The sequence below is a fragment of the Myotis myotis genome, unplaced genomic scaffold (genome assembly GCF_014108235.1).
Source record: "Myotis myotis isolate mMyoMyo1 unplaced genomic scaffold, mMyoMyo1.p scaffold_m19_p_2, whole genome shotgun sequence".
NCBI classification, from domain to species: Eukaryota; Metazoa; Chordata; class Mammalia; order Chiroptera; family Vespertilionidae; genus Myotis; species Myotis myotis.
Window position 1 is genome coordinate 53,310,208 of NW_023416324.1, and position 139,350 is coordinate 53,449,557.

General features: G+C 39.0%; 1 protein-coding gene across 1 annotated transcript; it reads right to left on the bottom strand.

Annotated features, from left to right (window-relative positions):
• Window positions 1-751: 751 nt before the first annotated feature.
• On the bottom strand, window positions 752-100,646 carry ERICH3 (glutamate rich 3). The gene is made up of 15 exons (XM_036352773.1): window positions 100,441-100,646; window positions 77,782-77,875; window positions 74,217-74,342; window positions 70,422-70,493; window positions 68,423-68,551; window positions 63,785-63,943; window positions 59,282-59,500; window positions 48,471-48,651; window positions 38,306-38,492; window positions 33,837-34,126; window positions 29,338-29,574; window positions 20,049-20,492; window positions 9,505-9,630; window positions 3,610-5,927; window positions 752-2,909 (listed from the first exon to the last, which is right to left on the bottom strand). The coding sequence occupies exons 1-14, from the start codon at window positions 100,461-100,463 to the stop codon at window positions 3,628-3,630; spliced, it is 4,587 nt and encodes a 1,528-aa protein (XP_036208666.1). The 5' UTR covers window positions 100,464-100,646; the 3' UTR covers window positions 752-2,909; window positions 3,610-3,627.
• Between the last annotated feature and the right edge of the window lie 38,704 nt (window positions 100,647-139,350).

The following is a 139,350-nucleotide window of genomic DNA, read 5'->3' on the forward strand; positions in this document are numbered from 1 at the left end:
AGGCTCGGTTGGTTGGAGCATCATCCCATGACAAAAAAAAGGCATTGTGGTTTCAATGCCTGCTCAGGGCACATACCTAGGTTTCAGGTCCAGTCCCCGGTGGGAGCACATATAGGAGGCAACTGATCGATGTTTCTTTCTCACATTGATGTTTTTCTCTCACATCGATGTTTCTCTCTCTCTCTCAAATTAAAAATAAAAATGAAAATGAAAAAAGTTCCCCGTCACCATGGCCAGCAGCAAGAGGTTTAAGAGAACAGGGAATAAACACAGCTACAATTCTTTAAAGTCATTCTCAACTCACTCTTCTTTCTCTTCTTTGCTAATTGTTTTCCCTTTCTTCTACATGTAAATAAAAATGTGTACTAGTAGAGGTTCACCTATAGTATCTTAGCGTATTCCTAGACGGTAGTGTATGTGTTAAAACAGAGTTTGGAGGGAAGAAGGCCTGAGTTTGACCATGACTTTAAACAACCCACTTAACTTTATTGAGTTTCTACTTATCTGTGAAATACTGACAATAATTTTCCTCTGAATGATCCCATGTATGTGAAAGACATGTATGAATGCAGTCAGTCAATATAAACACACACACTAAAAAATACAGTCCAATGAAACTAAGCCTTTCTGTTCTGCTCTATGGAGTTAAATTTTTGTAAGAAAAAGGCAAAGACAATTTTAAAAATTGAGTCTTATTTATAAAGAACCATTCACATGTCTGATCTGTAAACATATGGTTTATTTATGATTTTAATAATGAAATTAGAAAAAATCAGTTTAATAGAACATACGAATAATTTTTTCAACATAGTATTTGCTGAGAAAGAATCCATTTGGTCAAACTATCACAATACTGAATTTCACAGTTAAACCCACATGCAGACTGAAGAATTATGTTACAGAATGTTTCAATGAAATGTATTAACTATAAAAATAATCCAATGCAATTTCCATTTAACACATTGTATCAAGCGCCTTCTTCAATAGAATTAACAAGTTTACAATCTTTCCCATAAAGTGCTATGCATTCAAAGTGCTTTGTAGCATTGAGGTTGAGATCAAGGAACAAATACTGTAGAGTTCCATTGTAATGCAGCTCAGTCATCAATGAAATCAGATATAATGTAGATGAAATTCTCTCAGAGGACAGAAATCAATGATGTGCCATCAGTGACACATCCTCAATAGGGGGGTGGGGCTGAAGAACTTCATAGACATGTAATTCAGCCATTATAAAAATGAGTTTAAAGTTGAATTTATCATTTTTATAGTGAGTACCCTTTCCTAGAGAAAGAAAACTAGAAAGCGACAGAGAGATAGACATAGACAGAGAAAGTTCACAATGCTTCTACAATCCGTTTTTTGACTGACACAAAATCCTCAATTCAATCAATTGACCACGACAGCATATTTCAGACATTAGAGCACATCAGAGTTACCTAGAAGGCTTGTTAAAAACCACCCATTGCTAGACCCCACCCACAGAGCTTCTAATTTAATAGGAATAACACGAGGACAGGAATTCGTATTTGGGACAGTTCCAAGTGATGCTGATATCTTGATCACATTTTGAGAATCACTGGAGGCAGCCAGCATGGATTAGAAGATGATTTAGGGCAGCAGTTCTCAATTCTAACTACATAGTTGAATCAACCGGATTTAAAAAAAAAGACTGATGCCTACACCGATCTAAAACTAATTAAATCTGAATCTTTGGGGTGGAACCAGGGGTTGAATCATTCATGCATTCAGGAAAATGTCTCATGAAAGTCTAATGTGTAGTCTAGCTGGAAAATCACTGCTTTAGGAAATTTTCTTTCACCTCACGTGGAGAAGAAAAGATAGCTAGACATATGTGCCCTTTGGACTATCGGTATATGAACAAAGACGTCTTCAAGGAAATCAAAATCTCCAGTAGGCACACGGATACACAGCTATTGCTAGCAATATCAGGGAGTAAATCAGAGAGTGACTGTGATTGTTGATTTACAATGCACTCCAAGGTTAGTTCATAGGTTTGAAATAACAGAACTTGGGAAGGTGAGCAGCACGCTAATTTAATCCAACTTTCTTTTCTATTGAATGACACCAACCAAACAGTCTAGAGTCTAGAATGTTGGTATATGTGCTGATGTGCAAGGTTTACCTGCTATAATTATTGTTACTCATTCCACTCAGCTCAATTATTTACTACTATGATTAAAATTTGAGTAGCCCCACAAATAAGGCCCCAAAGGACAAAATCTCACAAGCGTTTACCAGTCTACCTCAAGAAGCAAAACTACAGAAACACACACACAAAACAAAGGGCATTTTGAAATAATATGTCCATTTTATATCACCCTTCTGGCATAAATAGAAGGAATGAATATTTGTAAGTGATTATACATGGCATGGGATCATTTTACAGGTTCCGGGCAATCTTTAGTATTGAGTATACATAGAAGGACCTTTAGAACTCATTTTCACAGACGGAGTCATTAAAGCCCCAAGCCACAGTTTTTAAATAAAACTTTCATGTATGAAACTGGGAGTAATATTTGATTATAAATAAAAAAGAACTTAAACAAACCCTAGATGTCAGGACTGGGCCTTTCAGGTGATCTTTGGTAAAAGTCAGGCATTGGAACACTATGAATTTGATTTGAATATAGATGTCTCAGCTATGTTGAATGTGTGACAGCCTCAGAGTCCTTTATTAGAAACCACTGCCCATAAGAAGGGTCCTACGATCTGCCAGGTATTCTCAAGGTGCTTACTGAGCTTCTGACCAGAATGACACACTGGAAACCAGCTCAGACAAGCACAGTGAGTTTTCTTAATAAAGATAAAATCTAAAGTCCTGGCAAGATGCTTGGGTGAATCTTTCTCCATTCTTGAAGTCTTCCAGAAAACATCTTTAAAATATCCTAAAAAAAACAAAACAAAACAATAAAAGAGATAGTAGAACTATAAGTATAATCACTCAGGATAGTAGAAACTGGACACTAAAGATATGGAGGCATCAAGGAAATAGCAGGCAAACAAGGAAATGCTAAAAATAATTTTGGCCTTTTGTTACCATCTTTAATATTTTACATACTAGTATATACATATATTATAAATTTCATATTTTAATTTCTTTTATATATGTATGGCTCTTAATACATAGATATTAAATTTCACAAAACTGTAGAAATTAAGGAATGGAGCCCATTTAAGGGCAAATAATCACAGCCATTCCTTTCAACACTAAAAGGGGGATGAATTCTGCAACAGTTTGCTTTCTTTCCTTCTGTGGTATGTCCCTGGGGCACCTTCTCCTCTGTAGTGCACCTTTGGGGCCCCGTAGGGGAGATAAGAAACTCAAAATTTCAGAGAGCTATGCTTGCAAAGGCCAAGGATGTGATTTAGAGTTGCAAAGGGAATAGAGTGGGTCCCTGTGTGCGCTTTGACCCCACCTCCATCTTACCCAGCTCTGTCCTGATAGGCTGGGTGCTAAGCAGCACAGAACTGAAACTGTGTGCTATGTGTACACAAGGACTGATAAGGGATGAGCCAGCCCAAAGGAGAGGGGGCCCAAGGTGGGGTATCTGCTTAATCTTGCAAACAGATGAGGTCTAAACTCACCACCTGCCATGCAGTCTCTTAGGCCTTCTTGCTGTTCAGGGAAACATCTGTATTCTCACTTCCTCTTTGCACTCTGTGCTCTTGCTTCTCTTGGATTCCAGGGCAATTGGCTTTTCCAGGGAGTATTTCCACAGCCTGTAGACCCTCTCTACTCAGCCCTGACTCTGCCTGTTGGGATAGTCCCAGTCTGACACCTTCAGCCTTGCCTGACTTCTGCCCCCCAGCAGGGCTCCCCATCCCTGCTTCCCCTCCCTTTTGATCTGGCCCTAGCTGAAGGGCCTTCTCTTCCAGGTCTGAAGGTTCTCCTAGAGCCCCCACCTCAGCCTCTGACGCCCCAATCACGGTCACTTCCTCCACTGCTGGCACCCTCTCCCTGCTCAGCGCTATTTCCTCTGCTGCCACTTTCTCTGCAGACTCTGTTTTTTCTAGTAACTCATCCACTTTGTGCCAAGTTTTCTCATCAGCAACATCTGAAAGGGAGGAGGCTGTATTTGCTTCTGTTTTTTCCTCAGCTGTCTTCAAATCTGCCAATACCTCTCTCTTCTTGTCAGCCATTCCTGCCACTCCTCCTTCCTGGAGATCTTCTTTAGCCACAACCATTCTTCCTTGTAAGCTCCCAACCCCCTCTTTGTGGCCATTCTTCATCACTCCTGTCCCCAGAGAGCACTCTTGATCCACCTCTTCCTCTGGGTCCTCATCCATCACTTCCTCACTTAACTTTTCTACCATCATAGACTCTCCTTCAGAAATATCTTCTTGGGCCCCCACTCCTTGTTCCCTTTGTAAAGACCCTTCCTTTTCCCTCCTTTTCAGTCCTGCAAGGCCATCTTGATCTTTGGCTGCACGCTCCTGGGCATGTCCTGCAGGGTCACTTTCAGGGGCTCCTAACACACCCTCTCCCTCAGGGCCTGGCCCCTCATCCTGATCTGAGGGAGTCGCCTTCTCCCCGTTTTCCCTGCAGAGAAGCTCTGCTCTGCCTTTATACCCTGTGTCTCCAGCTTCTCTTAGTCTTTCCTCTCCTTCTTCTTTCCTCACAACTATTATATTTTCCGGTGACTTTTCAAATCCAGGTGCTGCTTCAAGCGTGCCCACCTCCCTCTCTCTCGGTGAATCATCCCCTTGCGGGCCTGTGTCTCCAGTCCATTCAGGACTCTCCATGGGTGCTGCATTCTTAACATCACACTCTGTTTCATCTAGGGGGCTTGGCGTCTCTTCCACGGGTCTTACTTCCTTCCCCATTCCCCCCTCTTCCCCTTTAAACGTTTGCTCTCCTGCTAAAATATCTTCATCCGGAGGAGCATTTGCCCTTGTCACCTCTTCTCTTTCAGATTCAGTTTCCCCCAGAGGTGTTCTTGGCCTCTCAGCTTTCCTCCTCTGTCTTGCTGCTTCTAATTCCTCAGGTAATGTTTCTTTCCTATCATCTTTCTTATTAGATTCTACCTCAGTCTCAACATCCTCCTTTTTCTCAGCTTTCTTACAAAGTTCTTCCAGGCTTTCCTCCGAATTCCTCATGCTGGCGGCCTCGGCCTTCTCAGAAGTGGAGGAGCTCAAAGGTGTTTCGGTTCTCATCACCGTCTTCCTCGCTTTGGCTGGTTCCTCGCCCCCAAATACTGCCCCTTCTGAACCATCTGCTCTCTCGAATGCAGTGTCACCCTCAGGTGCCATGTCCCCTAGATCTATGGATGCTTTCTCTTCACTGTCCTCCAGGTCTGGCTTTTCAGAGCCTGCCTCACTCACAGCCACCCCTCTCTCGGCCTCTCCCTTCTCCGGCGTCACAGCCTCTCTCGGGGCTGCTACCTCCTGAACACACTCTGAGTTCTGAGCTGCAGCCTCGCTGGCAAACACTGCCTTCTCCAAACTCTGCTCCTCTTCAGAAGCTGCCTTCTCTGTCTCCAGCACTGTCTGCATCAAGGCCTGCTGTTCAGGAGCCTCTTCTTCATTCAGACTTCCTGAGGCTCTTGCTGCTTCTTCTCCCATTGGCTTTAACCCCTCTTCATCCAGCTCTCTAGCCCCTTCTGCCTCTGCCCTGCTTGCTCTGCCCTGAAGGCTCTCCCTTTCCCCAGTAAACAGTGCTGCTAGAGCTGGCTGCTGTGCTGTTGGCTTCCACTCCCCCAAGGGAACCTCATTAATCCCTGCTTTACTCCCCAGTGTTACACCCCCTTTTTCTTCTAGTGTGTCAGCATCCCTGTGTTGGGGAGCCCCTTCTTCTTCCACTGCTTCTTCTTTCTCCACTGTGTACATTTCTGATGCAACTGGCTTGGATTCTTTGTTTGAGGTGAGGGCTTTGCTTTCTTCTGCCACTAAAATCCTGTTTGGTGCTATAAAGTAAGGTTAGAAAACAAGGTGACTTCAATCAAAGTGCACAGAGAGGAGATATTATATGTAATATTATGTACTACAAGAGGCATTATATATAATATCAAGGGGCCGTTGATATTATATATAAAACATTTCTCCATCCTATGATGATATCAACTATAACATGCATCAAAATGGCTTTTTGTGATGAAAAGAAATGCTATCAAATTTAATGGATACATTTATATTAAAGAAAAATTGAACATCAGAAATGTTGAATACAAACAAAAACTCTGTCTTAGAATAAAAAAATCTCTCTCTTTCATACACACACACACACACACCACCCCTTCTACTTTCATTTGAAATATTAGGAACTTCAAAAATTATGCAATAAAAATAGTATTTCCTCTTCTTAGAAATCATGGTTCTCTACAGCACCATAATATGCCCATCCCAGCCCATGTTTTTTTATACTGACATGGGCATTTAGCAACATAATCATAATACAGTATGAGCTCATCATTATTCCATCTTTTACTCTCACATTTTAAATGACTATATCTAGATATCATTATCAAATAACTTTATAGCTCAAAGTAAGACTTTTTACTAAAAACACCAATTTGTATCATAGGTCAGGGTGCCTCCCATCTATGTCCAGAAACTGATTGCCTTTGGCAAAGCAGGATCACAGAGCAAGACAAGACTTTGTAGCCTAGAACAATTTTCAATAAATAACCTTCTTGAAGTATTTCATAAGTTCTCATCCATAATTCCCTGGCAAATCTGGGTGTACTAGCTATCAATACTTTAATAAATACAAATTCAATATGTTTCTTAAAAGTCTTCAAATGGATTTCTTTTTATTTAACAAATACATATATTTCTGTTGAAATGATCTACACAAAATAAAGGCATGTCATGCCATTCACCTAAAGCATTTTAATTTTCACACCATAAAATAATACCTTGAAAGCTAAGAGCTTGCTTCTAAAATGATTATCTTAATAATTTTTATCAATTTAAATTTTTTCACTTATATATGACACTGGACTAGATGTTATAAAATAAGTTATCATACCAGGGTGTCAACCTCCAAATTATGTCAATCTATAAATAGGAAAATGTATCTTCCTCATTTACTTATTTGCTTGACTTTTTGAGTAGTCATTTCACCTCTTATCCCATTACCAACAATCTACCAGACACCTAAAGCCCTGACCTTATTCACATTTTCTGTAGTCTGATACCCCACCCAGGACAGTCTTATCACCCCATTTCCTCTCCTAATACAAAACATGGATGTCCTTTCTTGCATTCCCAGTCTCTTGTGAGCTATTACTAGAAACCATTTTGAAGTAAGGTAATAATAACTGACATTAAATTTTCCTTAAAATAAATGCATTCAGAAGGTATCTTTTAATGTCTTCTTTCAAAGTAATAACACAGAAATTTCAGGCCTATCAACAGAGTTCGTGTTGACTTTTATAGACTGTCCTCGGCATATCATAGTGGTTATTTACAAACTTGTATATAGAAAGTCCCAGAAGAAACTGTTGAACCAAATGTTCACTCAGAGAACATGCAGCCAATTCACCTGAAAGAATATCGTCCATTTTAATTCATTAAAGATTATTTTCTGATTTAAAACAAAATTAAAACAGTGAGAAACTACAAAGCATGACAAGTCTCTTTAATAATATATCTGTTGTTATTCAAATTCCTACATGAAATATATTAAAATTCAGTTATGAAAGACATTTAAATGAAGTCCTCTGTTTTGCTAAACTGGCCTCTAAAATTATGGATTATTTAAAGAACATTCAGGAAAACAAGGAAATAAAATTGCCTACCCACCACATAATAATATACTATGCCTACATTTAAAAAGAGAAAGTATTAAAGGCATCCAGCTGAGCTATTATATGAACACACACTGTTGGGGAGTCAGACATGACATTCCCAATGCAAGGGAGAAGGAGTAATTGAGGCCCTTCTAAGAAATGTCAGTACAAAAATATGACATAATTTTTGATGGTTACCTTGTGGGCTTTTGAAAGAATGACTATAAGAGAGCAAGCAATATTCACAAATAAGGGTAATTTGTTTTAGTGGAATGAGTACATACTTGGGAGTCAGACAGACCTGGGTGAGAATGCCACCTCTGTATGAACTTGGGAAATAATGCCTCACTAAGCCTTCATTCTTTAATCATAACATAGAAATAGAAAACAATTTCACAGAATTCTTATGACAGTAAATCATAAGATGATTAGCACAGTGCCTGGCACACAGAAAGCCCTACAAAATCTTCCTTCCATATTCCCCTCCCACTGTTTATGATATATGTTCTTCGTTTAACCGGATTTGATCTAACCACTACTGTGCCAGCATTGTAGAATGTTTGGGGAACTCCTTGGGTTTAATGCCCAGTACAAAAGATTTGGATTCTCCAAGAACAGGGTCCTTGTTATACAACTCAGCCCACTGCAAGTTCAAATGTCACCTGGCCCTCTTCACATTGCCTAGGGCAGTGGTCAGCAAACTCATTAGTCAACAGAGCCAAGTATCAACAGTACAACGGTTGAAATTTCTTTTGAGAGCCAAATTTTTTAAACTTAAACTATATAGGTAAGTACATTGTTATTAACTTAATTAAATTAGGGTACAACTAAGGCTTAGGAAGAGCCATACTCAAGGGGCCAAAGAGCCGCATGTGGCTCATGAGCCACAGTTTGCCGACCACGGGTGGGAGCTCAGGAAACCAGCATAAGTGCAAATATTCTAGCTACTGCTATTTTTTTTGTGTGTGAATAATAAAGTTTTGTTTTTTTTCTCTGACCCAGAAGTCTTGGGTCTTCTGCTAGCATTCATGAAACTATGGCTGGCTAACTTGTTTGCTTAAAAATAGGGTAAAATCTCAAATATCTCCCAGTGCTTGATGACTACCATTAAAAGTTTCAGGTGGGGGTAATGTGACCACATAATGAATAAAAAGAATACCCCCCCCATAAACATATGTTCAAATCAGGGTATTTTTGAAAAAGTCACCCACTAACAAATGGGAATCCTGATTTCAAGGACAGAGGATGTTTGAGCAGATATGCATGAGTCATGTCTGTTGGGTCACCCTAATTGGGTCACTCTAATTGAATGCTCAGCATCAAGAGCCAAGTCATATGCTGATGGCAATAAATTATTTCCTAATTTTTAAAATATAGAGAGTTCAAATAAGTTATTCTGAAGTGTGCCTTGGCTATCCATGTCTTCAACCCTCCTATTCTGTCAACTAACTGGAGTTTATAAAAAGAAGACTGGATCTGAAAATCTCTATCAATGTTTTTTATAATCCAAAATTCTTTTTTTTTAAATTTTAGGTACCAATGTATTCAAAAATTAACATCTACATCTGTTATCAGCTTGAAAACTCCCCTTAGGCCTCTCAGCCCCTCTTGCCATCACATTCATCATTTGAAAAGAAAATAGACCTGGAAGAAGAAGGAACAAGGATAAAAAGATGGAAGATGGAAATGGGGCTGACTTTGGCAAAGGATTTCTGAAGGTTGTTTTTTTTAGGTAATGATGTGCCCTTACCTGCACCTGTGTCAATCTCCAGCTTGGTCAAGAGCTTCTCCTCCTCATCTGTGCTGTTAACACCAGACTGAGCATCACAGGGGTAGTGGCAGCCAGGTTCCATAGCTCCGCCTAATATCTGTCCAACTGATTGCAGATTATATGAAATATCAAGAGGTATAAAAACAGGAGATGGGAACATTGCTGAACTATTTCACATCATTTCAGCAAATGGGGTTAATTTTCAAGCATTCACATGAATATGTGACCTTATTTTTTAAATCTATTAATTAAAGTTTCCAATTATGATTTTAAAAAGAAAAGATAATAGATTATGAAGTAGAGATACCCATGCAAAGAAATGCTTGCATTAAAAAAAATGACAACAGCCAGAAGCAGTGACAGATTTGCCAAATGCACATGCAATAGAATGACTGGAAAAGGAATTTGTTTGCCTTTTACTTTCCAGAAAGGTGTGTTATGGCTTTTATAACACCAATCACCACTGCTATTTTAAATTGTTAAAACTACCAGAGCTGACTATACTATTTTATCCATTAGTATATTTTAGTGACTTGACCTCAACACTCATTCCATGATGTGGACAGAGCAAAAAGGCTATTGCATGATTCCTATAAATTTGACATTAAAAGCTGTTATAGAAATTCTTTTTATCTGCAGGTGATTACTAGCACAGAATCTCAGGAACACAAAGACCGAAATTCAAGTCCCCTACTCCATACTAACTGTGTCACCATGGGCAAGTTTTTAGCCTAAGCCTAAACCTCAGTTTACCCATCTGTCAAAGAGAGGTATATCTACTCAAGATTATTGGGAGGATTAAATACAGGGGTTGGCAAAAGTAGGTTTACAGTTGTGAGTACATGAAACAGTTTATTCTTGTATTGTTATTTATTGATTACTAGAGGCCCAGTGCACGAAATTCGTGCTAGGGTGTGTGTGTGTGTGTGTGTGTGTGTGTGTGTGTGTGTGTGTGTCCCTCAGCCCAGCCTGCACCCTCTCCAATCTGGGACTGCTGGCTCCCAACCACTCGCCTGCCTGATTGCCCCTAACTGCTTCTGCCTGCCAGCCTGATCACCCCCTAACCACTCCCCTGCCAGCCTGATCAACGCCTAACTGCTCCCCTGCTGGCCATCTTGTGGCCACATGGGGGCGGCCATCTTGTGTGTTGGATTGATGGTCAATTTGCATATTATCTCTTTATTATATAGGATTGCATTATTTTCCACACAAACAACTATAAATCTACTCCACCATCCCCCCATTAAGAAAAATATATATGGAGCATTCTTATCTTTCACTATTAGCAAGTGCTTAAGCCCTTAATAAACAATAGTTATGATCATGATGATGAAGAGCATGGGTATTATATGTAGCATCACCCAACATGGTATGATTCTAGACAACACTGTAATATCAACTAAGTCTTTAGTTTCTGACATGTCCCTGTCTCCATCCTTTGCCTATCATTTGATGACCCATGTCCTTAATTCCCTGACATCTAACATTATACTACTTTATGGTTAACAAAGCTCATTCAAATAACACTCCATCCCTCCCTCCTAGATCAGAACATGATCTCTCCAAAATACCCTTGCCTTTCTTCCCCTCTCCTTCCCTTCCCCTTCTTTCCTTCCTCCCTTCCTTCCTTCCTTCCTTCCTTCCTTCCTTCCTTCCTTCCTTCCTTCCTTCCTTCCTCCCTTCTTTCATACTTTCTTGCCTCTCAGATATTCTGATTCAGTTGAGGGACTTTGAGGAAAACATAACTAGAATGTGGTCTCTTGCTTGGTTTAGGGTGAATTCTAAGTTAGTTGCTTACTGATCCCTCTGTGTTTGGAAACAGAGTGTAATGTCTGTCTTATTAGCTTTGGGGCAGGAGGCAATGGAATAACTTAACTGCATTAATCTTAAAGGAACAAGAATGGAAATGAGAAGAGGTGCATCATATAGTTCAAATGTATTCCCTTTAAAAGTTTTTTTGAACATCGATTTTCCTCATTCATACAGTATGCCAAATAAAAATGTTTTTTAATAATTTAGAGATGACATCAACTTATGAAAATTAGGTTATACTTGGGTTTGTTATCAAGTCAACCTTTATTTTAGTAACTTTAGAAACATAGTACATATAAGTTAAATATCATCTTCCTCATTCCAATAATGTTAACACTGCATAACTAGAGTGCTTAAATAAGCAGTGTTTTAGGTCTTTGCATATAGATCTACTTGGCTGACTGAGCATTAGAAATCCCGAGGATGGTAGAAGAGGACAAAGGGAGGAAGCCTGATTTTGTAGCAATTACTCAGAGCTTTGTTTCATCAGGGCCAACAAGACATCTAAGGTTTATTTCCAAGTAGTCCATAAGCTGTAAAAAAATATGGTTTATTACACAAATATCAAATCATTATGTTGGATACCTAAAATTAATATAATGTATTATGTCAATTATACCTCAATAAAATTTTTTAAGAAATAAGTTTACACTAATAATAAGCAATAATGAAAGTAAATAATTAGCAGCTATTGAACCAAAAAACTATTCTAAGAAGCCAAACAGCACTAGCAAAATCTGAACATTACAACTCACTCAGGATTGACAGTGTAGCATGAAGTTCCTCTGTTTCAGGACTGTAACCACCACTTGCCCATGTCTGCTGGCTTGCCCTTGGAGGGTTACGCTTTGGAAACAGATGAAAACCTGTACAGTTGGCTGTTTGTTGCCTGCTTCTGATTCAGCAAGAATGAGACCCTAGCCTGAGCATCAAGGACTTATTAGGTGTGAGACCAGAAAATGCCTCACTTGGTCATTTTTTTTTCCAGTTCTTGTGAAACTGAACCTTAAAAGCGAGAATTTGGCCAGTGTCCAACCTTAACCATTTTTGGCCTGTCATAAGGGAGGACTGCACGCTGAGACTCCCAAACCAGCAATCACTTTGTTCTCTCTAGTTAGCCCTTCATCCCTCAAGGTTTCTCTCTTTTACCTCTCCATAAAGATGACCATGAAAAGCAAAGGTCATTGTCAGATCTCATAGCTTTTGTAGCAAAATGGAAGAGGGTCATATAGCGAATTTCTTAGAAAAGCCATTTTGTCCACTCAAATAATATGGATATTTTAAGATGTTTTTAAAACACTAACATATTCTTATGTTACAATGTTAGCTTTTTTATTATAAAAGAGTATATTTTAAAATAATATATACTGTATTTTCCCTAAATATAAAAGTAGTAGTAGTACATATTTATTATCTAAAGCTTAAAAAGATAAAAAGTACAAAGAAGAAAATAAAAATTGCCCTAACTCAGGAAGAACTATTAGCTAACATTTTTATGGATTTTTGAGTATTTTTTACCTTACTCAATAGAGATAGCATTTTGCGTCCCATTTTATTCATGTAGCAATATATTGTGACCATTTACATACCATTAAATAAAACATTTCTTCAATAATTGCATAAAATTTTCTAATGCTTACTAAAATTTGGTTAACAAATTGCCTATTTGATATTGAGTTATTTTCTTTTGTGTGTACATGATTATAAAGCTATATTAAATACCACTTAAAATCTTTTATTTATTTATTTATTACTATTCCCTTAGGATAAATTCCTAAAGTTGCAATTCTTGGGCCAAAGAGAATGATGTTTTTAAATGCTTTTGATAAATTTCTATCATTCTTCAGAAAAGGAGGTATCAATGAGCAATTTTACTGATAATGATAAATGGCCTTATGTCCCTGTACTCTTGGCAACATGTCACAATTCCCACCAATTCTATCTGTAATTGATAATTTAGTAATTAGAAGTGGTGGCAAGAATATGGTTTTCAATATTAGTAGGCAAATTTTCTAAATGAATTCCTTTTCCTCTGCTTGTTTTGAAACAAAACAAATTCCATCTTGGAACATGCTAAGAATCCTGAGTAATTCAATATCAGAAGAAAGTTTTACCAAGGACTTTTCATCTGAATTTTAAGAATGTAAAAAGGCCATAAAAGCAGAAAAATTATATATCCAAGTTTGTTCCAAGTTCCTGGTCACCTTGAAAACTATCCCTGTGCTTTGATCATTCTTTGTGTAGCCAATCTATTATCTTCCCAACAACTCACCATGACAAAATGCATGACTAACATCATCCACCTACACAGTCAAGATGCTCCTGCGTTGCCTTTGGCATTGAAACATGGCCCATAAACACCCAGGATTAATTACAAACTCAAGACCACAGCTGTTCAAAGGTAGCCGCTGCAGAAAGCTAATGTCTACCCTTCACAGTAGCTACAGTGTTCTTTTCACAACTTTGGATCATGTCATTTCTATATTCAAATTTTTCCAGTGGTTTCCTGTCCCAGAATAAAATCCTCCCCATGGCATGCAAGTGTCACCCTCAACTTTTATCTTTGACCACTCCCTGGACTGTCCATTCTTCTCTTATTACATTGGCCTACTTTTCGATCCTTCACTCAGCAACTGTACCCCCAACTTAGAGTCCTTGAGTTTGTTGGTCCCTCTCTTTCTTCTTTCTTCAGATGACAGAGTGGCTTACCTCTGCACTTCATTAAGGTCTCTGCTCAAATGTCCCCTCCTCGGAGAGCCCATCCTTGAAATACTAACCCTTCCTCAAACCATCACTCTTTTCCCTCACCCAGATATATTTTTCCTCTAGCACTTTGCCTAGATACCCCAGGACATATTTATTTTCACTTGCTAGATACATCTCCCCCTAAATATAAATTTCAATATAGTCATGGACTTTGTTATGTTCACACAAAGAACTGTGTGGATTAAGCAGACACCCAACAAATATTTATTGACAAAAAAAATCTATTGGAACAAACAACTGCATGCTTTCACATTTCACTCAGAAATTGTACTTATTTGTGTATTTTCAAATGTGGAGGAATTTCTTTTTAAAAATGTACTTGTTATTAAATTTATTGGGGTGACTTTGGTTACTAAAATTATATAGGTTTCAACTATATGATTCTATAGTGCATCTGTATATTGCGTTGTGTGTTTACCTTAGACTGCAACAGATAACACATGACTTTCTTGTCCTCTTATCAGGATTATTCTATCTTGCTTGCATGATAATAAAATTGCATTTCACTTTAGTCACAACCTTATTTAGGTTTGAATTACCTGGCCAAGCACCATGCCTTCTGATTCACATACAAAAGTATAAAATGCCTATTTCTGTATACACTTTACATTATACTTTACACTGCAATGCTTTATTCTTAATATTTTATTTATATTCATAATGTATAACATATATTAACTTCACAAATTAATACTTCTGAATTGTTCCACCATTAAGACATATTGCAAAGATTGTGCCACAATGCATTGAGGCAGTTTAAGCTAAAAATAAGAGAAAAATAAACACACTAAAAAACACTATGCCCTATAATAGTAAATTGACTCTCAAAGACACTCTCATAGAAGCCAGCAATTATAATCTTTTACATTTTATATTTCACTGCACTCAACTCATCTTTTATATCAGTTTACCTTATTTTTTGGTGCACTGAGTGAAACCTAATAGAGACATATTATAAAATAATTAGAAGGAAAAGATCAGTTTATATTTTCAATCTTAAAGGTAAAAGGTATTGAATGTAGTACTTTGCTAATTTAGCCACTTATGATTTTAGGTGAAAACAATTCAGATTAAGTTATGTTAGTTTATATACTATAAAAAATCATTAATTGTATATAATATTTTTGCCTATAGACCTAGTTTAATATAATCACAGTTTTTATTCTGTTTAGTTTACAAATGATTAATTCAGCACCAGACAAGTATGAGAGATAATCTTTTATATATTATCTCAGCCCCCATTGAATTTCAACCTAAGGGTTTAATCAGGAATCTAAGTAAAATATACACATTTCAATTTGCACCAACCTTCTAGTCTAATTCATGTAAGGTGTGTTTTGCAGCATAGTCATCTAAATGATCTTCATTTCAAGCATGTAACTTTGGTTCCATCTCTCTCCCTGAGCCATCTAACTGAAGACTCAAGAAAGAACAACTAGCCATCATCTCTTTATTTGCCATCAAAATCAATATAACACATGATGCAATCACTTCTTGGATGATTTTATCTATAATTTTCTTAGAAATGTTTATGAATATCTTTGAGAATTTTTATGACTTCTTTTCTTTTATTATTTCAAATATTTACATATTTGTTGCATCATTTCTTTTAGTATATTTTAAAAACATTAGAATCCAACTGTTATAATATATTCATTCTTAGATTTTCATAGCATTAATCTTTCTACATCACTCTGAATGTTTTATATCGTCTTTGTTTTGTTTTACCTATTACTGATTTTCCACTGTACCTTATAATATCTACCTCTTGGACTTCATAACACAAAAAATTTTATTCCTATGTGGAAGGTGGGCCATAGAACAAATATATCAGTTCTTGCACAGAAAGTAAAATATTTTTCAGAAAAGTTTTAAAGTTATAAAAAAAAAAGGCAATACAAATAATTAACATGTTTAGTAAATAAGAATAAAGTACAATGATGTGTGTTGATATGAAAAATACCCAAGAAACAGTTTAAGTGAAAAAATCAAGCTATAAAACAAAATGTATCTGTATATAAAAATAACATATATGATTACATAAAAACATAAAAATGCTTAGGATATAAAGTTAGAATAAAAAGTATACATTTTATAAAAATACTAGAGGCCTGGTGCACAAAAATTTGTGCATGGGGTGGGGGGTCCCCTCAGCCCAGCCTGTGCCCTCTCACAGTCTGGGAACCCTCAGGGGATGACCACCTGCTGGTTTGGGCCGACTCCCCGGGGAATTGGGCCCAAGCTGGCAATCAGACATCCCTCTGGCAGCCCGGGAGCCCTTGGGGGATGTCCACTTGCCAGCAGGGAGCAGACCTAAGCTGCAGTTGGACATCCTTAGTGCTGCTGAGGGGGCGGGAGAGGTTCCTACCACCACCGCTGTACTGGCAGCCATCAGCCTGGATTGTGGCTGTGCAGACACTTTCTGTGGGAGCGCACTGACCACCAGGGGGAAGCTCCTGCATTGAGCGTCTGCCCCCTGGTGGTCAGTGTGTGTCATAGTGATCAGTCATTCCCAGTCATTCTGCTGTTAGAGTCAGTTTGCATATTACCCTTTTACTATATAGGATAGAGGCCTGGTGCATGGGTGGGGTCCTGCTGGTTTGCCCTGAAGGGTGTCCCAGATCAGGGTTGGGGTCCCGCTGGGGTGCCTGGCCAGTCTGGGTGAGGGGCTGATGGCTGTTTGCAGCTGATCACACCCCCTTCAGGGTGGGGGTCCCCACTGAGGTGCCTGGCCAGTCTGGGTGAAGGGCTGAGGGCCATTTTCAGCCTGGCCAAGCCTCCCCAGCAACAGAAGCTCCCAGCCTCTCCTTTTTAATTTTTTTTTTTCTGGGATTTATTTACCTACTATAATTGAAACTTTGTAGCTTGGGGCCAGGTCTTGGCTTCCTCCATCTCCAAGGGCAACCCAAGTCTCCAGCTCCATGGCCACTGCTGGCTGAAAGCAGGTTTCTGAGTGTGTTTAGCTTCTATAATTGCAACATTGTTGCTTAGACTGGAGCTCAGAGCTGGGCCACGACAGGCAGGGAACCTTGGCTTCCTCCATCACTGGAGCAAGCAAACCTCCTGCTCACTTCAGCTGTGTGGCTGCCGGCTGCCATCTTGGTTGGGTTGATTTGTATATCCTGCTGATTAGCCAATGGGAAGCGTAGCGGAGGTATGGTTAATTACCATATTTGTCTATTATTAGGTAAGATGACAACATAACTTTGTAAACCCTAAGTTTAGAAATAAAAAGCCTGACCAAATGTTAAAAGTGAGTTTTTGTGTGTTAAGTTTATGGGTAATTTTTTTAAAACTACCTTTCCCTATTTTCTAAATGTTTCTAAGCTGTTCATGAAAAATGAATACTGATAAAGGGACTCAGTACATATATTAGAGCTTAAGAAAGATTGTCACAAAACTTTCAATCTAGTCTAAACCTTAATAAAAAGATAATAAAATGTTTCAAATTATAGATGTTATCAAGAACAGAGTTCCCATCATATTTGAGGAAAATAATAAGTGTACACACGTACACTTCACAAATCCAGGAAAAAAGAAAACCCATCCTCTTCCACGTGACATAATCCTATCAGTGTTTCTGCTATTCTATCCATTGGCAAAATACAGCCTATATGTGTGCATCTTACTTTACAAAAAAAAAAGTTTACTTTTATCAATCCAGGTAAACAATCTAGTTAACTGAAGTGGAAATAAAAATAATAATGTCAATGTTACTACTGAATTTTAATATCTCTACCTTTTTTGACCAGCAGCTTGCCAAATTGTACACATTTTCTTGATTCTATATTATATATACCTGAATTGAACAATGAAATCCAAGATCAAAGATTTGAATTATTTTATAAAAGTTTTATATATCTATAATAATAAAAGCATAATATGCTAATTAGACCGGACAGCTGAACGACCTTCCAGACAAAGCCAGGGCTGCGAGGGCCAAGCCCCTTGCATTAATTTCATGCACCCGGTCTCTAGTATTTTAATAAGAATTCTAGCTCATCTATGGCAAAATCCTCTTGACAATGTTGGAGATACTTGTGTTATAATCCTAGGGCAGAGGTTGGCAAACCTTTACTGTAAAGGTTCAGAGAGTGCATTCTTAGGGCTTTGTGGGCCATAAGGTCTCTGTTGCAACCACTTCACTTTGCCCTGGTAGTGCAAAAGCTGCCATGGGGAATATGTAACTGAGTGAGCATGGCTCTTTTCCAATAAAACTTACAGTATTTGTAACACTGACATTTGAATTTAATATAATTTTCACATTACAACGTATTTTTCTTCTTTTGAATTTTCCCCCAACCATTAAAAAATAAAATGAGCTCAAAGGCAATACAGAAGGAAAGGCACTAGGCAAGATTTGGCTCATGGCTGAAGGTTGTACACTGTTCATTCTGGAGTTTATTTTTAACTTCTTTGAAGGTTCTATCTTCTGCTGTATCCCACTGTCTTGGATGCTTTTATCCTCCTCTATTTCACCTTCAAAATCATATTTAACCTTTAAAGGTTTCCTCAACAGATCCTTCACAAAACCTTTGGTGTCTTTAACCAAATGGGACTTCTCTCCCTTTGAAATCCCATAGCATTTGTACCTTCTCTGGTTTTACATATGGCTACTGAGCTTTGTCCAGTTACTGGTGTGCCAAGCCTTCCTTTCAACATTTTATGGGGGGAATCCTCTCTTACACATGTCTTATTGACGATGGTGCCCTGTACATAATAGCAGGTCAATAATAACGGTTGAAGTGAACAATGACCTCATCAATTCCTAGATGTAGGCCCCCATGATTTGGTAACAGCTTTTAAGGTTCTAAAAGAAATATGGACATGAAAAGTGTTTATAACTTTTAAGACAAAGATGGATTTTTAGTAATATTTAAATGTGAAGACAAATTCTATCTTGGAATCAAGTAGAATGCCCACCAGGTTGGCTAAGGAGAGAGATGAGCGAGAGCACAGGGAAAGGATCGATCGAGATGCGAGTTACAGGGCACAGGGTGCTTGCTACAGGAGAGCTAAATGTCTGGCAGGCAGTATCGGACTGTTCACAGGACATAACTCAGTTTTTTTTCACTGTCTTCCTAAAGTTGAGAAAAGTAGCAGACCTTTCATGTGTCTAAGGTACTGGAACCTGATTGTTCTGCGATATTCCCCCTCTTCCCTGTCAAATGGAACTGTCTTACACACCCAGGAACCCCCTGAGCCATAAAGTTACTAAGCTTCAGAGAAGAACTCAAGGTGAAGTTTGGAGGTTTCTATGAAATGTTTGTATTTTTTATCTAAATCTAAACATGTTTATTGAAGATACAATAGGGCATTTTTTGAAACTGGAACAGCTCTGCTTAAATTCAAATCCTAGGAATGTTTATTTGCCTTATAGCCTTACAAATTTACCTCCTCTAGCTATGATTTTGTCATCTGTAAAAAAAAAAAAAAAAAAAAAAAAAAAAAAGATGATAATGGGACCTAACTTACGGTGATTGAGCTGTTGTGAGGATTAGATGAGATAATATACGCAAGTGCTTAGAACTGATACATAGTAAGCACCCATCAATGTTAGCTCTGGATGTCTATGCATGCGTATATAGCTAAAGACACATAGCATTGCTGGCATTAACCTCTAAAATGCCACACACACACCCTTGTCTTCAAGACACCTGCTGGGTTTTATTTGATTCTTGAGATAGAATTACCATAGGAAGACATTTACAGAAAATAGGAAACAGGCTATATAAGAATTATCAAGTTATTTTTTAAATGCGATAGAAGGAAAACAGCAAGCTGAAAATACATGTATGATTATGTGACAGAGAGAGAAATAGGACACAATCCAATCCCCCTGGCATTATCACAAGAGTATTTCCCAAGCGTTGGCAGAATGCAGTGACCAAAATCAACTTCCATGCATGGGGACAATGGCAGGCCAACTCAATGGCCATACTTACCACCTCTCTCCACCCTACAGAGACCTGCCTTTTTGTCCTTCCCCTTAGCAGTGCTTCCTTTCCTAAGCTTATTCCTGTAATTTTTCTTTTCTTCCTTGGAAACATGTTCCTGGGACCTCTCAGATAAGCCCTCTGCAATCACTTGGGTTCTATTTTCTGTTTCTTCTTCAAGAACGTTCTCCAAGCTTTCCTCTCTTGGCAGAGTCTTGATCTCTACATCTGCTTTTATGATTTTTTGATCTTCAATTTCTAAGGAATCCTCAGTGGGAAGGTGTGATTTCCCTGGCTCATCATTTTCACTCAACTCCTGAGAAGATGAACTTCTGACACTTTCGTCTGCACTGTCTTCAGCATGCACTTCCCTGTCCTCCAGGACAGACTCATCTTCACTGCAGCTAGAGTAGGGGTGACTTCTGCATGAGGAGGACGACGGCGTTTTTATGTCTACAAAAGTAAAATGGTGGGTGTCATTGTTTTTATAAAGTAATTGATTTAACTACGGGAATTATGTTAATAAATAATCTTACTAAAATTAGTTAATATAGTTTAGTAGATTTGATACCCTTTCCCTATATGCTCTACATAGTTGCCATGATTTAAAAAAACAAAACACCTGTGTAATCTGTGAGTCTATAGAAGTTTTCAGCAGGAAATCACATTTAACTAAAAATTAATGTATTTTTTAGAATGTCATTTTATTGGAAAACTTTTGTAAGTATATTTTGTTATAGAAAAAACAATAAATTTTTGAAATGATGCATGTGTGTGTGTGTGTAGAAGAAGATGTATTCAGGTTCCCCAGAAGCAAATGCTGAGATGAGGATTCATGGATAAGTGATGTATCAAGGTTATGAATGTTCCAGGAGAAACTCTTACAGGTGTGGGGGAACAGGATAGGGAATGGACAAAGTCAATCAAAAGAGCTATTTCAAGAAACATTTGAACAGTCTTATCTCACAGGGACCTCCGAAGTCTAAATTATAGTAGCATTTTTCCTCCCTTGAAGGAGGAGTTGGATTTCATACTCTGGTCTAGTTCACCCCAGGGGTGCATAAGTTCCTTGGCACTCCTAGGTTCTTTGCCTCAAGATGAAACAACTCCAGTTGCCCACGGCTATCCTCTGAAGAGGGCAGAGGGTGCAGAGGCTGGGGATAGGCACACTGAATCTTTAAAAGAGATTCTAGGAGATCCAGGCAGTACCTTTAGGTGTTACTACAGCTATGCAATCTAAAGACTTAACATAGCCAAACCTTTGTTTAGTAATTACTACCCCAAAAAACTTTTAAAAAATCTTCAGGAAAGTGACACACACACTGAATCTTAGTCAGGATGATGAACAGCCTAACCTCCAAGTCACGGCATATGCTGCTGAGGACCAGAGGAATACAAACTTGTTTAATTTTTAACCAATATATATATTTATAATTGTTTTAATAGAATATATTTTCAAATGTAGTATCTAACACTTGCAGGTTGCCTAGCTTTCTTATTTTCTCTTTTCTGTGTGCTCCTTACTCTTTTTTCTGTTTCTTCTACTTTTGCTTGGCAGCTACACAGATGGCTGTAGCAGTTGATGCAGAGTTTAAGGGAAGAATTGCCTGTCTTCACTCTTATTCTTTTCCCTCAGTCCCGCCAGCCCCAACAGCTTCCATGACAGGTCTTAGCATTTTAAGTATAGTCTCAGAGACATATCAGAGTTTCCACAAAGATTCGAGAGACACTGCACAGCAGTAAATAACAAACTCTGGAAAGCCTTTAAGCAACAGAACCCCTTAAGTACAATTCCATTTATTCTTATCTCCCAACCACCTTGACAGGTACCAGATGACCACAGTTTGTCAAAGGAATCACATACTTTAGCTTCTTATTCTTTATCTCCACTTTATGAAATCAGGATATGATGTTTTTCCTATTAGTTCAAAAACTTTAGAGATGATGACCACCCCCGCCCCCTCTCAAGCATCTCACATTTGTTTTGTTTTCAATAAAAAACAACTACAGTTGACTAGTGGTTTGGTCAATGGCATTCATTAATTGCACAACAAGCTAGGGCACAAGGTCATACTTGTTCCAAACTTCCAAAAATATTCATGTCTACCACCTCAATAGTGTCATGATGAGTCCCACTTTGGCTCTGAGCTTTGTTCACTAATAAATAAATAAAAAGAGTGCTTCTCTATATTTCTTTAGTAACTTCTGTTAATCGTTTGATTTCCAAAGGCTAAAACACACGCTGGTTCCATTTTGAGTCAGTCCTTTGGAGAATGAATGGCCTCGAAGTGGTGAGGGTGGCTAACCTCCCATATAAACTCATTTCAGCTTTTGCATTTCTCTAACCTCAACATATAATTTTGCTTCACTCTCATTCTTTACTCTCATTTTCATACAGACACTGGGGCAAGACTTGGCATATAAAAAAATGCTCAAAATGTGCTAGAGCCATGGAATTGGATTTTTCAACACTAAATAAATAAATTTTATTTATTTATTTTCTTAGAAATAAAGCAAGTTTTATATAAAGGAACTTTGAGGGTATATGTGTGAATGTTTTTGTCATTAACAGGGAAAAAGTAATCTCAGGGGCATGTTGGAAATCAACGCAGCCTCCCACCCAATTCCGTTTGTCTCTCCAGTGTTCACTCCAGGTATTGATGCTGAAAGCATCTGCTCTTAGTCTTCATGGTAAAAAAAAAAAAAAAAAATGATGTGCACGTGCTGCCTGAGACCTTGGCTAAAGCCAGCAAGTGTGGTGCCCTGTTCCAAGACTTAAGCAGGATCTCTGACTTTTCTCTCTACCTTCAGTCAGTCACTAAATCCTTCACTGTCCTCTCTTTTCATGTCATTTATAACTATTCATTGATAACTTCCTTCTTCTGCATCACCACTATTTTACACAGCATGAGACAGAAAAATTTAGATCACCCAGTGACATACCATTTATCCCAACTCAGTGGACTCAATACTCTTCTGAACTCTATATGAATTATGTATCTCTTTCCCATTCCTTAGTCTAAAGGATTGACTAAGCAAAACCTACATAAATTCTGCTCCTATTTTCTTCAAATTAACTATGACACATGAATTAATATTTATACTAGTACTTGTATTAATACTTCAATGTTGATTATATTTATATCCATAAAAATCTGTTTATATTAGATACTGTGTTTCAGTCAATATTTTCATGTACAATAATGCTAATTAGACAAGTGCTTTGCATTCAGTATTGTCAAATGAATATATGCTTAATGAATATATAAATAGAAATCATGAAATTTCATCTATGAACAGTAACTAGTTACTAGTATTATGGGAGAGCATAGCTTCATACTGATCATTCATTACTCAATTCATCAATGAGAAATATATACATTACTTTGTAAGAATAAATATTTACAGGTAAATGTAAACATAGCAGGAAGGAAAGAAAAAGAAGAAAAAAAAAGGCCTAAAAGTTCCTTCATCTTTACCTCTAATTTCACTTTATAAACGTTAAAACAAACACTTAAAATACTGAGAATATAATAAAATCATGTGTCACATTGTGCTACTGCCTAAGTCTTTTTACATTTATCCATTAATCTAGCCAAACAGCCTGGCATTCCATAAAGTTTTATTGGGTGCCTGAGCAGTGCCTTTGCTTTGAATCTCAAAGCTATAAAAAAAATACTTCATGGAAAGTATTTTATGTAAACTAAAAGATGCTGCTGCATTTAAATACTTACCATGACTTCCTACTTTGACAACTGAAAAGTAAATATAGATTAAGTGTGGGGAGGCACAGGACTTGATGGGAGAGTCTGTAAGGAGGATTCTCTGCAAGGTCGGAGGCCTCTGGGAGACCTTGCCGAAGGCGGCAGCCCCTGCCTTGACTTTTCCAAACAAGTCAGATCCCCAGTTATTTTACTGGAATCTTTATGTTTAAGCTCCAAAACATCCTTGCTTGAAGGATGCATATGTTTTCTGAAAGATGCTTACCTTGCTGATAGTATCTAATAGTTAATTTTAGTTCAAGCTGTTGTTACAGTAAAAGCCTAAGAAGGCAGGTGAATGAGGCTACTTGGTGGCTACAGCCAAGTAGTCCCTTAGCCTCTCTTTCACAGAAAGATGTGTCAGAGTAATCATTCATCCATCGTTCGGGGTCTGCTGGTCAGTCCTGGCAATTAAGGAATTCTTACCATTAAGAAAAACTAAAGTTTGACTAATCATGCAAAAATCACACAGATAGACTTTGACCAAAAGGCCTCCTACAATCTTCCCTTAATATTTTCTGGCCCAACCAGCGGACAAGTTACACTGAAGTGCACAGAGTGTAGTTTCATAGCATGTATAATATCATATTGAGGAGCAGCCTTCCCTCATATGCATCTCTTCAAGCCCATAGGCCAAGAAATGAAGAGAAAGATCCTTGAAGTCTGTAAGTCAAATAAACAGAATATTTTTGTGTCTCTTGGATTTTAAATTTCTATACAGCCTATTTGTTCAACAGACTGGAAAATAGCACAAGGGAAATGTTATCTTTTTTATTAATAAAAATATTTGCTTTAATTTTTAAGTTCTTCTCTTTGCATTCTAGGAATGAACACTGTCTCCCCACTCTCCACTCCCTTCTCACATCTTTCTCATAAGGAATTACTTAGTCTTTAGCTGTTACTCATAAGCACTATCATCTAAACTGTCCATAAAAGGATGAAAGTATATTCTCAGTATCATGACACTGTCCCCTCAACCTTACAACATTCATTATGACAATATATTTTCATTTGGCGAATTAGCACCTGGGGTTGCCAACGCAAATGCAGAGAAAGGGAAGCTGTCCTTCTTTATAAATGATGGGAAGTCTCACACATCATTCCTAAAGCAGGGTCTTCTCTGAGTCAGCTCTCAGTCCCTAGCACTCTATCACTCACACCCTGTTCAGCACGGTGTATTCATCAAGGCCGGCGGTGCAATTGTTAGCTGGCAGTTTAAATGGGGCCAACTTGTCACAAGAGTGACAGCCTGGGCAATTGTTTGCCCTCTGGGAACAGGTGCAGGCAGGTTCAAATGAAACACATCCAAATACTAAGAGCAAGATTCTTAATCATGTCAATAAAAGGGATGTACTGGTGTCTGGGATTCAGTGGTCACAATATGCCTCTTACGCTTTTGAAGATGAAGTGCTGTCTGGCTTTTCAGGAGAGTGTTCCAAGGAATCTATCATGACATTATCATTTTTAATACATGCTACTTGTTGGATGCATGAAATCTGTAATTCTGATATTCCACACACTAAAAGGCACGCTTTTAAATAACATAGGGTCAGGTTAACAAAACAAAGAGATAGAAAAATAAACAAGCCTGACAGTGGAAGAAAGAAAGATTAACAAACACTTTATTTCATAATAATGTCAAAGTTTTGATGTAAATACCAAAGATACAAAGAAGCTCTAAAAGTATAGCTTAATAATATCATTATTGAAAATTAAGACAAAATTGTTGGCCAGTAAAATTATTGGCTCTTGCCTGACCGGCTTGGCTCAGTGGATAGAGCGTCGGCCTGCGGACTGAAGGGTCCCGGGTTCGATTCCGGTCAAGGGCATGTACCTTGGTTGCGGGCACATCCCCAGTAGGGAGTGTGCAGGAGGCAGCTGATCGATGTTTCTCTCTCATTGATGTTTCTAACTCTCTATCCCTCTTCCTTCCTCTCTGTAAAAAATCAATAAAATATATTTTTAAAATTATTGGCTCTTAAATTCCTCAACACTTATGGACTATATTTTATACATTCTAATAACTCTCACTACATATCTATTTAAAATATTCTACATTCTATATCTATATAATGCAACAAAGTTTATACAAATTTTTTTCGATAAAATTCCAATAATCATATAGCATAAATGTAACTAGATTTTATGACACTAACAAAAGTACCTTAGTGTTCTCGGTGTTAAAAAAATTAATTGTACTTGCTTAATATTTACAAAAGATCTTTTAGGAAATCACCTCTGTGAGCAATAACAAAGATAATATCTTAGCTTCTATAGGGTAATTAACTTAGATGTTATCAGTTATCAGTTCCTATAATTTGTGTGTTCTGAACTGGTATAATTACCTTGAGCAAAATTTAACACACAAAAAAACATAAATATAAACCAAACTACTGAATGATAGAGTCTCATAAAGTAAAGACCTCAGTGAAGGCTGATGAAGTAGAATGTGTCAGAGGAGGAGGGGGATGAACTGGAACTGAGCAAACGGCCTGGGAATTGATTGGGAAGTCTATCCAGGGAGGAGAAACATGAACTTGGGTAAAATTTAAAAAACCTCCATTTCTATTTCCTCTGTTTAAAAATAAAACAAAACTAAAAAGAAACAAAAACAGAGACTAGAGAACAGGATTTTTAAAAGCTCAAGATAAATGCCTCTAAAATGTTTATTCTTAAGGCAATATAATCCTTTTATTGAGGGGATTTGCTTTAATTTTATATAAGCGGAGATTTTCTTATTTGGAGAAACATTATATTTGTATTTTCCAAAATTCAGGCTCTGCAGTTGGTAATGTGAGTTCTGGCTGTGAGAGTTACTTAATCTCACCATTTCCAAGTTTATTTGTAAAATAGAGATAAAAAGAAAGTACCTGCTTATTGTTGGAGGTAAATCAGATAATTCATTGAAAATATCACCGAAACCGGTTTGGCTCAGTGGATAGAGCGTTGGCTTGCGGACTGAAAGGTCCCAGGTTCGATTCCGGTCAAGGGCACGTACCTGGGTTGCGGGCAAATCCCCAGTAGGAGATGTGCAGGAGGCAGCTGATCGATGTTTCTCTCTCATCGATGTTTCTAACTCTCTATCTCTCTCCCTTCCTCTCTGTAAAAAATCAATAAAATATATTAAAAAAAATATTTAGCACAGTGCTTAGCACAAAGTATAATCCTACTAAACAATAACTATAGAATGCCTTTCTAAACACAGAATTTCAATTATTTATATATAAGCAGTATTCAGCGTTAAAGCTTACATATCATTGTCAGTTATTACATGTCTACATGACTTAAGTTTTCCCTCCAAGGAAGATCCAAGTATTGCCTACACCCTCAGTTTGAACATAAAAAGAAAATTACTGTTAGAAAAAAATCTATCTGATTCAAGAAATCAAGCTGATTATGTAGCACAAAAATATCAGATGACCATATATTAAATAAATGTACTGAATCTTTATTAAACCAACACTTGCTAATTTCCCACCATTATTGAAGAAATTAAAAAATTGAGTCCTGTATTTTGAACCAGTTATATCTACATGCAAACACAGTTTCAATCCTTTTCCAGGTTCAAGTCATTTGTATAGTTTCTTTAAAATTTGATTCAGGTGACTCCACTTTTCCATAGAATTCTTTAACTTTCTCTATTTCAGATAGGACTATATACATAAACCCAATATTGACATTTGAATTGAGAAAATAACTTATATTAGGCACATGTAGAAACTTAAAATGTAAGTAGTAAGAGAATTTATAGAAAAGGTCTACTTTAAGACTTTATAAAAAAATATTTCAATGTTTGACCATTAATCTTGACTGGTTCTTTCAACTGTAATAAAAATTAGAGTAAATTTTGTGTTCAAGTTTACTGATAGGTAACACCATTCTAAATGTTTACATTATGTCTTACTCTTTACTTTGACTGTCAGAAAGTTTAGGATTAAATTTTTGGTTCAAGCATAGTCATGATTTCATCTATTGTTCCTAGTAAAATTATTTTCTTTTTAACTCTAACTTCTGTTCTTTATCATCTTGTATATGTGTGCATGGAATTTTAGAATAGGCTTACTTGAGTTTTTTCTTAAAGAGAGCAGAACTATAAATATTTGCTTGGGTGATTACTTGATTACTTAATTTACTCTTATTTTATATTATCCTAATATAGTCCTTAAATTCAAACTTTTGAGATTTTATTAGAACAAATTTTGGGAGGTGAAAACAATGAGGAAAGTGAAGAGTAACTCAAAAATTCATCATAATATGACCTCATTCTCTAGTCTAAAGTAAATGGGTTCCTTCTTTGATTGGACATAACTTCCATGAATTAAAATCTTTAAAAAGGTCTTAAAAATTTAAGATATTCTCATATGATGAGGGTTTCTTTCTCTAATGGAAAGATCTGTCTTTTCCCTGAGACCATTCAGAGTTATTTTAGGCTTGAAGATTGTGTGGAGGCCACTTTTGCCAAGAGATAATCTTTTCATGAAACTAATATGCCATTATCATGTGTCCAAAGTAAATTGAGAAAAAAAATGAACCTAAGACAGGAATCTTCAACTTTTTCTTTAATTGAGTATAAGCTACTATTCATTTTTCCAGAGCCATAAAATGGTGTGTGTATGTGTGTGTGTTGTATAAGGGGGGATAGTTTAGGATAAAAAAAAATAATTTTTTAAGTAAACAGCAGATGTGTCACTATAACTTTTACCTGACATCCAGCTAAAAAATCTTAGCAAACTAAGGAAAGAAGAAGGATTAAAGAGTCACTCCATAATTTGGATATTTACAGAAGACTGAATGATCAGCACCCTCTGGTTGGGGAAACATGCTCTAAACATTCCTTTAAAAGAAGATTATCTCATCTATAATAATAATAGAGGAATATGCAACTTGTCCATGACAACTGTCACACCATCACAATAACAGTAAAGACCAAACAGCAGGCTGCGTGGGGCGACAAGGCTGGCGGGGGGGGGGGCAGTTAGGGGCAACCAGGCCGACAGAGGGGGGAAGTTGGGGGCAGCCAGGCTGGCAGGGGGGGACATATGAGGCAACCAAGCCAGTGGGTGGGGGCAGTTGGGGGCAACCAGGCAAGCAGAGGGGGCAGTTAGGGACAATCAGGCCAGCAGGCAGAGGCAGTTAGGGGTGATCAGGCTGGCAGGCAAGTGAGCAATTAGGAGCCAGTGGCCCTGGATTGTGAGAGGGATGTCCGAGAAGTCCGAGATTGGAGAAGGTGCAGGCTGGGCTGAGGGGACTCCCCCTATGCATGAATTTCATGCACCGGGCCTCTAGTCTATAATAATAAAAGTGTAATATGCTAATTAGACCAAACATCCTTCTGGACAACCTTCTGGACAAAGCCGGGGCTTCGAGGGAAGCCTGGGTCCTGGGTGCCAGAGGGAAGCTAGTGCCGGCAGCCAGGGGAAGGAAGGCCTACTCTTGTGCAAATATCGTGCATTGGGCCTCTAGTTAAACATAAAGAAGAAAATTGGAATGCACACTTGTTCAACAGTCCATGTCATATGATAAACTAAATGACTTGCCTTGTTTATCTTCTTCCAATTCACTATCAGAGCAGCCATCACTCTCATCTTTCACACTGTCATCAGCATCTGGTGCCTTCTGTGACGAGGTTTCACTGTCCTTTTCAGGGTCTAAATTATCTTTTTCATCGTCTGATGGTGACTTTGACATTTCATTCATTTGATCATCAGCCTGTCCTTCTTTATTAGCTTTCTCATCTTGTTTCTCCTCGTCTACTTCAAAATCTTCTTCATATTCTGAGGGGAAAAAATTATCCACTGTGAAAATGAAAATAGAATCCCTAACACTTAACCAAATTCACTTTAATGAGAACTATGATTCGATTATCTTCTTTTCTTGGGGTCTTTCTTCACTTCTATTTCACATAATTAGTGAACATGGAAAACTAACAGTGAATGATCAAAGATTGCAATCAGTTACATATAGAAGAGCACAAAAGAAATGAGGCTCCAAATGACATGCCTGAAACCTAATAAGAGTTCATTTACAAAAGCACATCATCTAACAATAACCAAAATGGACAAGAGAAGAACTTGATAGAAAACAATAAATTAGAAATAAATTAAAAATGAAGAGAATAGGATCATAATAATGAAAGTTAATTTGCAGATCCAGTGAGGTCATATTTCATATAAAAATGTTCAAAATATTTGGATATCAAGTTAATGAATAGTGAAGCGGAAAAATGTAATTAATCAAGTCCAAAGGCCCTAAGAAGTAACACTGTGAAAAGCACATTTTTTGAGAACCAAATGGACCTCAAGAAAAGGCATTATGAAGAATTCTATACCTAGGCCAGGACTGCAATCATATGCATTATTCATCCCTACAATCAATTAAATAATTATATTCCAAGGGTAAAAATTTGTGTAGAATAGAATATTACTGTCACAGCCACTAATTTGCTTCATTCCCTGCAGAGGTGCAACAAGTCTGCAGCAGAAAAAGAAAATTGTCACATCATATGAACTCCAGCTGTCCCTTGTGGTTAGAAATGTTCACCTTTCATATTTAATTGTTCCCCTTTTTCTTTCACTAAAAACTAACAATCTTGGAGTGACAACATGCTGAGGATAGAGAGCAAAAGGATTTCATGCAAAATCAATTAAGCAAATAAACAATTATCTTTAAGATGAAAATTACAGGGAAAGTAAAGGTTTCCCTATTTTGAATTTTTAGTTATTAGTTATTCCAGTGGTGGGGGCCTCTCAGGTAAATACATGCGAGCTATCCACCCTGTCCAATGAAAGAAACTTAATTTAGAAATGCAAGCCCTATGTGTATTAAAAAACCCCTGTCAATGCAGAGAATGTATGAAGGAGATGTAAGAGGAAAAGTGAAATCAGAAACTTAAATAAAAGCAACGAGAATTCATCACAAGATTATTTTCATGAAAGAGATTTAATATGAAGAACATTAAGTGAGAATTATTATCAGTAAGAATTATAAAGTAAGCAAGAAGATGAAGGTTTATATTGCACGAAGCAAACAGGAAATAGAATAAAAACAAATGAATCTTTTGATTTAAATTTTCAGACCAAGTAATAGAATAATTCTTCACTGGGCCCAGTTAGCTATCAATCAATAAGCCTTTATATTGGAAGATAAAAGATATTACAGTAACACAACACTTACCATCAAGGAATCTCCACTTTTTGTTGAGAAAATAAGACATACTTACAGAAGAGATATGTACTCATAATAGTTTGTATACATAGTCCTCAGTACTGTTTGTTTCAACATTATTGATCTCCATGGCAATGGATTTTTATATAGGGTTTGATTAATTATATGAAATAGTACAAAATGAGTGGAATGGAATCAAAGGGGAGCAGAAAGGCATTTGGGGATTGTGGAAAAGGAGAAGTTTAGGCTAGCCACAGAATGCACACACGGGGAGAAACACACACATATATCACTTTACAGATATTTGCTCCTGGTCACAGGATAAGCAGGGGGCCAGAGAGCACATGAGTGAATTAGGTAATTCCACCAACAATACTAGATAGTATTAATTTCATCAATGGGGAAAGATGAGAGTTTTTGAGTCAGGCAGTCACCTGTCCAAGTCCCAGTTCAAACACTCACTAGCTGTGTGACTTAGGCATAAAAAGTCACACAATCTGCCTCAAAAAGCTGTGGTACTAAAAGCAATCAATCGTGGAACATGCTTAGAACAGTGCCACAGCCAGTAGGTGCCTACTCAATATTAGGCATTTGGTAGCAATAAGGATTGTGATTGGGGGATGGAGGGAGTTGGTTGTAGAACAAGAGAAATTACACACACAGTATGTGCTCTATATACACTTTGATGGAAGCACCAGCGATGTACAAATGTCCACAATTAGAACACAATTACAGTTATGTTATTGAAGCAGAGCAGAAAATTGAAGGAACATGTAGTGACCACACGAATAGTCCCTGCCTCCTATTTTGCAGGAGCTTCTGCGTTTTTTCCCAAAGTATGAAATGTAAGGTTTCTGTGGTTTTATTTTACCCACCACTATCGTAGCATCTAAATATCAGCCTTCTGTGAACCACATTCTCTCAGCATTACAGCTCAAAGCATGTCTCCTTTGTATCATCCGCTCCCGTGTTTTTAATATGAATGAACTGGTGGCATGCTTTCTGGATTCCTTTTCATGAATTCATTTTCTCCCCCGTCTCATCTTCCTGCTTCCTGAGATTTTAATTAGCTTGTTGTTTACCATCCTCACTAATGAGGAAGAGAGTCAGCACGAGGTCAACATCAATCCAGCTGCAACCCTCCCTCGCTGACCTCCTCAAGCTTCTCGTGCCCTTCCCATCAACCACTGTTCTGCGGAAAGCTGAAGCCTTGCTGCTGCTGTTTTATTCTTTTTTTTTTTTTTAATGGAAATGGGCAATTAAAGTCCATTAACTAGTCAACCCAGAAGAAAAATTTTGGAAAAGCTGTATTATAGGCATCAACTATGCTAACTCGCAGCACTGGCCATGTTGGTTTGAGAGAGAATAAGTGAAGAAAACGAAAAGCCTCTACTGAACATGGCTTTAATAAACCTACAGGTCTTGAGAGTTAAAAACAAATGGGAAAACATCACATTTGTGAATCTCCCTGTTATTGCTCTTGCTATAGATATTTCTAAATTCTCAGTCTAAGATAACAATAAAGATGAGAAGGGTGGAGAGAGAGAGGCAACTGGGTCAAAGTGTTAGAAGGGAAAACTTTTGAAGATAGTCACATGATTTCAGTAACAAACAAGCATAGAATCCGGTGCCCACCAGCCCTGGGGTTACTGCCTTGGATTCCTGAAACCCTTGGGCAGCAACAAGATGGGGTGAGGAAGATACCGAGGATGTGAAGGAGGAGGAAAGAAAAGGGAAAGGCAGGGAGGGGAGGAGAGGAGAAAAGAAGAGGGGAGGAAAAGAATAAGAAAACAAAAAAGTGAACAGGTAGACTCTAGGACCCCATGCCTATGGCAACTGCTTCTACCTATGGAATACTCTACCACCATACAATCATATAGATTGTGCCTACCCAATGCCATCAATAATCACCAGTATCACCAAAGCAAGTACTATGCATTCAAATAAAAAAAAAAAAGCCATGGTCAGTGTGCTCAATAGTTAGAGCAGGGGTCCTCAAACTACGGCCCGCGGACCACATGCGGCCCACCGAAAACATTTATCTGGCCAGCCGGGTGTTTTTGCCACCGCTGCCTGTTGCTGAATTTGTACATAGTTTTTTTTTTAAACTATAGTCCGGCCCTCCAATGGTCTGAGGGACAGTGAACTAGCCCCCTGTTTAAAAAGTTTGAGGACCCCTGAGTTAGAGCATCAGCCTGTGGACTGCGGGGTCACAGGTTTGATTCCCAATCAAGGGCATGTACTTAGTTGGGTTGCAGGTTCATTCCCCAGCCCGGTCAGGGTGGGTGCAGGAGGCAACCAATGGCTGTATCTCTCACATCGATGTCTCTCTCTCTCTCTCTCTCTCTCTCTCTCTCTCTCTCTCTCTCCGCTCTCTCTCTCTCTCTCTCTTTCTCTCTCTCCCTCCCTCCCTTCCTTTGCGCCTTTTTCCCTTCCACTGTCTCTAAAAAATAATCAATGGAAACATATCCTCGGGTGAGGATTAACCAAAAAAAACCACCCCAAACACTAAAAAACAAATAGGCAAAATTCTGTTTGGTTAGAATGTCTCTCTCTGCAGAAGTGAATAGCCTAGTCTCTAGTTCATGTACGCAGCAGCCCTAAACTCCCCTTCCTCTCCTCTCTTCCTCAAGCAACTTTAGCCCCTGCAGAGTTCGGCCTGCCCTCCACTAAGGTAGGTGACATGGGGCCCCACGCAAAACAGTGGAGGAAGGGGGTCAGGGAGTCCTCACGTGCAATAGGATCCCCTAAATGCCAGAACAGTGACAACATTTAATAAATAATTTTGCAAATTTCAATAATCACATTTTAAAGACTTAAGCAAAAGAACCACCGCAGTAACAACCGAACCCTGTGTCACCCGTTACCTTACCGTATTTAAATATATTTTCCTGGTCATCTTCCCAAACATGTTGTTTTCCTTTACGTTCCATTTCTTCTACAGCAGTTCTTACATCTTCAACCCCTGTTTTTTCTTCGTCGGCTGAAAAAAAGACTGAAGAGGTTTTGCTCCCCTCCATCTCATTCCTTCTTGGGACGATGTATGCTCTATCCTTCCTCAGTTTCCCCTCACCCTTCGGTTCCTCTCTTTTCTCAAGACTTTTTTGTTTCCTAGGTTTTGGCGAAGTTGGTTTTTTGTCAAGGCCCATTGCAATAATGCACCTATGAAAAATATTAACATAGGATGTTTATTAACTTTTATACATAGCAGAGTGGAACTGCAAAGCTTTTAAATCATGTACCTCTTATTATAAGAAATGTTATAAGAAATATTTTATTAAGGTATATACCAGTAGTTAACTAAAGTAAATTCTTTTCTTTTTATTAATATTAAAATCTCATAAAAAGCACAAAAAATTCTTAATAACTTTACCCATTAATAAATAAGAAAATGGCAAGAGAACTTTAGTCCCAAACTAAAATTAGTGCCTTAAAACATATTTTGGCCTTATAACAGAGTCATATGGTATATAATTCAAGTCCTTATATGAGGCTTATGTGATAAAAGAACATCCAGGTTTGCAAGCACAAGAAAGCTGAGATAAAAATATTCGAAAAAGAAAGATGCCATTCAGTCCATGATAATTTATTGTTCCAATAACACAACAACAAAAAACTTACATACCAGGTTGACTCTGAATAAATATGATTGATTTTTTTTAAGAAATATACAGTCACATGTTGTGGTGCCCTTTAAATAAACATCTCAGGAACCTTCCTGCTTATTTTAATAGAAATGTCATTATTGCATTTAGAATTGCCTTTTGAAACCTGTACCATAATCCTTGGTGACTTTTACTGGATATAAGCTTTGTTCTTTAAAGATGGCAATAGTTTGTAGAGGTCATAAAGTCATTCAAAGTCAAATCTGGTGAACCAAGCAGGTAATCTGCATGCACTAAGATACTAAAAATAATTTTTAAATCAGTTAAAACAAGTCACGTGAATAAATTCTTCCATAGCTTTTTTCCTATCTCTCAAGTTAATGTCAAAATAAAAATTCTAATAATGATGACACATACATTAATAACATGATGGTTATCATAATAATATTACAGAGCACTCCCTCTGTGCCAAGCTCTTTGCTATGTGCCCTATATATGCATTATTTTACCAGGTTTGTTACACCACAGACCAATAAACTGGGAACGATCATCACTACTTTTCAATGAGGAATTTGAGGCTTCAAAGGTTCCATGACATGTCCAAGCTCACCCTGCAGGTGAGTGATGGAGCTGGACTCCAGCTCAGGACTGTTAAACCCCATGACCTCACACTGAAGTACACAAATATTGCTAGGTTACAGGTGTAGTCCTCTCAGATGACTAGCTACACAGACAAATATTACACTGCAGGGTTTACCACCAGGGAAAGTATTCACACTCCCCACCAGAAATTAACAGAATCTGGAGAAGTTTTCACCAAACTCTAAAGACAATCTGTGACCTGGGAAAGGGGGCTGGCACCTCTCAGTCCTTCTCTAGAAATAGACACGTCCCTTTATCTACTGGTTACATGGCTATCAGGGAACTGAATCAAATAGAGTGGGTAGGTAAAAAAAGATCAGAATGCAGTCAAGACTTGTCAGCCCAGGAAGACTAGAAATAATATGTAAAATTTGAAAATTGCCTCAAGGTGAATCAAATCCAATGACAATTTCTTAAACTCGAGATTCACTGAATTTCAGCCATCTCCAGTCTAGGAATAGCATAAGAATTAATTCTCCCAACAAGCAAATATGGAAACTTAGTTATGTTACTCATCTTTTGAATATCTCCCCATAAAATAAAACTAAAAGGCTCTGCACTCAAAGTAACTATCAGGCTGTTAAAAAAAAAAAAAAATGAGATAAGAATATACTTACCTCACCCATATGAAGCATGATAAATACTTGACTTCAATGATGATGTACTTAGCACATGACTTTCCTTAAAATAAAGGTGTCATGAATCTTCACAGAATATGATTACCTGCATTGCCTTCTGTTCAAGCTGTTCTTCCCTTATCCACGGCAACACCAAATCCATTGATTTGGAGCCTCTGCTATGCTATTACTTTAAGTTTATGTTGTGACTCTTTTTTGCCTCCCTACTGCATGCACAGACTTTTTATTGCCCATCTGCTTAAGGGAATTGGACAAACAAAGTGAGTAACATCTGTGCTTTCCTCGTCACTGACTACCTAGTTGACTTCTGAGTATAGTTTGAGGTGTTGATTATTAAACTCAAAGCTGTCTGCATTCTATTTGGTTAGGCAATCCTTCTTCCTGTGTTTTGCTCTAATAACTGAAAATAACTATCATGTCTTTTTGAACAGTTCCCATGATTGTGGGATAAATACGACTGTTTAAACTCCATACTTTGTAAGTATCCACTGTTGAGCTTTTCTTGTTTCCTCGAACCTTAAGCAGGTAATTCCTAATCAATTTTGGTATTCAAATTACCTACTGTTTTATTTTATCATAGTAAAAGTTCCAGCAACCATTACTTTTAAAATGAACTAAAATTAATTCCATTTAGGAAATTGAACAGCCCTTAAAATAACTAAAATTATTATTATGAATGTGACAATAAAAAACAAAGATTATACAATATTATAAGTGAATCAGTCTCCTTTGGGGTAGTTCTCAATTTTCACTGGAAGTCTGCAGTATATACTCTCTGGCCTTAGCTCTTTTCCAATTATGTCTTAAACTCACTCCAATCAAACTTGCATTCCTACCCTCCACTGTAACTTGTCCCAAGATCAACAATAACCAACACTTTACCAGATCATGCTCAATCCTCATTCTCCATTTACTTCATCTATCCACACATTCAGGGCTGTCGGTCATGCCTTTCTTTTCAAATATTTTGTTCATTTCTAGGACATCACTCTCTCTAAGTTCCTTTCTATTACTGGCTTTCCTTCTTAGGCCTTTTGCTCTCCCTCATTTTTGAACTGGAGTGACCTAGAGCTCATTACTCAGGTATCTTCTCTATTTGCATTCCATTCTTAAGCAATCTCATCTCATCTTATGATTTAAATGTCATTTATATGCAAACCATTCTCAAATTCATATTTCTAGCTTGGACCACTTATTGGAACCAATAAATGTCCTAAACTTAATTTGCCCCAAACCAAAATCCCTTCATTCCACTTTCAAACGTGTTTCCTCCCCCCGCCCCCCCCACACTCCCCCTCCCCCGGTCTTCTCCATCATAGTATAGTTAACTGGACATCTTTCCAGTTGTTCAAGCCAAAACCTTTTCAATCATCGTTGACTTTGCTCTTTAATTTCATGTCCTATATTCAATCCATCAATAAGTTCTGTAAACTTTATCTTCAAAACACATTTAGGACTCAGTCACTTACCTTTCTACCATTCTCCTCTGGATTGAGTAGTTTCCACCCTTCCCTCAATCCCCCTAGTTTATTTTTGCCATAGGAGCTACTGTCAAATTGTGACAGGTCATTGCCAAAAACTTGTCCCGGAAGCTTTACATCATTCTCAGAATGAAAGTCAAAGCCCCTGTTTTGATCTTTGGACTCCAATGAGTTGGCCCCCCTGTCTCTCTGGCCCCTTCAGAGAGGCCTTTCCTGACCATCATATATAAAATAATCCTACCCCCTGACCTTTGTCCTCCCCCCCACCACTTATTGCCATATGGCATATATTAATTTATTTATTGGGATGTTATTTGCCCTTCCCCCATTAGAATGGGCTCCATGGGGGGAGGGGTACTTTGCTTGGTTCACGCTGCTTTCTAAGCTTGGCCTAAGACTAGAAAGGTTGCAAACAAGTCTCACAATTTCAAACAGAATATTCAATACAAACATGGATAAACAACAATCAAAACTGACCTTTTATTATGCATTTTCTGAGATTAAAACTAGGGACATAAGAATGATATTTGGGCCACACGATAATGTAGTCACAGCTCTAAAATGCATAACCTACAACAATCGACTGTAGAAGCCAGATTCTTGCACATGCTTTGGGGCTCAGCCCAAAACCAGTTACTAAGAGGAATGATAAAAAGAAGGGGGAAAAAAGAAAAGAAAAAGCCTCTCTCTTTCACTTCAGAAACAGAGCTGAAAGCATGACACGGAAAGGATCAGATAGAGAGGGTTATAGGATTTAAAACACCACCAGCTTTTATCCCCGCCATACATCTGGAAGTCTAATTTATATTCTATAATGTCTAGTACAACACACAGTTAAACCACCTTTAACTTGGGTATTTTAGGCTCATTTGCACTGATATATTTCTCAACAAATTGTGCAGAGAAATGTATCGGTAAAAACATAAGACAGTGTAGCAAAACGTGCCCTCTCCCAAAGGACATCTGTCTCCGTACTTGTAGCAAGGCGATGATCTCTCCACACACACGAACCCAAAGTAGCTTCCTTTGCCTCCAAGTCTGGAACCTTTCCGATGCTTATATTCACAGCAGGAGCTCAGCCTGTTCACCTGCATCCCGTTCAGGAAAAAGGTGAGACTGAAGGGGAAACCATGGTGCCTTTTGGAAATAAACTGAAAGGTCTCTGCAATTAAAAAGGAAAGAAATTAGTGAAAGCAACTGATTTTGGACTAACATGTTGTAAATCACATTTTTCTATTAGATAAGTACAATTTTATGGTCTAGATCACCTTTTAACTTGCGGATACTTTTTTGTCATGAAAAAAAAATACATTCTATTATCTTAATCTATTAAAAAGTACCCCAAGCCTTTATAAAACTGATTTTTAAAAATATCAAAATAGCCCTAGCCAGTTTGGATCAGTGGATAGAGCTTCGGCCTGCAGACTGAAGGGTCCTGGGTACGATTCCGGCCAAGGGCACATGCCTGGGTTGCGGGCTCGATCCCCAGTCGGGGACATGCAGGAGTGCCGGAGTCCAACCCCAGCAGGTCCAGGGGTCCCCAAAGGTGCGGATGGAGTCGGCGAAGAAGGAAGGACACGGAGACAGTGTTCAGTTGATCAGCAGCCTAGCCAGGATCTCCAGCCAGGATCTCCAGCCAAGTTCTGGTCTGGATCTCCAGAGAGGTTCTGCTTAGGATCTCCAGCCAGGTTCTGTAGCCAGTTCTCCAGCCAGGTTCTGTAGCCATGTTCCCTTGCTAGGTTCTCCAGCCAGGTTCTGTCCAGGTTCTCCAGCCAGGTTCAGTCACCAGGTTCTAGTCAGGTTCTCTTGCCAATTTCTGTAGTCAGGTTCAGTCCAGGATCTTTTGCCATGTTCTCTCCAGCGAAGTTCTTCTGTCTCTAAGTTCTGTGTAGGTTCTGTCTTCTCTTGGTTCTGTCTTTTGAGTTCTGTGTGTAGGTTCTGTCTTCTTAGTTCTGTGTTCTAAGTTCTGTATTCTAAGTTCTGTGTCTTGCTGTCTTGTTACATCTGTATTTATACCAGTTGATTCAATCCTATCAATCTCTATTACAAAGGTTAGGGCGTTTCTTATCTTCATTCCAGGGAGTAAAGATTATGTAGCTTAAGCACGATTGTTCGTAGTTAAAGTGATTAATTACCCGCCTGGCACTTAGTTAAGAGGTTTTATTCCCTCCCTAACTTCAGGGGAAAATCCCTACCTGGGGAAACAACCTTTCTCAGAGAGGAGACCTTGGTTAAAACAAATAGTGCCAAGAAGGTGAGCAAACATATTAAGAACAATATGCCATATATGCCAGGTCCCTTGAAACAGCAAGGATGGACCGGCTCCCGGCACAGGAGGCAGCCAATCAATGATTCTCTCTCATCATTGATGTTTCTATCTTTCTCTCCCTCTTCCTTCCTCTCTGAAATCAATAAAGAAATATATTTTATAAAAAAAAGAGAAAAAATATCAAAATACCTATCATTGTATGGCACTTACTATGCCCAGGCATTATCCTGATTATCTTGAGTGTGCTATTTCTCACCAAACACATGAGGTGGGAATATTATTATCACTAGTTTCTAGATGCAGAAATGAAGGCTCAGAGAAGTTCAATAATTTACCCCAGATCATTCAGTAAGTGGGAATGTTAGCATTTGAATCTGAACATCTCTCTAGATCCCATGCCTCTATTTCACTGTTACCTACTGAAAAAGTACATGACAAAGGGCTAGTGTGAACTCAGTAATACTTTTAAATAAAAAGTGTATTTTTCATTGTGACTTGAAACATCCTAATTCATACGTATGAGGCAAACTTATTCTATCTCCAGTCCATTCTCAATTCTATCTGATTTTGAGACCCCTTTTTGCTCCGCCCAAACCACTCAAAAGTCCCACCAATAAATTAAAAGCCACTGCTTGTAATTGATCAGTTTTAATGTTTCCAAGTCTTTATAAGGCTCTTTGAAAACGTCTCACCCTAAAGTTACTAAGCCCTATATCTGAGATACCATATTCCGCAGAGCGGCTCAGAAACCTGCTACTCCTGACACTTCTACTTCCTACAAAAGAAGCCTCCCTAGGCCCTTAACTTCTACTAATAATAGACTTAAGATTTTTTTATTTTTTTTTTTGCATCTCTGCTATGTACACATTTCCTATGGTTGCATTTATTGCTATATATTAAAATATGCCTACACCAGCAGGCATAAAAGGAAAGAAATTAGTGAAAGCAACTAATTTTGGACTAACATGTTGCAAATCACATGTTGCAAACTACACCAGCAGTTCTCAAACTTCCGTATACATCAGAATCACCCAGAGAGTTTATTAAAACACAGATTGCTGGGCCTCACCTCACAGTTTCTGATTCAGTAGCGCTCAAGAATTTGCATTTCTATCAAGTTGCCAGGTGAGGCTTATGCTGTTGGTCCAGAGATCACACTTTGAGAACCTCGATCTAGATGTTTGCTGCCCTACATGTTTATGGAATCCATGAGAGCTGAAATTGGTCATAATCAACTTTGTTTCCCCCGATCCCAGGACTATGGCATAGGAGGCCCCCGATAAATATTGAGTTCTTATTTTAACCTAATTCTTTCACAGTCACCTAAAAATACTACGTTTATAGCACAGCATGCCTGTAAAAAGAAATATGAATCAGATGCTAAGTAAATCTAGCAGAGTGGAACTGCAAAGCTTTTAAAGAATTGACTTATTGAGAAAGTAATTTTTGTCATTTGTACATTAGTGTTTGTGATGTGAAATTAAACAAACTAGGAAAGAGAAAGTTGAAGGGATAGTGTCTGGAGAAACTAAGATGCAATAGATTTTAAAATCCAATTGTCTTTATGGTTTTTGGACTCCTTAGTGGTGACTAGAAAAATTTCGTTACAGAAACTTGAATGGGGCATTCATGTGATTCATGTGATTCATGACACCCTCAGTGCCCAGCCCAGGAAGAGAGTGCACCCAAGGAAGTGCTGGGAATGGGCACAGGACACCAACTTCTAGATGTGACTGCTCTGCCATTTGGTACTCGTGTGACTGGAGAGCACATCCACCTAGTATTCCATGCCTTTTTTTCTTTTTCCCCAAGCACGCTGAACAAGAATTGACACCCTCTGCCTTTATTCCCTTGTTACTTATTTTATAATTTTATATTTTAAACTTTAGCATCACTTCCCAGCCCTGACTTGATGGTTTCTACCTGGAGTCGCGGAAGGAAGATAGACCATTTCAGAATCCTCATCTATGAAATGGAGAAGGCAAGAGGAGTGGGTGAGGGAGTGAAGTGGAGGGGGTGACCCAGTCTACCCACTTCACAGAGCAGTCTTAAAGGTTATATACAGTGCAATATTGGAAAGCATTCTGTAATATTTATATAATGTGGTTATTCATTGTTTACTGAAAATGGGCAGCACTATTTAGGCACTAAGGCAGCAGTTGTCAACCTATGGGTTGCGACCCCTTTGGGGGTCGAACGACCCTTTCACAGGGGTCGCCTAAGACCATCAGAAAACACATATATAATTACATATTGTTTTTGTGATTAATCACTATGCTTTAATTATGCTCAATTTGTAACAATGAAATTGGGGGTCACCACAACATGAGGAACTGTATTAAAGGGTCGCGGCATTAGGAAGGTTGAGAACCACTGAACTAAGGAGAAACAAAAATACTGAAAAACATCAAATGTGGTCTCCTCCTTCAAGAAATTATAATTTAGCAGGAGAGACAACATTAATATATCAGACTTCTGGAATGTGGTCACCAAATCCTCTCCTCTTAAAATGGCGTCTCTGAAAATGTACCAAAGGCTTAAACTGAGCAGCAGTTATTTGTGAAAACTTACTGAACTTTTGGTAAGAAGAGTGAGATCTAAGGCATCCTTGCCTGGGGCTGCTCACATGCCTCTCACCTGCCACTATTTCATCACTGCAGTTCTAACAGGTAGGGCAGGCCATAAATAACCAGCAGCTTCAATGTCCGTGGGAGCTCACTTGATTTGGAACAGAAGGCAAAATAACCTTGGCCAGTCGCTTTTCCACTAATAGGTAGCAACCTCAGAGGCAAGCTAACATAGAAAGACAGAGGGTTTGCTAGCCTGAAACTGTAGTTCTAATTAGAGCAAGCAACAGGCCAGTGGGCTAGCTAGAAATTCAACCATGGGATATAGGTAATAAGGCAATCATAGATGCATTTGTAGGGGAGCAAAATTTGCCACCCAAAATGTGTCTCTGTGGCGTAGGGATTATTATAAGGAAACAAAAGACTCGGAAAGAAACTTTCACATTTCTCCTAACTGCCTAAAAGATGCTAGAGGATCTGCTCAATAAGGAAACTATCATCATACATAACTATAGTTTAATACAAACTAGATATAACAGACAGGGATGAAGCTCACAAGGCCCATTTGATTAAAGTTTTCTCTCTGTCCCATTGTTTCTGCATGGCCCACAAACATTTATCTACCAACAATTAATTCTTTTCATCTACCTGTGACTTCCCTTTGAAATTCCAGACATCTCCTCCATCTCTTTAGTCCAGAATGACATATACACCTTATCTTACCTTAACTATCTTTGGAATCTCTTATGTCTGTGCAGATTTCCTGAATGTATGTGTTAGATTTTATCCTGGTAATCTACCTTATGTTATTTTAATTATTTGACCAGCCCAAAGAACCAAAGAAGAGAAGGGAGAAATTGTCCCCTCCCTCACACATTCAGTAAGCTTTATACACATCCTCGGCTAGCTGGAAGTGACACGGGTTGGAGTAGGCCCAACCTATTCATACATCCCTAGCCACCTGGGAGTTTGCATCCATGAATAAAGGAAACACAAGAGAGCCTGGTGGAAAATCAGAGTTGGAACAGACCTGAAAACGGCCTGAACTTTGAATGTACTTTTGTTTGTTTGTTTTGGAATGTCAACTAACATCTCTTTATTCTTTTTTTTTTTTTTTAGTTCTTTATTGTTTAAAGTATTACATATAGTATTACATATGTCTCCTTTTTCACCCATTGACCTCTCCCCAGCCACCACCCCCACCCCCGCACATGCCCTCACCCCCCTAGTGTCTGTGTCTATTGGTTATGCTCATATGCATGAATACACGTCCTTTGGTCGATCTCTTACACCCCCCCCCCCCCCCCCCCCGCCTACACTCTTGAATCCACTATAGCAGGATGGACATTGCCCTCGAAAAATTCATGACCTCCTAGACCTCAGAATGTGAGTCGATTTGGAAACTAGGGTCTTTGCAGATAAAATTAGTGAAGGATCAAGATGAGATCACCCTGAATTTTGTCCTCATTCCAATGACCTATGTCCTTATAAGAAGAGGAAAGGCCACACACAAAAACATACAGAGAAGCATGACATGTGAAGATAGAGCAGGGATTGGAGTGACGAAGCTACAAGCCAAAGCACGCCAAGTATTGTAGGAATCACCAAAAGTTAGAAGAGACAAGGAAGGATTTTCCCCTAGAGCTTTTACTAAAATTTAGAGGGAACACGAACCTGCTAACACCTTGGTTTTAGGCTCTGGCCTCCAAAACTGTGAGAGAATACATTTCTATTGTTTTAAGCCACCAACTTAGGGGACATTTTTTACACCAGTTCAGGAAACTAATAAACCTACAAACATCTACTTGCACAAGGTGGAGACTTTACTGGCTCAAAGTTTTGAACACGGCCTTTGATAAATCACTGGATGATCACTAAACTATGAAGACACTGAGACAACCCTAAGAAACTAGCCTGAAAACTGAAAAATAGAATTTAAAAAATTATGAGTAGAGACTTCTCCAGCTGTATACCAAGGAGAGAGAAAATGAATTTCAGAGAATTGGTCCAGGTAAATTACTAACCAAACAGCAACAACAAACAGCAAGAACAATAATCTTCAAAAGAGGAATGCAAAATCCAGAAACCACAGTTGCACTAATACAGTGGTTCTCAACCTGTGGGTTGCGACCCCTTTGGCGGTTGAGCGACCCTTTCACAGGGGTTGCCTAAGACCATCCTGCATATCAGATATTTACATTACGATTCTTAACAATAGCAACATTACAGTTATGAAGTAGCAAAGAAAATAATTTTATGGTTGGGTCACAACATGAGGAACTGTATTTAAAGGGCCAGAAGTTTGAGAACCACTGCTACGTAATTTTAAATGTTCTGTTTTCATCAAGAAATCTGAAAACATGTAAAGAAACAGGAAAGTATGACCCATACTCGGGGGGGAGGGGGGGGAAGCTATCAAACCCACTCCTAGGATTTACGCAAGAGAAATGAAAACAGATGTCTATAAAAACTTGTATATTCGTAACAGCATGATTTATAAAAGTCCTAAAAGTGGAAACAATGCAAATATCCATCACCTGGAGATAGATAACTACATATTCAGTGATATAAGATCAGAGAAGCTATTGATAGATGCTACAAACAGATGACTCTCAAAAGCATTATGCTAAGTGAAAGAAGCAAAACACAAAATACTACCTATTGTATAATTTCATATATAAGAAATAACCATAAAAGGCAAATCTTCAGAGGTTGCCTGAGACTGGCTATGAAAATGGGAATTAACTGCCAATTGGCACAAGGAAGCTTTTAGAACTGATGAAGATGTCCTAAAACTGCTTTGTGTTAGATAATGGTTGCACAATGCTAGAAAATTCCCAAGAATTAGTAAATTGTACACTTAGAATGAGTGAATGTTACAGAATGTAAGTTATAACTCAATAAAGCTATTTTTTAAACAAAAAAACCCTCAATATATGATAACGGAAAAAGAGAAATAAAAAAAAAACAGTTAATATAAATCTCAGTACAATGAAATGCTTTGGTTTTAAGTATAGAATAAGAGCCGTCGCCATCAAGAGAGATGGATAACAGAGTCAACTGAGAAAGCTTCACAGCCTTATTCTGAATTTTAAAAGATGGGGAAGATTTAAATTTAAAATCCTATTTTGAATTTCAAATCCATTGTTCTATTGCAGACAAAGGAAATATCACACAAAAAGACCAGAGAATGAATTGGGGGGCAGGGGGAGTACTTCGGAATCACAAATAGTTACAACAGAATCAGTTTTGGAAATGAGAGATAATCGGGCCAAAAGGAAGAGATTATAAGAGGGTCAGAAAACAGTTACTTTGTTCTTTGTATCCACATGGACCCAGAAGGCTAAGGTTTGCCTTGTTTAACGATGCACGTGGCAAATCAAAAGGCCTGTGAAGAACTGCATTCTCCACAAGTTGTAGCAATGTTCAGTGGCTTCCTCGGTGTACATAATAAACAATCAATGTGCGGCTTGACGTCTAAAATCAAACCGCAAGACATCATGAAACTACTATGGGAATAAAAGATGCACTTGCCACACTATTAAATAATTAATTTTATTGTTATTTCTCATCCAAAAGTGAGACAAGTTAATGAATGCCACATTTTTAATGAGTTTTCTGCTCCAAGTATAACATTAAATGTTGTTGTTTTTTCCTAACAGAAATCTTCTCAAAACCTATTCACATTTCATTGAGTCTTACACAGCTTTGATTTTTAAAAAGGGCAGATTCTTTTCAGTTCAGCTAAATTGCTAAGATTGCTGAACCGCAAGTCAACTCTGAGCCACCGCACTTTTGAATTTTGAATAATTACTTTCCTGGCAATCAAGAACAAGCTGAGACAAAATTATTGTGTGGATGGGATTCAATTACTTATGTCCCCATTGCATCCTATAATTCAAGACTGTCCAATGACATAACAAAAAGACAGTCCCAGGACCAGTATGTATGCAAAATAACACGTAGCCAGGTAACACTCCCTCATAACCTTTGGCTTGGCACACTAATCACAGAGTATATATCCTCTTCCAAAAATTCATTCAGCTAAGTCTTACTGTGTTGCTGTGTTTTGTTTTGTTTTGTTTTCATTTGTATGTACCATGCTTTCCAGCAGTCAAAGAGACATTATATATGCATTTTCTTGAATAAAGAGAGTAATTTAAGACCCAGGAAGAGTTTCATTATGTTAATTCCAATTTTAGACCACAGCTAATTTTAGCAATTCTTCTAAATTAATAGTTGAAAGTTACACTTTTAAAAAATGAGTGCATGTATCTATGCCACTCTCATTATACCCACTGTATGATGAGAATGTAGGAAGCTCTTTGCTACTGAGAATAGCTAACTGGAGCTAGAGATGGTACTAATCAAAGGTCCTGCATCTAGTCAGGAGCCGCATCTGCTCTTGACCTTGCCCACAGCTGCATGTGTGACCTTGGGAAGCCTGTGCCTCCGGACTCCTCTCATTTTCCTCATCTACAAAATGGAAGGAAGGAACTCTCAAATGCTACAAAAATGAGACAAAAGTAAATTACATTTCAGCCAAGTATATAAAATGGGGGAAAATATTTCCAGCATTATTAAACATTATTTTTATAAATTATGCATATTTTTATAAAGTAAAAAATATTTTTATAAAGTAAAACATAATGTATTTTACTTGAAATTAAAATTAACATTCAAGTGTTTGCCCTTTCTGGAAAGTTTTAATATTTAATCCCTAAATATGGATTATTTCTCTTTAAGTACTTGAATTTTTTAATTTGATATCACTGTTTTCTTGATGAGGGAAAACAGAAAAGCCAAAAATAACAACTCCATGCTTGCCTCCAACTCCTCCCTTAACCCCTAAGTCTGTATCAAGATTACTCACATATAAATATTTATCTTAATTAGTGAAAATTCCATTACTTTCTATAGAGTTTCTCAAGCAAGGAAATCACAAGTAGCACAATCCTGTAACAACTCTTCCTTTTAACTGCTGTCCCACAGATTAAGTAGACAAAAACCACTTCAGTCAAATATGTGAAACTCTATATGCATATAAAAATTAGCCTATGCCACCAAAATATGTCTTCCAGGAATATCGATTATTTTAAAAGTATTTTTTAAAATATGTTTTTAATGACTTGAGAGAGAGTGGAAGGGAGAGGGAGAAAGAGAGAGAAACATGGGTTGGCTACCTGGGGATGTACCCTGACTGGGAATCCAACTGGCGATCTTTCCATACATGGGACGGCACTCAATCAAACCACATTGGCCAGAGCGGGATATTGATTATTTTAAGTTGATTTTTTTTAAGAAAGGAAACACTCAGAAAGAACCTTAGACCTTCTCCCTTCCTGCCTAAAGCAATCCAGGTAGAGGGCCTGTTCCAGAAAGGGCGCTCGCTGTCACCATGGGTCACTCCAATACAATATGAACTAGGTGTGGTCGGGAGACTCAGCAGAGCCTCAAGATCAAAGTTCCTTCTGTTCCCTTTGTCTCTGCATGGCCCAGCAAACATTTTTTAATTTGTTTACTGAACCTTTGCTTTTCCAACTCCATGTGAATTGCCTTCCTACCCTTTGCAGTCCTAGACTCCAACCCCTTCTCCTTAGAAAGGCACATACGCCTCAATTGCCCAGTATGTCTCTGGGCCCCACATTCTTATAGAAACCCCTCCACCCTCTATGTACATAACTGAATTTGGTTATTTCCCCCTGTCTGTTAATCCAGCTCACATCAATTTAATTCTTATTCCAGCTAGAACTTAAAAGTGTAGAAGAATTTTTTTTTCCTCCCCGACACTAACAGACATGGATTTATGATCAAATGAAAGTGAAAATGTATTAAATGCATTTGGCTAAATTACGCACCATGTTATTTAGGTGTGATTTCCCCTAAAGTTTATTGGGTTTGTGATTTTATCTCAACATGCTTCTCAGGAACAAATTGCCACTCTTGTATTTTTCTCTTAGAATAATGTATGACGTAGTTCACTGTGGCAAGCCAAATAATTAACTTGTAATTTGGGGACAGTTTATTTGTGCAACATTTTAATGATCATATATCTCTATCCCCCAAATTAATCTGTTACTGGGTTAAATCACTTCAAGTTCTTTCTTTCACAGTCTGTCAGAGTAATTGCTGCTCCAGTTTTAATCACAGAGCAGTAAATCCAGATTCACTTTGAGGCAGCTGTTTTATAAGTCCCTGACTATGCATAATTTCATAGAGAAATTGAAGTCATTCTGATATCAACAATAGTTTATCGATAACATTCACTTCAAGTACTTAAAAAGAATTCACATTGTATGTGTACCTTTTTCAAGTAGTCTGCCTCTGTAGACACAAAGGTTTTCTCCACCACAGTGCTGTTGATAAATTTGTATTTCATCCCGGAAGTCTGGGTAATCATAACATAAGTGCACAGTCTTCCCCAAATAGATCATTGTAATAACTGCATTACTATGCAGTGGTGTTTTATTAATCCTTCCTGAATCCTAGAATAAATAAAAAAGGGGGCTTGTTAACTACTTACCCTCTAACAGAGTGCAATGACATTGTAATATGAAGAAGTCTATTTTTAGGTATCTAGCAACAAAACCTTTATAAAACATCAATCTTCACAGAGCTCAAAAAGTGAAGCCCATTACAAAATATATCTTTCTAATAGTTATAACATACACATTTGGGCTTTGTATTTTTAATTAAATGCTAAGACTTGTACAAAATTTGTCATTTTTATTTTACGTGCATGTGTTTTACATACAACCATAATGTCAAGGATGCTAACGGGAAACTGCTCTTCGCTCTTTGAGCTGGTTCTCCAAAAAACAACAACAACAAATCAAATTAAATTTTGGTGACATAATTTTGTTCTAATTTGAACGGACTTAACAATTGCGATTGTGATTTAACAATTGGTTTTGTAATTGAGCGCTTAACACTCCAGCAAGGACACCTGAGTTTATCCCGATGCACACATTTGAATCCTCCTGTGGCCACTCGGAGGATTAACAACAATGTATGTTATGTGCCTGTGATTATCCAGTTTCACAGGAGGCATTCAATTCAATGAAAATCAACATTATTAATATTATTTTAAGTATCAAATATACCCAACAACAAAAGACCACCTCATGAAACTCATATCTGATATTCTCTGTCATTGACCAATTTAAATAATTTATAAGATAAACCAATTTAAATGCCAGAGGTTAAAAGAAGTGTCCTATTCCTTAACTTCTCCCTATAGTCTAAAGTATTTGTCACAATAGTGAATGAGCATAGTGCTTGCCTAATCTGCAAGAGGAAGATGCGGAAAGGCACTTAGAAAAAGGAAGAAGAGGAGGCAGGGAAATCGGAATGGCTCACTGAAAGACTTTAAAAGGACCTAGTTACAGTGGTTCTCAACCTTCTGGCCCTTTAAATACAGTTCCTCATGTTGTGACCCAGCCATAACATTATTTTCGTTGCTTCTTCATAACTGTAATGTTGCTACTGCTAGGAATCGTAATGTAAATATCTGGTATGCAGGAATGGGCTTAGGCGACCCCTGTGAAAGGGTCATTTGACCTCCAGAGGAGTCATGACCCACAGGTTGAGAACCGTCCTAGTAAGAATATTTCTGGCTTCTAGCATCACACCGAGGCCAAACATTACTTTTAACCTACTTCATCTTTCTAAAAATCAATTCTTAGCTAAATGAAAAATGTGAAGAGACCAACTTTTAGTGAATCGAAGGCAATTATTTGAGTTTGATTTCATTGAATTACGGATGCCTTGGAAGCATGCATTTTTAAAAAGAATAACAAAGCTGCAATAAAAATTTCTGAAGTAACTACTAAAATATTTCCATCCTCAAACCCACCCCCTTCTACCTCAGAGGACTTTTCTACTTCAATTCTATTTCTCTGAAGCAAAAACCAGAGGAAGTAAATCTGACAAATGAAATTCTATAAATAATAGTGTGAAAAGTATAGAGAGGGGCTGTGAGGTTTAAAATTTAAGCAACTTTTCTTGCCTGTGGACACACAGAACTCCCCAACAGAAAGATTTCAGGAACATCAAGAGCCATGAAGGTAAATTGAAACACCTTCCTGAGTCACAGTCAAAAGCAAAGGGATGATGGCAGGGCTGGCTCCTCGTTGCAAAATGATGCCACGTGTCCTCTTGTCTGGGCATGTGGAGCTGTGACATCCATGTGTGCAGCCCAACGCAAAACCATCAGCCTAAGGCAAATCCAGCTCCAAGCTCCCACTGGAACATTTCATAATATGACGGATAAAATAAGAGCATCCCCCTTTTGGTAAGCAACACTTTCTAGAGCGACATGGATTCGGAGGCTGCCCTGTGAGCCTCTGGTAGATGAGCGCTATATAAACACAAGTTAATAGTGGGAGTGGAGTGAAGCAAAGCCTGTCCCCTGTATACGAAATGAGAACTGGAAGGAAGAACATTTAAAATAAAACAACATAACAGCTCTTCACCCTTTTCATTTCTTCTCATTCATATTCTTTCCTCTGCTAAAATGTATTCCTGATGGCAACATCTTCTTTTTCCCTGGGTCTAGTTGCTTGATTCCTTTAAAAAATATTCCCCAATTATTGTCACCAAATATCCTTTCTGGGTTCTAATGAGAGGCCCAAATGACAGCTCATGATTAAGTACGTGTACTAGGAAACAATTGTCCCTTCCAGTTGACTAAATTGCCTCTATACTTACTGTCTTCCAAGGTTAGAATGACTGCAAACTGATGACATTTTGACAAGCTTTCATGGCCCTCTCTGCTATCCTCAAGCAAGAGTCAAAACCCTCTGTCCCTGGCTAATTTTGCTCAGTGGTTAGAGCATTGGCCTTCAGACTGAAGGATGGCAGGTTTGATTTTAGTCAAGGGCATGTACCTCAGTTGCAGCCCTGGTCAGGGTTCGTTGGGAGGCAACCAATCCATGTGTGTCTCTCACATCGACATTTCTCTCTGTATTTCTCTCCCCCTCCCTTCCACTCTCTTTAAAAATCCAATTGGGGGGGGGGGGGGGAATAATATCCTCAGGTGAGGATTAACAACAACAACAAATGTCCATAAAAATTCAGCTCCACATTAAGAAGAGCAGTGAGGCCTCATGGCCCTGAACAGTTAAGGTTATCTTTCTGACTTCCTCTTCAGTTGCTTATGACTTTCCTTCTCATTTCTTTTCTAATATCTCAGGCAATAACAATCTGTGCTGACCAACAGCAAGACTCTTGAATGGTTAAGGACTTAGCCATTATGAATTCGTAATATTTAGCATTCAATTGATAAAACAAATCCCCACTGGGGTCTCCTGTATCTCTGCCCAGGCCTGTGTGTGGTGGATATAAGAGATTAATATAGATGTCAAAGAGCCTGTACTTGTTGATAGTGTTGGGCAGCAATTCCTTTCCAGCCACTTAGCCAAGCCCTGATGAAATTTGGACATCCTAAAATCTTACCTGGACCACTGCAATAAACTTCAAGTTAGTAGGTTGACCATAGAATGTATTTATTTATTTTTTAAATATATTTTTATCAATTTTATTTTATTTTTTAATCCTCACCCAAGGATATTTTTCCATTGATTTTTAGAGAGAATGGAAGAGAGAAGGAAAGACAGAGAGAAATATCAATGTGAGACAAACACATCGATTGGTTGCTTCCTGCACACACCCTAAACAAGGCTCAAGCAGGGTAGGAACCCTTGACTGGAATTGAACCTGGTACCCTTCAGTCCACAGGCTGATGTTCTATCCACTGAGCCAAATCGGCTAGGGCACCATAGAATTTATAATCCAAACTAGGACACATGCTAGAAAAAATGAGCATTAATTTGAATTGTTCCAGGAAAACTACTATCTGGCTCTTGAACTCCAGACCAATATTACCAAATCCTAATCACCCCAGGATCAGGTCCCAGACAACTCAGGACAGCCCTTAGACCCTGGAAATTGCCAAAATTATTCATACTACCCAACCCTAAGCATGCTTACCCTGCCGTCTGGTTCCATTTCTCAGAAACACAACAAAGGCTCTTGCCTATATATTCTTCACACTCCCGCAGCCTACCAATTGACCGTGGTGCTGTCCTCTGTTGCCCTGTGTGACATGGTGTGATGGTTACCTTTGTCTGTCACCTTAGCTGGGCCATGATGCCCAGAGATGTGGTCAAACATTCTTCTGGACAGAACCCTAACTAATCCATGGCATGTTCCCGCCTCTTGGGAACTCAAGTGACAATCCGTCTCTTCAAAGGCAATCATCTCCTGATCTATGGATCTCAATATACCAGAATCACAATAAAACCTACATTTTCAAACAGCCAAGCAAAAAATATACCTGCTCTCATTTGGGAAGAGGACTAATAAGAGGTTTAAGCAGGAAAGAAGCATGCTGAAAGGCACTTCACAGAGTTGATGTTAACATCATTATGTAGAATCTGCTAACACTGAGATGGACGTCCCTTACTCTTTTTTCCCCTTCCTGCTTTTTTACACGCTGCTCCCTGGTTCTATATGCTAGCTTCCTACTCATCTTTCAAAGCCCATTCCAAATGCCACCTTCTTTCTGAAGCACTCTCCAATCTCCTCATTCAGAATGTCTATTTCCTCCCTCTATGTTCCCATTGTGCTTTATTTATACTGCTATGCTTGTTCTCATCACAATGCATCATGGTTAATTGCAGATGTTTCTGTCTCTCTTGCTAAATTGCAATCTTTCCGAGAACAAGGATTTGGTCTTATTTATGTTGGTAGCCTCGGCACCTAGCATAGTGGTTGTCATTATCAATAAAAGCTAAATTGAGCTATTTGTTGATTTAGAGCCAGGATATAAGTATGTTGATGATTGCAATAGCCTGGTTAAGAGTTAGGTAGCAAGCGTCTAAACTGAAGATGTAGCAGTGAGGATGAAAAAGGATTATCAGATACATGAGCCATTGTTAAGGTGTAGAGCTGTGCTGTCTGAGATGCAGCCACTTGCCATATTTGGCTGCTGGGCTCTTGAAAGGTGGCTCATTCAAATGAGAAGTGCTGTACGTATAAAATACTTATTGAATTTAAAAACATGGTACTTAAAAAATGTACAGATCAGTTCTTGCCAGGGGAAGCTCTTTGCCCTCTCACAAATCATATAAAATTTTAAAAGACTTTTTTAATTGATAAAGATGATGATTAAATAGGTTCTTATCTGAAAGTCTGAATTTTCACATTTATAAACACTATTGATGGGACCATCCACCTCTTCAGTAGTCTGCTGTATAGTGTAGGTGAACCAGCAATCCTGAGTGGGAACACAAGAATCTTCAGATGGGTAAGAGAAGCCTCCAAGGAAATTCTAACTAGTCTCATAGATTCTGTAAAAGCAAATCCTAGAACAAAGCAAGAGGACACAGAAGCAGTGTGCTGTGCTGGGACATCTACCACACCTCATCATTTGGCTCCATGCATCATCCTCTAGGGACACAGATCACAGAATCCAGGGACCATGTTCTACACATTCATAGAGGAACAAATGATGGGCCACCAGCAAGCCGTGTTTCTTTGCCTTCTACCTCTTTCTTTCCTTTTAAGAGCATTTAAAGGAGGCTTTGGTCCCAGCCAGCGTGGTTCAGTGGTTGAATGTTAACCTATGAATCAGGAGGTCATAGTTTGATTCCTGGTCAGGGCACATGTCCAGGTTGCGGGCTTGATCCCCACTGTAGGGAGTGGAAGAGGCAGCCAATCAATGACCCTTTCTGATCATTGATGTTTCTATCTCTGTCTCCCTTTTCCTTCCTCTCTGAAATCAATGCAAATACATTTTTTAAAAAAATAAAGGATGTTTTGGGGTGGTACTCAAAAAATAAGAGTGAATTTAATGTGTAAATTAGTCATGAGAGTCACCTCTCCTTTAAAAATCAGTTCTAGATCAAAATAAAATAAATCCAAGTACTAAAAGTACATGAGTCACCCCATTATGCCAATTTTATTCTATACCCCAGGACCCAGGAGCTGATTAAAAAATCCAAGGGATACCTAGAAAGCTATCAAAGCCATGTGGGAAGAGGGGTACATATTTAATTACAATAAAAAAGTATCAAGATCTAAGCCATGCTGATGGCTAGATTAAGAGGTGAAGAAGAAGAAGAGACACAAAGGAGGAAGACAAGAGATAAAAGCAGATGGCAAAGCAGCATTAAAATAGAATGCCATGGAAGGCAAGAGAGGGAAGTTTCAAAGAAGAATCAATAAAAGCATATAATACTACTATCTAAAAAAAAATATGGTAAGTAGGAAATAAAAACTAGGATGATAGAAGTAAGTCTAAATACATTACCATATAAAATAAATGTAATTGGACTAAACTCACTTATTAAGGGAATAGAGATTCTCAGCTTGAGATAAACACAGAGCACCCATATGTTGCAAAAATACATGTAAAGCCTAAAGTTTAAATGTACAGAAAGTAAAAGAAATATACTATATTAAATACTAATCTAAAGAAAATAAGAAAAAGAGCTATTAGCCAAAATAGGTGTTAAGGCCATAAGTAGTAAGTAATAAAGAAAGTCTTTTTTAATGACAAAAAAAAAATCACATCACCAGCAAAATAGAGTAATCCTAATTCTAAGAGCACATAACAAGATGTTTTGAACATTTACAAAATATAACTTGACATTTACAAAACAAAACGAGGAGAAAGCGACAATCTAAATTATTGAGACTGATCATTAGAATTCAGAAACCGTGAGACCACACAGATTTTTTTAAATGCTAAAAATATAAAAAATATGGATGACAATTTACATTTCTTATTTATTGGACATTTATAGAATGCTGATCCCAACATTTAGAGAAGCATGTTCTTTACAAAAACTGAATATATATTAGCCTACAAAGCAAGTCTCCACAAATAGCAAAGAATCAAAATCATACAGAACAAGAATAAGAAGCTTTTTAAAAGTAACATTCAGTGAACACAAAAGGAGTACTTAGAATTAAAATAAGGCAGTGGAAGAAAAAACTCAGCAGTATGTGCGGAAGATTAAATTGAAGAAATCTCCCAGCAAGTAGAACAAAAAGACAAAGACATAGAAAATGAGACAGAAAAGCTAAGAATATTAGAGCATCAGTTTAGTAGTTCCAACATCCCTAACATAGGGATTTTGAAAAGAGAGGACAGAAGGTGTTGTTGGGGTGTTTTTTTTTAAGTTTTCTTGTTTGTTTTATTTGTTTTTATTTTTTAAGACCTGGGCAAACTGAAGCCCTGTGATTCAAGAGAAAGGCATGCTAAGGTCCGTCAAAGCAAGGATGCCTGTGGACACCATACTGCTGCATTCCAACCTCAGGGCAGAATGCCCAAGGGAAGCTGCCCTAGTTGCCACTCTAGCCTCTGTGCCTGTTTACAGAAGCTCATTCACCTGACCACATGCCTGTTGATGTCCACTGGCTGGCTCACAGGAGGACCTCTTTAGATGCCCGGTCTCTGGTGAGCCCCATTTTCTTAGGACACACTCATGACCTGGCTTCTCTGACTTCTCCAGAAGAAGCTCTTAAAACTATTTTAAAAATTTACACCAATCCCAGACTGTGACTCAAAAACTCTATTCAGCCTGTTTTCTCCAGGAAATATCATTTTGTTACAATGCTAGGTTTGAACTTATTTCTGAAGGTTACTGAATGTAAGTGATAGGACTCCAAAGAAAAGCAGGGACTCAGTTAACACAGATGTCAGTATGGGAGTTGCTCTGGGAAGCAATAGGGGATGTGATAGCTCACGGGTTCAGAATATGACAGTAACATTCTACTTTGTTAAGAAGTCGTAGTGTGAACACAAGTGTTTGATTATTGTTGTTTAACTTGTACATATAAATTTTATATATTCTTATGGTTTGTGAGACATTTAAACTTTTCTAAAGGATGAACAGGTAGAGTTTATCTCAGTAATATCCTTTAATATCAAAAAACAAATGCTGCCACTAAATGAGGATGATAAGGAAGCCACTATATTTGCTAAGTGGGAGCCACATCCTTAAAGACAGTATGTTTGTTGGCCTGGGGGACCAGCAGGCAATGTATTCAAAATAAGTTAGTAGATGTGGTAAATTCTATTATTGCTCCAATATCTACTCCCAATCTATGTGAGAGGATGATACTTGCCACTCTATTAATGTCAAATTTGGTACTACAGCACAAGTGCAAGTGGCATGTGTCAGTTCTGAGTGGAATCTTCAAGGAATTCCATGGTTCTGCTGTCCATGAGGGCAACATACCCCAGACAGGGACAACTCCTCGAGTCTAGGTCCCAGAATGACAGGTGACCAACAACAGATAATAATGAGAATAAGAAATAAACCTTTGTTGTTAGAAGCTGAGTTGCCTGCGGTTGTTTGTTAGACTCAGCTATACTACTCTTCAGAGAATTTTCAGTAGGAAAGGAGAAAACGGAAGATTTGGTTACTTAATATAAGGCCTAGATGTTGAGTGACAGAGATGGATATTAAAGAGAGAACAAAAAATACAAATTAGGAAGGAGAATGACAGACAATGTTAGGTGCCATGGGCAATGGAAAAGGTTACCTTTAAGGAGACAGGGAGGAGCCTGAGCCTCAGCGATGAGGTTACAATGCCATGTCAGAGACTGGACCAAAGGATGAGAATTGGTGGGAAATAGAAGTGAAAGGAGGAAATCTGAGCAAGCATGAGGAACATAGTCCCAAGTTTTGGAGAAAGTTATTGGTGAGTATAGGTGCCAAGAGTAAGATGCAGACAAAGAATAAATAAAGCTCTTAAGAATGAGGTTGGTTATAGTAGCATTTTTCACAGAACTAAAACAAATACTTTTAAAACTTGTGTGGAAATACAAAAGATCCAAAACGACAAAAGCAATTTTGAGAAAGAACAAAGCTGGAGGTATCATGATTCCTGGCTTCAAACTAGCCTACAAAACTATAGTAATCAACACAGTATGGTATTAACATAAAAACAGAAACACAGATCAATGGAACAGAATAGAGAGCCCAGAAACAAATCTGCAAGAATATAAAGAATTAATTTATAACAAAGGAGCTAAGAATATATAATGGGCAAAGGACAATCTCTTCAGTAAATGGTGCTGGGAAAACTGGATGGCCACACGCAAAAGATACTAGACTACTGTCTCACATCATATACAAAATTAACTTAAGATGGATTAAGGACTTAATGTAAGACCTAAAATCATAAAATTCCTATTAAAAAATACATAGGTGGTAAGGTCTGTGATAAGCTCCTTGTCTTAATAACTTTTTTAGATATGACTCCAAAGGCAAGAAAAGCAAAAGCAAAAATAAACAAATGGGGTTATATCAAATTAAAAAGCTTTTGTACAGCAAGGGAAACCATCAACAAAACTAAAGGGAACCTATTGAATGGGAGAAGATATTTGCAAATCATTTATCTGATAAAAGGTTAATATCTGAAATATATAGTTCACACAACCCATCAACATAAAAACAAATGACCCAATTATAAAATGGGCAGACTATTTAAACAGACATTTTCTCAAGAAGACTACAAACAGCCAAGAAGACTATAATAGGCACAAGAGAAGATGTTCAACATCACTAATTATCAGGGAAATACAAATCAAAACCACACTGAAACATCAACTCACATCTGTTAAACATCAAATAACAAGTGTTAGAAACAATGTGAAAAGAAGAAAATCCTCATACACTCTTGGTGAGAATGTAAACTGTTGTGGCCACTATAAAAAAACTGTATGGGAATTCCTCAAAAAGTTAAGATTGGAACTATCATATGACCCAGCTAATCAACTTCTGGATATTTATCTGAAGAATAGAAAAACATTAGTTTTTAAAAGGAGATATGGACCTCCATGGTCATTGCAGCATGATTTACAATAGTTAAGACAACAATCTAAGTGCCCACCAATGGATGAATGATTAAAGAAGATGTGACACACACACACACACACACACACACACACACACTGGAATAGTACTCAGCCATAAAAAAAGAAGGAAAATTGCCATTTGCAACAACATGAATAGACCTTGAAAAAAATTAGACAGAGAAAGATAAAATAGTGTTATTGCATTTATATGTGGACTCTAAAAAGAACTGAATAAATAAAACAAAAACAAATTTATAGATACAGAAAACAGATGGGTGGTTACTAAAAGGGATGAATCTTGGGGAGAAGGTGAAATGGTTGAAGGGGATCAATTGTATGGTGATGGGTGGTAACTAAACTTATAGTAGTGAACACTATGCAATGTATACCAATATCAAATTATAATGTACTCCTGAAATATAACATATATGATGTTGTATACCAATTTTACCACCATAATAATTTAAAAAACAAGAGTGAGGTTGATTTTAAAGAGACAGCATGTACTCTATGTGCATGTTGGTACTATATTCCCTGATTCTCATTCAGTGAAATGTTGACCCAGCTACCTGCAAATCACAAAAGTTACATATAATTACAATTAGTTGTATATATACACAATAAAAATTAAGAGCTATTTTGCCTTCAAACTAGCCTGTACATATATAAAGTCTAACTGGTCTTAGGACTATTCATCAGTATTTTGAGGAAATGAGTACAACAAAGTACAATATTTTTGAAGAACATTGAAATAAACTCTTGTCTAAATGTTATAAAATAATTTGCCAACAATCACTAAAAGTGATTACTAAAAGCTTACTAAAAGTTATTTTATATAGTATTTTTTTATGTTTAAGTTTCAGAATTTTCACAAATTAAATGTTAAGATATTTCTGATGTGTGATTGAATGAGCAAATTAAAAGAAATAAATAAGTAATAAATTAAATTTCCAAAATAATAAATAATTTGGAAATGGGTATAGTACAAACTAAATTTGATCTCAAGATTCACTCGATTTTTTTTTTTATCAATTGTGCAATTAGTTTCTGAACTGCACTTCTCGAATATTTAATTGCAGATTCATTCAAGCTTACAATTACATTGATAAAAGTATTATATTTCTTTATTCAAGGCATTTAGCCTTTGATTTTCTTAAATTCTTTTACTGCAAATCTAGAAATTTAACAATGCAATGTACTCTCTGCTAAATTAATAAACAAAAACGTGATTCCATAATCACCCTGGTAAAGGCTGGTTCTAAGCCATTTGGAGCAGTGGTTGACCGAAATCTTCTCCTTCTCCATGTTTCAGATCTATTTTCCCTTGTGATTTTTCCATTTGGGGAAGGAGGTGGAGGAGGAACAGGCATCATGTAACTGTTAATATTCAGAGGTTGATACTGTTTCATTCCCTGTGAATTGTCCATGGAGTTCCTGAGCTTCATCATTGCCTTCTTGCCCTGTAATCACATTCCATGACATAAGAACCAGTGAAAGAGAATTAAGTGGTGATTCAGTATCACCCAAAATTAGAGACAAGACTGTATGATTGACATTGCAGTGCAACACAACTGATATAAATAGGCAAACTCAAAGCAATCCATTCTGTTTGAAGCATCCATAGCAAATTAAATTTTTATGAATTTCTAACATTATTTAAGTGTATTTTTAAACCAAATATACAATGATGGCATCTTTAGAGTACTTTGGGGATTTTTCCTCAACAATCCATTAAATCTAAGTATAATTAAACAATTTGGAATCAAGAAATTTAAAGTGTTTACTTGGAAGCATGGTTGAAGAGTCTACTTAACAATGGGGTCTTAGCACCTTCTTCATATTCATTTCACCCATTCAGGTGTTATAGTAGTCCTTGACAATACAATTTCAAGGTACCAAGTACAGAGGCTAACCCAACGGCTTTATTCAGCTTATTTTCCCCTAGGAACTCAACTCATAAGAATAAATGCTACCAAAGACAACTACACAAGTACACTGATGGAAATGTAAGGATACATACACACACACAAGTCCACATTATGTATAACAAACTTAGTTGAACATCAAGTCCATCAATAGAAGAATGTTCAACTAAATTTTTCTTTGTTCTTAGAGTCGCAGCAGGCTTCAAAAAGAATTGTGTGAATCTATTCATAAAAAGATCTATGTGGTGTAATCATACATTTCTTTTAAATAATTTACATATAGATTTTGATAAAATTAGGGATATCTAGAAGAATTGAACATAAGGTTTTCATGGAGATTTGGAGATTTGGGGAGGATATCATTTTGTATTTTATAAATGTATCTTTATATTATTTGAAAGTTTGATCAACATGCATTACCTCAACAATTATAAAGCACCAAAGTTATAATTAATAATTATGTCACTTTGTTCAGGTATATTTAAGTCTTTAGATTTTCAAAAATTGATTATTTTTGTGTCTATGAAGTAGTTTTCCAAACTTTCAGTCACCTTTAATCATTTTTATCTACTTTATACTAATTTATTTGGTATGGTTTTAAAATCATTTTCAGTCAATTTATTCTTAATTTTGAGATGCTTAAATAGTGAAAAATTATTTTTAAGAAAGGAAAATCATTCTCCAAACATTTCTCATTACAAATTAATAAAATCAAGTCAAATAAAGATATATGCCATACATATTTTGATTGAAGACAACATTTATGTGAACAGAGAGGGATTTAAATAGAATTAACCAAGAAGTTTAGAATTGTTAGAATGGTTCATATTGCAGGTTGTATATTCTCGTTTTTTTCTACATTTTTCCTTTTTCTGTGATGGTATGCATTGACATTGTAATAACAGTTATAAATGAAATAAGTGAAAATAATAACAATAAAATGTATGAATAGAAAACTCTCAGAGGTTGAGGAATTTTTAATTTCTAAGTAGTTATCAGTCAACTACATGTCTTATTTGGAAATGGTGTGATAATTTTAAAAAAATTATCATGCTGTTTCTTACCTCACACATTTAGCCCAAAACATCTTGAACATCTTTTTATGACAGTACGAAAATTCTACCTTTTTATTTTAAACATACCTTAATATGTTATAACATTTTGAAACAATACCCTATTATATTTGTAGGTATTTGATAATTGTTCACAATTATATTATTAAATATTCTTGAATTTATTCCTTTTCACATATGTGTTTATTCCTGGGAAAAGTGCCTGTGTTAAAATGCTTGAGTATGTTCATTTAAAATGCTGACAGATATTTCCATATTGCTTTCACAAGAGTTGTACCAATTTCTATTTCTATCACTAGTCCATGAGAAACTCTCATTCTAAGGACAATCATTTTCAATCAAGTCATTATTTTTACTCAACTGGATTTCAACCAGCTTGTTTTTTACCAAATTGCTTTTGCCTAAATCAAAATCCCTTACTCCTGACATTTAGAAAGATCAACCTGCTTATGTCTGTCGCACCTTTGAACAGTTCCCATATGCATACCACATCCTTCTGTAATCTTTAAGAAAGGAATACAAATTTAGTATTGTATTAAAATCACTACATACTCATCAATCATGCAGACTGCTATTCTTTAGGAATTTCTTGTCTAATTTTATATTAAATTATTTTTATCATCAATGCCACTGAAAAAAATTAGATGTATTTTCTTTTGCCTATGTACATTATAATATAAACTCTAGTAAGTTAGAGACTTTTGCCTGCCTTGATAATTGATATACCACCAATGCTTAGAGCAGTAAGTAGCTAATAAATATTTATTGAATGAAAAGCATAAGTTTAGCTAGTTTAAATTAATATGGGATTGATCTCAATCTTGTCAGCCATGTAAGTTACCATTAAATGCCCGTCCCTCAATCATTCACATCCCCCACCTTGAAAACAGGAAAATAAAAGTCCTTATGCAAATTTAATTAATAAATCCATACAGTGGTTAAGAGCAGGTATGGAAAACCACCTGAAAGAAAAACAAATTCCTCTCTAGCCAACAGAACTTGAATATTACCTGATTGATATTATTCCCATATCTTACAGGAAAATGTGCCTATCAAAGTAGTATAGTAAAATAAAATACTTATAGGAGCATAGAAAAGAATATAATCACCTTGGAAAACATGGAAAGTGCGCATCCAAGTACTATCTAGGGTAGAGGATGTATCACCCATTGGACTTTGAATATTTCTAGTCCTATTGGCAAAGTTATTCTTGGAGCATACAGGGGGTTTTAGCCAAAGACCTTTGAGTTTTCTGGAACCTTTGGCATCCCGTTCCTAAAATGAGCTAGGTGCATCATGCTGTCTTAGCCTAATGCAGTAACATTCCATTCCACATCTGCTCATTCTGACACCATGCTCACCAGGCAACCGTCTCATTGTGACACGGCTTCCCATGTAGGTCTGCCTTCAGGGGGAGGCACGCTGCTTCTACAAGCTGTGATTATGTGATATCTTGTGGATTAATGGTCCCTGATTATGATTTTGCTCCTCATTCCAGTTTACTATAGGGAGAAAAATTAGGTCATTGTGAGTTATTTCAGTTAGCCAAGACATCTCTCAGGACCTGACCATTCCTGAACACTAGCTGAAACAGGAAATGTCTGGGTCTCTAAGTAGAGACCAGATTCTAGAAAGTGTCAACCTAATTGACTTATGACCCAATAAATTCCTGCCTAGCTCTACGAAGTCTTCCCTAGAAAATGTGCCACCACTTTTGGCTTAATTTCCCCTGCCGTTTTCTGATAAACTACTATTATAATGAGGCTTGTAAAAAGTGCTATGTAAGCTGAAAACCATAGTAAATGGATTAAAATATTAGTTATCAATTTTAGAGTTATATTTATACTCTTACTATGAAACAATCATTTGTATGAATTAATTCCTTAGTGTCAAGAATGTCTTTGTCAGTGTCAGATAAAAATACCTTAATTTCATGTATCTTATGTTTCCTAAAAGAGGAATGAAACTAAATTCACCCATTTGAACATAATGACTGTTGTATTATGACACAGGTTCTTAAGCTTCCAATGTTTCTCCTTTGTGCTAGAAATACAAATAATACCCTCCCACCCCACTCCACCCCACCCCCCAAATAATACCCTCCCTAATTACTGAATGTCTTAGTTATATCTCCCTGTTTAAGGAACTCATATTTTATGGTTACTATGCCTCCGTCTGTGCACTATTAAAATAACTGAAATTACTTGAGTCATACATAACCTTGAAAGGGAAGCAGAGTCACTGTGTGTGATTAATTCAGCATTTTAAAAAAGATGGACATTGTTTTCCTTCTATACCCAATGTTCTCTAAAGTCAAACTTGAAGCAATTTCATACACTGGTGGTAAAGTAAGTCAGCATGCAAATGCAAACCTATTCTTGGAAAGTTTTATTTTCTAGGTCTCATGCATTTAAAATGTAAAAGCAGTCAACACTGGGTTTATGCTCATAGAAGTCATATCTGGCTATAAAAAGTTCCTCTTTGTTTCTCATACAACCCTTTGAACTAACGAGAGATCACTTTACATTATTACATCTATTCCTTACTCTTTTTGCTCACTAACATGGAAATTATAGGCCTTCCCATTTGAGTAAGATAATTAAATAGAACATCATAATAAGTGCTTAATAAGTGCACAATACAAATGTCATTGAGTAGATTAATTAAATCTAGCATCTTAACTACTGTGATAATCTAATATTCTAATCAAGAATAAAAAGATATTCCTTGATGGAATAACATTTACCCCAATGGGAAATGGAGCTTCATTTTCCGGCGGTGAGGTTTTGGATCTGGACCCTGCAGTTACCTTTGGAACAGTTCCTGCTGCAGGATGACTGGGAAGAGGCTGTAATCGAATTGGAGGCTGCATCATTCCTGGGGCAGTGTGTGGTCGAGGGGCTGTCTAGGAAAAAAAATCCATTTAAATTAGTACCTTGACATGTTTCCAGAACCAATTAATAACCCAACAAATTGACTAGAGTAATTAATGGTGCCTTTTTACAGAACAGATTAAACTTTAATTATGTCCTTCCATTATACATACCCTTATGACCTGAAGTATTTATTAAAACATATGGCGTGGAAGTTCTCCACATAACTAAATGCCACAATTACAGAGGATTCTAGACAAAAGAGACGTTCTCTGTCAGGTTCCTGTATTTTATTCATACTGTAAACTCACTGACAATACCTAATTTATGCTGTGCATAGATTAGCTTTGCTCAATTAAATGTTAAGTTGAATAATGTTCCTATTTTAGAGATCTAAAGGAATATGATTGGAATGGACTCATTTCTAATTAAATGTTTGCAACATGAATTCTACTGTGAGTCCTCTAAGTCTTAAGATTAGTGCTGAAGTACAAGCAATATGATTCAAAATAGAGGAAAGGTAAATGCGTAACTGTAATGCATGACTACTTAGTCAACCTCTTCCTTGAAATATTAGGAAAACAAAAGCGAAAAATAGTAACTGGCAACTTTGGAAAACATTGTGAAAAGAACTGAGATTTTTTGAAGGCTGGGAGTTTGCCATTTGCCCCTCTTCTATGCCTTCTCTCTCTTGCTCCAGCCTCCGGGAGTCTTTCTTTATGGACTATATACCAACTGACCTCAGGTTCCAGTTAGACTTGGCCAATCAAAGGCACTGGCAGGAGATTAAAAGATAGGAGGAAATGAGATGGATGATTTACTTCTTCTGGACCCTTCCCCCTAAGGTTGCGATGCGCCAGCTAGGGCCCTCCACCAAGTCCACAGCTCTATCACGAAGTCCTCTCCCAGCTCACAAGTAGGAGAGGTTCTCTGTCCAAACCCTCCCTTCCCCCATGGACCAAGGTGGTGTGCTTCCCCATTGGGCTGACCCCAGCAGGCTAAACATCCCTAGTTGTTTTTCCTTACCCTGTCTGCTTCTTTGTAAATAGTTTCTTTATTAAACCCTTCCTAATTACCCTATTTGTGTGAGCCATCTGTTTCCTGCTGAGACCCTGACTGATACACTTTCTAATCAAGAATATACTGCGGAGAGAACCAAACATGCCAGTATGGAACATGAGTGCTGTCTTATGTGGCACTGACAGAACATTATGAGTTTAGTATAAAGAGCAGCAATGTTTCAAAAGTGAGGGAAAAAAAAAAGGCTTTTGGGCCAGTTGTTCTAATATAATAAAATAAGAAAAAAAAACCCTGTTAAGAATAATACATGCATATTTGGACCAGCGGGTGTGAGGATAGTATGCAAATGACTCATAAGGAGGTTTAATACATTGATTCTAAAGAATGGTGAACAAAATATTCAACTATATAAAAGTGTAAATATATTTTTAAAAAATGATAGGGCAGCTTCTACCACCAAAAGTTGGTCTCCATGCCATCCTGACAAGCATGTCATATGTGATAAATATCTGATTTTATTAAGTCAATATTTTTTGAATTCCAATTATAGGCACTATGAAGAGATTAAAAAGTAATTTTTAACATCTAAGAGTGACACAAGACAATTAGTGCCAAATGACCCACGCAAATACTACCAAAGGGACAATACAAGAAGCATACCTGGGAACTCACAGCAGTTAGAACTAAAGTTATCTGGAATAAGCCAATGAGATGGGAAAATTAAAGTTTCCAGACGCAGTTATATTTTATTCAAATGGATGAGCAACAGAAGAATATGGAGGAGAAAAGCAAAGGACTGGTAAATTTGAGCATCTGAGTAAGAAGAGAGCCAGTTGTAAGCCAGACATGGGAAGGGGACAAAGATAATAGTCCCCAATATCTGTTTTCCTTTCTTCACAAGTAATAGAATTTTAATCAGGAAGCATGGCTATTGCAAATAAAGAGTACATTTTCTAGCATCTCACGTAATTCTGTATAGATATATGCTCAGTTTTGAGTAGTAAGATGTGAGCAGAAGTGATACATGAAACTTCCAGATCATGCGCTTAGAGAGGCTGTTGCTGACTTGACAGAGTAGAGATGGCGCACCAGCCGAGATCCATGCATGTGCATTGTCTACACACAAGCCTATATCCTGACCGAGACAGAAAACGCAGTGAACTGACAAGAACAGCATTTGATTTCATGAAACAGAACATAAGCCTATTTGAGTCCAAAAGTGGAAGGTCGTAACACCCACACACAAAAAAATCAAGCCAGAGGTTTCTGAACAAGGGAATCAGATCACCCAAAAGAATTCCTTTGAACTTGGTGAAACAAATATGCCTTAAGACTGCTGTCATATAATCCAACTGAACACAAAAACACTGAAAATCGAATGTAGGAATTCAAAAAAGCAGGTTCCTATAAACTAGGACATGATCAATGGGCTGTTGTGCTCTAAATTTTACTTCTCCACATTTGCATACAGATATCATTCAGTTAGATGAGTGTGGCAGTCAAATGTTTAACTGATTACATTTATCTCTAAAAACAAATCTGCACCATTCAACCAACAGCTGTGAGCTACAAACTGTTGTAGTTCACATCAAAAGCCACGTTAAATTGGCTATATTTTAAATTGTTCATAATATATTTTCTTGGAATAAACATGGCACTGTAGCTTAACATTTTCAAATCTGCACCAGAATGTGAATCGAAATTGACTACCTGGTGATTATTCAGCTTAGCTGAGCATTTCTAATTCTTAGTGGAAGATCTCTGGGGGTGCATTTTCCAAGCCTGTGCAGAATTAGTTGAATGACTTTCCAGAGTTTTAATGGGAGCAATACAGCTAAAAGCTTATATGTTATTTTGAAAGTTGAGGTGCAATTAGTGACCAAATGCAATAACTACTCACTGGATGCTTTCCTTATTCGCTCAAGAAAGTGAAAAGAGAAAAATCGATGGCAGTATCCCCAAAGGATTTTTTTTTCTTCGTTTCAATGGCACGTGGAGGTCTGGAGTCAAATTTAAAGGATATGTATTCAGGTTGGGAAAACAAAGAGGAGGACTTGAATTTCTGTCGGATGGAAACTACAATGCCAAGATTACAATGGTATCCCTTACAGTGCAGACTCGCCACAGGGGGTGACCAAGTGAAGAATTGTGGCTTACCAGAGAGAAAGGCTTCTGAAGTGCTGGTGTCAGTGTTTCCTGTAATTTTTAAATTACTTTCTCATTCCTGCCACATTAAGATCTCCTGGATGTATCATAAACTACTTATTGAGGGTATTCAGCTGGAAAATTGAAAAGAAAGCCTTTCAAGGGTTTTTCCACTCGGAAACAGGTGGGAAGATAGAAAACAGCACTTGATGGTTTCTTTTGTTTCACCCAGTTTAAGCTTTTGAGAGTCTAGTGAGTTTGCCACCTAATAAAAGAATTATTTGTGTACATATGCATTTAAATGAAGCTTGGAAATATGGTAGCAACAAAGGGAAGACGGTTGCTTTTCACAACTTGAGCTGTTCACCTGGAAATGTCAAAACATATTTACCTTCTGAAAAATGTCAAAGCTTAACACTATATGTGATGAACGATGAACGTGCTTTAGCAATCTGTGAAAGCACTGCAATTTCTCCATAAACATTGTGCAATCCAAAAAAAAAATGTTCATGCTAACAAGGAAATATATTAGGCTACACAAAGCAAGAATAAAGACATAATCAAGCAATTCATTTACAGCTTAACCCATCAACCTCCAGCAAATATTTTTCAAATCTTTTCCTGTATCTATATTGTTTCAAGCTACCTTACCTTCCTTCGAGCAAACACCACCTCTACTGTATAAATGAATCAAACTAGAAGAAAGGTCAGTGTGCAATTTCTTTAAATAGAATTACTACACATTTAATTATTTTTATCTTAGAGTATGGGCACATACTTTTGATAAATAAAGTACAAATATAAGTATCTGGCCCCAAATGCTATAAAGTACCATTGAATTTGTGTGCATAAGTAAGTGCTACAAGTAAGGTGAGAGTAGAGGGAACAGCGAGAACAAAATGCAGAGGTCAGAAAATATAGCACAAATATGGAACAACTAGTGGTTCAATTTTGCTGCATTGCAGGGCACTAAAGGGTAATTGTGGGGATAGCTAAATTGAGGTCAGATGGTTCAGGGTCTTAAATGTCAAGTGCAAGAGCCTGTGGTTTTCTATAGGTGACACAAAGCAAGTGAAGGTATTTGGGCATGTAAATAACTTAAGTAATCTCTTCCTAAAGCAAATTGACCTAGCAATAACAGGCAAAATGAATTCGACAAGGGTGATGTTGATTCGAGGTGGGGCATTCAGTAGAGACAGAGTTGAATAGATAGAAAACTATGCTTTCATTCAGTAGAAGTCTCGGGCTTATACAGACATCTACCCAGAGAGCATTCTTTCTGAGAGTAGTAAGAAATTATAAATGGATTTGGGATGGTACATGACAGAGAGTGTAATATAACTCACCACTGTTATTGGACTGGGATGTCCTTCATCAACCAGAACACTATGGCCACGGTGAGTCTTTGGGCCCACTGGGGGGTGGGGAGACAGCACGGACATGTTTTTTTCTATAGACCATCTTGTGGGCTCTCCCTAAAATAAGAAAGTAATTTAACAAATCAATGCATAGTTAGAAAACTAGGTTAGGTTAGTGCCTACCAGATAAAAAAAATACTGTATGACTAGAGAAGTCCATGGTCATTACTTTCAAAATGTTCCTTCTGAGGTCTATCAGGATAGGCAGAAAAAGTCTCCACAGCTGTACTGGGGAGGTGGGTGTGTAGTGATAGGCAGGAAACTGAGTCTGCTTTATTCAAAGAAATAGGTACAAGAGCAGTGTATCCTCAGTTTTAGCAAAAGCATCCATTAATCTGCAGATCACTACACAAAGCAAAATGCTCCTCACTACTCTGATCAGTCGTAGAGAATACCAGAAAGTATTACTTTTCTACCTTAACAATTTATTAAATAGACAGGCAAGCATGGCTCAGCGATTGGGCGTCAACCTATGAACTACGAGCTCATGGTTCGATTCCCAGTCAGGGTACGTGTCTGGATTGTGGGCTCGATCCCCATGTGGGGCATGCAGGAGGCAGCCAATCAATGATTCTCTCTCATCATTGATGTTTCTACCTCTCTCTCCCTCCCCGTTCCTCTCTGAAATCAATAAAAATATATATTTTTAAATTATTAAATAATGCCCTAAGAAAAGGTTGTTTCCATGTTACATAAAAGAAGCCAAAACATACTAGTAGGTCTTTCACTAAGTGCAGCTCTAAAGTGAAAATTGTTACAAGTGCAAATCAGACAAGGAGGAACTGGAGTGTCTATCACAAATCTTCCAAAGCTGTAACCTGCCCATCTGTCTAGTTAGTGTGCCTGGCACACTGGGTGAGAGTGGATCTCACATCTCCTCAGGCAGCACTAATCCCTCTTTGTTTCCAGTAGCCATTTTTCTCCAACAACAGTTCACAGTGAATTATAGAATCTATAACTCAGTCCTTGATGTAGGACAATATTGGCAAAGTTGAATTAACCACAAATCTCTACACACTAACTCTCCTGATCTTGAAAAACTGGCCCATCTTCTGTTATTTAACAACAATTTTGTAACAAGATTATCTTTTGACCATGATAAAATAGAAAGATTTGAGTCTATCAGGCAAGAGGGAAACATTACTATTTTATATGGCAAGTCATTCTACAGAAGCTTTACAAATATTCATCAGTTTGAGAAATGTCTTAGGCCTCACATTTGTAATACCACACGGAAAATGAAGAACAACATGTAAGTTTGAATGGCTCAAGAAATTGAGTAAAATTGCCAACCTACATTGAAACCTTTCAAACATGCCTAATTGAATCTCTGGTCTCTTAATTCAAATTTATAAATTTCCTAAACTTACTTCAAAGAAGAATATCAAATATAAGAATAGAAAACAAACAGGAAATTTTGAAATACCTTGTACAAAATGTCTAAATCTTATGCTCTTGTTTGCTAAGGTAGATTTTTCCTACCACATATTCTCAAGGCTCACATTTGCATGAAAATGTACCATTGGATAATTCTTAGAATGCTCTGTTTTCCATCACATCAGAAACATCACCGTTTATTTTTACCTTCTTAAGACAAAAAACAAAAACAAAAATCCTTAGGCCTCTATCACATATCAGCCAAGAAAATACAAAAACTAAATTCCAGGTCTGAAAAGAATGTTTTCAAGTTTTTCTTTGAAAGTTATCAAGTTTTCTTCGTGCTTTATAAAACATTTTGCACGGGCAGCTCCTATTCTGTCATGCTCTTTTGTAATAATGGTGGCCAAGATTTAGGCTTGGAGAAACCATCATTTGACCTCAGCTATGAGTTATCCCAAAGTGCCCCAAGAAACAAGTAATAGCATCATTGGCTTCCAAAATCATAAAATAATATTATGAGATGAAAGAGAGTTATGTGGCTTCTTACCTTAAATCTCTGAATTCGCTCCTTTCTAGCTAAGGTTTCCAGTTTCTTTTTAATTTCAAGCTGATGGTAACGCTAAGCATACAGGAAAAATGGAGGAGAGATTCATATCAATTACAGCAACAATTTTTTAAAAGGAAAATAAGCCTACCAGCTAACCGAGTCTCAATTACCCCTCCTGTCATTGAGATGGAGAAGAATCACCTGCTTTAGTGTGCAAGTGGGAATATATATTGGTACAACCCTTTAGAAAGCCAATATAATATATCTCAGAAAGCCAATATCATATATCTCAGATATGTAAACGTGTCCCTTCCTTTTACCAATAAATTTCACTTCTAAAACTTAGGAGGAAATCTGAATTTTTTTTTTTGATATGCATAAGATACTATCTAAATGGCCCAAAGATACTATCTAAAAAGTTTTTGTTGCCTGGCCAGCATGGCTCAGTGGTTGAGCACCGACCTATGAACCAGGAATTTGAGGTTCAATTTCCCATCAGGGCACATGCCTAGATTGCAGGCTCAATCCCCATTGTGGGGTGTTCAGGAGGCAACCGATCAATGATTCTTTCACATCATTGATGTTTCTATCTCCCTCTACCTCTCCCTTCCTCTCTGAAATCAATAAAAATATATTTGAAATATATATATATAATATATATATATATAATATATATAATATATATAAAATAAAAGGGGTTTTTTTTGTTAGTAGTATTGTTCTCTTCAAAGCAAAAATTCAGAAGCACTATTAACCTTGAAGAGAATGGTTAAGTTTTGGGCACATCCATATAATGGAATAGAATATAATCATTAAAATAAAGTTATAAATATTTTGTTTCAAAAAAATAGAAAATACATGTAATACACAAAGTAAGGAGGATACAGAATTGCACAGAAATTTAATTTAATTTATCAAGTTCATATTTTGTGCCTGACCCCATGATGGGGGCGCATTTTGTGTACATCATCTCTTCTTGCTCTAATTGCAAAGCAGTCTTATTTTACAAAAGAAGACGCTGAGGCGGAGGATCATGAATTTTTCCTCAAATCACACAGTGGTTGAATTTTTGGTTGTGGTTGGGTTTTTGTTTTGTTTTGTTATTGTTTTTTATCTTTCACAAAACCATGGTCTTCTCAAAAAATAGCATGCTTTTATTAATGTATAAATATGAATAGAGACTAAAAGAAAAGGTGACTATGTAAACAGCAGTTATCTCTGAGAGGAGGCATTAATGTGGTTATTTTCCATTTTCAGACTTTCTTATGCTTTCCAATTTTTCTATAATATATTAGTCATGTAATCTGCGTATAATTTGGGTTGAAATTATTCAGACACATCTGAGAGCATTGTAAAGTGTTTTTCCTCTGTTCTTGAGCCCCTCCAGCTGCCCTGAGACTCTGCAGACTCAGTCATTCCCTACCTCAGCATCACACTTCCCTTTTCTGTCTCCCCTTTTCCTGTTCTCTCTCCCACTTCTCACCAAACTTGATTAGATTCTACATCAACCACTTTCCATCTTCCATTTATTTCCAACTCACCAAGGTCTCCCACTCTCACCACCCCTCATCACCACCACCCTTGGACCTGCTTTCACCAAGGCCACAACTGTCTTTGTCCTCTGGGTCAAAACCTAATTTCTTGTGTCCAGGTACCTATCTTACATAACCATTCTGCCACTTGTGAGAATCTCCTGGCTCTCAGGCATGTTTTTTCACCACTGGCAGGTTCTTTTCCAGCCTATGTTGTTGTTGTTCTTGATCTCCTGCAATGCACACCCCCCGCCAAGCTAGAAACCTCAGAATTCCCCTGGGCTCCTTCCTCACCCCCCCTCACTCAGCCAGTGCCAGTCTTCCTCCCTCTTCCCTGTCTCTGCAGACAGCTGCATCTCCCCAGTGTTTCAGCTACTGCTGTTAGCTCACACCCTTTGGCAACAGCTTCCTAATTGACCTCCCACCTCCAATCTTTTCCAGCTCATTAATCCATCTCCCACATTTTCAGCAACATCATCTTTCTAAAACAGCTCTGCTCATTTGTTTCAGTCTCCTGCTAAAAAATGTTTCATCGCCTCATCACCTATACTCCAAACCTAGTTTGGAATTGAAGGCTCTCCAGAAACTGGGCCCCAACTAATTGGAGAGCGTCTCGTCCTGCCACTCGTTCAACCAACCCACTGTGCTGTCTGTCTGGCCTCAGTGAGCTTTCCTTCCCATCCGCAATGTCCTTTCATATTTCTGTAACCTCACTCTCTGAAATGCCTTTTTCCTGGTTTCATGTGAGGTCTCGTTGTTTTCAAGGTCCAGTTCAAATAGCAGGACCTCTGTGCAGCGTCCTCTGACTCTCACAGAGGGAAGCCACCAATCCCTACTTTCCTGAGCTCAGTCTGTCCATTCCTTTCTTCTAGCATTTGATCACTTTCTACAGTGTTGGTTTTTTGTGTTTTTTTTTAATTATATCTTGCAGCTATACATCACAGAGCCTCATAATGATACATAGGTGAGCCTGATACATATTAATGTTTGTTGCATGAATGAATATTAACGGCACTAATTAGCAACAGCATCAGCTTAAACTAATTGTGGCAGTTTAGACAGAAATAGTCTATTTGTTAATTTATATATTATATTTTGTAATTATATATTATATATTACATTTTCACCATTTATTTAAGATATTTATTCCAAACTTTAAGAATTCACAAAGATGCTTAAATAATAGCATATTTACCAGTTATAATGTGCCAGTTATATGAAAGTTTGAAAAACCTCCAGGATCAAGGCTAATGTAGAACTTCGTGCCTACTGATTAAGTTTGAAACTAGGTATAGATTGATTTTACACAGTACTATTTTTTTAAGCATTAGTTATAGAATTGTATCTAATACTTTCATAAGCTAGTGGATTTAGGGGTCATAAAGAGTGATTATATGTAATTCATGCACATGATATAAGCACAAAATGAGTTCCTAAATTAACAGATCACATACATCTTAACTAAATACAACACTTGCTCAATATAATGGGAGCATAATTTTCAGTGGCACTAAACTTAGTAGTGGTTTACTGATGATTCTACAGTTGTTCATGAATGTTTACTGCACCCACAGGTCAATGGTTTTATGAGCCAAGTTTTCTGATTTATTGCTCTATGTTCAAGCCAAGAAGTGACATGCTTTTTCACAGAGATTAAAATGGTACTGATGCTTGAAACTACAAATTTCATGGTGCAAGGCTAAAATAATTTATCAAGTTAGCTAGATATCCTACTAAAAATGCCATGTCAGATTAAAAAGAAATGTTGTTGATTATAAGTCCATGCTGACCAATGTGGCCTAAAGTAGGAGGGACAGCAGATGTTTCAAAGCCTATTCCTTGAAATTTAGCATACGGCTGAGCTTCAGAGCCTTAAAAGAATAACAAATCTGAAATAATTCATGGCAGTGGAATTACTGATATTTAAACAGATGTCACTTTTTTTTAGCAAATGGAAATTGAGGTACAGATGGTGAGGGCGGTTTTGTTTTAGAGTAGCCATTATGGATTAGAAATCTACATTTGTTAAATTAAATATCACAAAGTATATAATGGTGTCCTATTTTCTCACACTGAAACGGAGAAAAGCTTACTTTAGTCTGTTGGCTGCTTGCTACCTAGAGAGAGAGCATTTCTCAGGTCCCCTTATTCCATTCGTTTTTAATGAAATACAAGAAGAATGTCTCTGCCTCGGGATACAGAAGTATTATTAATTATCACATTAGAAAATATCAGTTATAAAGAAAAGAGTAAATTCTTGTACCTCCATATCAAGGACCTTATGGAAAATAGCCTGGGCTAAGCACTCCCGGATATATTTTTGGTGATCCCTCTTCATGATATTTAGTTTGTATTCTTTTTCAGAAAGTATTCTTCCATTTCTTGTGATCTGTCATGAATAAATAAGACACACACAGAACTACAAAGCAGAAAATGTACTGTTAGTCACCAAACAGGGAGAGTTAGAGAGGCAATGTTTCCTAAGTCTAAAGGAGTATACTACTGTGGTTGATAAACTTTCACTTTTAATAAATATTTCATAAGGCAAAAAGGTGAGAAAGGCGGTCCTATATACCCACCACCATGAAAACACACACAGATGGTGCACTTGTTGTTTAAAGCAAGGTTTTCATTAGAGTAGCAACTTTCCCTTGATGGAACCCAGGTGTTCTTTTCATTTCTTTTTTTGCACGCATTGGGGAGGAAGTGTCGGGTGCTACCATGATACAATGAATAGGAGCAGTGATCACAGGACTGATGATCTCATAGGAAATTTACTTTGAAAGGCAAAACAGGTAAGCCACAGAAGCTCTCATCACTTGGTTTTTAAAATAATTGGCTTCATTACTTTGTCTTCACTCTGATTTTTCGTCTTCCACTCTCCAGCCCAGAATGGAATAGAATTTGTTGTGATTTCGATTTTTTTAGATGATGTAGTGCTGCAGATATGAAGTTATTCCAGATTGGTGTCTATTGGCAGCATTGCAAGTCCCAGGAACGGTAGCTTCTGTTTTTCATTTACAGTGACCCTTGAGAATAACATGGGGTTTAGAGGGTACCCACCCTCCCACAGTCAAAAATCTGCATGTAACTTTTGAATCCTCAAAAACATAATTGTCCTTCAGTATCTATGGGGAATTGGTTCCAGAAACCCTGATAATACCAAAATCCAGGGATGCTCAAGTTCCCTATGTAAAATGGGGTATATGAATGCATACAGTCAGCTTTCAGCATCCAAAGATCAAAAATAATACAGGTATTTATTGAAAAAAATCCACATGTAAGTGGACCCATGCAGTTCAAACCTGTGTCATGTGTTATTCAAGGGTCAAATATACTTGTTTTTCTTTTCTTTTAATCCTTCCTATGGCAACTTTTTTTTGTTTGTTTTTTTCTGTATGTTCTCTAAGCAAAGGGTGTTATTTTTTCTGGATTGTTCGTCTTCTTCCTTTCCACTTGTTTAAGCCTGCTCCTCTTTTCAGGTCTAACATGCACCCACATGTTTCTCAATTTTGATAATTGTAGTTTTTTTAGCACTGTTGTTGTAACATATTGAAGTGTTGTGATTAAGTTGTGCTACAAGCAATTGACTACTGATAATCTTTTTTATGAATGCATTTTCCAATGAAAGAAAGGAGTGTGGCTATAGGAAGTACGCTTGAGATTACAATTCAGTCACAATCTTTGAAGTGTGCTGTCCATGGGATATCATGTCATGTGCTCCAATTGGAAAAATAGATTGAGAATGTGCTACATTGCCTCTTCCCCTGCAGTTAACATGTGTCATTATTATCTCTCCCCTGGGAGTCATCTGATCTCTCTAACTAGATTGGAAGTTCCTACAGGGCAAATGCTCTTAAACTTGGACCTGCCTCAGATCACATAGAAGACAATTGAAAAACAGATTAGAAATTTTGATGGGGATTACATTTAATCTGTATATTGCTTTGGGTAATGTGGCCATTTTAATTTGATACAGCCACAGTGGAAAATAGTATGGAAGTTCCTCAAAAATTAAGAATGGTGTTACCATATCAGCAATCCCTTTTCTGGGTATCTTCCTGAAACATTTGAAAACATGTATTCGCAAAGATACATGCACCCCTATGGTTCATTGCAGCATTATTCACCATGGCTAAGACATGGAAACAACCAAAGTGTCCTTCAACAGATAATTGGTATAGAGAAGATGTGGTACATATATACAATGGAATACTTCTCAGTCATAAAAAGAAAAGATGAAATATTGCCATTTGTGACAACCTGGATGGATCTTGAGAATGTTATGCTAAGTGAAATAAGTCAAATGGAAAAAAATTAAGAACCATATGATTTCACTCATATGTGGGATATAAAACTGAAAGTAACAAACAAACAAACAAGAAAATCAAACAAAAGCTCATAGACATAGACAACAGCATGGTAGTTACCAGAAGGAAAGTGGGGTGAGGGGAGATAGAAGAGGGTAAATAAATGGTGATAGAAGGAGACTTGACTTTGGTGGTGAATGCACAATTCACATGATGTATTATAGAATTGTACACTTGAAACCTACTTAACTTTATTAACCAATGTCACCCCCAATAAATTTAACTTTTAAAAAACTAATTGATTGGCCTCACCCCATTAACTTCTGACTCAATCAGTCTGGGGTGGGGCTCTAAAATTTGCATTTTCTACCAAGTTCCCAGGTGATTGCTGATTCAGGGACTATATTTGAAAGACTACTCTAGAGAAAGAGCTGTATCTTCCTTACTTGAGTTGCCATGCACATAACCAATGTTCAATTTAGTGCTTGTTAATGATGTAAGTAAATACCAAGTCCTTCCTATTTACACATGAAGCTCACATATTGTTATCCAAAGAAGTAATGTTACTAGTAACCACAATAATTACAGCCATGTATTACACATCTCTCCTTGCCACAACAGTCCTGAGGGCTGGGTATCATCATCTTTATTTTACCATTGAGGAAGCTGAAGCTGATAAAGCTAAGTGATTTGCTCAAGTCTATGTCTTGTAAATGACAGCCAACTTCCAGCAGGATCTGTCTGATAACAAAGCCACTGGAGGCAAAAAGCTAGCTCTCTGGGACCTACCAGCCAGAGTGCCAAGCACATAAACAATTAGAACCGCAATGCATGTCCTTTCAATACCATAGCAATAATAGTTAAGGAAAACCACTGTGTTTTAAGAAGGTAAATTGCACAACTCTTCAGTCCTACTTTCTATACCCACACCCATTTCTTTCTATGGAAAGCTATCGTACTTTTTACTGGCTTTGCATTACATTTAGAGGAATGGGATTTTTGTGTGTGTGTGTGGAAATGATAGTTTGGGAGCTAGCAAAATACATTAATGTATCCATAAACCACCTAGAAGATGAAACTGTTTTTAAAAATTCAAAGAGAAATTTGAGCTGTTTGTGTCTTCCACAGCAGATTCTGTGATGGTTGAAAACAATGTACTTTTTCCCAAAGACAGTCAAGTCCTCTCCACCCTTCATCCTTAATAGTTCTTGGCCCATAGACTGTGTTCAATAAATGTGTTGAATAAATGAATGAATAGACAAAGTGAAATATGCTGTTAAAAACTCAGGGGTTTTCCTGTGATTTATAAGTTGCCTTAGCAGTCATTGTGACCTCCTTTCCTATCTTTTGAAAAACAACCTCAACAAGTTAAATCAGAGCTTTGCAAAGGAAGCAATTTTTCTGAAATGGGGGTCAGGGTAGATGTCCCTAATTAGTTCAAAGAGAAAACCAGGAAAGGGAGAGAATTGATGGACTTAATGAAACAATAGGGCAGGTAGAGCGTAAACCAAAGCTTACCAGCCCTGATCTGAAGAGATGCCGCTTTATCCTTGTGTTGTTAAAATATCCAGTCAGGTGTTTGTCAGTAAGACTATTATATGCGGCAAGTAACCTGAAACAGAAAAAATGAAACCATTAAGGTTTTATGAAATGCTGCTTGATAACCAAGGCAATTCTTGACTTTCTCATTCCCCAACTGTGCATAATCTCACTCAGCCAGCCAGCCAGCCAGCCACGTGTGCATGTAATAAACAGGTACTATTGAGCACCTACTGTTGTCTAGGTTTTAAGACAAGAACTGGAAGACAGTCCTGATGTTTATCCTGAAGACAAGTATGAAAATCAGACATGAACAATTAGATTGGTGTAAAATATCCAACAATAGAAATATGTAAAAAGTCACGGGACACAGAACACCAACTCCAGTTGTCAGGGATGTCCTCAAGGAGGAAGCCTGGTGGAGAAGACGGGGGTCCTTCAGAGGACGCTTCATTCTCCTGTTACACCCTAAACCCTAACTCACACTTACCTGTACTTCCTCAACACGTTCTCTCGTGTCTTCTGGACCCAACGCACAGTCCCGCCGTTGCAAAGGGCTTTCCCTTGCCTGTTGGCTGGTGGCCGCCACCTGTGATGCACAAGCATCTCTTCTCCCAGGAAACGTTTCCTGACACACACACACAGGGTGTGCTACCCTACCTCCTGCTCCACTCCCCTGCACCCCTGAGTTGCATTACCTATCACACAATATGTTATAGTTTATTTCTTAGTCACTTCTGCTAGATTTCAAGGCCAGGATGGTGTGCTATTCTTGGTATTCCTGTTGGTGTTATTTACTGTGTACTTAATAATGACGTGTTCAATAAATGAAGGCACAATTTTGTTTGGGACTTATTCTTACTGATATAAATTTCTATCTAAGTTTAAGCTCAGCAGTTTAAACTTAATTACCTCATATATATCCAGACAATTTCATTAATTCCAGAACCCGCCAAAAAATTATTGATCACTTTTGATTTTTAGGGTCCTCCATCTTAAGAGTTAAAAGAAGACAAACTGGTTCCTTGACTCCATGCTCTACCTCGGAGGATGGTCAATTTAAGACTGTAAGGAAAAGTTTGTAGCTATTTTTATTAGTTTTAACCTATAGTTTATTAAATATTACTACCTGACAAAAGCACATACACATATATACTTCCATGTATACATGTATGCAAATATGTGCACCCACACATATACATATATAAACATGAGTGCATGTATATATAGAGACCGAGACAGAAATAGACAGAGAAAGAGAACACAAGCCTAAATACAGCCCTAACATAAAGCTGTCTTTAAAAAATACATATCCTATTACCTGTAACAAAGATTTACAATTTGTACATTTTACAAGCAGCTGATCCTTAACTTATTCCAATACCAGAACAGGGACTCATGTAGAGAGTCAAGTAGATGTCATTAGCAACCCTTTTATTTAGCTGTTTGCACTGCCTTAATTACATGGAGATGGCATTGTGACCTTTTCCTATCTCTTTCCTCTTTAGCGCTCATCTCGGCAAAGTTCCGTACTGTCAAATGGTAAGGAAATTTTAATTTTGTGCACAAAAGAGACTGAAAGGCAGTTACAAAGCCCAGAAGCCAAGGTGCCACGTGAGGGTTGCAGACAGATGAACCAGTGTGGAAACCATTATTTCACTGGGTTTATGTAAAAAGACAACCCAAGGGCTCCAGTAATGCATATACAAAACGAGCGCCGATAATGCTTTGAAACCATCTTTTAAATGAACTGTCTTGGTCTCCTATAGTTCATCAAAGGTTTCCTGTCTCCAAAAGGTCAGCATCGTATCCCTTACCCTTTCTGAATCTCAGAATATCTCTTCAGCAACTCATTTCAGAAAGGTGAGCAGGTGTCTCTCAGTCCTAACAATCATGATTCCACAGGTCACAGATTCTTCAGATAAATCATTAGACTGATATCACACACAGCCTTTTGTCTGTTTGCTCAGCCCCACCTGTGTTGGTTTTTTTTAATAAATGGTTTTGGAATAGCTGTGAGTGCTAAAACCCTGATTATATGAAGTAGAGTCCAAAAGATGGGATAACATGGACCTCAATTTCCCTACTGACTGAGAAAATATGCCCTTCTTTTAATCCACCCTTTGTAACTTTTAAAAATATTTAGGTGCTAATAAAAGCGCTTAGCCAGCTTTGGCACCCACCTCATTTCAATTCTACTCTCTCAGGCTCTTACTAAATGAATATGTATGCATAACACCCCTCCACTCTTACAGGTCAAATGGATCCAGTTCAATTGAAACCTTTGCACACACCTGTTTTCATACCTTTCCCAATTTAGGAACGATTAAGCATTCAGGTCGGGATGCCATTTGCAAAGCAACTCTTTCCATGACTATCATCACATGATTTGAGGAATAACTACCTGGATCTACCCAGGCATCATTCCTTTATCATACAATGCCTAAATTATTTTTTTAAATATATTTCTATTGATTTCAGAGAGAAAGGGAGCAAGAGAGAGATAGAAACATCAATGATGAGAGAGAATCATCACTGACTCCTGCACATCTCCTACCGGGGATCGAGCCGGCAAACCCAGACGTATGGACTGACCGGGAATCAAACCATGACCTCCTGGTTCATACGTTGATGCTCAACCACTGAGCCATGCTGGCAGGGCAATGCCTGAATTATTTTTAACTGTAACTTTAAATAAATGAATTGTTTGATAAGAAGAGTAAATTATATACAGATTTAGTGAAATGGTTGTTACAGACTGTTTGTCCCTGCTCTCCCACTCCTAAATTTCCATGTTGAAATTCTAACCACAATGTAGTGGTATTAGGAGGTGAGGCCTATGGGAGATGATTAGGTCTTGAGATCAGAGCCTCATGACTGGGGTTATTGCCCTTTTCAAAGAGACCCTGTAGAACCCCCTTGTTCCTTCCTCTATGAGAAATGGCCATCAAGAAAAGGGCTATCTATGAACCATGTAAGGGGGCGATTCCTATCAGACCCTGAGTCTTATAGCACCTTAACCTTGAATTTGCCAGCTGCTAGAACTGTGAGGAACAGGTTGTTTAGGCCACGCAGCCTATGGTATTCTGTTTTAGCAGCAGGGACAGACTAGGACAGTAGTCCATACAAACATTTCCACCGTGTCCATGTAAACATCATGCTTATCCTGACTATCAAACCTCCTTCACAGGAGATGGTAATACTTCACAGTACCGTGGTCTGTCTGACCCTTTCCAGTTGCTCTGCTTCATGTGGCTGGGTACAGGCTTGAAGCCTCCCTTGCTTTTATTCGGTTACAAGAGCTTCACTGACCCAGTCACAAACTTAGAGCTGCTTCTGCCTTTGTCCTCTCCATTCACTGCCACTGTTTGTCTTCCTCCCACCCTCCACTCTTTTCTTTGCTTTCTTGCCCTCAGTGGCCCACTGAAGTACCTCGTCCTGGGCCTGGTGATTGTGCTGCTTCTTGGGCTCTCCACTTCCCCTGTAAGTCACTTTCAAATCTGTTGTCAAAGCTGGACTTCTTGGTCACACTGCCTCAGTCCTATGATCCTCTCTTGCTCCCCTCGGTAGGATCAAGGACTGTGCTAGTTACTCAAAGGCCATGCTATTCACACGGAGTCCCACAGCATACTGGCCAGACCAGTCTAACTGGTCAATGGGATGGACAGGATTATTTACTCACCACCCCCCATCCCCCTGCCCTCCCCACTCCCCACCCCACCCCCATTTGCTGGGTGGAGAATGACCCACTTTCTGGCTCAATGCCTGGAGAAAAGTCCTCCGGGAAACAAATACACACCCACACCCTGTGGCACCAGAGGGTTAGAGTTGTGGCTGCTGAGTCACTGGGGGTGCTGCCTTCCCAGCTGCAGCCTCTCAATACTCAGTCCTGAACACCCTGCCCCCCACCGTGTTGAATGTCTAAATGGGGCTTCTGAAGTAATGAAGTCGCGATTCCTATCAGACCCTCCATCTGCCCGCACAGAGAGTGTATCTATCCCATAAAAACCCCAGTGACTAGGGGAGGCACTGCAATATTACTCATCACAAAAGTTTCTTGAGTACCGTTTTTTTATTATTATTATTTCTTAAAGTATTACAAAGAGTATTACACATGTCTCCTTTTTTCCCCCCTGACATTCCCCCGGCTTCCCCCACCCCCCAGTGTCTTGTGTCCATTAGTTAATCTCATATGCATGCATATAAGTCCTTTGGTTGATCTCCTACTACCCCCAACCCTCCCCAGGGTTCCCACTGTAGTTTGACATTTTGCTCAATGCTGCTCTGCCTCTGTATCCATTTTTGTTCATTAGTCTATAATGTTTCTTATTATCCACAAATGAGTGAGTTCATGTGGTATTTCTCTCAGCTTCCCAGGGGCCGTCTCAGTCTCACAGGGGCCATCTCAGCCTCACAGGGGCCATCCCAGCCTCACAGGGGCCGTTTCAGCCTCACAGGGGCCGCCTCAACCTCACAGGGGCCGTTTCAACCTCACCGGGGCTGTTGTAGGCTCACCGGGGCTGTCTCAACCTCACCGGGGCTGATTCAGCCTCACCAGGGCTGTTTCAGCCTCACCAGGGCTGTTTCAACCTCACCGGGGCCATTTCAGCCTCACTGGGGCTGTTTCAACCTCACTGGGACCGTCTCGACCTCACAGGGGCCGTCTCAACTTCATAGGGGTTGAGTACTGTTTTCACGACATGTGATGAGGCACTGGGACTGCAAGATGGCACAGATCCTTCACTAAAGAGCCCCAGTCCAGTGGGGAGTTGTGCATGTGCAGACAGAGAGAGTGTGTGTGCACTTGATTTCTTCCTGTGTTAGAGGCCAATTCATTCATAAATGGTTACTGAGTGTCTGAGTGGCCCAATATCAGTCCCCATCCCACTCTGCACATCACAAACCACTTTCACACACAAACTCTTACTTGTTTTCTTCTAGGTTCCTGCAATGTGAATACCTATTACATATCTTCTACCTTCCTAAAATGGAAAAGCTCCAAAACAAGATTATTGCCAAATGTTAAGTCCATCCTAGGAAAACCTAGGGTTAAGGTGTCATGGGCACACTAATAGAGGAATTCTGCAGCCTTCTCTCCCAGCAATGCCTGGCCCCACACTGTCTGCCCTTGTGGAGGGCGAGGCTTGCAGTGGTTCAGACTCCAGCTCCAGTTTGTTAACGTAAAAAAAACCATTGAAACCTGTAAAGAATTTTTGTGAGTTTATTTGAGCCAAACTGTTGACATATGCCAGGAAGCAGAACCTCAGTGAATTGAGATAATGCTCCGGAGAATGGCAGGTTACATCTGTATTTATACATTGCCATCAAGGGACATAGGTGTGTTACATGAAATCCATTGGTGATAGACTAGAGAGGCAGGAGAAAGCAAAGCAGGGAAACCCCTGGGATTGGATAAAAAGTAAAATGATAGACACATACTTAGGTGGGTGTAAGAACAACTAACATAACAATGAAGGAATTTGTGGTATCTGTCCTGGAGCCCAGGCACATTAGGTTGTGCCCCAAGGGGTCCAGAAAAAGAAAGGGAAGTTACAAGTTACCTAGACATTTCAAGGATATGTTATTATAGATGCAAAAAAACCACATAGGCTCAGTTAAGGTAAAGGTTGACCTTGTCAGTGAAGATACCAGTCTAGGATGTAACTGCCCACCATAACTGCTTTTAGTTAAAGTTTAATTTCAGACCATCCTTTGTGGTTACTGAAAGATCAGACAGAGGCCGTACACCAGGACTACAGGCTTTATTAGAGGAGAAGCACCTGCCAGGCTGTCTCGCAAAGGGAAGACAGCAGCACGTGCAGAGGTGAGCATGCCTTTTGAGGGGTGGAATGGGAAGGGGTGGGGGCTTAGTGTACTCGGCACACACTGATTGGTGGCTTACTGTATAGTCCATATAGGAACAAGGCTTAAGGTATTTGGCAGGTGTGGATTGGTGGTCCAATGTATAGTCCATATAAGGTACATGGGTTAGTAACTCAGGTATTTCCGGGCTGCAGGTTACATCATAGTCTGCCCACCAGTTGGGGGAAGGGAGAATCTATCAGTTACTTTAGGTGTCTGAGTTTGCAAGACTGCCATGCAGGCCTTCCCTGAGCTTGTCAGGTTAGCATGTGGCCCCTTTCGTCCACAAGTTCAATCCTGTCTCCACCATTTGCTGCATCTGCAATGGGAGCAAATGGCCTACCCTCCTTCCACCTCAATGGTTCTACTGGCCACAAAACACCCTGCAAGTGGTTATTTATGCATTCTCTATGAAGAGGACTCTTTCTCTACACTCCCTTTGCTCCTGAGCCATCACTAGAATCACCTTCAAAAGTCCCTTTGCAAACCATATATTTGATGAGGAGTTAATATGCAAAATATATAAGAAATTCATAATGATGGAAAAATATGAATCATGAAATAGTCATGAAGAAATATTATTCTACCTAGTAAAGAGATAGAAAAATTTTAAATGAAGTTTCTTATAGACAAAAATTAACAAAAATATAACTTCCATTTATAAGTAGCTATAATATAAACATAAAAGCAATGTGCTGATATGTTTAAATCTTCTTATTCTTAAATATATTATCCTATCTAATAATAGACAAAAATGGTAATTAACCGTACCTTCGCTACACCTCCCATTGGCTAACCAGTGCAATATGCAAATTAACCACCAACAAAGATGGCGGCTAATTTGCATACTGCAGGCAGGGCGGGACAGTGCCATCCCGCCTGCCCTGCAGTCATCTGGGCCTGCTATCTGTGACCCTGGGTGGTGGGCGTCCGTGTGTGACCCAACCCAGGGGGGCCAGGAGGGGCAACAGCGATCAGCCGGCCCGCCCGGGCGTCCCATGTGCAATCTGACCTGGGGTGGCGCCCCAACCCCCGGATCGGCCCTGTAGTATGCGCAACCTGGGGAGGCAGGGCAGGCACCGAGGGATCAGGCCGGCCATCTGCCACCCGGGGAGCAGGCCTCAGCCAGCAGGTGGTTATCTCCTGAGGGGTCCCAGACTGTGAGAGGGCACAAGTGGGACTGAGGGACACCCCCACCCACCTCCCCTGCCAGTGCACAAATTTTTGTGCACCAGGCCTCTAGTATGTATATATTTCTACAATCTGTTTTACACTGCAGGTTTCCTTAACAAACTTGTTCAGGGAGAATATAAAAATCATTTTGGACATAACCAGTTTTATTAGCTCAAATTGTGACTTAGGCTGTTTAAATTAATGAAGTTTGTGTAGTTCCTATTGCTGCTGTACAAAAGGATCACGTTATTGCCCCATAGTTCTGGAGGACAAAAAGTCCAAATGGGTCTCACTGGGTGGAAACCCAGGTGTCGGCCGGGCTGCATTCCCTCTGGAAGTTCTAAGAAAGAATTGTTTCTCTTTCCTTTCCCACATTCCAGAGGCTGTGTGATCCCTTGGCTCCCAGCCCCTTCCATTGCTAATGCCCTCGATGGCAGGTTATCTTTCTCATGGTGCCATCTCTCCGGGTCTGGCTCTTCTGCTTCCCTTTTCCTCATTGAGGGGCCACTGTGAATACTTCCCTTGGGTCCATCCAGACTGACCCAGGACAATTTTATTTTAAGGTCAGCTGATTAGCCAGGTTAATTTCTATCTGCAATCCTAATTCTCCCTGCTATGTAAAGTAACCTAGTCGCCTGTTCTGAGGATTACAGCAGGGGTATACTTCAGGGGTCATTATTCTGTCTACCATGGATTTTACTTATATGCCAGATGCGAGGGAGCAGAAACACTGGGCACTGAATATGATGGTTAGTTGGCTGTCACACACATTGTCTAGTGATCAGTCATGCCGGTGACCCCCACTTTCCAAAAAGACACTTCTCAAACAGAGAAAGACAGTTTTAAAACCACACCAAGATGTACAAAGCAAGTTGGAGCCTACCCACCCTGCTGATCTAATCTCGATGTGCCAAATGTGAGCTCTAAAACAAATGAACAAGAGGTAGTCTAGCAGCACTTTATTTTTCCTCACAAGGATAAGAGTACAGAGGTAACTTACTTTATCTAATATGCAAAAAGACGCATTAGTCCTTAGTATGTAGTTATTAATCCAGAAATTACATTTTTGGATATAGTGGGGCCTTGACTTATGAGTGTCCCGACTAGATACCACCTGTCTCTCGGCGGATTTTTTGCATTGAGTTGACAGAGTAATTTGAGTTAACGAGCTCCTTAATGAGCTCCTTAACGAGCTGGGTCTCAGAATGAATTAAACTCGTAAGTCAAGGCCCCACTGTACAATATTTGACCAAAGGGGCTTATATACACATTCAACCATTTCCTATCCCTAACAAATAGAACACAAGGACTCTGGCAGATACATTGACATTTCTCAGTGGCATTTCAATCAAAAGATTTTATGCAAGATATCTCTTTACATCGCCACAAATGGAAAATTTCAACTCACCTACCAATCGGGAAAAACTGATTACACCATTTTATATTTAACAGAATCAAGTGAGACTTAGGTGAATGAGCACAGTTTTATTACTAAAAATGAAAAACCTAATCAAGAGGTGCTTTGCATTTCAGAGGTCACTAAATCTGTGATTTGTAGAGACTGTGACCGTGTTCAAGAAGGGCTCACATCAGTCCTCCACTACCACGGCCGGCTTCTAGCAACGGCAGTCAGGTAAAATGTTTCTGCCACAGGTCCTTGTATTGGGAAAGCAAGTTAAACAAATCACAGGCTGCTGTGGCTTGATTGCCTTTATGTTGCAGTTCACAAGGAATGGAGCTCCATCCCTCAACCCAAAGGCCTCTCTCATTGTCCATCAGAAAAGATTTGCAAGTATCCACTGATTTACGGCTCTCAGGAGGAACTCATCACACTCAAGCCACTCAACCAAGCCTAAGATTTTGAATCTCAGCAAGATTCTAAGCTAGGAAGTTAAGAAAATCTAAATTGAAATAAATTCCCCAAATAAAATATCTGGAAACTGCACAGAAAAATTAAGCTTCTCAGCTTTCTATCTCTAAAACTGCCTGTCTATTACTGATGAGAAACAAAATTTAGGAAATATGCGAACAGATACTTTAAATCTTAAGAGGTACGATTTCCCTGCAATTAAAGGCAAATAAATCTATATCAAATATGTCCTTCCCAAAGTAAATTTGATGAAATAAAAAAGATGGGATTTGAATTTAGAAGTCTTGAGGTCAGATTCTAATTCCACCCCTTACGGATGGATAATGCTGAAGACTTCCATCGTCTGCCCCTTACAATGATCACCATGACCTACAATGTTGTGACTCCTTCCTGAAGTGACTGATCTAAGTTTACTGGTATGGAGGTGTATTTTCTTGGAGCTACTGCATCACTGGGTTATAGAAATCATGTGGAAATGACCACATAAGATCTAGCCAACTCTCTCATTTTATATTCAAGAAACCGAGTTTCATCAATAAACTCAGATCAAAGACCTCAAAAACAATGCTATAGTAATTCCCACAGAACTCTACCCATCCCTTTCTGAGGGTCCTTGTCTCACTACCTTCCACCAGAGTTTCTTTCCTCCATATTTAATCACTCCCTTTAATTTCATATAAGATTTCCTCCTGTGTCCCTCCCGAAAGGTACAGTCTGGAGCCATGCCTACAGCAAACACTCAGCGATATTTGTGAATTAATGAATAAATCAATTAATGGAAACAACATATATTTGTCCAATTCCTTGACACATATCCTTAAAAAAAAATCCATGTGTAAGGATCACATCCTTTGTTCTGCTTCAGGAAATAACTGAAAACAGTCTACAACAAAAGAAATTTAAAAGCATGCTTTAAATATTTTGTCCTTTTTAAAATGCAGAATGCTCAGTGTGGATGAGCATGCTGACAATGTTAGTTTTGTTTTGTCACATAAGTGCCTTTACAGTGTACTCTGAAGTTTCATTAGAAGAAAAAGTTTCCATGGAGGAAGAAAAAAAAACAAAACACAGCCTTTTGGGAAAGGAAACTTGCAGAAAGACCAATACAGAAGAGCAATTGACACAAGGGTCAATTATTTACCAACCCTTTATAAGAAAACTCTGCCACCGAAAATTAGACCATGAGTCTCTGCTGCCTGCCACTTTATGAAGGGTGACTGAACTGATATCATATAAATGATTTTATATTCCATTCTTCATTCTTTTTTATTTGCATCCAAACCAGCCAGATCTCAGCAATTATGCTAAATATTGATTTACAATTTCATCTATTCTAATGATGCAGCCAGATGAGAACCATAATATTATTTTATTTATAGCCTTAATATGATGGGTTGAAGTGACCAGTAAAAACAAACCTAATCTCTGACGGTGCTGACTGCTGGCAAGATGGTTTTGCACTGTTCACAGATGCGTCCATAGGAAAGCAGTGCATGGGAGTCAGTGGGCTCCTGCGCACTGAGATGGGCCATTTCCCTATAACATGCTCTTCTTTGGACACTTGAGAATCTTACATCTTTGAACGGAAAATAAAAACTATGGCCACTTAAAAATGAGCATTAATAGAAAAGTAGCATCCAAATTAAGAAAGGTAAGAAGGCTATTTGGAGCAAAGGTGACAAAAGGAAAAGTTCTGGAAATCAATCGTTTTCATCTATAGCATTTACTGACCACTTAAATTTCTGTAGGACACACAGTACACACTTATATGACATTCACTGTATTTTTTAATTCTCAAAACAAACCTGCAGGGTACTATTATCCTCCCTTGTCATAGATGAGTAAACTGAGGTATAGCTCACAACTAGTTCAAGAGAGATCCAGGATTCAAATCAGGGACTGCTCTGCTTTAACTACTAGCTGAATTGTGTCCTATGAAGTACAGTCAGATGTCCCGCAGAGGTCAGCCTGGAGAAGGAAAGACATGTAGGGAGTCAGAGAAGTGGGTGGTTACCATGTGAAAGGTGCTAAGAAGGCAGGACCATCACAATGAAACTATAGGGATGGTATTTTCACTCAAAAGGAAATTGTTTAAAGAGCAAAGGGGTGACCTGTAGTATTGTATGCCCAAAGGTCCTGGAATTGTATGGTTTTATGACAGCAATGGAGGGTTTTAAGCGAGGAAATGAGATGAATTATATGTTCTCTCTTTTTGACACCTATATCCTCCTGCTGTGTCTGGAGATGGCAGAGTATGGTAGTTAGGAGTTTGATCTTTCAAGTCCAATATCCTGAGTTTGAATCTTAACTGGATTGTGAAGTAGATTAGCAACCAGGGGCATGGTGCTTAACTTGGATGTGCTTTACATCTTCCTCTGAAAATGGAAATAGTCACAGTGTTACTTTAGAAAGTTATTTAGAACATTAAATGAGTCAATATGTATAAAGCACTCAATAATTTACATAGCACACAGTAAATGCTCAATGAATTTTAGGAAGTTATCATTGAGTATACACCTCCTCTCCAATTATTAATTTAAACCTAAACTGAAATAATTCTATGCAGGTGACAGTAACTACTTTTTAAAGACTTCTACCATGAGTAATTTCTTTCCATATTTAACTTTCCCCATTGGCAGAAAGCCTTCCTTGAAAGAGATAACACTTAAAATCTATTTCTCCCTATTTATTCCTCAAAGAGTGGTTACACATTATCCCCTTAGGAAGAAGCTCATGAAAATCTGACCACTATGTTTTTAAGTCAGAAAGACAGTTTCCTTAAGTACCCTTATCTAAATATTTTAAATTCCATGAGGGTGTTAACTTGGTCCTATTCACTAAGGCCTAGTATTCTAGTTACACAAAACAATGTCTGGAATGTATTTTTTTAATGTTAAAAGTAAATAAATATTGTGTGGGTGTTTTTGTTTTTTTTTAATCTTCAAATGCCTTTCTAGCTGTCAACATCCATTGTGAGTTAACAAATTAGCAAAGTGAGGTCTTTTAGAGAAGGTATGAAAAACTTCCATGTTATTCTATATATTCCCATATCAAGAACTGATTTAAGCAAAATTAATAAGTAGGTGAAGGTTGCCTTGCATACACCCAACCTTCCTTCCCTGTGTCTTTTCTCACTCCTAACTGACAATTCTTCTCTACATAGTAAACCTTGGTGTTTTCAGATTCTTCCTCCTCCTCCCCCCACCTCCTTCTCTTGCTTTTCCATACTCACCTACTCTCAGGAAAGCAAATGTCTGAATTGTTCAGCACACATACTGAAATTCAGTTGAGGTGCAAGATGTTTATTAGGGGCCAATATTTGTGAAAGGAAGAAAGTGGAAGCAGGATTGCGCAGAGGGAGAAGTCAAGATGCACAATAAAGGAAGCACAGCCTTGGCCAAGCTGAAGTGGCCAAGCCTCTGTCTATATCCCAGAATGCTCAGTCACCTCTGAGGGCTGCCCAGGAAGGATGTGACCTTGGACCAGGTGGTACTCTGGAGCGAAGGCAGGCCCTGAAGATGCTGACAGCTGGATAATCTACAGGCCACTATCTGCACACGGAAGCAAGTCCTTCCCGGACCAGCCAACGTGCACTACACAAACACAAACAAAACAAAACAACAAAAGAACAGCCACCAAAGAAGATCACAACAATAAAATACCAGGTGTGTTCGGTGAGGAAGGGTAACAAATTATCCTCTTTAGATATCTTCTCAGCTCTCTAAAATGTAATTTTTATGTGCATAGTGAGGTTTAAAGTAGTAAGGACATCTGGTCAAAGGTTAAAGAGGTTGACTAAGTTTTAAGTGATCAATCATTAAAAGAAAGGCCCCATCATATTTTCACCAGTCCTTCTGCCATTCGTCAGTGTCAAAGTAATGATGCAGCTTCCTGAGTCTGTCCCAAGTTATCAGATTAGGTAAGAAGAATAAATATGTTAGAGAAGTACAAACATTCGTGTTTCTTAGAATTCTCAATTATCCAGATTATGGGTTCTTAAAAGGGCAACCTCATTCTTGGATTATGCAGAGGTGGGTCAGTGTTAATTTTCTTTGTAAAAATACACAAATTTAAGAACAGGTTACCATTTAAAATGAATTTAATTGAACAAGAAAGTGATTTATGGTCTGAAAGCTAATTTCCTCATCTTCCCTCCCAATTATTTTAGGATATCTCTGTTTATTTTGAGCTGTTTATTTTATGTGTTTTTGGCTGATGTACTTTAAAAGATGAATCCTAAAGATTTAAAGATATGTTAAGTAATTTTATTGTAATAATCATTTCATAATATAACTGTATATAAAAGTGTCACATTGTGCACCTTAAACTTACACAGTGTTATTTGTCAGTCATATCTCAAGAAAGCTAGAAAAATAAAACTAGGGAAAAAAATTAAGCAATATGCTCTCTGCACCAAAATAAAAATAAATATACAATGGTTGCCATTCAGCGATTCTCTAGTACGTGCCAATGTTTCTACAAGAAAGGTGTTTTTTACCCTCCATTTTTTTGAAAGAGTAAAGTGAAGCACAGAGAAATTAACTTTCCTCAGTTCACCTGGAGCAAAACTGAGATTCAAATCTAAGTCTTTCTGACTCCAAAAATATTACGCTTCCCACTATAGCATGCTTATCTCATAATTTTTTAATGGAACATTGATTTTTTTCTTTTGGAATTTCATTCCATTTCATTTAGAAAAAGAAAAAAAAGAAAGAAGAGAAAATTGCAGACAGTTCCAATCCTTCAGACACTTCAAGCCCTTCATCATGTCTCCTGTGAAATGCTGCCTCTCCACAGTCCCCACTACAGTTTCTAAATTCCCTTGGCTCTGTCTCCCAATGTCCTTGCTTGAGCTCCCTGCACCCTGACATAGGGCTTTGGGATGTGGTTCCTGCTCCATGCTCTTGCATTTGGCTTTGTAACATCAGACTTTTCTTTCTTCCTTTCTCTCTCCCTTTCTTCCTTCCTTCCTTCCTTCCTCCCTCCCTCCCTCCCTCCCTCCCTCCCTCCCTCCCTCCCTCCCTCCCTCCCTCTCTCTCTCTCTTTCTTTCTTTCTTTCTTTCTTTCTTTCTTTCTTTCTTTCTTTCTTTCTTTCTCTCTTTTTTATTTCTCTGAGCCCATCTCCTCACCAAGGACTGGAACCTCAAAACCCCTCTTCACAGTCTGCAGCCTGAGGTCAGCCTGACCCACTTCCTATTCTGGAAGATTCCAGCCTGGGTCAAAGCTCTAAGTCTCAAGATTTAGAGGGGGAAAATGTAGGAATGAAGAGTAACAGTTATAACCTATGTAAATCCTTATGAATTGCGATGAAATGTGAGAAAAAAATAGAATCACCCACTTCCACATGACTTGTGAAATAAATAATAAATGCTATTATGGCTTATGCCACTATTTGTTTGGGTTTCTTTTACTTGCAGTTGAACATATTCCTAATTGATATAATCACCCTGCTGCCCCCAAACCGCAAAACTCAATGGAGGTCAGTGACTTTGAAAAATTTATTTAAAAAACTCCCTACTCGTGTTTTGTTTTAAGAACTCAAATGAACTGGAAGCTTGGTGACTAGCACATAATAGGCACTCGGTAGATACTAACTGAATGAATGAGCAAAAAATGTACTCTTGGAACTTGTCATAAATGATCACTAAGATAGGAGACATATGTCAGCGATTATTGAGCTAAGTTCAGGTCATTGTTCTGGAGCTACATGAAGGAGCAAAGTATGTGGAGAGTTGGGTCTCCACCCTCCAAGGGTTTGTAGTTTATAAGGGAAAGATAAAGATGACTGGGATGGGAGGGGGCGTGTCTATATGGTATCTTTTGGTGTAACTTCAAAACAATGCATCTTAGAAACACCTTTTCAAACAGTGTTGCTTCCTTAGCATAGCTTTAAGAATAGGAATAATCCAGAGGAAAATGGAGAAGAAAGAAAATACAAAAATACTAACTATGATTATTTATGGATGGTAGGATTTCAAACAATTTTATTTTCTTCCTTGTATTTTCCTGCTCAAAGTAGAAATTTTTCAAAATACAGATAAGTACAAGGAGGAAAATAGAAAACCACTTGTATCCTTAGTACCAGAGATTTCAGATCCCTTCTAAGTTTATTATTCTAATTTAAAGCAGCTTATTTTTATTTGAATCTAAGCAACAGAAACAATATTATTGTAAATATCTTGAAGCAAGACATCAAGAGAAACAACTTCTCAATATGAGAGCCACATAATATTCACAAATATAAAATATTACAATATTGTGTATAAAGAGAATACCAAATTAACTGCTACTATAAAACAATGATTCAATTGAATTGAAAATCCTTAGTTTTTAATGCTGTTTCATAACTACTATGTGCAATTTATATTGCCTGTTTAGTACCCTGCTGTTCCTTCCCTGGCTTCAATATTTTGCCCCAAGAATTCTCATTAATTTATATGTTTATTACTATTATAAGAAAATAATAAGAGTCGCTGAAAAATGGATCACCAGCTTAAAATGTTCAATTTTCTATCGAAACTAGTGTCACCCACTGAGAGGTGGGGAGTAATTTGATTACTAATCAGACTTAACAAAAGAAAAGCTCAATACTTACCAGTAGAGATCATTGATGTATTGTCTTAATTATTTCTCCTCACTAATCCTTTAATCATATCTTCTATTTGCTCTTATTTTTATCTCCCTTTTGAACTTTTGGCTTCCAATCTCCACCGCCCCCCATGACCTCATATTCTCAAATCATGTATTCTCAATGACTCTGCATTTCCCATAAAGACCATCTTCAGCTTTTGCAAGGCCAAGTAATAAAGAGCATCAGTGGTTGCAAATAGTTGTATTAATGTGCTAGGTCTGCCTTTACAAAGTATCACAGACTGAGTAGCTTAAACAACAGAAATTTATTCTCTCACAATTCTGGGAGGCTATGAATCCAAAATCAAGGTGTCAGCAGGATGAGTTTCTTCTGGGGGCCATGAGGGAAGGATCTGTTCCAGGCATCTCTCTTTGGCTCACAGATGGCTGTCTTCTCCATGCATCAACACAGTGGTCTTCTCTCTGTGTGTATGTGTGTCCTAATCTCCTCTTTTTTTAAGGACACTGATCATATTAGATTAGGGCCCAACCCACCGACCTCATTTAACCTTAATTACCTCGTTAAAGACCTCCAGATACAGTCAGATATGAGGTACTGGGAGATAGGGCTTTGATATTTGAACTGATGTGGGAGGCAAAATTCAGCCCATAACACAGGCATAACCAGAAATGTGACCAATTTAAGTATGCAACATGGACTTAGACAGAAGAAAAAAAGTACATGTTTGCTGAGTACAAAGAAACCCAAGCTGCTACACTTTGATTCTGAATGATCTGATCTGTCAAACAGAAAAGGATCATTGGTGACCCATCCTAAAAGGGGAGCAGATACCCTCAGGATCTTACCACATTCGTGTAGAGAGCTGGGATGGATGAAGAGAGGTGAACGAAGCTCTCCAATGAAAGTCCCCAGAGCATGGGGAAGAAGAAAAAAAATTGCAAGTCACAATAATCTACCCATAGACTAGAGTTAACCACACGAAAGGGATAGGGAAATAAGAGTGGGAGTGAGAGGAGACCTGCAAGAAAACAAGAAGTTGTTAAGGAAACCAAAGTCCTACATCTACATTTTAAAATGTTCTTCACTTTTAAAGTATCATTCCTGTATGTTTGTGTGGTTTTTGTATGTTCTTATATTTCACTATAAAAACAATGACTTGACAACAATTCTCAATAGACTTTTAATCCTAATACCTGAGACAGAGTTTCAGTAAAGCATGATTTTTAAGATGCATCTACTGAACTTGTCACCTCTTTTTCTCTTTTCTCCAGAAAAACACTAATCCAGAAAGGCAAGCTCTCAGGTGATTTACTTAAACCTAGATATATTTTCTGATAAAACAAAATGCAATAATGCTGTTGTCCGTGAAGGATACGTTCCCTAATTGGGACATTTGCAAGAAGAGAGAAATCTAGAGTTTCTGGCGAGTGAAAGAACCAAATAGCTTCTGCTCAGCTGAAGACCAGAGGTATAATGGAGTCCTAGCTTACATCTGGGTTGACTTTTTCAGTCAGTACAAGATGCAAACATACTATGTAGTCAAAAATATCCTTAAACGTCATTAATTTAACTCAAAAAAGTACAGTACGCATGGATTTGTTTATACCACTCTACTCAGTAATTCTTTGCATGCTTAAGTTTGATAATCATGGAGAGCGGCCAAAGCAAGGAACTCAACAAAAATCACAATGTAGTATCTACACACTAAAATAATTAATTCTCTTTTGAGGGCATTGTACAAGTCTTCTCCAAAGCAATCAGGACTAGTAGTTGATCATTTAAACAAAAACTAAGTTAATGAAGTAAATGTATAGAAATACATCCATCTTAAATAGTTTAATTAAAAGCATAAATATATATCCACTCACTATTTTTATTTGTAGTGCCAAGGGTTTTTCTTTGAACATGATTTAATTAATTGTCCTCTTTATCCTTTTTCCTTTTTTAAATATAAATCATACACATATCATTTGGGATTTCAAGTTTAGGGAAAGTTGAAAAAATATTTGCAAACCATTATGAATGTCGAATCCTAGATTTTTTTCTTTTTTACAAATTTTACCTTCACTTAATTTGATCTTATTTTAAACTTATGGACATAATAAAATTATTCCAAAGTACATACTATTTACAATTAACTGTATGGAAAAGTGAGTAAGCCATTTGAAGGAAAGATCCAATAATCCAATCTGCATACAACTTCTCTGGGTCTATACCAAAATTAGTAACTAACATTTAAAATATTATGGCAGTATTATCTTACAGAATCTGAAGTTGTCAATGGAAATTCTATCTCTGGAAACATAAAGTCTCAAGAATACATAAACCCCAGGTCAATTATTTGAGGCTGATTTTTTAATTGAAAATTGAGTCAGAGAAGTTTTATTTTCTCACACTCTGAAAAAATTATGTAATTATTAATAACTAAAGTAAGTTGTAAAAGTTTCCACTTCTCTTCCCAGTTAGCAATGCCTTGACAACCACAGCAAGCATTATGGACCATGAAGAAGCAAGACAAGAACATACAGGAGGGAAAATCCTGGGATTCTTTTTCTAAGGATGTGATTCATATGTCCAAATGAAATGCCTCAATGGGGAAAAAAAAAAAAAAAAAACGAGGAGAAAGAAAAAATGCTACAGGAGACTGCATCTGACAGCACCTGTTCTCTAAATCGGACATTTGCTAATTGGGATATGCACACTTCTAGGGATACCCAAAGACTTTCCTAGGGGATCCCAGGCAAGGATAGTTTTAAGGGAATCAAGTTTAGAGCCTCAAGTTTCCTAAAGCTGATCTACCTGAAAAATGCACTTCCAATCATAATAATTCATCCTTCCCTTTTATCTTTCTGTTTTTACAACAGAAAGGTACATATCTCACCATCTGGTAGTGTCTTATTAGGGTGCACCAAACTTAGAAAAACATCTGCAAAACAAAAGGACAACTTGAAGTATTATACAGATGATGATACAACAAATGGCTTTCATAACTGGGCAACAAGTAGGATTGCAATCCTTTGTTTCCAATCCTTTGCTTTCAACATAACTGAAGGAAAGACCTAACTGAGTTGTCATTTGAAAGATCTTTGAAAACAATTTTCAATAATAGATCACTATGTGATTTTTGGCATATGACTCTGAAGGAATTCAAAGATTTGAGTGACATTGTATAACTAATCTCTTTTCATTTCCATCTACTTATATGAACAGGTTTGCTAAGCAAAGGACTAAGAGAAGACATCCCATCTCTAAAAACAAATGAGCAGAATCTCTAACACAATAAGAGAGGAAGTAAAAAAAAATGAGCACATGCAATTCACTTTAACCAGAAACCATTTACTTCTAGAAGTTAAGTTGCTAATATTAGCAGGAGGTTAATTAGGGACTACCCAATTGGAAATGAAATACATAATGACTTCAAATCTGAAATTCTGTGTGATGTATTTTGGTAGTGGGAGTGGTTGATGAGCAACAAACTAGAATGTGACTACAAACATACAAAGCATTACACTGTTCGCTAATGAGGAAAGCAGAGGCAAAGTGCAATGGACGCTCCCACTAAATAGCATGGCAGATTTGTGATTTTGGGGGGTTCGTTTTTGGATATATATATCTACTATTTAAAAATGGACAATTTTACTTTCAGTAGTTTTTACTTTGCTTTTGATGAAGGGCTGAGTTATCAGAGAGTACTAAGGATGTGTTAATTCTAAATCACACTTCAGTATATTTTCACTACAGAAACACTTCCTTACATTAAAAAAGTGTGAATTAATAAGTTTAAACAACAAAAATAAGTGCTTCCAAGTCTTGACAGAATCTTTCCAAACACACATCTTGTGCGCCTTTATCTTGTCGTAAACGATAATATTCCCCATTCTTCCAGTTCCGCATAGCAAATTACATACGAATGTGACTCTTTCTATTTAAAAGATCCAAGGATTCAGAGATGATCCTTTGCAGGAGCCAAGAGAGCATTATCATTTTATTGTCATGAATGACTGAGGGGTATAAAATCGCCATTCCATCTCTAAGACTAGTGCACAACCTACAAACAAAGAGCAACTCAGGGTGAGATTTAGCAAACCAGAGAGACTACCAACTGAAATTCCCCACTCTGAGACGGTTTCATTGGAGATGGCAATGCCAGAAATGGTGCTTTCCACTTGACTTCCCCCAAATTGAAATGCAGCTCAGATTCAGTCTTTATTATAATCTGTGGCAGACGTTTTTAAGACTACTTTTATTGACTCCAAACTCCATCTGAACGAAGTCAGCACAGACCCTTTGCAATTTGTACGTCAAGTGTCTCCTGCTGTAATTAAGTAAGCAGTGGAACTCAAAAGGAAGCCCCGAGAGAAAGCATCAGGGCGTCACTTATTGATCGGTGGAATTTTAGGGATTTAAAATTTCTGTTTTATTGTACAACTGCACTTTATTACCACTTTATCCTTCACATGTAATAAGTACAAACTGCTTCAGTAATGATGGAAAAGCTTTCTCGGCTTTAATGAAACCTTTTACTTGCTACTGAAAGTTTTATTATTTCCAAATGGTAGCACAGGCAAAAAAAATAATCACTACTTATATGGAGGGGAAAACTTTAGCAATTTGAATAATTTTGTTCTCGGGTGGATTTTAAGACATTTAGAGTTGTTATGTTTATTATTTTCATTTATTTTTGATGATCCGAAACCAAAATATATATGTACTTTTACACATTATAACAAAATCATTTCCTAATCAGATATTAAGAGACTAGATATTTGTATGCAGCTACCACCTGAAAGAGGTCAGTCTGATCTGGATAAGAATTGCTATATGTGTAGGGCTCCCACAAACTTCAGCTGTTGACCAGGAGAGGTAATGTAGTATGATGGTTTAAGCCCATGGGCTCTGAAGCTGGACTACGTGGCTTTGCATGCCAGCCCTAAACCTGCCTTCCTGTGAGATCTTTAGAAAGTTCCCAGTCCTCACTTCCCTTACCTGTAAAAATAAGGGTGACTAGAACCTGCTTTATGGAATAGATGCAAAGATTAATAGAGGTATTTTGTGTAAAACATTATACTAGAGTCTGGCACATGGTAAGCACTTGATAAATGTTAAGCTCTAATATGGCCTTCCCATGTGAGTACATCCACCTCTAGACCGGATGTTCCATCAAATGATGCCATTCATTCAACAAGCATCTGTTGAGCTTTACTGTATGCAGCACATTTGTCCTAGGTAAAGGGGGCACAAAGATGAATGAGATATGGTGTCTACACTCCAGGAGCTTCCAATTTTAGTGCAAAATGATTGTTGGCATCTTAATACCTTTCTCGAAGAGCACTGTGAAGCATGCTCGTTCCCTGGATCACAGATTTGTCCTTCTCCCATGCACTTGAAACTAATGGAGCTTCAGAAAAATTTCACTTCAGTTTCTGAAATCTTTTTTTTAATATATTTTATTGATTTTTTACAGAGAGGAAGGGAGAGGAATAGAGAGTTAGAAACACCGACGAGAGAGAAACATCGATCAGCTGCCTCCTGCACACCTCCTAATGGGGATGTGCCCACAACCAAGGTACATGCCCTTGACTGGAATCGAACCTGGGACCCTTCAGTCCACAGGCCGATGCTCTATCCACAGAGCCAAACCGGCAAGGGCAGTTTCTGAAATCTTAATCATGCACAGTTTCATAAGCAGCTACAAGTTTCTCCACATTTTAAAATAGATGACTGAATGGTCTAATCAGATTCTCACTTAGCTAAAAACTTGAAAAACATAGGAAGACAACCATGACTGACACATTCATTTTCCCAAATGTGGACATACTGCAAACAGCAGATGCAGACAAATAGTGCCATCCACATCCCACGTGGTCCACGGTTAACTGAAACTGCACGGGAGCTCAGCATCAAAGCCTTGAAGCACCTCAACGAAATTCAATTTGAGATCAAATAAGAACTTTGTCTAGTCATAGCTACATCACTTTCCAGAAAGTTCTAAAACTGATTTCCAACAGGGCACCTTGTATGCCTTTAGTTTTTTCAAGCATTTTTGTTTATGTCATTACAGTCAGAAAATTCATTTAAAAAAATTAAATCTTTAAGTTTGACTATAAATCCAAAGCACAAAGACTAATGTGGTATTTTAGACATTACAAACTCCAAATGATCTTAAATATGGTGTCCTCTGCTAATTTGCTGCTCTTGAAAATGTGCAATAAATCCAGTTAAAAAGGAAAACATCTTCAAATTAGTTGTAAGATCAACTGGGATATTACCTACTCACTAGATGTATCATGATAAAAAAAAATTATGTATTATGCATTACATTGCTTAATTCAGAAATTGGATATTCACTCTTCCACTAAAAGGACCAAGACTATTTTTGGGGGGGTGAGGCAATAGCCAATAATGACCTTGTTAACTTTCTAGAATGGATTGAATAGTTGCCTAAATATGTCTTCGGTGGAGTCACCCTCCCCAAAGGGAAGATGGCCTGTAAACATACAGGCACACAACTCCTTCCGTTTCTCCTTCCTTGTCTGTGTCATACCACCTCCCCTGGTCAAAATGCTATTAAAGGCCCCTCATGTTCCTCTGGGCTCGGGGCAGATAAAACCCCAGAAATGAGAGGCACTTCTCACAATGCAACTACCCTCAGCTTCAAGCCAACTCACACTTCGTGTGTCTGCAAGATGCCACGGTGAGAATGTGTCTATCTCACTCCCGGATCTCCCAACGAATGCGTATGTTGGTGACCTCTACTTTAGCATTTAAGCACATACGTTCCACTCCACAGGGTCGCCTTGATTCCAGCTAAGGTCCCTGCTTAATGGATGCATTTCTCACATCCACTTTTTAGATCCTTCCAGAGCGAACATTTCAAAAGGGATGAACGTGAACGAAGCGAGGAAAGGGGAGGGAGGAGACACGAAGCCTGGGATTTCTGCCGTCCTCACTGCCACCCAGAATCCCTATTATTTTACTCCTCGCCCCATCCCCCCGTCGCTCTCCCCTTCGCCTCTTCCCTCCGCCGCAGGAGGGAGAAGGAGGGGCCGCCGCCTGAAGCCGCCACCTGCCACTGCGTGGAAAAGCTGCAGTTGTAAAAAGAAAAAAAGAAAAAGAAAAAAAAGCCGCAGTTGTCACTTACCCAGCGGGGTGAGAATGGCTCATTTTTGCAGGGTCGTTTTTGGACCCGCAGCAGGTGCGGAGGGTGGCTGCGTGGGGCCGATGCTCGCTGGCGCCCTGGCAATCGCGCTCGCGCGGGGGCTCCGCACTGCGTCGCCCGTTCGCGTGGCACCTGGGCTGGGCTGCCGCCACCCCTGCGCCCCAGCCACCCGCAGCCTCCCGGGCCCCCACCCGCGGGCGGTATCCACAGCCTCCCGGTTGCTAAGGGAGGAGAGAATGCAAGCGCCCAGGTTGCGGAAAAGCCAAGGCTGTGCTGGAACCCAGCCCGGGGAGGCTCAGCTGCTGGCCCTTCTTCTGGGCCCCTAAGTGAGAGGACACCCAGCTCCTGGTCTGTTGCTGCGGGACGCGGGTTCCCCAGCACCTGTAATCTGAACACACACACACACACACACACACACACACACACACTCACAGGCAGTGTGCTTAGGCTGGTGTGTTTCCTGCTAGGCCCTAGGGAAGGCGGGGAGTTGGCTCCCTGCGGGCACTAAGAAGAGCAGGGAGCAGCTACAGTGTGTCGCATTGCTTCTTGTAAAACAGACCCTAGACTGCAAACTCAAGAGAAAGAAGCCTTTCTCAATCTGCTTTGGGGTTTTATGTTGCTTCTGCATCTGCAAGGCGCTGCAATCGGGCCATTTCCTCCTTGTAAAATTCCCATCTTTGCTCCTAGCTGAGTCCCCACTCCCAGGAGGCTGGCTGTTCGGAAGCTCAGAAGGCAGGGAAGATGCAGTTACTCAATAAACGGTGCTGGAATCAGTAGTTGTATTTGAATCCAGTAGGTAGAAAGCAAGGCTTTGATGAAGAAGCCTCGATTTAAGGGAGAGGGCCTTGGTGTGGAGGAATTTTAAAGCGTTGGATTCAGATGACCTATTCCTAGTCCTCTCCTTGCTTTGTCAGGGTTTTTGCTGGGTGACTTGGCCTCTGGCCCCAGGTTCCTCATGTATAGGTGACAGGTTGGACACATGGAGCTCTATTCTAACTCAGCCTCTCTTGCAAGTGCGAAGATTGTCGCCTCATTAGTGTCTTTCTGCTTTCCCACCCATCCTAAAGGGCCACTGAACAGGTCAGAGCCCAGTCCTCTGCACAGACCCTTCATCATGTCTCCCCAGCATCTCTCATCAGCTTCACTGTGATCATTTTCCCCACCCCTGCCACCCTAAACTCTCTCGCAAAACAAATCTTGTGCTATCCCTCTAACGGGAACCTACTTCCACCCTTGACTACCTGACAGACTTCTATTCATTCTCCAACACTACCTTCTTTGATGTGCCCAAGTGTATGGATGACTCCCACCTCTGGGCCCCATACTGCCTGGACATAGCTCACTTTTATCCTCGCCCCCTGTGCTGCACTGAACGGTCTATGGCTGCCTTTTCTACTTGAACATGAGCTCCTCTATTTTATTTTCCTGTATTCTCAGAAGCGAATAGCAGTTCAATAAGTGTTTAGAGTCTAAATGAAGGAAAAATTTTAAATGTCTTCAAAATGGAAGCATTTTTATTGAGTACTTACTAAACGCTTTCATTTTCCATACTATCAGAGTTTTCTGACCTACAAGACCAGAGCCATCCCAATGTGTGTGTGTGGGGGGGGGGGGGGGGAGGGAGGGTGGTCTGGCTAATAGCTTAGGTTCTCAGACTGAGGACTCAGGCTGATTTGGGGAACAGCTGGCTAGAACGAGAGAGGCAGAGGTTGTCAAAGAAGGAAGATGTGAGATATGAAAGTATCATCTTAAGCTTAAACAAGGAAGCCCTATAAGTACTTAATCATTGTGCAGGCATAAATAGGATTTTGGCTCCCTCTTCCATAAATGCTTAACCCCACAGACTCTGATTCCCATTTCAGGGTGTCCTTAATGCTCACTGTTTCTAGATTTCACCTGGATAAAAATGGGGATGGAGGGAGGAGGGACTAGGGAGAGACATTATAATTTGCCCAAGTGTTGCCAACCCCTAAGGATGGTGTAAATAATATAATCTTATATAGGTACCAGTTGTTACTTATTAATTCATTTGTGCAAATAGGAAATGGTATTCTCTCACTGGTGGAATGAAGAAGCAAATTAAAATACACTCTTTAGATGCTCAGGATTCTGTAGAAATGAATCCCTGTCACTAGGAAAACAGCGAGGTACCCTCAGCAGCATGCATTAATTCATAAATGGGGTTTGAGTTATTCACCCCTGTGAGCTGCAAGATTTCACATCCCTGATGAAAACTGCAAGAAAGCTACTAATTTTCACTTCAGAAAATGCTCACTGTGAAAATGTATTGGGAATTTAGCCAGAAGGAATTTTTATGTTAATTTCTAGTACGGAGATAGGGAAAGGGAAAAAAATACTAAATTAAACTGTTTTAGAGATCAAATAGTCATTGGAGTCATTTTCATTTTCTCACAGGAAAACAAGTCCCCAGATGTCCTTGGTAGTATCATCAATTTATAAAAAGATTTCTGTTTTGTAGACAGACCTGTGGAGTTGGAATTTGGAAGACAGGGGATTAATAGAGATAGGACAGTAGAAAAGATAAGTATTACTCCTATGATACTGCTTGATCTTTGCTTTGACTGAAAAAGAGCTGGACTTAGGAATCAAAAACACATCATCTACCCTACCAGTGACCATCAGGGCTGGGAAATCTATGGCCCAAGTGCCAAACCTAGCCCCCTGCCTCTTTTTGTACAGTGAACAAGCTAAGAAGGGTTGCTACAGTTGTAAATGGTTGGAAAAAGTCAAAATAATAATATTATATGATACATGCAAATTTTATGAAATTTATATTTCACTATCCTAAATACATTTTTATTGGAAGACATCCATGCCTATTTGTTTATGAATTATCTATGGTTGCTTTGGTGGCAGAGTTGAGTGGTTATAAGTGACCTGATAGCCAGAAAAAAAATCTAAAATATTTACCATCTGGCCCTTTACAGAAATAGTTTGCTGACCCCTGGACTGTGTTGTCACTGCAATCAGAGAGAGAATTTACCCTCATGGACTTTGAAAACAGATACTACACCTTTTATCCCCAGCACCTATCACAGTGCCTTTCACAGAGTGTTCAAAAAAGGAACGAAGGAATGAATAAATAGATGGGAGAAGTAAGTTTCCCCATAAAGGTTTATCTTTCTCCTACACATAAAGGTCAAGTCATCAGGACTTTCTCCTCAGTTGTAACAGACATGCATGACGATTTGATGTGACCCCAGGACTACCTTCTTTTATCAACACTACATCAAACCCCAGTAGGAAGTAGATAATGTAAGCATTTCAGAAGAACACAATATGCAGATGGTCAAGTTTACCAGAGCTTCCTAATACCTGACATCCACCAACATTAGCTTGTGTCGCTCAAAAGTGTACCACTGAGAAGCTGAAGAGCAAATGTCCAATGATTTAACTTCAAACTTGAATTGTTTTCCAGCCTTCTTTAATAAGCCTCCCTAATTAGCTTAATTCCAGTGAACCCTTTAGTGAACCATGGGATCAGGTATAGGAAAGGCTGAGAGGGCATGTATAGTGGACAGAGTAGCAAACTCAAAGGGTCATCCCTAATGTAGAGTTGTGAGTAATCAGGATAGGCAAGGCTTCTCCAGATCCTTATATCCCCATTTCTGAGTTGGATAGAATCTGCAGACAGATCAGTTGAACTATGAGAGTCAATGAACTTCTTTAGTGGCCATGGGAGATCAATGGTATTTACTATGCTTGCGGTCTCAAAGATGAACAGAATTCCTGTCTGCCCTCTAGTCTGAAATCTATACGGAGACGCAGACAGAGAATGACAAAGTAAAGTGATGAGTGATCTGATGGAAGTAGGTATAAGGTGTAATACAGAAGTACCTTCTGACCAATGTTCCTATACTATCCCATCCCCCACCATTTCCAGCCATGTTCCCATTCTTTGTGATGCTGAGCATCACTTCTCACTAATGACAGTATTATTTCTTCTACCCTGACACCCTGATTATTCTTTACCATCCTCTCCCAGGGATTCTACACCAAGAGAAATAAGAGACTAATCATCATGGAGAAGAGAGAAACATAGAGGCTACTGGGGAGGCATAACCACTAAGAAATCTGAAAGCAGAATAAAGAATATTTATGTTTTTATTCTTTTCAAATCATTATATTATTGATAAACTAGAGGTCCGGTGCACAAAAATTTGTGGACTGGGGGGGGGGGGGGTCCCCCTCAGCCCAGCCTGTGCCCTCTCGCAGTCTGGGGCCCCTCGGGGGATGTCCACCTGCTGGTATAGGCCCACTCCCTGGGAGGGATCGGGCCTAAGCTGGCAGTCAGACATACCTCTGGCAGCCCGGGAGCCCTCAGGGAAGGTCCACTTGCCAGCGGGGAGCAGGCCTAAGCTTCAGTTGGACATCCTTAGTGCTGCTGAGGAGGCGAGAGAGGCTCCCACCACCACCGCTGTACTGGCAGCCATCAGCCTGGATTGTGGCTGAGCAGAGTTCTCCCTGTGAGAGCACACTGACCACCAGGGGGCAGCTCCTGCATTAAGCGTCTGCCTCCTGGTGGTCAGTGTGTGTCATAGTGATCAGTCATTCCCAGTCATTCTGCTGTTAGGGTCAGTTTGCATATTACCCTTTTATTATATAGGATAGAGGCCTGGTGCATGGATGGGGGCTGGCTGGTTTGACCTGAAGGGTGTCCAGGATCAGGATGGGGGTCCCGCTGGGGTGCCTGGCCAGCCTGGGTGAAGGGCTGATGGCTGTTTTCAGGCTGGTCAAGCCCCCCAGTGGGGACCCTCACCCCATGCAGGTGTGGCCAGCCTGAGTGAGTGGCTGAGGGCTGTTTACAGGCTGGCCACACCACAGGCTGGAAGCAGGTATCTGGGATTTATTTATCTTCTATAATTGAAACTTTGTAGCCTTGAGTGGAGCTCAGGGCCAGCAGGGAAGGTGGGAAGCTTGGCTTCCTCCATCAGCAGGGCAACTCAAGCCTCCTGCTCACTCCAGCTCCGTAGCCACCGCCATCTTTGTGACAGAGTGATGGTTAATTTGCATATCACTCTTTTATTAGATAGGATACATTCCCCATTTATATCCTAAAGTTTTTGTCTAGGAAAACACTCACAGAGGAGACAATGCTTAAGAGAAGCCTTAAAAGATGTGTAGGAGGTGGCCAGGTAGATTGGGCTTGGGGGGAAAAGGTATTTCAAGGTGAGAGTAGACTCCGCCACTTAAGCCTTTCAAGGTGAGTGTAGGCTCTGCCAGTGCCTGTAGACCCTGTCCTGGTTTCTGTAGCCCAAACATTAATGGAAGTTATGATTTGGAACAGAAAAAAGGAAGAGGAGAAAAAGGAGAAGAGGTAAGAGAAGATGGCTTCATTAAAGAAAGGGGATTTGAACAGAGCTCTGGTGTGTCAAATCCCTGCTGTGAGATCACCACCTCTGCTAATTTGCATTGTCTCTGCCTCCCATGTGGCATATTATAGTGTGTAGTTTGCATGCATTTCTTACATCCTCCAACTCCAGGCTAAGTTTCTGCTTTCTCCTTCAGTGTCAATCCAGTAGCCACAATTTTGGAAAGTATTTAATCAAATAAGTATTCATTGAATAAATGATATAAGAAATGCAAGCCATATTTTCCTGGACACTCCTGTTGGAAGAGACAATGTGAAGAAGGTGTATAAAAGTCATAAATAATTATTTCTCTGACTCTGGCTCACTTACATATGAGTACATTTGTTATGTATTAACAAGCTGGCCATGTCTATGATTTTCCACCAATAGCCAAAAAATGCTTTCTAAACCATAGGTATTGAAACTGAGGAGAGGAACCAAGCAGAGCCATCACAACGACCTCATGAAATGAGAGACTAGGTTTGCTGACTTGATCCAGCATTTCCTAAGCAGCTACACATGTCTGACTCTACTGGTCGCCATGAGAAACAGAGCATGCTCAGAGTACTCAGAACTCCATGTAGGCACCACTCGGCCTAATATCAGACTCTTCTTTGACTTGACTGTGTATCAGGTTCTATGCTAAGTGCTTCACTCACTGAATCCTCACAACTGTAAGGTGTCATTTTTATCCCTATTATACAGATGAAGAAACTGAGGTTCAAATAAGTTAAATACCAGCTACCACGTAGCACAGCTGAGATCAAATCCCATTCTCCAGGATTTCAGAACCCACACTTTTAAACACTTTGCTCTCTTCCTTCCCACCTCCCAGGGGTAAGGAAGCATAACTTCCAGTGGAGACAGTAATAACTGGAAGGCCACTGATCTCAGGGAAAGATGTTCTCGGTTTCACCAACTCTTTTCCTCCCAATGTTCCCCAGGCGCAGTGACTCAATAGTGTGGCTGGTGAAAATAAACGGAAGCACAGGAATTTTATTGATTGCCACAGGAAGCATAGGATTTTATTGATTACCACACCTGTGTTTTCTGACAGAGTAAATGGAATGGTCCACACCCTGAGCCCTTAAGGGCAACCGTTCCTAAAAAGTTTTACAGCTTCATTTGGTTTAAGTGACACTGCACTCGGCTCTTCCGTGAAAACAGAACAGCCCTGAGCTTCCAGCATTCTGGCACCACAAACAGCTGACTGGATCGTCTTGTTCTCTTCCTCTCTACAGCTAGAAGGACATGGGGGAGGGGACTGTGAGCCCTTGGATTTGATCATGTTGACAAAAACACGGCACTTCTTAAACTCAGGTTGAAGGAGATGGATGCATGGCTTGGAGCAGAAGACTGGGTAGTTCATATGGGAGGCAGTGATAGTGAACCTCATATAACAACAAACTGTCTGAAAGATAGCAACTATCTTTAAATAAAGACAAAGCTTTGTTACTTACAAATTCATATTGTAACTCAAACTCGATTAAAGAGGTGCTACCTGATAAAGTCCTTGAGAAATGGATATTAACTAAAAATGTTTTGGTAATTAACATATTAGTTTTATGGAAATAGCACCCCTCAAAGAGCTTGAATATGCTTTCACTAATAATTGTGCCACCGACCCTTCCTCCCTAAGAGCACAAAGGTTAAAGAAAGGTTTTGTTATTGTTGGAGTGATCATAGATTCCGAATTAATGAAATGTTCCTATTGTGATACATGGAATGGGAATGTGGACCAAGCATCAAAGAACATACAAAGTGGAAAAGACTGTTCTGAAATGGGAGTTGGAGAGATTATCCACCAGCCAACTGTAGGAAAAGTCAAAGTAGTGAAAATAAATCTACAGGATGGCAGGTTAAAACAGCAAAACCTTGAGCTCAGGAGCTCTACAGCTACATCTGAAAAAAAAAAAAGAATCTGGTGATTCCTGGAAATAGGGAAAGTTTTGCAACCCTGTATAGTAAAGGCTATAGTAAAAACCCTGTATAGGGAAAGTTTTGTAACCCTGTATGTTGGTCGAAGAGGACTCGTGACTATAGGGTTTATTGTCTGCACCTGTGCAGGGCTGGCACCCCAGGAATGTTTATTCGTAAGTTAAATGGTCAGTCAGGTGGGGATACAGGAGAACTGCACTGATGAGCCAACACTGTGCAGCATTAGAAGCAGAAGCACGAAATTTCTTGGCCTTGTCTCTCGAATGTGTTCCACAGTCACACAAAGCAACTGAGGTTATTTCGTCAGCTGTAAGCCAAAGGGGAAAAGGCAAAGCTGTAACCACGGGAGCGTGCTACTGTATGGAGAAAGCACCTAGCATTCGGGGGGAAAGAAGTCAAGAGGAGTAATACAGTTCTACTGACTTAAAAGGCAACCAAGTGATGAAAGAAGCAAAATCTTAGATGGAAAGTACTTCGTTTCAATTATTCATAATTACAAAAATTAGGAAATCCACAAATCCCTTTCATTTTGCTTGACATCATGATTTTGCACTTACATTTGAGCAGTTACACATATGTAATATTCGAATTGTGAGAATTTTCTTCTGATATACCGTCAAGGCCGGCCATGTGCTGAAGAACTGGTTTAGGAAGAGGTGACAGGCTCTGGCTCCCTTGTTTTGCCCATATGCAAATCAGAGACCTGGGCTTGAAAGGGAATTCTGTCACTGTGGAAAGTGTTACTCTTCACCAATATCTGATTCTTCTCTTTAGGTTATAGGAGAGGCTTGCACATCTCCATCCCCTTGAAGTTAGGCATGGCCATAGGATTTGTTCTGGCCAATGAGAAATGAATGGAAAAATGATGGGTGTCCCTTCTGGGTAGAACCTTTTAAGAGCAGGACTCTCCACCTTGCTTTCCCTGGCCTCAGCGATCATCAACGTTCCAGATGATGGTGCTCACCTCAGCCTTCCCTCCCAGGTGGGGACAGCATGGACCAGAGACCCTCTGCAAACTCCTGATGGACAGGGACTCAAATGAGGAACAAATCTTTGATGCGTAAAGCCACTGAGATCTGAGGGTTGTTGGTTATCACAGAAAAACTGGCCGACAGTGATTACTGCAGCCATGGAATAGCTGTGTGACTTAGGGAAAGCTACTGACAGTCTCCAACCCTCAGCTTCCTCATCAGAAAATGGTAACTTGTTCATCCTTATAACATGTAACCACACTCTCATAACTACATATGCTGTTCCAGCCACTTTATTCTCATTCTCACTGCAATCTTATAAGGTAGGTGTTATTTGTCCTTGTATAGATGGTACAACCAGCCCTCAAAGAGGTTTACCAGCCTAATGAAGGTCAACCACCTTGTGAGTAGAAGAAACAGATCTTTCTGATCAGGAAGAGCTCTTGCTTTTTCTACCATGCGCCCTCCCCTCAACACAGCTAATTCAGCTACCTAGTGCGTGAGAACTTAGTTACAACAAATTAGTAATTTAAAAGAAGGTCTTAACATTAAAACACAAAGAAAAAGAAAACAAATAGTAGAGTTTTAAATCATTATTTTCTTCAATATAAATAGCATCTTTCCCACTAAATGATTTGATTTTAATAATTCCAGTTAAAGCCATAGCCAGCAACTCCTGAGTGTTTATTACGGTAATAATATTGGTTTGCAAGATATTCTCAGGATTTCCACAAGTCTAGAAGAAATAATAAATTTTCAGAGGACAAGGTGGCCCAAGCTAAATAAAAATGTTTTCTCCTTTTGTTTGCTTTTATCAGAATTTATAATTGGTCGTTTCATTATGGTACATTTTGCTTTCTCATAGGAAGACATTATTAATTATCATTCCAGAATAAAAATAGTCTTTTTTAAAGTATTAGACTTATAATTATTTTTTAAAATTGTACAAGGAGCTCTTTTAAAAGTGTACAAGCCTACATTTACTTTTTCCATCTTATTGCAATTTAGCTACTTTGCAACTTGGGCCCTACAGTCCAGAGAGGTAGTGGGATTATAATACAGCAGGAAACATAAATAACAAACAATGCAACTCGTCATCTGCAGTCCAGAGAGGTAGCGTAAAGCAGATGATATCAGGGAAGATGAACAAACAATGTGGCATTAGTAGTGGAACAGGCAGAGGGGTGGATTCATAGGAATCCATGATGGAAACAATTCCTCTTTAGTTAATTTGATAAAGGGAGGAGTTGATGGAAGAAATGAAAGTGATAGAATCAAAGTAACCTTGAAACTTTCGGGGACATGGTCAGGACACCTAGAATGTGAAGGAGGATTTGTCTCAGAGGAATTGGCAAGAACTTTTTTAAGGAAATGTGGGTAAAAAAGAGTGAGAGCTGGTCAAAATGGCATTCTGTAGCCATTCCTCCCTCTACCGCCTCCTGCTGGAAACTGGCTACTCATTTTCAGACCCAATACATTAAAGGCTCTTCAGTCATTCCCAGAGCAAGCAGAGTGGCTAAGCATGTTTCAAAGAGACTCTTTGTCTAGATTTCTGGAGGACAGTCATAGGCCTTGTCATCAAAGCAAATTAAAAAACTCTACTATAGTTGCAGTAGCAGAAATGACAATTTTTAAAAAATTACTGAATACATGCTGTGTGCCAGGCTCTGTGCTAAATGCTTTAAATGCCATGTTCATCGTATACACAAAATAATATTAGTTCCCCTTTTTGCAGAGAAAGGTGCTGAGAAGCAGGGAAGTGAAGTAATTTGCTCAAGTCACATGCTTATAAGAGATGACACCTCCTTAGCAAGGGCTCTCAGTTCCTGTGTTATAGTGCCCCCTTCAGTGTGACTGGGGATGAGCAAACCACAAATTGAGGGTGTCATCAAGGAGACAGAAAAGTACAAGTATTTATCCAGTGCTTCCAACCAACACACATTTTCTCATCAAATTCTCACATTTGGGATAGGGGAAGTATTATTATTTTCATGGTACAAATGAGAAAATTGAGGCTCAGAGAGATTAATGGGTTGGCCAACTAAGTAGACAAGACACAAACCAAAGCAGTCTAAATCCACATTTAGTGATGCTGCTCTGAAGTAAGGTGATTCTGATTTAGTCTCAAACTAATTGTTTTCCCATCTATATATATAAAAGCCTAAGTGACCGTCCAACCATTTGACCATTCAAACATTCAACCAGCAGCTATGATGCGCACTGACCACCAGGGGGCAGATGCTCAATGCACAGGCATGGAAATATGGGACAGACTAATGAATCTCAGAGGGAGAGAGGGATGGGGGAGGGTGGGAAGAGATTAACCAAAGATCTTATATGCATACTAGAGGTCCAGTGCACAGATTCATGCATTGGTGGGGTCCCTCAGCCTGGCCTGTGGGGATCAGGTTGAAACCAGCAGTCCAACATCAACCCGAGGGGTCCCAGATTGCAAGAAGGTGCAGGCCAGGCCGAGAAACCCCACCAGTGCACAATTCTGTGCACCAGGCCTCTAGTATAAAACATTAAGATACCTGACCAAATTATAGTTGACCTGAGATATACCTGGATAGTTACTTGGAAACTCAATATAAGAGAATTTTGTGACATAGCAACTAAAAGCATCAATGTGATACTGATTTACATTCTTACATGTACAAGTTCTTCTGTGTTCAGATCAAGTTCATTGATCTGATCATATCTAGAACACTGTTCCCACATGATAGAGTTATATCTCAGGTACATATTAGTCACTGCATTCTCCAAATGCAAAGGCAAACCCCAGGCTCTGAAAGCCCTCTTCATTTAGTGTAAGGTAAAGGGGAAGCATCCTGTTCCCTCTCATCCACAGCAGGTAGATGTGGGAATAAAGAAATGAACACATTTTTAGCTCTCTCTCCCCAATGAAATCCTTACCACCAGCTTCTTCCTCTGTGTCTGGTAGTGAGTGATAGGCTAATGCATACCCTGCATGTGTTTCCAGCACTTCTCTCTAGGATACGTCGGGGTCGTCCATATGGGATCACACAGGCTGTGCACAGCATGCACAACTCCAGGGCGTCCTGTTCACATAGACCATGATGTGAATGTGCCCCCTGCAGTTATGCAACTGGCATCCCTTTTGGCACCTATTGTTATAATCTCTGCCTAGGAAACCTTTGCTGAAATTAAGATAGAAAAGCCTGTTTCACTTACTTCTAGGTATTACATTCAACATTCTAAAATAAAAAGAATTACATTTAAAAATGTAATATCAAGTATATGTTTATTAAACTGGTGGACATTGTGGAAACCATTTCATAAAATCAACCACTGAAATAACTGGTTATGTCTAAACTACGTATGACAGGACTTTGGACAGTATCAATGTCATCAAATATTTGAAAGGATTTTATGAGGAAGAGACTGAGAAGTTTCATGGGAGATCATTAGGAGAAGAAGTTATAAAAGAGAAGAAGTTATAAAATGATGATTGGCTCGGTAAAAGGAAGAACTTTCTAGAACAACATAACAATTAGAAGTCCTATTGCAACAATTCTATAAGCAAGGACACACTTTACACATATGCTATAGACATGTCCAAAAACAGAATGGACAAGTTTGATGGTAGGGTTCTTTATCCCTAGAAATGATCACATATTCTAAAGGAGATCTTTGTACAGAGTTATATTGAAATAAATAGATTATACAGTTTCTAAGAAGCTCTAACTTTGTGATTATATGAGGTTATAGGTATAGAGAATGTAACAATCCCCTGTGAACCTCCACCAGCCCTGGCAGAAGGAGATCCTTTCATTTCTCTGATGGAAAGAAGCTGAGGCCTTGTATTAGGTATTTGATCCAATTTTCATATGTGACAATTCAAAGTATCTGTCAAGTCTTATGTAGCTAAACAAAAGCCACAGAGAGTATATAGTTTAATAAAAGACACATTTTATTTTTATTCCTGGAAGACCCAAGAATCACAATTTGAAAGAATGAGAATATTTGAGAAAAGTAAGAATAAAGAACCCAACACTGCTCTGAAATGAATGACTTCTGCCAACTCCACTGTGAGAGAGGTGTCCAATCTGGAATATTTTTCCTCCTTCTTATGCTTTTAAACCAGAAGTGAAAAAACCCAAAGGAGGAAGAAAAATATAAGACAAAGGGGAGTGACAGGCCTGTAGCAGAGGAGATCCCACAGCCTGCCTACAAAGCTGAACTTCTGGGCTCAGCCACTTGTTGCCTCCTGGAAATGCCTTCTAGAATCACATCTTATTTTTTTCAAAGAAGCTAAACAAATTAAAATTAAAATGTAAAAGATATTTTTGGGTGAAATTTTCTAATTTTTAGGACACTATGCAGGCCAAACAAAAGTTATCTGTGGGTAGAACTTTACCATCTCCAGGTGAGCCAGCAGATATCTACTGGGCAACTGAAGATAAATAAAGTATGAACAACTACACTGGTGGGAAGACCTGAAGAAGGTTCCATGAGGGTGATTCCCACATGTGAGATTGCTCTACAGCAGCGGTTCTCAACCTGTGGGTCGCGACCCCTTTGGGGGTCGAACGACCCTTTCACAGGGGTCGCCTAAGACCATAGGAAAACACATATATAATTACATATTGTTTTTGTGATTAATCACTATGCTTTAATTATGTTCAATTTGTAACAATGAACATACATCCTGCATATCAGATATTTACATTATGATTCATAACAGTAGCAAAATTACAGTTATGAAGTAGCAACGAAAATAATTTTATGGTTGGGGGTCACCACAACATGAGGAACTGTATTAAAGGCATTAGGAAGGTTGAGAACCACTGCTCTACAGGATGTGAACGGCTAGAGGCCACCCTGCACTGGAGCTCCTGGGTATTCTTCTGTCCACTGAATAAGAAATTTGGGAAGGCCACTGGATCTACTCCAGCCCCTGTAGGTAGGGAGTAGATTTTTCCCAAAGGATAAGTGAAATTTCTCAAGGCCAAGTTTGAAGAGAAAGACATTCTTTGGAGCCAGCAGAGATCTTAGAAAGTTCAGCAAAGATAGAAGCTGGAGATGATCATCAGGAGACTCTGGTGAATGTTTTACTTCCTTGGAGTTTTTAAAAAATATGTTTTATTGATTTTTTACAGAAAGGAAGGGAGAGGGATAGAGAGTTAGAAACATCAATGAGAGAGAAACATCGATCAGCTGCCTCCTGCATGCTTCCCACTGGGGATGTACCCGCAACCAAGGTACATGCCCTTGACCGGAATCGAACCTGGGACCCTTCAGTCCACAGGCCGACGCTCTATCCACTGAGCCATACCGGTTAGGGACCTTGGATGTTTTTTCCTGAGACTGGGTGCAAAGTCATATTTCCTATATAATTTTAAGTGTCTTTCCCTAACTAATGTACCACCCTTCATTGCACAGCACATCTAACATCAGCCCTGTTTTTAGATGAGGGGTCTGACAGTTCATTCATATTGATCAAGTTTGATCAAGCAGCAGAACACTAGAAGCATGCAAAAAAAAAAAAATTAAATGTAGAAAGAATAGAGTTTGAGATGTGGTTAAAATGTAAAGGTAATGGATACAATATGCAGATCCTATATAATAAAAGCCTAATATGCTAAGTGTTCGGTCAGCTGGTCGGCTGTTCAACCAATCAAAGCATAACATGCTAATGGTATACTAAGGCTGCTCAACTGCTCACTATGATGTGCACTGATCACCAGGGGGCAGATGCTCAATGCAGGAGCTGCCCCCTGATGGTCAGTACGCTCCCACAGGGGCAGCACCCCTCAGCCAGAAGCTGGGCTCATGGCTGGCAAGCCCAGCGGCGGTGGGGAAGAGCCGCAGCAGCACTAAGGATGTCCGACTGACGGCTTAGGCCCGCAGGGAGACATCCCCCGAGGGCTCCCAGACTCCAAGAGGACACACGCCCCCAACTGCACAATTTCATGCACTGGGCCTCTAGTATTATAATAATAACTTTTATAAGTATGTGTGCTCCCTAAAATTACAGGCAAGTCACAGAAGGACAGTTTTTACAATTTTCTAGATTGAGAGGAAATGTGATGAGCGACGTCAGAGCTTACACATTGTTTGTTACTTACTTAGCTAATGCTTGACCCTCTCAGCTACTCAGAGAAATCCATCATCAAGGAGAGGCAGCACATGATGAAACGGCTGGCCAAGTCAGGCCAGATGGCGTTCAGCCGTAACTGCCCCTGCACACAAATGAATATCAAACAAGGTCATCACAAGGCCCTAAGCTATCCAGCAAGCTGGATATCCAACAAGAACCGTGAACACCTGGGTGAGAACGTGCTGCTGCTCCTCCCCAGAGCTCTTTGGTCTTATCAGAGGGCTGGCCTCCACTAACGTCTTTGGGGCAGGCCAGCCCTGACTGAGTGCTGGATGCTAATGACTATGAACTAGGGGTCACACATCTGAGTATATATATACAGTTGTCAATCATATCTCAAATTTAGCACCACTGCATAGGCTGACAGTTAGCTTGAATTGGCCTAAGGTGATGTTTTTAGTTGCCCCAGGCAAATCAGGCAAGCAACCAAAAATTGCCTTCAGTGGTGTGGAGTTAAAAGCCACATCCAATCCCCACTGCCTATGTAGTCTGCTGTCTAATGACAGGTCCTCTGCTTTGTTTCCTGTGGTTCTTTGAGCCACCACCAGTAGTGGAGCTCATTATGGGAACAAGGGGTAACAACCTGTGCTAATAAATCCAGCTTATTTGAGGGAACTTGACAGACAGGATTTGTGGTGATGAAGCATCTGATTACAGATAAAAACAAAAGTGCAAGACTGCCCTGCTGTCCAGTCTCCTCTGTGGATGTAAAATTTAGTTCATTACCATTACCTTCTGGAATAACATTAATTCCATTGTGTAGAAAACATCAAAAAGCTGTTAATCTTGACAAGGAATAGAGCTACTCATCAGCAATTGACATAATATTCGACCTGCTGTTATAGTAACTGGCAACAGCCTCCGTTCAACAGCCATGTAAATAATGAAGTTTTGCAAAAGTGCACAAGAAAATCTATGGAAGTTGTAATCCATTGCATAGATGGCTAATATTCTAATAGTGTTTGTGTAATGCTGACCCAAACGTCTACAAAAGTTTAATTTCTATATAAAACTTTTAGAATCTATAGAAAAGCCAAGGACAAATAAAAGGAGAGAATGTTGGGATCAAATTGAGGACAAACACAGTAGTGAGATTTGCTTTCTTCACCTTAAGCTGAATAAAATCTTGAAATTTATTTTCTCTCTATAACCATTTTATTTTTTGCTACTTATTTCTCACCCAGCCCATGTAAAGTTCATTAGAATAATAACACTGTTGATGCCACTGCATCCGAAAGGATGTACATGCAAGAAAACATGTTTTTCCTGTTCAAATCCAGTGATTTCTGAAATGGAAATTACAAAGGATTAGAAAACTTATAATTCTGTGTATGTATTGACTTCAATAACCTTAGTAACATAGATTGTTTATGTTGCCAGTTATGGAGACTAAATTTATTTAGTAAACATTAATGGAGAACACATCCAGAACAAGGTTATTCCTCTTGTCTCAAAATGGCATTTTCCAAAACTGCTTTCACCCTGTAATAAAGAAATCTTTATTTATTTATTTATTTATTTATTTATTTATTTATTTATTTATTTATTTATTGTTTAAAGTATTACAGATGTCCCCTTCGTTTGTTGGTTGTTTCCTTTGGCCCCCTCCACCCTGCACCTGCTCCTCCCAGGCCTTCACCACTCTATTGTCTGTTTCCATATACATATATAAATTCTGCTGTTAATCACTCCCCACTCCCCCCACCCCTACACCCTCCTTCCCTCTGAAATTCATCAGTCTGTTCCATGTTTTTATGTCTCTGAATCTATTTTTTTGAATTAAAAAAGTCTCATCTACCCATCTGAGAAGGGGTCTATGAGGAACACATGGTCCTGATCTGATGACAAATTATTTTACATCTTTTTCCTTCAAAAGAAAGCTTCCACCAGGAATTAGTTGGCAAACCCATCCAGAGCTTCCTCCGACTCTACAGCTCCACTACCACCAGGCAGAGCTGAAGCTGAAAACTGCCGGTTTCAGTAAAGCTCACCCTTCATGAAGACCCTTCAATGTTTAGGGATAGATAGTAATGTCCATAATTTCCATTTCTAGGAGATACTTATTAGAATGCAGTGACAGGGCAAAGAAAGAGAAGGGATGTGTGGAGAAGAGAGCTGCAACTCATTGTCTAGGGGAGAGTCTTAAGCCATTGGAAAAAATAGAAGGTGTTTTTATGAAAAATGCCCAGCACCTACCTGACCTGCCACAGGGTAGATGCTCAGTAAATGTTACCTTCATTTTCCCTTTTTTACTACTTACGTTAATATAGCATTTTAAAGAGCAAGGTTTTTCTTGTATTATCTTATTTGACCCTCATGGCTCCATTTGGAGATAGACTTTATTTTATGTTTGCAAAAAACAGACCATCTGATAGGTCAGACCTATGCAACCCTAGTTCTCACAGCTAATAGATTTTAGAATCCATAACCTGGATTTTCTGATTCCAAGAGTCTATCTCCTTCACTACACCAAGCTTCAAGCATTCAGCAATGTGTACCTGGCCACTTTCTATCTTATTTTAAATATTTCTTCCTTGCATGTCTTCATACCTTCAATGATCATTGATCATCTCCTTGTGTTTCCTTTTCTGTCTGCATCTCCATTTCTCCTCATTCTCTGCTTGTGTTATATGTGTAATGTGCATAGGTCCATGATTAAAAGTTCTTTATACAGGATCTGGAGCTCTTCAAAGTTAAAGACATCCTACAACAAGGTCATTTCATTCCAGGCCTTATTTTCCCTTTCAGTGCTTTTGCTCAAATATCAGACACAATTTGCATTTTGCTTGTGAAATAGAAACAGTTGTGTGGCTATAGCTATTATTGTGCCATTACCATTCTGAAGTGTTGATTTTGTGCTTAACATTCTCCTGTGTTCTTAACTTGATGTCCTAACTTGAATTTTTATTTTGCTCTAATCATTTTTTAAACTTGAAATCTTCCTTTTTACTTTGGCACTTTCAGTTGGAACACTACATTTGAAAAAAAAAACATTCACAGAAAAACTGAAGGTTAAATCAGTTTTATTCTGTAAACAGTGCCTAAATTATCATCTCCTTCCCATAAGAACCCAATTATATATTAGAGCAAAGCTGAAAAGCCAAAATATGTGTAGAAAACATAGAGCTAGGGCGACACCTTCTGGTGAGGAACAAACTGTATTTTTGTCAACAGCAGCAAAAACTGATTCAGACCATGGTCCTCCCGGATAGATTTTATTGCAACAAACCAATCTTTTGTGAAGACCTGATATGTCTCAGGCTCTGTGACAGGCACTGGGATTACTGATAGGGCAAGGTATGATCCTTACATTCAAGAATCCAATCGCCTCCTGGTGTGTGTGTGTTGGGGGGGGGGGGGGGGGGGGGGGGAGGCAGGGTGGGATCTCAAGCTACACACCCATCTACAGAGGGGTTACAATCAAGTATGTCAGCACTGTAATTGTGTTGGTTCGGGGAAGATGTTACAGAGGCCCACAGAGGAAACTTACTCTCATGAATCAGGGAGGCTCTTGTGGAGGAGGTGATGCTGAAGTCTTGGAAGGATGAGTAGGTGTTGCCAGGCCACAAGGTAGGACGAAGGGTATGCAGAGGGGACAGTGCAATACATTGGAAACTAAAGGAACAGCAGATGCACTAGGCCAGCCGTGGGCAAACTACGGCCCGCGGGCCGGATCCGGCCCGTTTGAAATGAATAAAACTAAAAGAAAAAAAGACTGTACCCTTTTATGTAATGATGTTTACTTTGAATTTATATTAGTTCACACAAACACTCCATCCATGCTTTTTTCCGTCCCTCCAGTCCAGTTTAAGAACCCATTGTGGCCCTCGAGTCAAAAAGTTTGCCCACCCCTGCACTAGGCTGAGTGCAGAAGATGTTTCAGTCTACCTGGAGATCAGAGAGCGTGAAGAGAGATGTGGAAAGGGCTCCAATCCAAAAAGGCTCAACTAAGAAGTGTGGTTTTATGATCTGGACTTCAGAGACCCATTGAAAGATATAAGCATGGTAGAGCTATGATCAGATTTTCCCACTGGAAAAATCACCCTGGCTGCAGTATAGAGCAATGGTTCCCAACATGGGGCAATTTGATTTTTAAGGGGGGGGGGGGGGCATTTCGAGAATGAGTTATTAACAGTGAATTTTTTGCATTTCTTATGGTTCTAGGGGCCTCATATACAGTATATAAATATATACTAGAAGCCCGTTGAACAAAGATTCACTCAATAGTCCCTTCCCCTGGCTGCTGGCAGCGGTTTTCCTCCGGCACCCAGGACCCAGGTCTTTGGTCCAGCCACAGCAGAGAAGCCAAGCCTCTTCAGTCTCTAGTCTTCAGTCTTCAGTCTTCAGTCTTCAGTCTTTCACTTCGCACCTATGTTTGCAAATTAACCGCCACCTTTGCTGGGTTAATTTGCATAGTCACTCTGATTGGCTGGTGGGTGTAGTGGAGTGACACCAATTTGCATGTTTCTCTTTTATTAATGTAGATTGTGACATATTTATGCATTTCAGTGCTCTATTATATGTTTTGAAACTTTATTTGCTATTTTTCATATCACTTCATATTATTATTTTTTAACAATATCTTAGTGATTTCTTCTTCAGTATTTCAACTGTCCTTTCGTTCTTTTATTTTTCTCTTTCATGGATGCCATGTTCTTTGGAAGCTTGTTTAGACCAAGTTAATGACCTTTTAGCCTTCTTCCACATGAATAGGAGTTCACTTTTTGAATAATAAGAATTATATGTCATGGGGGGTGGTGGCATCAAGATTTTAGAGATGCTTAGGTGGGGCATGGCCAAAAAATGGTTAGGAGCCACTGGTGTAAAGGGAGGGAGGGAGGGAGGAAGACTAGTTAAGGTCAGGAAGGTAAAGTAAGAAGCTGCTAAAAGAGCTCTAGAGAGATGAGTCTGAATGGGGCAAGGATTGTGGGGATGGGCAGAGGGGAGTATTTCAGGAATAGCATCAGCCAATATTAGAGCATGTTTAGATATGGACTCTGAGGAAGAAGAAGGATTTTAAGGACATTTTACGCTTACATAGATTTAATATAAAAATCAAAGGAATGCCTGGCCAGTGTGGCTCAGAGGTCGAGTGTTAACCTATGAACTAGAAGGTCACAATTCGATTCCCGGTCAGGTCACATGCACAGATTGCAGGCTCAGTTCCCAGTGTGATGTGTACAGGAAGCAGCTGATCAATGATTCTCTCTCATCATTGATGTTTCTATCTCTCTCTCTCCCTCTCCCTTCCTCTCTGAAATCAATAAAACTTATTTTAAAAAAATAAAAGGAACATTTATTTTCCTTAAATAAAGAGAGAGAGCCTCACCTTTGAATGTAGATATCTTCTTTTTGTACATAGCCTTAGGAAAGAGTTAAAATATCTCTCAGCATATGAAAGCATAATTGCTCCACAATCGAAGCATGCATTTTTACAAATGAAATTTGGAGACTTTCAAAAAATATTGATCACACCTGAAAACAGTTAATGGTTGCAATTTGGAAACAAGGTCCCAGAGACAACAATTTGTTTCAATAGCACTGAAGTGCTCCCATAAAAACACATCCAAAGTCCTTGGGAAATTTGGATCACCGTAATGTTTCTCAAAGGAAGATTTAAAATTTTAAATGAACTGCTATAATTATAAATTGAGAAATTAAATATAATGTGAAAGAGGCTATGATTTCCCTTTATATAAAAATAAATCTAAGGAATACAGTGTCCATTGAGTATCACACAAGGGCAAGCACTTATATTTGCTCATGCAACAAATATTTACTGTGTGTTTATGTATATGAGCTACAAGAAAGATACAAATATGAAAAAGAATATAAGTCCCTTGCATTCCGTGAATTGTTTAGTTTATTAAAAATATACATGTACAGCCCTAGCTGGTTTGGCTCAGTGGATAGAGCGTCGACCTGCAGACTGAAGGGTCCCAGGTTCGATTCCAGCCAACGGCATGTACCTTGGTTGCAGGCACATCCCCAGTAAGGAATGTGCAGGAGGCAGCTGATCGATGCTTCTCTCTCATCGATGTTTCTAACTTTCTATCCCTCTCCCTTGCTCTCTGTAAAAAATCAATAAAATATTTTAAAAATATATATATACATGTACATACACATATACATATATGCACACACATCAATTTATATGTATGTGTACGTCCATTTAAACAATAGTCCCAAGTGTGAGAAAATATTTTAGAAATAAACTACTAAATATCTCTCCTTTATTAAACATATTTGACCTGTGATAGCTAAAGAGTGATTATTTAATTCATATTTTCTATATAAAAACATAACTTTATGCTTTAAAGCATAACTTAACCATCTATATCATACTACATAAAAATCAATGTATTATCCCTTCCTTAACAGGTATACTAAAATGAAAGTTATAGAATCTGAAAAAAAAAAGATATTTGGTAACATAGTATATACAGAAGACAAGCATTTTGAAATTGTTTCACTTCATATATTGTGTAGCTTCACAAGAATAATTATTATAGACAGCATTCTTTTCAAAAACAAAATATATATTGAATAGACTAAAATCACCACAAAAGAGAATAAAAATTCAAACATAAAATGACATAAGGTTGCCAGGTAATATGGTTACAACCATCATCTGCGAATAGGTAGCCCACAGTAATTAAACAGACAAGCTACATTATTTTTGCCTTTAAAAATATTTGATCAGAAAATAAGTTATGTTTATTATTAAGCCTATTTTAATCATCTGCTTAATATCTACAACATATATTTCAGATGCTAATTTAAATGTCATCAGGTGGCATTTATTCATATTTTGAAAATTTATGCCAAAGTGAATTTAAAAAATGGGAGAGAAAAAAAAAAAATATATATATATATATATATATATATATATATATATATATATATATATTTAGTGGACAAATTATTATGACCACCTGACGTTTGTAGGCAAATTAGCTGTACACTGCATTGTATGGGATATGGAAGCCGAAAGCCTGTTCTAACACCTTTGCTGTCTGCAGTTACCAAGATAAAACGTCTCCAATTCGTACAGGAACACAAGGATTGGACAGTCAAGCATTGGAAAAAAGTCATGTGGTCTGATGAATCATGTTTCCAGTTGCATCATGCAGATGGCAGAGTGAGAATTTGGCAGAAACAGCATGAAAGCACGCACCCCACATGCGTGAGTACAACCCTTCAAGCTGGTGGGGGTAGTGTTATGGTTTGGGGCATGTTTTCCTGGCATGATTTGGGCCCTTTAATTCATGTGGAACAATGTCTGAATAGCACAACATACCTAAGTATCGTTGCTGATCAAGTTCATCCTATCATGTTGATGGCGTATCCCAATGGAGATGGCTTCTTCCAACAAGACAATGTGCCATGCCACAGTGCTCATATTGTGCAGGAGTGGTTTCAAAAACATGAGGGAGACTTTACCCTGCTTAGGTGGCCCCCACAATCACCAGATCTCAATCCAATTGAGCATTTGTGGGACGAAGTTAAAAGAGCCATCAGGCAGCTGGTTCCACAACCATCAAATCTCACAGAACTGGACAGTGCTATTCATCAGGCATGGTGTCAGATTCCTTGCATCACTTTTCAACATCTCATGGAGTCAATGCCAAGAAGAATCACCGCAGTATTGAAGGCAAAAGGTGGCCCAACGAAGTACTGATCGGGTGGTCATAATAATCTGGCCAGTCATAATAATATATATCCCACGTTCAAAGGCTGTTAAATCACATTGTTTACTCATATCTTCTGAAAAAAATCACTTCTACTGTCGTGGTAAACAACCTGCTTCCCTATTTATAATGGTCTGGCCCTCTAGCAATTTCAGCGTGAAATTATAGCTAATTTGCCTACAAACGTCAGGTGGTCATAATAACCTGGCCACTCAGTATATATATATTTTTTATAAAACCACCTTTGTCTATATCATCTTGATCTCTTTATCAGAATGTTTGTCACATCCTTCTCTATAAAATAATGAGCCTCCATCATGGTCAGGTAAATAAACAATATTGCCAAATGTGTAAGGAGTTCTGGTCCTCTATCATGCCTGTGAGGGAGTAATTGCCTGTAACTGGCTCTCCCACAGGCTTTGACATGTTTTCAATGCAGCCAAGTGAATTCAAAATAAGACATAAATGAATTTCTCTCTTGGTATTAATGAATGAAATAAAACTTTTAAAAATCTATTGAAATCTTTGGATGTACGTGTATGTAGCCACACAGAGAAGATGATTTTAAATTAGGTTCTGAGTCATATGGCCATATACATTTCACTAATGGTTTTACAGAAATGTTTAGCCAGTTTCAATAAGATCACACAGGTATATTTCCTCAATATTTAGAGACATAGTCTATTTTATCATAAAATACACAGACTATTGAATGAATAAATGAATGAATGACTATGAATGACATCAGCTCAGTGAGTTGGACTAAATTATAATATTTCTTCTAACACAAGATTACACAACACACTATCATCTCTTACTGGTTTATTGCAATGGCCTTCTTAATGGTTTTCCCTTGTCTATTCTCTACATAGTGGCTAGAGTGGTTTTTTTAAAACTCAGTGCGGATCATGTATTTCCTCAGTTTCCTCCTGTGGCTGCCAGTGGTGAATAATGAGCGAATAGCCAGTGATTGGATCTCAGCATCTATTGGGACCTCCGTGTAGTCTGCTTCCCTGCATTATAAACACCAGAAAGCCAAGTTCTGTGATAGAATTAATTTCTCACAAGTACAGGCACCCAGCCAGGTTTAAAGGACAGGAGTTAATGGGGCCATCTTCCTGCCATTTGGCCGTTGCTCTGGTGAGCAGCATTATGGAAACCTTGGATTTTTCTGCATGTGCTCTGATGCTAGTCATCAACTCTTTGGCTGGAGAAAAGTAGATGTGGTATTGTTGGTGGTTTGCTAATCCCTGAATTGTAGCCAAGTGGTGCTCTTAACCCCTCACCTTCTTTTTAATATATTTCTTTATTAATTTCAGAGAGGAAGGGAGAGGGAGAGAGAGAGAGAGAAACATCAATGATGAGAGAGAATCATTGATCGGCTGCCTCCTGCACGCCTTCTACTGGGGATCAAGCCCACAACCCAGGCATATGCCCTTGGCCGGAATCGAACCTGAGACCTTTCAGTCCGCAGGCTGATGAACCCCTCACCTTCTTGATAGGAGCAGAGATAGCAACTCCCCTTGGCAGTTCTACCTTCTTCTAGGAGTCACTCCTGGAGGTCCCGCCTAGACCCCATCTCTCCATCCCTTCCAGTGATGTTTGAGCACTTATTCTCTGTATAAACCACTCTCTGCTTTATTTCTTGTCTCTAAACCCTAATGGATATACTTTCCATCTAACTCTGATTTAAAATCTAAATAATCCTGCTCATCTACAAAGCTCTCCGCTGCCTCTCTGAGGTCATCTTCTTTCACTCTCCCCTGTTTCCACCTCCATCGGGGCTTGATCCTCCTGAAACACACAAGTCGTGTTCCTTCCTCAGGGCTGGAAGCTCTATGTCCAGGTTATCTATCTGCATAACCGACTTCTGCATTTCCTTTAGGGCTCTTGTTCAAATACCACCTTTCCTGAGAGGCTTCCCTCACCACGCTGCATACAATAGCCACGCCCCCAACACTCTTGCCCCTTACTCTGCTTTATTTCTCTGTATAGCGCTTACTAACTCTCAGCACACTATACACCTACCTGTTTGTGTTGTCTTTCTCCACTAAAATGAAAACACTATGAGACCAGAGACTATCACTGATGTATATCACCTGGCTCAAAATAGGTGCTTAACAAATATTTGTCAAGTGAATGATGTGTATCTGAAGTGTTTATGGAAGTTTTTAGTCAGATAGGCAAGATAGAGGTTTTCACAATTTACCAGCCACTTACAATATGGCCGATACTACTCTCTACCTTACATGAGACAAAAGATCACTGACCCATCCCTGGATAAACAAACAGAGCATTGGAAGTCAGACAATGCTCTAGAGATAATTATAGTTAATTATACCTCAATAAAGCTGGGGGGAAGATAGGTGATTGTAATCCATCCATTCATTCAACATATAATTATTGAGCACATAACAGAAGAGAGCTAAAATTTCCACAGGTTTCTATAAGCCAAGTGTTGTGCAAAGGCAGAAAAAGACTTATCTAATATACTTTTTATAACAACCCAATAAAGTAAATATTGTCCCTGATTTACAACCAAGAAACTGAAGGCCTACGAAGGTCCAAGGTTGGCACACTAGTGAAAGATAAAGCATAGACCCTAGTTCTGTCTGATTCAACATTATTATTTTGCTTAAAGGAAGATGAAGAAAAGCCACCTCACCTGCTAGTGAGGTCAGAACAGCCTCCCATGTAGAAGTAACAACTAAGGCAAATCTTCAAAAGTACTATGCTGAAGTAGGCAAACAATGGAAGACAGGACATGCTGGGCTAAATGAACAGGATGTGTGAGGATAGCGGTGCTGTACTTTCCATAAAGAAAGAAACACGGGTCTTCTGGATCTTTGTTTTCATCAATAAGATAGGTTATGGAGGAAACTAAACTAAAAAAGAAATAAATAAATAAAACAAGTTACATTTTGGCTCTCTGAATTAGTTACTAAAATACAATAAAAACACACACCTACACCATACACACACACACACCTATCCCATTATAAACAATGGCAAAATCAATTTAATATATAACTCACTTATGCAATGCAAATAATCAGCATGAAGGAATTACATGGAAACACAAGATGGAGGAAGATCTAGAGACCAGATTTGAACAAAAGAGATGTGATTGCCTATAAACAACATTTTCCATGTATAGCATATAGTTGAATAACTCATGTGGCTATTAAATTACATGCCAATTAAATAGAATTGCAAGCTTTAATAAAACAAGTTTAAAATAAGTGGGAATTATTACTGAAGCACATAAATTCCTTTTTTTTTTTTACTAAGTTGAATTGGCACATTAAAAATTAATAATGCTGTGCACTTTCTGTATTTAGAATATAAGTTTAAGAGCCAGGATGTTAAAAGTTTCCAAGGTAAAAATTAAGTAAGATTAAGAAGATTCAATGCTTTTTTAAATCCAAACAAAATAATAAAGAAAAATAAATATGTTAATGGATTAGTTTTTCTTTTATGGTTTTAGGAATTTCTTTTTTTTTCCCTCTTAACCATCCAAAGTGAGTTTTTTTAAAAACAAGATGACAGGTATTTAGAATTAAGTTTCAAAAGCACAGAAAACCAACTTTCTCATGCTTGATACGCATGTCAAACTTCCAATATACAGTTAGTGTGCACACGTGCATATACTTCTGTGTTATTCTGTGATACCATTTAAACTTTAAATTATATATGCATAGTATATGCATATATAACTTATATGTATATATCTATATGTATATATCTATATATAAAATACATTGTGTTTACCTGTAAATCTTGAGATAGAAAACAGTTAGGAAAACCAAACCAAACATTATAATTCTTTACTCCTCAAACACTTGAGTGTCTGCCCTCTGCCAGCATTGTGCTAGGAGCTTAAATTCTAGGACAAAAAAAAGTTAAATCAAGAGAGGAAAATATTTACTCCTGAATACCAACTGCTTATAATACTGCTTATAAGCGTCAGCCATTCTCTCTTCTCACCCATTATGTGATGTGTAGCCATTTGCTTTCACAAATGGTTTGAGTGACATCTGGTGAATAGCTGCTCCCACATTCCACCCACCTTCCAGAGGGGAAATCCATGCTCATCTTCTAAATTCTGTGCACAGAGATATACACTTATCTTAGAATTAATCGATGATTCATTTCTCCAGATATGACTCTTCCATATCTGGAGAAAGGGGACTAAATGGGGAATAAATGGCATGGACAGGAGTACAGGCAGGAAAGTTCTGAGTCTGAAGGGCAAATGAGAGGATAAAGCTGAGCATCATCCACTACCTTTGATTGGCTAGAGCAGTGGTTCTCAACCTTCCTAATGCCGCGACCCTTTAATACAGTTCCTCATGTTGTGGTGACCCCCAACCATAAAATTATTTCCGTTGCTACTTCATAACTGTAATTTTGCTACTGTTATGAATTGTAATGTAAATATCTGATATGCAGGATGAATTTCCATTGTTACAAATTGAACATAATTAAAGCATAGTGATTAATCACAAAAACAATATGTAATTATATATATGTTTTCCGATGGTCTTAGGTGACCCACAGGTTGGCGACCCACAGGTTGAGAACCACTGGGCTAGAGCTTGGGTAGATCAAGTAAAGTGATGAAAATAAAGCTGGAAATTGGAGGTTAATTATGGGTTTGATACAGGGTTAGTGCCGGGGTCCAACCCCAGCAGGTTCCGGGGGTCCCCAAAAGGTGTGGATGGAGTCGGCGAAGAAGGAATGACACGGAGACAGCGTTCAGTTGATCAGCAGCCTAGCCAGGATCTCTAGCCAGGATCTCCAGCCAAGTTCTGGTCTGGATCTCCAGCGAAGTTCTGCTTCAGATCTCCAGCCAGGTTCTGTGTCCATGTTCTCTTGCTAGGTTCTCCAGGTTCTCCAGCCAGGTTCTGTAGCCATGTTCCCTCGCTAGGTTCTCCAGCCAGGTTCTGTCCAGGTTCTCCAGCCAGGTTCAGTCCAGGTTCTCCAGCCAGGTTCAGTTACCAGGTTCTAGTCAGGTTCTCTTGCCAATTTCTGTAGTCAGGTTCAGTCCAGGATCTTTTGCCATGTTCTCTCAATCTAAGTTCTGTGTTCTAAGTTCTGTGTTCTAAGTTCTGACTCTTGCTGTCTTATTACATCTGTATTTATACCAGTTGATTCAATCCTATCAATCTCTATTACAAAGGTTAGGGCGTTTCCTATCTCCATTCCAGGGAGTAAAGATTATGTACCTTAAGCATGATTGTTCGTAGTTAAAGTGATTAATTACCCACCTGGCACTAGTTAAGAGGTTTTATTCCCTCCCTAACTTCAGGGGAAAATCCCTACCTGGGGAAACAACCTTTCTCAGAGACCTTGGTTAAAACACATAGTGCCAAGAAGGTGAGCAAACATATTAAGAACAGTATGCCATATATGCCAGGTCCCTTGAAACAGCAAGCATGGACCGGCTCCCGGCAGGTTAGGTTTCATTTTGTGGAAGGATGACAGTTCAAGGTAATTGAGGGTTTTCTAGTGACCGCTGAGGCTTGGTGGGATGTGGGGGCTGGTCAAGGCTGGTGGACTGAGAAGCAACGAGGCATCCAATGAATGGGAGAACTAAATCAAGTCAAAGAGCAGGTATAATTAAAATAAGGGAAACGGAGTTTAAACTACCTCTGTTCTGGAAACTGACTTCTTCCCTCTCCAGTCACTTTAGAAAGATGCTGTAATGCATATTTTCCAGTCCTCACCACCTGGGGGCTGGAAGGGAGGCAGATGAGGTCACTGCAATGCAGTGGTAATAACACAAATTGTATGATTTCAAAGAGCACAGTGTCTGGGCCAGAGCATCCGGCTCCCTGAGAAATCTTCCCCCAGGCTGTCTAGACCAAGTCCACTTTCCATGGTCCTGCGGTCTAGCAGTGGAAGTGCTACTGCTTTCCTAGTGTGAACTCCATCCTCCGTCTGCCTCTGACACTCCCCGAGCTGTACTAGGACCCACCAGATTGCAAAGTCCCCATTCATAGTGCTCTGAAATTTTAATGCTAAAATGCATTGTGAGTACATTTTCATGCAACAATTAAGGTGCATTCCATAAATCAGTGCATAATAAATATTGTTTAATGTATTCGATAAACATTTCCTAAGTCACTTCTATGTGTGAGGCACAGAAATGGGTTTAGGAAATGGAAGATACAGTCCCTGCACCTAAGAAATTTATAGCATTCTAGTCAGGAAAACAGGCAAATAAATAGCAAATTGCAATAGTGTAAAGTGTGTATATTTGTTTCTGTTTGGAGAGTATGTGTGTGTGCAGAGCCATGGTCCTCCAAAAAGAATTTAATGCCATTGGCAGGAGGGCCAGTGTTCAGACTTACTCTGAGAGCAGAGAGGAAGGCTGCCTAACTCTGGCTGGTGGTGGTTAAGGAGGGTTTTCTCCAGGAGGTCATCGTATTGCCTTATCATGTCATAAGGCCTGACTTTCCATTGCTGTCTTACAGGCTTAGCTCCTCCTAGAGGAGCAGCAGAAGCGGGAGGAGGAGGAGGACAAGGAGCAGCAACAGTAGTAGGGTAGGAGCCAACACTAGTTAAAGGCTTTTCACAGTGTTCTTTTGACCTCCAAGGATAGTTGTTAAAGTTTGCAAATTCCTAGGCCCCCTCTGATCCCAGAATGAGAGGAGGGATGCTTAGGAGTTTGCATTTTGAACAAGCACCCCAGGTGAGTTTTATGCGTAATAAGCCATTTGAAAACTATTGGCCTACAATGTGCTGGGTGCTAATCCCAGGGATGCTGTCCAATTTAATGCAATTATTTTTCAAGCTCCCAGTTTTACCAAAGCAACAAAGGGTAGTAATATTTTAAGATAATACACACCCAGGGACATGGTGCTTCTGGGATTAATCTCAAACATGGGCAGTTCTCTGATGCAAAGCCAAGAAAATAACAAGAGAAGATACAGTAGACCAATAATCATGACAGTTAGCCTTTACTGAGCACTTGACCAGAAAAAAAAAAAAAGAAAATCAATCAATCAATAAAAATAAAGGCTTAGCTGTGAATTTCCCTACTCTTGCCAAATATGCACACACACACACACACACACACACACACACACACACACACACGCCCCCCCGCCCCTCAGTGGGAAAGGCTCTCCAACCACTTAGTTCCTCGACGGGCTGGACTGACTACAACCCATCCTGCCCTCCACTTAGTGAGTGTTACCCCTCTGCCAGCCCTGTGAGACCCTTCCAACAAACCAATCACATCCCCACCTCCATGGGAACCAGGGGGGATCCTACCCTCTTGGTACAACAGAGCCTGCCTCCTACAACCCCTTCTGACTCATTCTGCTCCCCAGTGCAACCTCCATGTGGCCTGCCTCCTGGCATTAAGTGCCTTCTTCCCCAACTATAAGTGTATATGACTAATAACTGCTGCCAATCTCACTCAACCAGTGTTGGGTATTGTGTGTTTGGCCATCTCACACTATTTAGGGTGAGGGATCCCTCTTTCACTGCAGGAGTTGGTCAGAACAGTCATGTTAGTTGAGTTGTGAAGGATGAATGAGATCTAGATAGGTGGGGAAATGGAGAAAAGCAGGTTAGAACTGAGTTATAAAAGAATATGATATATTTCAGGAGGGACAAGGAGGTTGAGAAGATGTGGGTGTAGTGAAGAGTGAGGCTAAAGAGGCAAGGCATTTGTGCAAAGCTAAGGAGTTTATTATTTTTTTCCTAAAACACATTAGGGGATTTTACTAACACGTTTTACAACGACCACTCTGGTGTATTTAAAGTAGGGCAACGAAAAAGGCCGAGCAGTCCATAGCAATGCCACCCCAGAAAGCCATGCAGGAAGCAGCAAGAGCTCAGACCAAGGCACTGGAGGTGAGCCAGGTTCTGTAGGTACAAACACAATAGAAGCCATTCAACTCAGTGGCCAGCTGGATGCAGGGCTGGGACATGGGCAAAGGAAGCATTGAGAATGACTGCTGGACTTGGGTAACCAGGTATGTTGTCTTCAATCACTGAGATAGGAAACACATGAAGAGGAACAGGTTTGTGATTGGGAAGAATTCAATTCTGGACACACTGATTTTGAGAAGTTTGTGAAACCTCCAAGTGATTTTGAAGCAAGAAGGTTAGAATAGCTAACAAAGGCCTCAAGCTCTACCCATACCCTTCTCCATCTTGGCTGGAACATCACAGAGATGAACTTCACTGACCACCTGTTCCCCTGCTTCCTCCTCCACAATTTCCTGTCATCAGGAGGTCCAAAATCGCAATCTGGAGAGGACACAAGGACAAGCTGTCACCCCACCAGTGTCAGAAGCAAAGGACCACTCTATCCCCTCCCCCCTCCTCCCCCGCTTGGCCACATTTAATAAAAACTTTCTACTCAGACCCCATCAAGGCTTCTAGTTCTCTGAAGTCGCCTGCTCTTACTTCTCAAGTGCATACTATCACTTTAATAAATTTACTGTGCTTGCTAAATCCTTCTGTCACGCTCTTGAATCCTTTCTTGTTCTATGACAAGAACCTGGATTGAGATGAGGCCTCCTTGACCTCTCTGGTGCCACCCTGCATCAGTTTCCAGGTGGCAGTCCATATGGTCCTTCAAACACGTTGGAGACAAAGGTTTGAGAGCAAAAAGGTAATACCAATGCCTGGATTCTGATGCCAGCTAAGGGGAATGAAAAGAGGAAAAAGAAAGGAAGACACACCAACTTTTAAAAGGTGATTGTGAGAAGAGATGTCTGCAAAGCAAACTGAGAGAAACCATGGGTGTCAGAAGAATGATATTCTGAAAGACAGGATGGGAAAGAAGTTGAGATGTTTATGATGAAGCTATAGGATTCAGAGGAAAATTTATAGAGCAAAATTCATGAGGAGGCTAGGGCAAGGCAATTCAGAAAAAGGATAGAGAAATTATGCTTAATAAGAAGGAGGTTCATCACTTCAAATGAAACAGAAGATGAAGACAAAAGGATGCAAATAAATTTGTAAGTGGGAATAGGGTTAGTATTTTCTTCATTGTGAAAAAAAAATTCAAGATAAATTGCCTACCATTGGGTGGAACAAACTCTGAAAAACAGTGTTCCTTATTTGGTTAACCAGCAAGCTGACAATAAAAAGGCAAGGAATTCCAGCAATTTAAGTTTTCATTTATGTGGAAATGAAGTTGGATAGACATAAAAGGGAACATAATCTGTGAAGCACTAAGAAGCTATGATGATAGGTCTATAAACAAGACCACGTGAAACCAGCTAATAAACTCAAAACTTATTCCAGATTTTAAAAAACTGCAAGACATAAAAACTCAAATTACATGAATAAACTGTGAAACAGAATTATGTAGTGTTAATTCCTAAGCAAAATAATATCTCACCAAATAGTACATGGGCACAATTCCGTTCAAATGCATTTGTCACACCTACTAAAAGTGCTTTGATTAGAAGTGATGCCTACAATTGGATTTCAGATGGATGCTATAATCAAAATAAACATCCAAAACAAATTGATAAGTCCAAGTTCATCTTAGGTATTTTTATTAATCATGAGTTAAACTGAGAGTTCATTACTAGAGATGTAAACCCCAAGTTTTCCCAAGATCAGATAATTCTCATCACCTGAAGAATATTTTATCTTTTAAACACAAAATGAAATATTTTCTAAGGATAATTTATTATTTCAAAAACAAGAAAAAAATAAATTATGATCCATTTAGTGCAAATTTAATACAAATACACAACAGGTTTTCTTTTATAGAGCATTCATAAGAATAAATAAATTACCAGCACGGGTCAGAACTAATTCTGAATGTGCAAATATACAATTACTAGAGTCCCGGGGCATGAAATTTGTGCACTTGGAGGGTCCCTCAGCCTGGCCTGTGCCCTCTCACAGTCCAGAAGTCCTCAGGGGATGTCTGACTGACGGCCAGTCGGACATCCTTAGCATTGCCACAGAGGCGGGAGAGGCTACTGCCGCTGCCCTCGCCAGCCGTGAGCCCAGCTCAGGGCTTCTGGCTGAGCAGTGCTCCTCCTGTGTTGAGCATCTGCCCCCTGGTGGTCAGTGCACATCATAGCGACTGGTCGTTGCATTGTCGGCCAAAACTGGCTGTCCAACATCCCCTGAGGGGTCCTGGATTGTGAGTGGGTCCAGGCCAGGCCAAGGGACCCACTGGGGAGAAATGCGGGAGGTTGGCCATCTGGGAAGGGACTGCGGGAGGGCTCTAGGGTGTGTCTGGCCCATCTCACTCAGTCCCGATCTCTGGACTCCAGCAGCAAGCTAACTACCAGTCAGAGCATCTTCCCCCTGGTGGTCAGTGCACAACATAGCCAGTGGTTGAGCGGGCTTTAGCATATCATTAGTATATTATGCTTTGATTGGTTGAATGGCTGACCAGACAACCAGACACTTAGCATATTAGGCTTTTATTATATAGGGTAGAAGATTCAAAGTATATATATATTCTGAAATTTAATGTAATTTTCTATATTAAATTCTTTAGAGCCTAATATTTATTATTTAAGAAAGCATTTCTCAAGGGAAGGGAATAGGGAGATTGGAAGAGGTTAACCAAAGAATTTATGCATAGCCCATGGACACAGATAATAGTGTAGTGAAGGCCTGGGGTGGGGTAGGGGCTGGATGGAGGGATGCAAAGGAGGGGGAAAACGGGGGACATCTGTAATACTACTAACAATTATATGTATATGTATATGCATATGTATATGAATATGTAAGTATTTATAAATATGAAAGCACTTCTCTTAAATAGTATTTAGCTGTTGATTTGTCAGAAATAACTTTTTGTTAAAATATGTGAAAATGTTGGAAAAATAAAAATGATGGGAAGAAATATTAATAATTCCACTAAGACAAATTATTTTGATGAACATCTATCAGGTATCTCTTAAAATGCCTAAGTAAAGGCAGACAATTATATACAAGAGAAATGATACATATTCTGTATCTGCTTTTTAAACTTAATATTCTTAATACTATGCCTTGAACATCTTCCCATGTTAGTAACTATACATCTGCATGGTCATTATAATAGCTACACTGCATTACACTACATGAATATATTGACTTTTTAATCACTCAGTGGATGGAAATTTAGGCTGTTTCTAATATTTAACTATGGTAAGCAATGCTGCAATAAAAACAATCTTGACACATGTCTCTACAGACATGTCTGCCTCTTTAGGATGAGTTCCTGTAGTGAGATTAATGGGTCAAAGGGGATTCAGGTTTTAAACTTAAAGACATTGCCATCTGCTCTCTAGGACAGAAATAATATCATACTCCCATTAAGATAGACCATGTGTGCCCATTTCTTGTATTACTAATGGGGTCGAACAGCTCTTTACATAAGTGCTCCTACTTGTACCTATTCTTATATGAATTACCCACTGATGTCCATCTCTCTGATGGGGTGTTCATTATTTACTAATTAATTTTTGAAGAATTCTTTTTTAAAGATTACTAATCTTTATTTGGTATTAGAGATTTTTCTACTTTTCCTACTTTGCTCTTTCTTTCATAGTTTCAGCTTTTGAGTAACACTGTAAGAGCCTTCTTACCTCCCAAATAAGCAGGCATTTAGTTCTCTTACTGAGTAGTGACCAGGCCAGCAGGGAGGGCAGTTAAGGGTGACTGGGCTGGCAGGGGAGGGCAGCTGGGGGGGACCAGGCCTACAGGGGAGGTCAGTTAGGGGCGACCAGGCCAGGAGAGAAGGGCAGTTGGGGGAGATCGGGCCAGCAGGGGAGTGGTTAGGGGGTGATGAGGCTGGCAGGCAGAAGCAGTTAGGGGCAATCAGGCAGGCAGGCAGGCGAGTGGTTAAGAGCCAGTAGTCCTGAATTGTGAGAGGGATGTCTGACTGCCAGTTTAGGCCCGATCCCTAAACCGGCAGTTGGACATCCCCCAAGGGGTCCCAGATTAGAGAGGTTGCAGGCTGGGCTTAGGGGACCCCCCCCCCACCCCGCACAAATGTCATGCACTGAGCCTCTAGTTCTTGAAATAATAGGACTCTAGTAATTAACATGGTAAAAAAATTTCTTATCTGATGGCACTTGTTTCAACTCATTTTTTCCCCTGAATTTTTCTGGCTATTTCCCCTTTTTTCCTCACAAAAAAAGTTCAGAAACTTTTTTCCTTCAGATTTCTAAAAAGTCCTATTGATATTTTGGTATGGATTACTTTGAATTTCTAGAGTATGAGGAGAAAGAAACTCTTTATGTGAACCCAAACAAGAATTATTTTTTGAAAATGCTTTTATGTCCCCAGGAAAGTTTTAGCGTTTTCTTTGTAAAGGTCCCATGTTTCTTATAAATTTGGTCACTCATATTTCACTGCTTTTTATATTAGTAGCTAGAGGCCCAGTGCACAAAATTCATGCATGGATGGGGCCACTAGGCCAGGCCAGCGATCAGGGCCTATTGGGGCTATCTCACCCAGTCCCAATTGGAGCCAAACTGGCCAGGGCCTGGGGGCCTGCTGGCTGCCAGATGGGGCCAGAGAGATGGGGGGAGGAACAGGAGAGGGACCATGGGAGGTTGGCTAGCCATGGGAGGTTGACTGTGGGAGTGCACTGACCACCAGGGGGCAGCTCCTGCATTGAGCATCAGCCCCTTGGTGGTCAGTGCACGTCATAGCGATTGGTAGGCTGGTCATTCCGGTTGCTCGGTCATAATGGTCACTTAGGCTTATATATAGAGAGATAGTAGTACTGCTATGGTGAATGTGCTCTTTTTTTTCCCATTATATTTTCTAATTTATCATCTGATTTATATAAATTTTTATATATTTACTATGCAATTAGCCACCGTTCTGAATTCATTAATAGTTTTTCCATTTGTTTTCTTATATTCTCTAGGTTTTGAATAGCATAACTACAAATAATTATTCTTCTGCATGCTCCCTTCTAATATCTAATTATGTAACATTTTAAAAACTTAAGATATGCCTTATTGAAGAAACCAAGATGGCGGCATAGGTTAACGCTGGAGATTGCTGCCTCGAACAACCACTTCAGAGATATAACTAAAGGACAGAACGGACATCATCCAGAACCACAGGAAGGCTGGCTGAGTGGAAATTCTACAACTAGGAGGAAAGAGAATATCATACCCAGACTCAGAGGAGGCGCAGTGCTGAAGTGAAATACTCAGGTGCGGAGTGCCCGTGAGTGGGCTGGAGGCGGAGGGCGCGGTTGTTGTTTTCAATCGGGAGGGAGTTTCAGACTCTGAGCTCCAGATCCGGGCGAGTCTTTGGGGACCCAGACTCAAACGGGAGAAGCGGGACTGTCTGGCTTCGGTCGGAACTCGAAGGCAGCTTTCTCTCCGAGGTTTGCAGCGGTTGCTGGGACTCTGAGAGGCAGAGCCCCTAGGGACGGAACTGAGAGCCGCCATAACTGCTTGCTCCAGCCCCTCCCTGTAGATCCCCGGGGACCCGCCCCGCCCAAGCCCTGCACTGAGGCATTTGCCGGATAGCCTCAGGCAAATGCCAGATTAGCACCTCCCTAGAGGACAGAAGTTCTCTCACTGCAGACACAGCTAATTCTCACAGCCACTTGGCCTGGAGATCAAACCCTCCCTGGTATTAGCTACAACAATCAAGGCTTAACTACAAGATTGCGCACAAAGACCACTAGGGGGTGCACCAAGAAAAGATATAAAAATGAGGAGACAAAGAAACAGGACACAAATGTCAGAAATGGGAGATATAGAGCTCAAAACCACACTTTTAAGGTCTCTCAAGAACTGTCTAGAAGCTGCCGATAAACTTAGTAAGGCCCTCGAAAAGACTGGTGAGACCGCCGATAAATGTAGTGAGATCCTCAAGAAATCTAATGAGACCCTCGATGTTGTGATAAAGAACCAACTAGAAATTAAGCATACACTGACTGAAATAAAGAATATTATACAGACACCCAACAGCAGACCAGAGGAGCGCAAGAATCAAGTCAAAGATTCGAAACGCGAAGAAGCAAAAAACACCCAACTGGAAAAGCAAAATGAAAAAAGAATCCAAAAATACGAAGATAGTGTAAGGAGCCTCTGGGACAGCTTCAAGCGTACCAACATCAGAATTATAGGGGTGCCAGAAGATGAGAGAGAGCAAGATATTGAAAACCTATTTGAAGAAATAATGACAGAAAACTTCCCCCACCTGGTGAAAGAAATAGATTTACAGGTCCAGGAAGCGCAGAGAACCCCAAACAAAAGGAATCCAAAGAGGACCACACCAAGACACATCATAATTAAAATGCCAAGAGCAAAAGACAAAGAGAGAATCTTAAAAGCAGCAAGAGAAAGAATACCCAGCTGATTTCTCAACAGAAACTTTGCAGGCCAGAAGGGAATGGCAAGAAATATTCAAAGTGATGAATACCAAGAACCTACAACCAAGATTACTTTATCCAGCAAAGCTATCATTCAGAATTGAAGGTCAGATAAAGAGCTTCACAGATAAGGAAAAGCTAAAGGAGTTCATCCCCACCAAACCAGGATTATATGAAATGCTGAAAGGTATCCTTTAAGAAGAGGAAGAGGAAGAAAAAGGTAAAGATACAAATTATGAACAACAAATATGCATCTATCAACAAGTGAATCTAAGAATCAAGTGAATAAATAATCTGGTGATCATAATAGAATCAGGGACATAGAAAGGGAATGGACTGACTATTCTTGGGGGGGAAAGGGGTGTGGGAGATGCGGAAAGAGACTGGACAAAAATCGTGCACCTATGGAAGAGGACAGTGGGTGCGGAGTGAGGGTGGAGGGTGGGGCGGGAACTGGGAGGAGGGGAGTTATGGGGGGGAAAAAAGAGGAACAAATGTAATCTGAACAATAAAGATTTAATTAAAAAAAAAGATATGCCTTATTACTAATTTTCATTAATTTTGCATAGACATAATAAATACTGTCAATGAATAAACTTAGTTATTTTGGTGATGTCCAGAAAGTTTTAATTATTACTGCTTTTATTTTTCTGGGTTTTGAGGAGGCACATTTACACTTCAAAGGTTGCATTTTCTTTTTTCATTTGCTCTATTTTTTTCTCATCTTTTTTCTCCATATTTTTGGCAAGTGATCAAATTACCCATATGACCAATGATATCTTCCATAATGTCAATTATGCTGATTCGTACATTCTATGGGAATCTGCATTTGGGTTTCCTTTTATTTTTCATGTATTCAGGATACTCCCTTTTCATTCCTCCCCTTTATCTCATGGCTCATATAAATAAAAGAACTTTTGTCTAAACACTTCGTGCAAGACAGAGTCCTGAGTATTTCAGAGACATTATCTTGTTTACTTCTTACACTCCAGGTAGAAATTACTCCCATGTTACATGTGAGGACATTGAGGCTCCAGATGAATAGGTAATTTGCCCAGGACTCCACAGCTGGTCAGTAGTAGAGCCAGGATTTAAAGGCAGGCCATCTACCTCTACAACCCATTCTCTCAGCAACTCCAACACAAGGTTGCATATTCCCTTGGCCCGTCTCCCTGTGTACAAGGGTGCTCAGTTCCTATAAAATCTATACCTGGAGTGAGGTGGTCTCATAAGCACTTTATGTCACTCCTAGTGTCTGCTGGACTAAGGTGTGCGCATCTGCTGCTTCTCAGGAGTCAGGCAAATGTTCTTTGTACAAGTGTCGTACAGTCTCCAGCATTCACTGCAGTTAAGGGGCCCTTCCCTCTCCACCCATTTGCAAGGCTTTCTCTGTGTGACTGGACGTCCAAGGGTACAAAGTGCCCCGGCCTCCTGAATCTTCAGTTACACCATAAATTGAAGCCCGTAGTCCCTAAAATGCAAAGGAAAGCTAGAAGCTGAGGGAGACATAAATCCCCAGCTAGCTCAAATATTTCTTAGCAATAAGGGGTTTGATTTTCTAGGCAATGCAGCCCCGGGGTCCTGAGTAAGAAGCAGTGGCTGAGTGGAGGCTTTTTTCCTACCTACCTTGCAGCTAACTTATGTCAACGTACCAAATGATTGACATGGAACTTAGTGTAAATTCCCAATGGGTTTTGGCAAAGGTTTTCCTCTTTAGTTTCTTGTTCAGTTGCAGTCTTGGTGCGTAAGGATAAATGAAGGACTGCTAATCTGTGGCCACATTTAAAACACTTTAATGAGCAGCTGTATCACATAAGTGGCTTAGAATCACTCTTAAAGTACATAGAGTGTCCCCACCGATACCTGTGTCACTGGTCACTGACATAGACCAAAGTACTCTAGATTTCTTTCAATGATATAAAATTTCCTATACTCTTCCCTTAAATGCAGTAAGTTACCACAATATGAGCTATCTCAAAAGCCCTATGGGTTAGTAAAATTGTCTCCTGACAATTTTCAAATGACATTTTAGAAAATCACTACGCTGTAAAGCAGCACTACTGGAGAGAGAATGAAAGACGGAGCGGATGTTTTCTGTAAGATGTGGTTGAGAACACAGAGAGCCAGGCCAAGGTGACCTGATAGGTTTCGCTGTTCTTGAGAATTGTCTTGAATGGAAAAAAGCTCTTTACACTGTAGATTGTGGAAACCCCTTGGCACACATAGAATGTCTTGCCTCGATAAAGCTGGCCAGAGGATTTTGTAAAATGCTACCTGATTGGGTTTTTATTTTTCAGGAGCAGCCAAGTTATTTTGTAGGTCTATGGCCAAAGCTACTATGGATTGAGGGAGCTAACTAATGCATCAAAGACAATAAATGTGTAATTGGAAATCCCAGCTACTCTAAGTGTCCCACATCTGTGTCCCCAGGTCACCCCTTGATGGTTAGTTTTATGTTTACAAA

Bases quoted from the DNA above. Each gene is read 5' to 3' on its own strand.
- ERICH3 (XM_036352773.1), bottom strand. From the start codon at position 100,463: ATGAGCCATTCTCACCCCGCTGG. The intron at 29,575-33,836 runs GTAAGGTAACGG...TTTTCCCCTCAG, and splicing joins GGAAAATATATTTAAATACG to AATATGAAGAAGATTTTGAA. The intron at 5,928-9,504 runs GTAAGGGCACAT...CTTACTTTATAG, and splicing joins GGAGATTGACACAGGTGCAG to CACCAAACAGGATTTTAGTG.